Genomic DNA, 121,208 nt, shown 5'->3' on the forward strand with positions numbered 1-121,208 from the left:
AATTTTATGACTACTTGGAAGTACCACTTTTGGACATTTTGCAAAAAAACTGAAAGGAATGAAAAGCTGATTTTGGGATTGAACGATTAGGATTATATGGGGTAATGGGAATAATGTAAACAAATGTTAACCTTGAAGTAAAGAGTTTGATGTGTTTTTTAAAAAAATCTGTATTTGTACCAAAGAAAATTGGGAGTCATTCTTTTTCTATCTTCCTTAGTTTTTTTTCCTTCTTCTCCGCACTTTTACGTTTTTTCTTTTCTGAGTGTTTTTTTTTTTCCTTTTTCAACTCATCTTTTCCTGCTCATGATATTGGCTGCTTTTTTTCCCCCAGATTGATGGATCAATTATTTAAACAGCTGGTTACTTCCTGGGAGTAAATGGCTTTGCCATCTGCTGGAGTTAGAATCATATATTTTGCATACTTTTTGGGATGAAACATTCATTTTGAGTGAGAGAAAAGTTTAGCAGAGTGATCCTCTCCCTCTCCAGGGTTTCTAGAAGGGTTTTTCCTGAGCCTTCTGAAAAAATTCAGGATGCAGTACTTTCTGCCTGCAAAATGTTCCCTATAACTGATGCTCTTACCTGTTTCCTTTCCAAGAACAATACAGGAAAATTGAGGATTTTGGTAGGTTTTATAGCTTCTGTACAACATTGGAAACATTTCTTTTTTCACCTAGAAATGGCCTTATCCAGTGTTAAGTCCAACATATTATCTCTTTAGTCTATATTAAATCTGAAGTCTATATTAAATCATTGATTTAAAACCTAACATAGTTAAATGCATACATTTAATTTAAAGATATATTGCATTGTAGGAGTTATAATCCTAAAATCTTTAGTGCTGTTCATCTTCCATTCATTTTTGCTTCCACCACCATTTTTCTCTTGTTTGTTTTTCTTCTTTCCTTTAAAATATATTACTTGGCTACTGTATTTTTTGTGATTATGCAAACGTTATTTATTTAGAGTTGGCCTATATGAGTAAGGCCACTATGTATTTATATTATGTGTTTCTATATTGCCTGGCTCCTAAGAATCAAAAAACTATCCCAAAGAAAATTCCAGCATGATTCAAGAAAAATCAGGGTGTGCAGCTGCTTCAGTACAAGAAAAGAAACAGAAAGAGAATAAAAAATGGTAGCCTAACTTTGTCATCAAACCCAAAGGGACAAAATATAAAACCAAAATAATCCAATGAAGCCACTTTCCAAAAGCCTATTTGAACAAAATCATATTGAAAATATTTTAGAAAGCCAGAGAAGATGCCATGCATATATCCGGAGGCAGCCTATTCCACCACATTGAAGCTGTCACTGCTAAGAATTACTATTGTACAAGTACTCGAGATACCATATAAATTCAGTGAATAGTGAATCTCTGAATAGTGAACTTTAAAGGAAGACAGGAGAGGCATGGTGCTTGTTCCCCGGAGGGTAGAAAAAGCCACTTGAAAGATCCGAAGTCTCCCTATGGCAAAATAATGGTACGAAAGAAATATGTATGCATATATTCTATGCGCACCAAAGCATTCCCCCCCCCAAAAAAAAACCCTTTAAAAATGCTGATTGTCTTCAGCCTCTCTAAACTCCTAATTCAGGGATTTACAGATAGTCCTAGACTTACGACAACAACTGAGCCCAAATTTCTGTTGCTAAGTGAGACATTTGTTAAGTGTGTTTTGCCCCGTTTTACCTTTCTTGCCACAATTGTTAAGTGAATCACTGCAGTTGATAAGTTACTAACCTGGTTGTTAAGTGAATCTGGTTTCCCCACTGACTTTGCTTGTCAGAAGGTCGCAAAAGGTGATCCCATGACCCTGGGATACTGCAACTGTCATATGAGTCGGTTGCCAAGAATCTGAATTTCGATCACATGGGGATGCTGCAATGGTTGTTAAGTGTGAAAATCGGTCATAATTCACTTCTTTCAGTGCTGTTGGATCTTTGAACGGTCACTGAATGAACTGTTGTAAATTGAGGACTACCTGTATATCAGGAGTGGGTTCTAATTTTTTTTACTACCAGTTCTGTGGGCGTGGCTTATTTTGTGGGCGTGGCTTGATGGTCATATGACAATTCTTTAGGATTTAGCAGAGGTACTGGTCTACCAAGCTTTTAACTGTTTGCAGTGCTGTACCAGTCTACCCACTTATTTTTGCAGGCACTGGTCTACTCATGTATTTTTGCAGGCACAGGTCTACCCATTTATTTTTGCAGGCATCGATCTGCTCATTTGTTTTTGGAGGCACCGGTCTACCACCAAACTGCCTTTTACCACTGATCAGCTGTAGGGCGGCCCTTTGAAGCCCCGCAGCAAGAGTTTAAACAGTTTTTTTCCTTATAGCCCATCAGCTGGGACTTAGGAGGCAGCAATAGATTGGGGGTGGGGCCAAATAAAAGGTAAGAATAACAAGGGGGTGGGGGGGCGGGGGGGCAGAACCGGTTTTGTGACGTCATATCGTCACCGCTACCTCCTCGGCCGAACTGGGCCGAACCGGGAGGAACCCACCACTGCTGTATATGTGTTATTCAAAAATCAAGGAATACATGCATATTTCATGTTACAAGTTAATCATAACCATATTCCCCTTTTAAGTGAGAATACCTGTTTCTGATGAGATCATTTCAAAGGTGGATTTTTTTTTAGAAGCAGTGTCTGAACATGAGAGAGTCAGTGTGCTAAAGTAGTTAAAATGCTGGACTAAAACTCAGATCATGAGTTCTAATCCTCCCTTAAGGAACAAAGCCTGCTGAATGACTTTGGCCCAGTGGTGAAATCCATTTTTTTTACTATCGGTTCTGTGGGCGTGGCTTGGTGGGCGTGGCATGGCTTGGTGGGCATGGCTTGGTGGGCATGGCATGGGAAGGATACTGCAAAATCTCCATTCCCACCCCACTCCAGGGGAAGGATACTACAAAATCCCCATTCCCTCCCCACTCCTGGGGGAAGGATATTGCAAAATCTCTATTCCCACTCCACTCTGGGGTCAGCCAGAGGTGGTATTTGCCAATTCTCCGAACAACTCAAAATTTATGCTACCGGTTCTCTGAACTACTCAAAATTTCCACTACCGGTTCTCCAGAACCTGTCAGAACCTGCTGGATTTCACTCCTGCTTTGGCCCCAAATTGTGTCTGTGTGTCTGTCTCTCTCTGTCTCTGTCTCTGTCTGTTTCCCTAGCCCACCTCTCAGGATTGTCGTTGTGGGAGAACAGTTGTGGGTGGGGAAGCACCACTTTGAGTTGCAGAAAATAAAAGTAGGGTGTAAATATAACAATGTATGTATTGTTTATATAACAATACATAAAATAAATGTGCACATTGAATTCTCAAGAATTATTGATTGATTGATTTCATTTAGGCAACACCCAATTCCAAAATGACTCTGGGTGGCTCACAATGCAATAAACAAGCTTAGTTTTTCTAAATTCTTCCAGGACTGAGAACTGCTGAAAGTGGTTCAAGAAAACTTACATAATGAAGGATCTTGACACAAAAGCTTCTTGGGTTGTCTTTCAATGTACCATGGAACAGCCAAATGCTCAAGAGTCTGTGAAGAAAGAAGTGGCCATGTTTACGGAGATTAGTTACATTCTCAGGTACAAATACTTCAAGGAGAAGTCAAACTTGTCTTCCCTTTATGCTCTGTGTGAGTGATCTGAAATGCCACGATCGAAAACTCACTTCAGCTAAAAAAAAAAAGTGCCCCATAAAAATTATGGACTTATGAAATTATGAAGCAAGCTGCCTTGGTTTCTTTTTTCTGCCAAGTAAACACAACTGTGTGCCAGCTAGAAATTCAGCAGGTTTAGTGTTTCTCATAAATGCTTTGAGTTAAGTAGGTGACGTGTTAACCAGAATGTCCTTGTTGTTCTTCATTCGTAGCCTTTTCTCTCCAGTACTAATATTGTTATGAGATCTATAATAGTTTTCACCCTCATCTTAAATCAAAACGCAAGGTGAGTCTTTACTGATCACAGCAGTTCTGAAAGTCCCAATGGCTGAAGTCAGCTGATACCATGAGCAAATGAAGTCCCACTTCCATCTATGTTGGCTTTTCCTATAAAATTGGTGCCGTTCACTCCTGCAATGTCAAAACTAGGATTCATTTCCAAGTGGCAACATTTACCTGGCTGGCCTTGGTCTTTCAATCCAAAATGGGAAGGGATTCATAATCCCTCTCTCTGTGATGGCAGGACTAGAGGAATTCCTCTGGACTTGGGAGAATAAGGAGGGATGGTCAGAGCTTGGATGGGACCATCAGGGCTGAAAACCAGATGTACCAGTCACCAAGAATAGAGTTTGTGGCTTGTGAGAGACTGCACTTTGACCACAATTCTCAATAATCCTTTTGGGCACGGAAGAGGTGCCCTCAAGTCATTGTTGACTCCTGGTAGCTTCTTCAGAAGTAGTTTGCCATTGTCTCCTTCTTAGGGCTGAAAGGAAACAATTGGCCCAAGCTCACCCACCTGGCTTTTTGCCTCAGGCAGGACTAAAACTCCCAGTTTCCCAGTTTCTAGCCTGGTGTCTTAATCACTACTTATCCAAATGGCTCTCTTAATGATGCAGGATCCAATCTGGATCAACTACGGGGACCAGAGGTTTAGTCTTCTGAGCTTTTGGAATCATGCAGGACCCACCCTCAGGGTACTTCTCTTTCACCAGAATGTGTGGTAAGAGAGAAGTACCCTGATGGGCTCCAGCACGAGTCCAAAAGCTCAGAATACTAAACCTCTGTCCCCTTGATTGACCCAGATTGGATCCTGCAACATTATCCCGGCACACGTATATTTGCCTTTTCTTCATGATCTTTACCATATAGAAAACATAGTTTCATAGAAACTATGTTTCAGTTTCCCTTGTTTGAAAACTGAATTAAAAAAGTGGTATACTAGCCTACCTGGAAAGGTTACTTACTAAATAATGAAAAATAATTCTGCTAACCACATGGTTTCTGAAAGGAAGGGGTACCTTCTAGGTCTGGGGCATAACGTTGGTCTTATCAACTTGAATGGGTCTACTTGAGATGTAGAAGTCTATTTAACAGATCACAATTTAAATCAGGGGTCCCCAACCTTGGCAACTTTAAGACTTGTGGACTTCAACTCCCACAATTCCTCAGCCAGCTTTGCTTGTGGACTTTGCTGGCTGAGGAATTCTGGGAGTTGAAGTCCACAAGTCTTAAAATTGCCAAGGTTGGAGACCCCTGATTTAAAGGAATAATCAAGAAGGCCCGAAGAAGGAAAGCTATAATTCCACAGCTCAAAAAATACTTTCGTCCCAAACCTCTTTCCGGGTCTCTTTAAACGCCAACAAAAACTTCTGTCGCGCTGGGCGGGTCTGCCTTCCTTTCTTCTCCTCCTCCTCCTCCTCCTCTCGGTTCCTCCCCGGCAGGTTGTCCCTCGGATCCTGTTCCTGGGACTCCGCCAGGTACCGGCCTCGCTCAGCAGCCAGATGTTGCAACCGCCACCCCCACCTCCCCGCTTCGGACTCTGTCAGCTGCAGACTCAACCGTCTCCAGACCAGACTGGAGCTGGCCTCCGGCAGCCGGGCAGAAGGGAGGAGGACGGGGACGAAGGAGAGAAAGAGGAGGAGGAGGAGGAAGAAGAAGAAGGAGACGACAAGAACCGTCCCTTCGGGGATGCGCTGCTGAGACTGAGCCAACCCAGCGATGGGGATGCTGCTGCCCGGAGACCGCGGCTTTTTCCCTAGGCTCTGGGCTGCGCTCCTTAGCAGGATACGCGGAGAGAGATCCTGGGCCAGAAAACTTGACGAAACCAACCTGTTGCAACAGAAGAGGTGGGTCCTCCAACCCAGGACACTCCAGATCCTGAAGGCAGGTCGGGGAGGGAGACGTGCCGCGAGTTACTGAGTTTAATATGAAAAGAGAGTTCCCAGGAGCGCGTCCAGAGAGAAGGTTGGCGAAACGCGTCCAGGGCGCGCGCGCGCAATTTTTACTAGCTCCTTCCTTGGTTTCGGGAGAAAAGATTGGCCACACATCCGAGTTATACCTGGATGGGAGGGAAAAAACTTTTAAACCTTTTTTCTCCCCCATCGGGAGCAGGGTAAATACCTGGGCAGGGAAGAAGCTGTAACCAGATCTCAGCAAGTCCAGCTTGAGTGCACCTGCTGCCTGAAAGGCAGACAAGGCTGCATTCTGTGCCACAGGCAGCCAAGCACACACTTGGATCCCTTTTCTGAACTCTGTGGTGGGACAAGAGGGTAGAGGAGATAAAATGTCTTTCTTTCTATGCTTTGTGTGTTTGTTCAGTCTCAGCTTGTCATGAAAAAAAAATACATTGATGACCCTATTTAACCACAGCTTCTTAAGGGTTTTCTCTTTGAAGCTGCCACGTGTGAATTAATTGCTGTATGACAATGCCCCTAAGCCTGTGGTGGCGTACATTATTCAGGCTTCTAAGCAAAAGAACTAGCAGCATTTAGACAGCTGAGATTTGGGAGAGAAAGCTAGAGGACACGGCTTAACAAAGGTTGAAGACGGGCCCTTTGGAGAAATTGAGTGCTGCTGATTCTTCTAATCTTTTCCAGATTTGTTTGTGTGTTTGTTTTTGTGGCTCATGTTGGACGAGCAACTGGAAGCTGTGACTGGTGGGGCTTTTGCCAACTTAATCATGTATGCCAATTGTGCCCTTTCGTGGATTGAGAGGCACTGTTTGTAGTCACTCATGCCTTAGTCAACTACCAAATGAATTACTACAATGCACTTTACATGGGGCTGCCCTTGGAGAACATCCAGAAAGCCCAAAACATGATGGCAGGGGAATTTATGGATGCACCTTGGTACACTCCACTATTCCACATGCTGCACCTGCTCCTAGTGTGTTTCCAGATGAAATTCAAGGTGCTGGTTGTCATCTATAAAGCCCTTCATACCATGGAGTTATTCACGAGACAGTCAATTTCCCAAGAATTTCTACTTATGGAATGATCAGATAAGAGAGGCATAGCCCACAGCTGCATAACGGGAAGAGAAAGAAACTCAGAAAGGAACCTTCCCTAATTTATCAGGCTGTAAAAGAGGCAGTGGAGATTTGTACTATTAGGCTTGCAAGACTATATTATTGTAAGATAAAATAAAATTAGCTGATCTGGTCATTTTTCTTGTCTGGTCTACCTGGAAAGGCCAACATTGAATGTGTCAAGCAGGATTGAGCCTGATGAACGTTTGGATTGAGACCCACTAGGGAATTCCATGGCTGTGGGTAAGTTTGGGAAATAAGGATGTTCTGGAAGAGGGCAATGGTAACCTAAAAGTTGAAAAAAAGGTAAAGATTTCCCTGTCAGTTGTCTCTGACTCTAAGACATGGTGCTCATCTCCATTTCTTGGCCAAGAGAGCCAGTGATGTCCAAAGACCATTTCTGTGGTCATGTGGCCAGCATGACTATATGCGAAAGTCATATGGTACCTGCTCATCTAGTCACAGTTGCATGCTTTCAAACTGCTAGGTGGACAAACTACCTCCATAGAATTCCATGAAATCTGCATGGATGACTTTGTCTGTCTTTACCTTTCCTTTAAAAGTACCCTCATGAGGATACCTAACAAAGAAAGGATTGAGCATCTTTCTTGGTTGGCTTGATAGTCATTAATGAAGCTGTGACTTTGAGATGAGACATTACACTGCTGCGCTTTATTTGGGATATGGTAACACGTGAGGTGGAAGAATGGATTGAGGGGCACTTTTTATGCAAACCTATTGGTGTAAATCAAAATACATATTGTGGGATTTTAAAAGATATTGGTATTTAAATGTATCTAGCTTTGCAGGACACTACTAGAATCTGCCACTGTCTCAAATGGAACCAGATTGTTTATCCTATCTGTACTGCTACTTATTTGGTCCAGACTAGGTCTGTCAAAGTGATGTAGACTAATGAGACCATCTATTTGGGTGATATAAGCACACAGAGCTTTTAGTGTCTCAGAGTGAATTCAGAGTCAAGTGAGATGTTGGAAGAGGCAATGGTTGCTGAACATTTACTTTGATTGCCTGGTCAAAGAATGGGACAGACACATTTATAAATACCCCATAATCTATTTTGGGGCAGCACTTTGTTTTGTACAATGTTCAGAATATGTCCTGTTAAATATAATATAAGGAATCTTGAGGATTGATACTAGGCTCTTTTTGATCATTTAGCAATGAGATTTTCCATCCTTTTTTATTTTTAGTGCCAACACATTATGATGTAGGCTGCCATTCTTTAAACTCCTTCCATTTCTCTGCTGCTTACAGTGGATGCCAGGATCCAAAGTGATACTGCCATGGATTGTGTACTGTAGGGACAGATGGGGAAAGCAGATTGGCTACTTTAATGCAATTTATGATTTTCTATTTTGTACCATGTTTAATAAGGAACAGAGCAAGAGTTTTCTTGTTGCTTTTTTGCATAAACCATAAGATATCAGTGCTTTAACTGTGAAAACAAATTAGGCGTTTTTAATCATCTATTTCCATTTCTTGTATTATAGTCTGTCAAGGAGCCATGTCTTCTCATTCCAGCCAAAACACTGAATGAAATATTTCCTGCTCCACTAAGTTACAGGTTCTTGCCTCTGGAAACAAAACACGTTTCATTAAATAGTCATGGGAACATCCCTCAATTATTTATCATTGATCTATGATAATCTGTGGTGCATCCATTCATTCCGAGCGTGGTTTCAGGTAGGCCGAGAAGCAGTTGCACACTTCAGTGAGAGTAATTGAAGGGATAAGGGGGTGGAGAAATGGCACAGAAGAAAGACTAAAAGAGAATATCTGTAAGGAGAGTTGTGTTTCTAATATCTTGTGGGCAGTGGTGGGTTGCTCCTGGTTCTGTCCGGTTCTTGAGAACCAGTAGTAAAAGTGGGAGGCTCCATCCACCCGCCCTGACATCATATTTGGCGATCTGCGCATGTGCAGAAGCGCGCACGCTCTCCCGTTGCGAACCGGTAGTAAAGTTAAGTAGAACCCACCCCTGCTTATGGAGGATTGCAAGAGATGTGAAGAAATGAATAATAGAGTACCCAGGGAAGTGACACAGCATGATTGCACAACTATTTTGATCTGTCAGATGAGCCATCACATGAGGAGTGGGTATAGTGCTCACTCGTGGGGTACTTTTCCTCCACTTCAGAACATGGTGTACTCTAAGGCCTACTTAAATATTTTTATTCGGTCTTTGCTTTCTACTTACAACTTTTGTGTTTCTTCCTTCCTGAGATGAAGTTCCATTTGCTTGGGGATTCTTCCATTCATTGGCTTGTGGAACAGATTAAACTGAAAAGCCATAGATGTGCCAAAGTCACTTTGTGACTTTTACTTTGGGAATTTGAACCCAGATGATTCTCGTTCTATTCCCATTGCCATGTTTATAGACTCAGTATTTTATCCTTAGCAACATTTTAAAGTCGAGATTTGGGTGCAGTTGCTCTGCTTCATTCCTAAAGCCTTCTGACACAGGGGACTCCAGACTTGGCAACTTTAAGGCTTGTGGACTTCAACTCCCAGAATTCTTCAGCCAGCATAGCTGGCTTTCTGGAAATTGAAGTCCATAAATCTTAAAGCTGCCAAGTTTGGAGACCCCTGCTCTAGCACAACCTGATGCCCTCAAACTGTGTGGGATTTCAGTTCCAATCATTCCATAGCTGGATTATCATTTAACTAATCATGCTGACTATAAACTATGGAAGTTAGAGTCCAACTATCTCTAAAAGGAATCACACTGAAGAAGTTTACTCTCAGAGAAACTTGTTTTTCCATCATGATATATGGGTCTAAAAACTTGGACAAAGGTGCAAGTATACATTTAGAATGGAAGGTGTTACCTTTTATTTTTAATCATTAATGACCTCATAAATAAGATAATGGCTTGGAATGAGAATATCTTTGGAGTATTGTATTATGACATTACAGTAATAATACTCCTACTCAAAGTTATGGAAGAATTTAGTTTCACTAACACCCAGGAAGATTTTAAGCATCTGTTATTATGAACCCATGATGGATTAAAGAATCAGAAAGAAAATATGGCAAGGCAAGGCCAGGTCTTGCTAAATAATTTTTAATTGTTACCAGTATTCTTTACTGTAATTTTTGCTTCCACAGAAAATATAAATCAAGCATTGTTCAAATAAGTAATAGATGATGTGTGCCTTAGTCTGAATTCCTAATATATAAGGCTTCTAAGTCCCCATTTAACAACTGACTTATACAAAGACAGTTCAGAGTTACAACAGTGATGAAAAAGTAACTTTGTGACCAAGGTGTGCATTTTTCACCTTCACAGGTCTGTAAAGTAAAGGAAAGCTACAGTAAGATACTAAGCACAGATATGGTTTCAGTTAGTGACTGCTTTAATTAATGACTAAATCAAAATTTTGGTTGCTAACCGAGAACTACATGTAGTTTCAAGTCACGTGGCAATTATTTATTACTGCTACTATTATATTTATTATAACATTTATAGACTGGCCCCATCTTGGTGGCTCTCGGTAGGATACAGAAAAGTCAAATCAAATATAAATCAAATATAAATTTATTGTATATTATAAATATACAATAAAGCCATTAAATTAAAACCATCAGTAGGCTATTACATATATTTCCAGCATAAGCCAGTTTTCTTTCACCTGTTTTTGTAATGATTATGAATGGAGATATATGTTGACGATGTTAATGTGAAACATCAATAAACAATGTATAAATATCATCAGAGGCACCCATACAGTAAATAAAGTAAGAACCAAGTGCTTGCTGGCATGAAAATGCTTTTATCTGGTTTTAATATGCTGGCAGAAGCCATGCATATCTCGGGGGGAGGGAGGGGCGCAGATATTTTATTAAGGGGGAATCAGGCTAGAAAAGGACCACATCCTGTACATTTTAAAGGGATAAGGAAGCAGCAACAAGTCCCCTCTCATTGATCAGACTGGATGGACAGATTCAACTCTGCCAAGGAATTGACTGATATAACCCAATCTTAGATCATAGAAGGTCGATGATAGCCAAACCCTTGAATTGGATCTCTGCTATCAAAGCAATGACTTACAGTACATCATTTTATTCTTGCCTGTAGTCTATCCCATCATGTTGTCATGGCACCTTGTACCAGTTGCAGCTTTTGGGTTATTGCAAAAGGTAGCTCAATTTAGAGCACTTTATGGCAGTCGACGTAAGTGATGCTAGTCTCTGATGTGAGGTATTTAATTATAAAATAAAGGCTCATCAGTCCAAGAATGGGTGTATTTCACATGCAACAACTGCTTGGTTAATTACCTCTTTCCTTAATTTCACTGCCTATACTCTTACATTTCACTTCCCGTGGATCTCTCCTTTCACTATTCCCTCTACCCCGTTAACAGCAGCTACTTAGATAAAATTCAAGACATTTCATTTTGTTTGAGGTGCCACCAGATTACTTTATTATTTTTGCTGAAGGCTTCTCTGTTGGGAACTCAAGAACTCATTGTTCCTTGGAGGGCAGCCTTTAAGCTGGGTTAAAGGGGTGTCAAACTCAAGACGAGATGCTTAAATCTGGCCCGGAGGGCCACCCTGGAAACAGTGAAAGACCGGCCCGTGATGCCACTGCCAGCAAAAATGGATCTCAGGAGGCTGTGACGGCCTTCTGCAACTCTCTACCAGTGAAAACGAAGCTCGCATGCGGCCCTCCTGAGCTCCGTTTTCACTGGCAGAGGGTTGCAGGAGGCTGTTGCAGCCTCCAGAGATCCGTTTTTACTGACAGAGTGCTTGGGCCACCACAGGTACCCCCGACATGAGTGACATTGAGCTGACCATGCCCACCCTGGCCACGATCACCTGGCCCCCAAGGTCAAACACAATCCTGATGGGCCCTTAATGAAATCGAGTTTGACACCTGCTTTAGAGGTACCTCAGAAGTGGTTCCTTTTATGGTGGGTTTAGTGTGTAATGCAAGATTCTTGTTGGGTGTGAGTAGAATTTTCCTTTTTGTGCATAAGGTAGTGTGCATGTTCTTTCACATTTCCAGCACTCTTATACTCAAGAGCACTTGGGAATAAGATTTTTGAGTCATATGCTTTGAGAGATGTCCCATTTTCCTAACAAATGTTCCTTTCTTAGATATACACATAGTACAAATGGGGCAAATTTTAAGTGGCTCCACTTTTGAATCCCCATAAAATTCTGAGAAAAAAAAAAGGCAGATTGTTTTCGTAGTCAAAACTTCCCAGACTCAAAATAATTAAAAGGAAATCATATCATATTTGCCTACTATTTTTCTTGTACTTGGTATAAGGGGAACTCTGGTTATCCCATAAAGATTTGTATCTACGTGCAGAGATCTAGACAGCCAAACCTTGCAGTTAGTTATGAACTTTCATTCCAAAAGGAGACATTGGGTGAAACCTGCTGTCATGTGTTTTAATATAGGCTTTGCCAGATTGTGTAATGTCTCAGGAAGGGAATCAAGCCTGTTTTCTCCAGTATGGCAGGCTCTGGCTTCTTTCTGCTAAGATCATTTTATGCAAAATGGAACATTATTACGTGATGGATCCACATCTCTTGTTGAGATATCACAGCCAAACCAGTGTTTTATTCTCCTCTTGCTTTTCTTCAGATGATACTTTGTGGTGATAGGTAAATTAATTATTACGGGCTATTATTTACTTTTTTGGCTAAATTGGAACACCATTGGCCATCTGGTCCTTAATGGTGATTCCTTCTCCAAGGGGGCTTATAAATGAGACAAGAGGCAGGCACCAGGTGACTTAGAGAGAGGTAAAGTTTGCAAAAGTATTATTTAAAAGCATCACTGACTTCCTTCTCTTCCTGCAAGCAAACAAGGGAGAACCATCATCTGTAATCGGCAGAGAATGAGCTGGCAATTGAGAGGAGTGTAACTCTAAGGGCAGAGTGGAACTTAATGGCATACCCAGGAAAAGGAGATAGCTGAATCCTGATAGAAAACTCTATATCTGCTTGTGAGCTTTGTAAATCCACTGAGAGGTTTTCAAGCAACCATAACATAACTTTCCACCTAATAGTAACTAAGGATAACTTGGAATGCTCTCATGTATTATTTGATTTATAGATGAGGCCATATTCACTATCTCCTCAATTTGTGGAGAACAGTCAGATGTCTATCTGCACCTTCACTGCCAGTCTACGGTGTGGGGAGCAGAAGACAATTTTTTATAAAGAAATAAACAGGAATACTGGAAAGAGTGGCCGTACCGCTTTCCCACCATTAATTTTAATTGTAGCTCCCTCCAGCTTCAGGGATCCAACACATTACTTTTGAAGGAATACAATTCTTGAGAGAGAGAAAATTGTCCTTTCCTGACCTCCTATTTTGCATTTTACATCTGACTCTAAGCCAGAATCGCAAATAACTCTGATTGATTCATGGTCAACAGCTCCTGCCACATTCTTGCTTAACACCGCTTAGCAGCCGAAATGATTGAATTGTCTTCTCCATCTTGCACCTCCCAGGACATCTACAGAGTAGAGACAGCTAGGCTAAATGAACCAGAAATGAACCAGAAAGCTGTATGCTGAAAGTGGGACTCTAGATTTGTCATTATTGAATGTGCCAGGAGGAGGAAGGCAGTAACAAAACTTGACCTCAGACTTCAATATTTTAAAGAAATGGCAAGTTAGGAGAACCACTGGCAGGAGGAAATGTATGTATGCACAAGGCCTAAGAAAACATAGTTTGTTTTTTCTTTACCAAGTGGCCTAGTGATGAGATCCTTCCAAGTAATGTGGACTTTGTTTCAAATCTGCACAACATTTCTTATGTTCTTAATAAAATCTACACTACAGTCTACACTCAAGAGCATATCAAATACTATCCAGCCCACCATCAGAGGGTACAGCAGCCTCCTTATCAGGGATGGTATTCACTTACCTTCGCTACCAGTTTGCAAATGTGAGAGTGCGCACCTAGAGCCTTCTGTGCATGTGCAGAGGGTAAAAAACGGGATGTGATGACGTCCGGGCAGGTGGACGGAGCCTCCCGCCGCCAGCGCTACCGGATCACACAATCCGGATAGAGCCGGCTGAATTTCACCACTGCTCCTTATACTTAAAATGCATAGAAGTGAAGCACCTCAAGGATTACTCCAAAATGAAAGCCCAAGTTGACAAATTAAATATAAAACTCAAGGGCCAGCAAAACCTCCAAATAAACACTTCCGTACATCAATGTGGATGCTATGTCAGCCATGAGGCAAGGAGACGTGAGAATGAGTAGTCATCCAGTAGTGGCCTGGAGGGATTCTGGAGGAGCAATTTCCACCATGCACGCCTCACTTGTCAAGGGCAAATACTTGGTCCAGGCATCATTGCTGAAAATATTTGCTGAAGGCAAAACAGGACTTGCCTTTCTTTTCATTCAATAGGCTATAAAAACGAATGGGAATTTGTATACACTTAGTTATTCTGGGAAGATTTATAGAAAAGAGGACGTTAGAGGTGCAGGACATCTTGTAACAAATTTTGCTAGGGAGGAGGCACCAAACAGAAAAACAAATATTCCAGCATAAAGTTTGGGGAGAGGATTAAAGCAACCCTAATGTCTTGGGTTGTACAGTTCCTTAATGAGCACCACTTAGAACAAGTGTTTTCTGTTTTTCCCATAGTAGAGATAGGACAGACTGCACTATGTCTAAAACTCTCCAGCATGTTCATGACAGGAGGGCATTTTGAACTGTGGTGATGGCCATTATGCTGCCAGAGAAAGCAGCCTTGTTCTAAGGCAAACTCTTGGTCCACCTAGTTACCAATTGTCTATCTGAAATGGTGTTTTCTCATTTTGCAGGAAGATGCTGAAAATCAAACCTAGAGCTTTCCTAGGCAAAACAATGACTTCAGGTGCTTTGCCGTAAAGGGCTCGTTGCGGAAATGATGTAAATCAGGGGTGTCAAACTCAAGGACCAGGGGATGGATCCATGGGGCCCATGGGGCTGCCCTGGAAACCTCAAAGGATTGGCCTGCAGTGCTTCTGCCAGTGAAAACGGAGCTCAGGAGGGCTGTGTGTAGCCCTCTCGAGCTCCATTTTCACTGGCAGTGGGTTGCAGGAGGCCGTGGCAGCTGAAAATGGAGCTCGGGAGCCTATTTCCGCTGGCAGAGTGCTCGGGCCACCACAGGTGCCTCTGACATGAGTGACGTCGAGCTGGCCATGCCCACCCTGGCCACGCCCAGCCTGGCCCCTCAAGTTCAAACACAACCCTGATGCGGCCTTCAATGAAATTGAGTTTGACACCCCTGATGTAAAGCAATCAAAATCAGGATGTTCAAATGCACTAGGGTAGAAAGTGATGTGTTTTACCCTGCATTATTTATAGCTTTTAATGGCGTTGTAAACATGATAGTCCATTCAGGTTACCAAGGCTCAGTCTTTTAGTCAGGATTTTAAACCCAAATTGTACCACAGGGTATGCTTGCCAAATGTATAACCTTCTTTGCTTGTTATTGCTAGCTTTGGCTTGTGGACTTAAATTTAAGACCTACCTAAATGTGAATTCTACAAACTTGAAAAGCAGGGAGGCCAGTCATGTTTTTAAAACCAAATTTCATGAGCAACTAGCTGTTACACTTGCTTTTTTTTTTTTCTTTCCAAAGAAAACAAGACAGAAGGGCTGGCTAAGGAATGTGGTGCTCTGTATGTCATTTCTCAATAGCATTTACAGAATGTTGACACAACAGTCATTCAACTATGAATTGTTCAGAAGGAGTTGGGTTTTTATCTATTGCTGTCATCTTTTAGCTTTGATAAAAATCTAAGGTTTAATTATAGTGCTCAAACAGCCCAAAGCCAAAGTATTTTACAGCTCAAACATTGCCCCAGGGAAAGTACTCAAACTTAATGACCTGACACAGTTTGAATATTAAATGCAAAATTAGAATAAAAGTGTGGAGGGGAAAAGGCTATATTTATATATCCCACTATGTGTGACACTGCTGTTCATTGGTGGGGTTAAGATAGTAGTGCAATCCTGCCTCAGAATTAGTTGTTGGTCTCTTGCAAATAGTTTCTGTGTTCAAAAAACCTCCCATCCCATACATGTGGATATTGATGCTTGCATAGAACATATTGGATAATTAGATTAGATTAGATTAGATTATAGATTAGATTTTTTATCCTGTCTTTATTATACTTAAAGATAACTCAAGGCTGCAACCATACCTGATACTTCTTTCTTTCTCTATTTTCCCCACAAGAACAACTCTGTGAGGTGAGGTGAGTTGAGAGAGAGTGACTGGACCAAAGTCACTCAACTAGCTTTCATCATTGATTGTAAGAAAGACGAGCTGAGTTAGAGAGGAGCTATCTTATTTGGGTTATCTAGTTTTGGAAATTTAGTTATTGAACTTTGATATTATTAATTTTAATGTCATATACCATATATTTTTACACTGTTATTTCTGTAACTATTTGTTTTATCTTCCCCCCCCCTTTTTTTGGGGGGGGGGAAAAGGCCTTCGGGCTATTCAATAAAATACATAATAACTAGCTTTCATGCTTAAGGCAGGACTAGAATGTACAGTCTCCTGGTTTTTGGGGACTTAACAACTAGACCAAAATGATTGTCTTTGCAGGTCTGCTCCTGGAAATGTAGTCAGGGCTTATTGAGATGTAAAGAAATAAAACTCACTTCAAGACTAACAAATATATTATCACCTAAGCTTTTCAGAACCAATGTATAGGTTGTGAGGTAAACCATAATGAAGAATCACCTGGCATCTTAGCATCTGCAGCACCTATCAATGGTACTGTTTATCTTCCAAAATATAAGAAGGCAAAACAAAACAACAACAACAATAACAAAACACAAGCCCACGTCTTGCTTGAACATTTATGAAGTTTGCCCATTTTAGATATTTTCCATCTATGCAAGGGCATGATGGTGTAACATTTTTGAAAACTTTTAAACTATAGAAGCAAAATGTTGCTTTAATATTTTGCTGGGATAGAAGGTTCTGGGAAGGATAAGATAAGGTTGGACATCTCTATTATATGGATTGTTGCAGAAGTGGAAACCGGGTAAAGAAAATGGAAACCTATGGCTACTGTTTGGCCTGATGACTAGCTAGTAAATTCAAAGCTGAGGTGAGAGTTGTTGAATCCAGAAGTTTATTTTAGCTCATATACTTGCTCTGAGTGTATTGTGCTCGTTATACATGTTAATGAAATAATTTGGATATGTATGGGAATTGTAGCCATTCTGTAATCCCAGGATCTGAGGACACCAGGCTGAGACCTGATGCAGTACTAAATCATTGCCATATATATGAAGGCTTTTAAACACTCAGGTATTTTACTTGGGCTCCGGCTCACCTGGATGCTTAAAGGTATTATACTCTCATTTACTTTAAATCCTCCTGAGGAAAAGATATCCTGAACATCATGCTGCTTTGTTTCTTGATCAAAGTGATTTCAAGGAATCCTTGCAGGATCTAGATCACAACGCATAATCTAATAGGAATAGAAGTGTACATTCAAAACACACTGTGAGAATGTAGGAGAGCAGGAAAGCAAATGGGGAAATAAGAATTAGGTAATATCAGATACATTGATCTTGAATCATTGCTTGGTGTTGAACGATAAAATACAAACATGGATGCTGACATTTTTAAAGAGATTGTTCTCTTCCTCCTCAGTGATCTTTTGAATAACAGAACACAGGAGAACAGAATAACAATAGAATAACAGAATTGGAAGGGATATCATCTAATCCAACCCCCTCCTCAAGCAGGAAACCCTATATTATGGGTGGGCAACTATGACAACTTTAGGACCTGAGGACTTCAACTTCAAGAATTCTTGAACCAACATGAAATTCTGGGAATTGAAGTTCACGGGTCATAAAGTTGTCATAGTTGCCCCAGAACCTGGATTTCAAGAGGCTACTTCACAAAATGTAAACAGCAACCCAACCAACCAACCAACCAACAGCTTCAAAGATTATCATGGGAGGAAAGCAATGAAGTCTCCAGATTCCAGTATCATGCAATTAATCTCCAGTCTGTGCTTTAGAGTGAGCTGACTGACATTCCATTCATTTTTGTTAGAGAACAATAGAAAAGACTAATGATAAAGCTATCGTGACAATAAAGATTAAGTTCAATTTAGCCTTTAAATCTTTAAAGCATATGTCTTTGGGGCATTTTCTCAGATGGCCTCATATGAGTCTATTTATTGTTTATTGGAATACTTAATTACTTTAGATATTTATCAGAAAATGTCATTATTGGTTATACTTAGAGCTAAAGTACTGAAGTATCCTCTATTAACAATGTATACCAGTAGGTGGCAGCATATAACTGACCCTGATTGATCTCATAAAAGTTGATTAGAGTCAGGCCTGATTAATAATTGTATGGGAGAACTCTAGGGGATATCAGGACTGGAGGCTAGATTGGAAAGTAAAAAAAAATTAAAAAAATCTTGGAAGATCTCAGTGGGAGATTGTTTCTGTACTGCTACCAGTGAAGGCATCAGGAGTCAAGTTCAGAATGAAAGGGATGTTAGCTTTGATGTATTTGAGAACTTCACAAGGGAATGGTTTGATGTGCCTAAATAATTAATATATTCATATAAAAGGGCTATGAGGAGTGGGTTGCATAGTTTAATAAAGTGCTAGTTTTGCTGTTTAATTGCGGTGCTTTTGCAGATGATGATAGAGCCACAATCAGCGAGCTGCCATGTCTTCCCACACTTACTCTGTTTAAACCAGGGGTCTTCAACCTTAGCAGCTTTAAGATTTGTGGACTTCAACTCCCAGGAATTATGGGAGTTGAAGTCCACAAGTCTTAAAGTTGCTAAGGTTGAAGACCCCTGGTTTAAATAGTGCTGTCAATGGGAGGCAACTTCTTTCCTGTGTGCAAATCTTCCCTCCCTGGGGTTAAAAGAGAAGGTGGGGAAAATGTTGAAAAACAAGTCCTTCAGCTTTAAAACCAATACCACTGGGGAAGAGTTATGATGTTGCAGAAATTGGCAGAAACATAACTCAGTACTGCACAGAAACTAAAATCACAGATATATGTGCACATGTGCAAACACACACACGCACATACACAAACTCCCATCAGAAATGTGTTAAGGAGAGAAATGGAGGAAGGATTAGAATCAGGTAAATAAACTGATGTTGCAACGGAATGCTAGACTGTTGTTCAATAGACTGTTGAATAACTGAAACTGGCGTAATACTATGGCAGCAACATCTTACATTCTGTGTCACTCTTTTGTTTGTTAGTAATAATAACAGCCCCATAAGAAAAGAAACATGCTGCACACTTTGAAAGCTGCTGTGGTTTCAAACCACATTCTGCATACTTTAAGTTGGTTACCTGTTCAGTCCTAGTTTGACCTTTCCGTCTTTTAGTTTGCCTTTTACAGGTAGTCCTTGATTTATGACCATAATTGAGCCTGGAATTATGGTTGTAAATTGTTGCATTGGTTAAGTGGGTCATCATGAGACCAGACAGACCCAATTTTATGCCTTTTTTTGCAGCAGTTGTTAAGCCAATGCCACAGTCATTAATGAAATCCATTTCACCTGAAGGGCTTTTTTTTTGCTGGAACCTAGAACCAAATGCCAGAAACTTGTCAAAAAAACATTGAAAATCATGGTTACATGACTGCAGGACCTTGCAAATGGCCGTAAAGATGAGCTGGTTACCAAGTGCCCAGTAATGCACAAATGCGACCATGTAACTGCAGCGTGTTTGTGTGTGGGGAGGGGAGGGGCTGTCATAAGTTTGAAATCAAGTCGAAAGTAGCTTTTCGGGATCCATCGTAATTTTGAATGATTACTAAGCGAATGGTCGTATGTCGAGGACTACATGTACTGTTTCTAAAATCACATTTCATTAAATTTGCCAACAACAACAGGGTATCACAATAAGAGAAACCTATACCTTCTTTTCATGCATTGATAACTTCAAAAAGATTCATAGCCAGATGAGTAACAGGAATAGTACTTACATAAATAAGTTGCTAATTAAAGTGCAGAAGGTTCAGGAAACTGCGCCCTACATTTGGCCAAATTCCTTGGCAAAGAATGAGTAAGTTCTAGCATCAGCACAAATTAGTCACATAGTGATATGTGTATACAACTTGCTGTTGTTCATGCACAGACATCCTGTTGTATCTAAAGATTTTGACTTTGTGCTATTGAATAAAAGTTTAGGCAGGACCCTAATTAACATAAGACTGAGGTTGTAGGATTCTCCCTATAGGATCCTATGCCATTACAGCAATAGCAAAGATCGAAATCTGGCTTCTTTGATTAAAAACAGATACATACAGTGTTTCTCTTTCCTGCATTTTTATGTGTTTTTAAGTCAGCTGTTATAGTTTCATTTTTTTTTGATGCTTTAATGTGTTGCTACTTTTAAGATTGCACTATGGTTTTATATTTTGTGTAGAATATAATTACATACACTTAGGGCAATAAATAGATAAATAAACCCTTCTCTGAGGGCTGCATATAACATTGAAGTCACAGAGGTCAAAAATAGTATGCATTGCATCACTTTGTTTGCAAGAGACATACTTCTGATTTAAAAATCATTAAGACAAACAATGCCTTTAAACTTCTTGACAGGCAAGAACAACCAACACAATGGTACAAATACCTTAGATTTTTGGGTTTGCAGTCATCATTGATATCTACAACGCCAGTCATCTTTTGGTAATTCTGTAGAATGCTTTGCAGCAGTCCATGCTTCCACTTTCAAACATAACCTACGGCTTATATCCCTGTTTAGTCATGATTCCAGTAAATACGCTCCAAGAGGGGTTTGATAGTAACAATGGCAGAAATGTCTGATGGAGCATGGCTCTTAAGAGTGTCCACAAAGAGAGGGTGAGAAAAGTAAAGATGGACACAACCATAGGATCAAATCCTGACCTTTTACATAAAATGAACTGATGCAACCACTATCTTAACATTTTTGACTCGCTGCTATGAACACTCCTGATGGCTCTGTTGCTTGAGACATGATTGAAATGTTATTGAATTGCTTCTTGTACATCAGAGTTGCAGTCAGAAGGTCCCCAAGGGAGGAATTAAACACCTGTAATTTGATGTTTTCAAGAACTATCAGATAGCTGGTAGATACATTAATACTGTTGAGATTTACTTTTCTTTGTAAGAAGAGGATTGGCATAGGCAAAGATGCTCTTCCTTCTTCATTATACTTCAAGCTACTACTGTTTTTGGAAATTGGCTAATGAGAATTAGGTTTTCAAAAGTTTTGCTTTGCAAAAATTGATGCCAAATACTTAATGGGACATAGTTTAAGTCTATTTTAAATATAAATTATCCAACTTGATGTTCATTGATGATACTTGATGCATGCCTTTGTAACTTGATTACAGCATTTGATAGTCAGTATGCAATGATACTGAGTGTTTGAAAGAAGGCAGGGGATAATATTTAGTGTTTGACAACTGGAGAGTTTAAGGATTTTTACATTTAGTGCCTGCCAAAACAAAACATGGCAGCAGAGCTAAGATATTCAATATTTATAGTTTTCAGAGAAAACTTGGCAAATGTTGGATGTGTGAATATTCAGAAATGTAAGTTCAATTCAGCCCATCTGCTTTCTTCAATGTAAACTTCCTTGTTTGGGTATTCTGAAATAATTATACTCCCCTGGGCTGTTTTGAAGAGAAAAATGGTGAAATACAGTAAAGTGAAAAAAAATTAAAAAATGATTTAGTTGCCATATCACCAAAACTTTTTCCTTTGCAACTCCTTCTCCAAATAGGCTTTCTTATTTGTCTAAATATTTTAGAAGTTGATCATGGGATTCTTTCCATTATGGTAATTTTAACAGCACAGAGACAATATTAAACTGCTGGAGGCTCAGGCAGTTGATGCAAAACAGGAAGAGCTCAGTTCATGGATTTTTTCTCTCAAAAAAACAAAACAAAAACCAAAAAAAAAACAGACACCAGATTTCTTTGCAATGGCCATTTGTTTGGTGATCAATCAGAAGCTAAATCGATCAGAATAGAGCTGGAAGGGACCTTGGAGGTCTTCTGGACCAACCCCCTGCTCAAGCAGGAGACCTATAACCATTTCAGACAACGGACTGTCCAGTCTCTTAAAAACCTCCAGTGATGAAACACCTATAACTTCTGATGGCAAGCTGTTCCACTGGTTAACTGTCCTCACTGTTAGCAAGTTTCTCCTTAGTTCCAGGTTGCTTCTCTCCTTGATTAGTTTCCACCCGTTGTTTCTTGTCTTGCCTGCTGGTGCTTCGGAAAATAAGTTGACCCCCTCCTCTTTGTGCCCACCTCTCAAATACTGGAATACTGCTATCATGTCCCTCCTAGTCCTTCTTTTCTCTAAATTAGCCAAACCCAAATCCTGCAACCCTTCTTCATATGTTTTAATCTCCAGGCCTTTAATCATCTTAGTTGCTCTTCTTTGCACTTTTTCCAAAAGTCTCAACACCTTTTTTTGTAATGTGGAGACCATTACAAAATGCAATTAATTGACGAGTCAAGCTTCTACAGTTAAAAAAAAAAAGCAGTAAGCGAGATAGAGGGAACTTTTAATTGACTAAGTTTGCAGTCTTCATTTGTAAATTGAATTAGAGGATTTATTAGTAGGTTTGTTTTGGAGTCATGTTGTATAAGGGAATTTTTAACTAGAGTGTTATTAAGCATAAAAAGCAGGACAGGAGAAAACTAGAGGCGTAACTGAGGCTTAACACCATGAGCCTTGGTGGCGCAGCTGACTAAAATACTGTTAAGTAACACCAGCTGCCTGCAATTACTGCAAGTTCAAATCTCACCAGGCTCAAGGTTGACTCAGCCTTCCATCCTTTCGAGGTAAGTAAAATGAGGACCCGGTTTGTGGAGGCAATAAGCTGACTTTGTATAAAAAAGAACACCGTTTTTGGGGGGGGGGGGCGAAAGCCCTACTAAGCGGGTATATACAAAAGTATGAAGGCTATTGCTTAATGCATTGTAAGCCGCCCTGAGTCTCCGGAGAAGGGCGGCATATAAATTGAGCCAATAAATAAATAAATAAATAAATAAATAAATAAATAAATAAATAAATAAATAAATAAATAAATAAATAAATAAATAAATAAATAAATAAATAAATAAATAAATAAATAAATAAATAAATAAACTTGAAGGGTTAATAATGAATTATTGGGGGAGGGGGTTGTTGTTGTTGATTATAGGCCTGGAGCTGATCATTACATCATGAAAGCGGCCAATAGAGTTGGTTACTGGTTCAGTTTTGAGCCTCCTTAAAAAGTCATCAGAACCTTTACAAGAAGATGTCTCACTAAGGTATTTCTAACCTTGGTTGATTTTTGATGCCTATCTTTAATGTTTTTATTGAGAACAGAGTGCAATGGTGAGATCTAAAATGAACTTTTAGGCTATGGCTGTTGGAGCTGCATTTACTGCATATATTATAATCTATTTATTGCTTTTATAATTATTGCTATGTATCAACTTTATAGGGAAGGCTCCACTTATGTCAAAACAAAATAAATGAAGGGAGGAATGCCTAGTAACAGGGCACAGAGATGTTTATGCAGATAAACAGTAGAAGAAATTAGCATGGGGGGAGGGGGGGAAAGCTGCTGCAAGAACTGAGTCATGCTTCCAAGGCAATTATTCGATTATTCAGCCTTTAATGACACTTGGGCATAATGCACGAACACATAGGGGGAGGAGCAGCTGGGCTCCGAGCTGTCATGAAACAACTTGATTGTGTTTTGAGAACTGACCCAGAGACTTGTTTATTATTTAGAGCACTTACAACCCACTTTCAAATATTTATGCCTTGCTTCTCAGCCGGAAAGATCTTTGAATGCTCACAGGCTTGTGAATTTCAAGGTAACACAGTCTAAAATGGGAGAACAGAAAAGAAAAATGGAATGAAGACAGACGAAGAAAACAAGGAAATGTAGGCCTCTGAATACCCTATTTTCACCCAGCACCATAGTAAAAGAAAATGGCATTTCACTGTTCCAGCCTGTTAGTGACATTGCATTGGATGGAGTATTCATCTAAAGCAGTGTAATCTAATTTTTTTCTCAGTCCTGCCCCCAAACACTATTTAATTATCTTTGTACACACGTGCAGGTAGTCCTTGACATAGGTCACTTTGAATAGTCACTAAATGAACTGTTGTAAACAGTTCATTTAGTGACTATTCAAAGTGACCTATGACCATTTCCCACACTTATGACCAGTGGTGAGTTTCAAATTTTTTTACTACCGGTTCTGTGGGTTTGGCTTGGTGGGTGTGGCATGTCTTGGTGGGCATGTCTTGGTGGATATGGCAGGGGAGGGATACTGTAAAATCTCCATTTCCCCCCCCACTCCAGGGGAAGGATACTGCAAAATCCCCATTTCCTCCTGATCAGCTGGGACTTGGGAGGCAGAGAATAGATGGGGGCGGGGCCAGTCAGAATTTTTACTACCAGTTCTCTGAACTACTCAAAATTTCTGCTACCGGTTCTCCAGAACTGCTCAGAACCTGCTGAAATCCAGCTCTACTTATGACCATTGTAGCATCCCCATGGCCATATGATTTACATTCGGATACTTGACAACCGATTCATTTTTATGACAGTTGCAGTGTCCTGGGGTCACATGATCACCTTTTGCAATCTTCTGGTAAGCAAAGCCCATGGAAAAGCCAGATTCACTTAACAACCATGTTACTAATTTAACAACTGTAGCGATTCACTTAGCAACTGTGGCAAGAAAAGTCATAAAATGGGACAAAACTCACTTAACACATTTCTCACTTAGCAACATAAATTTTGGATTCAATTGTAGTCGTAAATTGAGGACTACCTGTACCATATATTTATTTTATTTATTTTATTTTATTTTGAATTTGTATACCGCCCTTCTCCCTGAGGACTCAGGGCGGTGAACAGCCAAGTAAAAACATCAAGTACAAATATTAAAATACAGTTAAAATATACATATATAAATTTGGCCCCATTAATTAAAAACAATAAACAAAACACTTAAAAACACTTAAAAAATTAGGCCAGCCCGGCTTGCTGGAGAAGGAAGGTTTTAAGGGCACGGCGGAAGGCACCGAGGTCTTGGATTCTCCTTATCTCTGGAGGCAATTGATTCCAGAGGGTAGGTGCCCCCACAGAGAAGGCCCTCCCCCTGGGGGTCACCAGCCTGCACTGTTTGGCTGATGGCACCCCGAGGAGGCCCTCTCTGTGGGAGCGCACAGGTCGATGGGAGATCGTCGGTGGCAGCAGGCGGTCTCGAAGATAGCTAGGCCCTATGCCATGGAGCGCTTTAAAGGTGATAACCAACACCTTGAAGCGCACCCGGAAGACCACTGGGAGCCAGTGCAGCTCGCGCAGGAGCGGTGTTACATGGGAGCGCCAGGCTGCTCCCGTCACTACCCGCGCTGCTGCATTCTGGACCAGTTGGAGCCTCCATATAATAAATCTCTGTCCCTTCTGCAAAGTTCTCTCACTCCCTCTCCCCCCCCCCCCATATCAACAATTAACAAAAGTCTATGTGGCTATGATACAAGCCCATAATTATTTTCAGTGCCAGGTTACACTGTTATTTTCTTTAGATTTAAATTTGGCTAGTTGCATTTGTTTTGAATAGTGGCCTCATTTTAGTTGCAAAAGTCCCTTTTTTCAGTGCTATGTGAATCCTGTCAATTGCCACAGGATGAAGAATAGTACATGATGTTTTAAATAACTAAGTAAACTTCATACATTTTATTTGGCACGTATACATAATTTTAAAGGTCTGGGTAATAAAATGCCAAGTGCTCCAAGTTGAATAATTAGTGAGAAAATTATTTATTTATTGGGTTTTTTTTTAGTTTATTGAAATTTATTATAATACAATACAATACAGTCAGTCAGACAGTGTTACTTTCCCAAACAGGTTAGATGAATTCTTCCTTTATGTTTCATAGTTCCAGGTACATATATATATCTTAAAATTTATATTAACTTTCATCTATTTTTTATTCGGTTATCAATCCACTTATACCAATCATCCCACAGTATATAGTATTCTGAATCCTCTTTTTCATTTAATTCTAACGTTAATTTGTTCATTTCGGCACACTCTAAAACTTTCTGAATAATACGTTCCTCTGGGGCATTTATTTATTTATTGGTTTTATGATGATATCATGGGTAATTCAAGCCAAAGCATGAGAAAGAAAGGAGCTTTGTGCTAATAAACAAAGATTAGAAAGAGCCGAGAAAATTTCTTTTTTTACGAATTAATGCTCATCTATTGTCAGTTGAATTGTATGTTAAAAAGTTAATTATCTCAATATTTTTTTCCTGGTCTGATTGAATTTAAATTTGCACATTTCTCAAAATATATAATAATATAATAATAATATATAATAGATAGGCAACATGTGATTCAGGTGTGAAGTCACATTATTCTTAGGATTATTTGTAAATGAAGCCACCTTGCTATTTATTATTCTAATGAAGAATAAGAAAATTCTGCATATTGACTTTTGAAAAGTATTACTCAATTCATTGGAATGTATTCATTGGATAGAGCTGGACTGTGGTTAAAATTAGTTCTATACTTTCCTAGATTTCAAGAAAGCATTTCAAGTGATGTTTGTGAGGTCACTGATTTCTCTCTCTCTTTCTTATTTACTTCTTACTGCATACCTTTCAAATTATGAGGGGCTTTCTAGGGATACCTGAAATGTCCTTGAGAATGATAAAAAGCTCCACATTCAGTGTAAGCTCTTTGTGTTAGAGTTTTATCAAAATGGACAGTGTGTTCACAGAAAGTGCTGCATACAGCTCAAAGCACTTGACAAGTTCTTATAAGTGGCCTTATTCATGCCTGCCTGTGAGAAATCAAGCATAAGAACTTTCTCCATTATTTCCTCTTCAAGCATAAATTATTACCTTGAAGTGCATGTTGAATGTGCGGGAGCCTTCTCACAAACCAAAGCAGTGATGCTACTTGCAGGTGATTCCTAGCAAAGTGAAACACCTTGGGATTTGTATTACTGTACACAGCAAAGGGATGCGTTGGGTGGATGCTGCACCAAGACCAGAGATGGTCTTTTTTTGTTATTTGTTATGATATAGGGCCGTGATGGCGAACCTACGGCACACGTGCCACAGATGGCACTCGGAGCCCTTTCTGTGGGCACACGAGCCGTTGCCCAGCTCAGCTCCACTGTGCATGCACATGCGCCTCCCACCAGATTTTTGGGTCTCTGCGGAAGACGCGCACGCATGCATGGGGCGGGGGGGTCACGCATGCATGCATGGGGGTGGGGGGAGCATGGGGGGAGCGACGCTCCTCCGTGGCCCATTTTTGGTCCCAGGAGGCTTCAGGGAGGCCTACTAGGCACAAAACGAGCCGCGGGGGGTTGTACATGCATGTACCGGGGGGGGCAGGAGCTCGCGGGAGCATTGCATTATGGGTGTGGGCACTCACAGACGTGACCCCCCCCCACACACACACACTCCCCATGCTTTTGGCATGCGACGGCAAAAAGATTAGCCATCACTGATATAGGGTCTCCTGCTTGAGCAGGGGGTTGGACTAGAAGACCTCCAAGGTCCCTTCCAACTCTGTTATTCTGTTGTTTTTGTCCAGGATAGTTGATACTAAGCTGATATGATGCAGTGAAGAGAAATAATAAAAACCAGGTGATATGTTGCTGCCATCTTGACAATGGTCGATTATGTTGGATTTCTGATCCCCAAGAGAAACCATAGCCATGGCAGATGATTTAAAATGCTAGGACACATTTTCAAAACATATATCTCTACTGGTGTTCTCCAACCCTCCTTCATCGGATTACTTCTGAGTGAAAGTCTGGGAGCAGCAGTCCAACTACATCTAGAGGAGCATAGATTGAGAGAAACTATTGAGACCAAATCAAAGAAATGCTTGGTTTTTTTAAAAAAAGATAAATCAGTCTTCCCTAACCTCTCCTTTGTCTGTGGCTTATTATAAGGTAGAAAAAAATTTGTACTTCACCTCCACATAGGAGTCCTCAACTCATGACCTTAAGGAAGCCTGCCCATCACAATTGTAAGTCATGACGGTCATAAAACAGGTGTCAGCTGCCACCTCACGCTTGTACTTCATAAGCATTCAATATCAGCTGCCATGAGTGGGGGAGGGGATGGATGGGAGGGGGGATGCTTCTAGGGAATTGAAACTTCACTATATGTCTCCGAGATGAGCTTCAAGGACAATTGGCTGAGAATGGAAAGCAGCTGCATACCAAATTTACGCCTGAAGTGACCGTTCTAAAAACATCCTATTTGAATTTGATTGGATATGGGGGGAGGGCAGTGATGGGAGGCAACTAAGTGAGAGGAGAAGTTAGACTTGGCGGTTTTGGTGTGCGATTTTCAGTTCTGACTATGCATTACTGTAACTCACTTGACTTCTAGTAAACTATACCTTTCTCGATAAATGGAGTTAAGGATAGTTCTTATATAGAGGTTCAAGCTGAGGCAGGTCTGACAATCAGTTGGTCACATGACTGACCTGATTTTACAGCTTTTTGTGTGCCAGTTGTTAAGCGTGCAAAGCAATCACCATGGTCATTAAATTAACTCCTCAGTCATTAAGTGAACCAATGGTTCACAAGGGGCACAGTTTTGCTGAAAACTAGAAGTATATGTTAGTTTTATGGCAAAAGCATCATAAAATGTATTGACACAACTGCAGGATGCCGTAAATGGCCATAAATGTGGCCCAATTGCCAAGTGCCCAAAATTTGGTCAAATGACAATGAGAGGGGTGACCATCAGAACTTTGAACCCAAAACGTAAGTAGCCCCCAGGTAGATCTGTTGTAACTTCTAACGGTTGTAAGTCAAAGACTATCTGTATTATGGCTAGCCCTGTGTGTATTGTAAATTACCTAAAATACAAATAGAAAAAAATAAATAAAAACAAAACAAATTAAAAACTAAAAATGTATAGAAAAGATTAAAAAGAACAAATTAAAAATAATGAAAAAAATAACAAGTAAACAATAGAACTAAAAATATTACATGCACATTTACATGCATAGGCATATATGAAAGATAAGGCGAATGATAGGCCATTCAAATACCAAAATTATATATTTGAATTTCATTATCATGATTCAATTTTTAGACAATGAATTAAACCTAAGCAAAAAGTTTTTCTTTTTGTCTAGTACATTGTGCAAATTTTGCCAATTGAGACTTAATCAAGAAACTATAGTAAACACTCATGCTTAGCATGTTGTGTAAATCCAGTCACAGTACAGTTGAGATGTTAAGGTTCTCATCCAGTTGGATCAGAGAACTTACTTATAGCAGTTGTGAATCTTGCTATATTTTATCAGTTTACCAAGTGCATTTGTAAACTTCAGATCGGTGTATTTCCCAATATGTTGACATTTTCTGAAAACTGAGCAGATGATACAATGTCTTGGCTTACTTGTCATTGAAGAGCAGTAGCATTTCACTGCCATCTGGTTGATTGTGAAGTTCCAGATTAAGTGAATTCCTGGGGACCAGTTTGCTGAATTAAATGTTTGAATATTTATTGAAGGACTGTTTATGAAATGCAAGGATTTCTTTAGGAAACCTCTGTAGAGATAACAGGTATATGGGAAACCTAGTCTACCTGGGCCTGCTTACCTGTATATAGGTAAGGCATGAGAAAATCCTGGTCTCCTAACCCACCTATCTATTTTTAAGCTAGCAATTGCTCTGGAACAAGCAGCTGGCATATGTTGATGGCAAAGTGTCACCTGAGTTTAAAACCAAGTCGACAACAATGCAGCAACACAGACTGATGGCATTCCATCAACAACTGAGAAAGGGAAAAAAGTCTTCTCTTAAAATGTCAAATCTTATATACATATGCATGATCAACAATGAAATGTGATGAAAGTACCCTGTTTTCCCCAAAATAAAACATCCCCCGAGAATAAGCCCAATTGGGCTTTTGAGCGCATGGCAATAAGGCCAAGCACTTATTTCAGGGTTCAAAAAAAATTAAGACAGGGTCTTATTTTCGGGAAAACACGGTAGTTATGGTCCCTGTAGATTTTTGTTTCCTTGCTATGTAATTCCTGGCATATGGATGACTTGGGAGGCTCAGCCCTACTTTTTTGGAAAGAAAATTCTCTGAACAGAAGCTTTCCTCCTTTGGGACTGACCCAAGTAGCAGAATAGCAGAACAAACTTGCCAAGTTCTCCCAAAGGGGGCTTAGAATATGGGGAAGTCACATTTTGCAAATCTTAATTTCATTTTGGTGAACTTGATGAGGCTTGTGCTTCCTTACACTGAGCCCTATGTTTCAGGAGCAATAAATCTTTATTTGCTAGCCTTGAGTTCATCCAATACATATTGACTAGGTAGAGCATCATCGCTACTAAACTATCCAAATTTTGTTTTAAGTTCTTGCCATGAGTGTTTGCAGATTGCATTTGGCATGGCAGCTGGATAAATGTTGTTCAGATCCAACTAGTGCTTTGAAGTATGTGCTTTTCTTTTTTCCAATAGGGTTGAGCTTTTGGAACGTCAACACTGAGCAAATGTCAGTATTGATGTCAGTATAACGAAGTAGGAGTATATTACAAAAGCAGACAATGATGCTTATTAATCTCTGTCAATATTTTAAAAGCAGATTTAAAATGGGCCACTGGAGACATAAGCTTGGAAACATCAGGCTTGTGCAATGGAAGCATTTGGAACAAAGTGGGTGATGCAACATCTGTTGCCTTCTCTTGATTTGTTGGAGAAAGAGAATGGGATGGTATGAATTCCAGTCAAATTTTCTTGGAAACTGGTACAGAAAAGTAAAGCAGATCTTCCCTACTAGCTAAACTGGTGAGAGGGATACCTGATTATTCAAGAGGAATTCAGCCAGGCTAGTCAGCTGTGGAAAGTGGAGAGTGTGTGGAAACCATCTGAATTATCAGATACCATTATTTTTGAAGGATACATACATTGACAAGAAAGCTCCAAGACTTCATTTAGAGCAAGGGGTCCCCAAATTCTTTAGCTTATTGATCCCAGAAATATTTATTCTATGAAAATAGTTTTAAAACAGCTAGTTTAATAGCATTGCAAATAATGATGATGCCCATAATATAATACCTATATAATAATGCCTATATTCTCAGATGCTACCTTAATAATTCTTAGGTCTTTGGTTAGGATATAAATTAATAAGCTTCCACATTCTTAGACTGTGTATCTAACTATACACTATAGATTACCCACTGATGATGATGATGATGATGATGATGACAATTCAAGACGGCTCTCATTTTTAGATTTACATTGAAAGTATGGCTGATTTAAAGGAATGCTGGGTGGGTTTTTCTACAGATTTTGAAAGCACCTCTTCCAAATAATTTCTAATATTCCGTTTTCAGATTGTGCTCTAAGAAGTAGAAACACAGAGCTAATTTCTCTGAGAGACAATATGCCTAGCGTATTGGAGAATTTTGTCTTGAAATATATTGTTAAGACATTCCCTTGCTGTGTACAGTGTACAGCAGAGAAGGATATTCTTGTACAGCAAATGGCTTTTGAAGCAAAGTTCTGATTCGATTCTTTGAGTGGCACATTGGAGACTAAGAAATATAGGAAAAGTTTGCTGTCTTCTATTGCAAGATATATGCTACAATTGAAAGTGGTATTCCAATTCTCAAAAGGCTTTTGCCAGCATAATGTGGTGTATCTCTGAAAGAAGAAAAACATGAAAATGAATATTTGAGTATCTCATGCAGCCAGTATGCCAGTCTTGCTCTATGTAGCAAAAACATTGACATTACTTAATCGGGATTTATAGAAGTTGGAGATGTTTCAAATGAAATGAGATTGTAGCTTCTTGCGTGACTCGTGATGTAACACGCAGGCAACAGCCAACTGTTAAGAAGAAGATCCATCAATCACTCCTTTGCTAGTCTGGGCATGTCTGAAGAATGGATGTGCCACACCTACTTATGCATTTGCTGGAAAGACAAAGTCTGCCTGGCTGGAAATAATAAAATTTCTCCTGTCTCCTTCAAGACCTAAATCAGCCAGATAGCAACTGATACTTAGTGATTATGCTGTAATATCACAAATTGCAGCATCTGCTGAGGACCCAAAATACTGGAAAACTAACTGCAGAGATAACTATTAACCATGGCCATCACAACCACAGCAGTGATATTTTATGATTTGGAGCCAGTCTGCTGGTGCTAGAATATATGAATGAATGAATGAATGAATGACTTTAGGAACTAGAAATGAAATTAACTATTTGAAATGTTCTGAACAAAGCAACAGAATTCTGAATAGTTTTCACAGGTCTGCAAAAACATAAAAATGTTAATTTGTTGGACAATAACGCTAATTACAGAGAAAAGGGAAGGGTGTGCATTCATCAGTCCTTCTAAGCAGCAGCTCTGCCAGTGTAGTAGCAGCTGGACAGCATTTTGAACGAATCCTGTGTGGTGAAATGCAAACTAATAATTATAAAAAATAAATGTGTCAGAATTTGTCTGAAATGTGCAAACTCTTATTCTGGTAAACTGAAATCTCTATGGAAATATGAGAAAAGTTTGCCAAATGTCTGCCTGAAAGACCTCACAAAAACATTTTAATGCTGAATGCAACTAAGGAAGCTCCGGATTTTGTTTTAAAGGACAGTTTGTGTGATTCTGAATCTTAGCACATGTGAGGCCAGAAGATAAATAAGGCATTTTTTTTCCTTACAAGAGCACTAATGGGAGTGTGCCCAGTAACTTGTAATTATTTGGGCTGGTCTCTTCAGCTTACGTCCATTGAACAAAGGCATCTTTTATTGTCATATGTTTGCATAATGGCAGGATTTAGAGTAAATTGACAAGCAACAGTGAGAAGTAGATTTTGGCTATTAAAAAGTAAATAACCATTGATTCACATGAAGCACTTTATACCCTGTGGCATAGTTCCAGTGGTTTACCACTAAATGTTTAAAAACCACCCTTGCTGGCTCCATTGCCACACCATGCTGCTAATTGCACAACAGCTGATTGGCACGCTAGGCATTGAGTGTCACCTTTGCTGTCATCAAGCCTGTACAATTCTAGAAAATCTAACAATCAGCTCTTATGAGTCAGTGCAAGCTGGCTCCAGCACACTACAGAGTGCTTCTCAAATTGGAAGTATGCTGGCAGGAAGAAATCTATCCCAAAGTAGAGGAGCATAAGAGGTGATGTGTTAAGTATGCTGGTGTTAGAAAGATCAGGACCACACCTTAAGTGTTCCAATTAAACTGATTTATTGGTCGTGCCTATGCATAGAAAACTACTCAACTAATGGCTAGCACTGTGTTGGTGCTAGATAAGGGTTAACAGTATTCAAGAAGGGTTAGACTTAATTCGATTGTGGCAGGCTGATTCCTCTTTTGATTCTGCCCCCAGGCTCTGTCACTCCTTCTGCTACAATTGGGCACCCTACATCCCTCTCTTTAATAGAAAAAGTTAACTCAGCCTTCACCCCTGCCAGACATCAGCCTGACAAATATTTATATCCTGTCTATGTGCCTGTCTTATTTAGCTCCTAGATATTCGAAGTATCGTGTTCAGACACTGTTTTTAAACTAATCATTCAGTCTTCAGAGGCTGGAGGCATGTTGTATATGTTTAAGATCCAGCCAGAAATAATTCTCAAAATGAATGGAGCAGGGGTGAAATCCAGCAGGTTCTGACAGGTTATGGAGAACTGGTAGCGGAAATTTTGAGCAATTCGGAGAACTGACAAATACCACCTCTGGCTGGCCCCAGAATGGGGAGGGAATGGAGATTTTGCAAATCCTTCCTCCAGGAGTGGGTAGGAAATGGGGATTTTGCAATATCCTTCCCCCAAGAGTGGGGAAGGAATGGTGATTTTGCAGTATCCTTCCCCTGGAGTGGGGTGGGAATGGAGATTTTGCAGTATATTTCCCCTGCCATGCCCACCAAGCCACGCCCACAGAACCGGTAGTAAAAAAATTTGGATTTCACCACTGGAATGGAGGGTTATTGTTGTAGTGAATGAAAAGTTCCATGGAATTGAAGGTCCAGTTTCAATAATGGGGTAGAAATATAGCTCACAACTGAATATTTTAGATTCTTAATTTTCTCTAACCTTGATTTTCATCTTGAAGATGTTTCATTATCTTCTTCAGTACCATCATCACTAATAGTGCATTGATCATATTATAGAGAAAGGTAATAAAGTATCTACAATAACCCCTAGTATCCAATTCCGGTTCCCGGCTTAGGTACTTTGGAATAGACAGATTTGTGTTCATCATTTTCATTTCATATGATTCTTGTGAGAAAAATAGATCACATCCACTGATGGTTGTTAAGTGCATAACCAGAAGACTTCAAAGAAATCCTTTCATTCTGGAAACTACTTTGGTGACTTGTGCAGATCTCTGCTGCCACCTTTTGGCCTTAAAATGTGACTGTATTAAAAAGGGAATTCATGTAGTTGCCATCAAAATTATTCTGAGCTTAAGTGCTCATTTCTGTTTCTGTTAAGTGGAATTCAAACAGAACAGCTTTTTAAAGAGTAAATTAGGTGCATTATCATAGCAGCTATGTATGGTGAGAATTGCAAATTAATGAAACAAAAATTTTAAATAAAGATTGCACTTAAGTCTCATGCAGAGTTCATTTCACTGTATAATTGTCACCATACTGATTTTAATAAGTCTTAATTCTAGATACTGAAATCTTAATTAATGCTAATAAATATTAGAACGTACACAGTGCATGTAACTGGGGGGGGGTGTCATTTGTAATTCACCAAGACAACCCCCCCTAATTTATATGCCTCTTTGCTCATTCTACAATTCTGAAAGAGCATTGCCTGTTTCACTTAGCAGAAAAAAAATATCTTTGTGATACATAGTAAATTGGAGCCTGGAGCTTAAAATCCTTAGAACAACTTCCTTTTCTGAGAGCTTTTCATGCATGTGCCCCAATCAAAAAAGGCATAAGATATGCTCCTAAAGTTTGCATATTCAAACAGAATTTTGTACATGCAAGGTCTTGAGTGTTTTGACTTCGTAAGTCTGAAACATTTTGAAATCAGATTTGCCACTACATCTATTTAGATTTTCAGGACATGTCAGAAGGATTATTTCTACTTTGCTCCTCTACAACAAAAATAGAAATAAAGGACAAGCTTTTCATGTTTCAAATATGGGGGTGTGGCGTTAAAAAGCATATCAGACAATTCAATTCTAAATTCCAGAATGTTCGGTTTGTTCTTGAAAAAATATATTTAGTAGAGTAATTCACAAAACAGAAAGATTAAAAGGCAAGATTTCTGTTTCCATTGTCAGCTGTTCTAAAAAGAGAAAAAGACAATAAATTATGCTTGTCATGTTGAGGAACAGCATCCTTTTTGGGTATCAGAGCTGCTGAAGAAGGCAATAGCCAAAACAGCAATACTTTCAAATAGTTTGTGTCATTTTTACTTCATATAAGCGAACAAATTTAAGCAAAAAGGATCCATCTTGCCTCTTAAAGAAGGGACACTATAAAAAGTGACCTATTCAACAAAGGACTGCATGGGAATAGTTCCTTGAGCAAAGATCTCACTACTGTTTCCCTTCAGGTGGTAAGAGATTCCACCTGCCAATGAAATATATTAATGATCTGAGTGGCTATTGGCAGAAGACACTCTGAGAAGCTTTAATGGGTCAGTAATGGCACAACCAGATCCTAGAACTTTATCTGCTCTCCAGGGAAAAAGCAACAAAACAGATTCTGATAAATGGTACGATAGGCACTCTAGGTACAAGATTATCCAAACTGACCATAAACCTGCCACAAATTGTGCAATCTTATCCATAAAGAATGACCCAAATTTCTGCCAGTGGAGCTCAGATGATATCAGGGCAGTGGCTGGAACTAGTGGAAAATTGTCTTATGTACACAGCAGATGTGAAACTCTCTGAAGAGTTACACCAGTAGAAACTCCCCCTTTGTGTCAAACTCCCTACAAGAATTGACAACATCAAGAGCCCATTCTGTTTCATTTCTGAATCTGGTGGAGGTAATTGTTTTACAGAATTGCTAGGAAACACCAAGCTGAGAGTGTGGGAAAGCTGGTGGGATTGCTTCAATCCATTTTCCAAGTGTGAATTGGTGGGTCGAAGAAGACAGCTGAGGTGTGAGAGAGCCACAGTTACAGACAGTGAATTTGTCTGAGAATGTGTACGTGACAGATAAATCTTTTGGAATAAATTGGAAAATTTGGTTTTAATCTCTTATTTGCGTTAAGAGAGCCTGAATAGAGGCCTTTCTCTCACTCTTCCTTTGTTGCTTGTTTTGTTATAGTTTGGCATATTTTCTTTATCATTTTGTGGCTTTTCAGTGTGATTGATTAAACATTATTATAGTGTAGGCATTTGCAATCTGAATATGTGTCTGACAACTTTCTTCAGTGTCACTGATGCCCCTGATTCAAGAAATGACAGGTGGCAGATTTACCTCCATCTCTTCTAACTATCAAAATCATCATAAAATTACCCCCGTTGTGTGTCCAGGTTGGTGACTCCCATACCGCTATAATGGGTCAAGCATTTACTTGGGTTGCTTTATGGAAAGATGTGGTGGCTATCTCATCTGAATCATCATCATCTAAAGTCCTATGCAGTGACATTTATAGAAAAGTCACTCTCTGGGCAATTTGTTGCTGATAGGGTCCCATCTCCTTGGCAGGCTCTTGACATTGTCACACAATTCTAGAAACTACCACAGGTAAAATTGGGGCTACCTTACAGGAGATTCAAAGATACAACACTCAGGGGAAAAAAGACAAATATAGCAATAGCACTTAGATTTATATACCGCTCCATAGTGTTTTGCAGCACTCTCTGAGTGATCTACAAATGTCAGCATATTGCCCCAAACAATCTGGGTCCTCATTCATATCATACAAATATTGTATGTTTTAACAAACCCATCTTTTAACCTTAAGCTAATTACCTTAAGCTAATTATTGCTGTCTTCAGTTAAGATTCTGATCTTGAGGTAACTCTGATGCCTGTTAGATTCCTTTTCTTCTCTTTTGTTTTTACATACAAATTAAACATGTGAAGATGGTATGTAGCAAAGCAAGGTTTTCCGTATAATCACCTATGTTTCAAATAGTTCTTCTATGCCTCAAATGGGTACCTCAAGTTTTCTGAGAAAGTAAATGATGGATGGTACTTAATGCCCAATGGCTTGTGTTTGGAGTGCGCCACATGACCTAGATAAATCAAGGTAGAAGGGAACATTTGGTAGATTTATTATTATTCTGTCCTGCATGGCAGTTATTTTGTAAATCATTTATCATTACTCCACCCCTTCAGCAATTTTGGCAAGCTTGTCTCAGATCTCCAAATGTCTCAAAGGTTGGGAAACAATGTTTTATTAATTTAGAGCATAAATTCAAGGATATGCAGATGATCCTCGACTAACGATAGTAATTGAGCCCAAAATTACAGTCATAAGTGATGCTAGTCATGTGACTGCACCTGTTTTTACATCTTTTTTTGCGATGCTGGTTAAGTGAATGTCATGTTCACTGTGCGAATGTCGCAGTCATTAAGTGAACCTATTTTAGCCAATGGCCCTTTTTTTTTAATGGTAAACAAAAATAAACACCTGTTTCTGGCAAAAAACACCATAGGTCATGGTCACATGACCATGGGATGCTGCAAACAACCATACATGCAGGCTGGTTGCCAAGCACCAAAATGTGATCATGGGGAAATGGCAGCTGTCCGAGCTTCAAAACCAGGTCATAAGTAGTTCAATGAGAAAATCCATTGTAACTTTGAATGGTCGCTAAGCGACTGATTTAAGTTGTAGAGGACAACTTGTATAGCATTTTCCATCAGGAAATGGTAGATTTGGAGAATGTGACCATCATAGATTCTCTAGACCCATTTAATGAAATACAGTAAACAAACAAACAAACAAACAAACAAGCATACCCATACACATGAACCCTGACTGCTTCCTTGTGGTAAAAGGAATTTCTAAATAAGAGCCAAAGCAATATTGCCTTGTCTGTTCTATGCTCTCAGAGATATACAGTAATGGTTTGGCCAAATGGTTTTGCTGCAAGATTAGGCAATGTGCTCTCTGGACATATTTCGTGCAATGACTGGGTGCTGTGATGCATTTCAGATTGTACTCGCCATCATCCATAAAGCTGGAAGAGGCGGTGGAATTGCTTCCCCCTTTCTCCCCCTCCTGCGAATACTTATCTCTCCTTGAGCAGCAAATTGTTCTCCCTATGAAGGGGAGTGAGAATAATCAGCCTCTGAAGGAGAGATACCTGGAGCGTTGAAAAGAAAGAAGAGAAAGGCAGCCAGCATAACTTGAGGAGGGGTCGTGTGGCCAATTACAAGAATTGGCTGAATGAAAATCGGAGCTGAGTCACCAATTTTCATTGGTATTTTGGGTTTATCTTTTTGGAAGGCTCAAATATTGGAAAACGGATTTGGCATGCGTGCTTTGGACAGGAATTGACATTTCAAAGTGGAACTTCATTTGACCTTAACCTCCATCCTTAAGATGTTGAAAAAAAATGTGAAGCACTGTATAATGAGCTTTCATCCTTGAGCAATGAGAAAGTAGAGATGAGAAATCTTACATTGTATGTTTATGATGAAATTGTCTGCTTGCCATAAGAATATAAGTTTGACTTCTGCATCCATTTATAAGCTGCCAAGAATATTGTGACATCTGAAGCGGCACGATTTCAAATTTGGTAAAATTCTCATTAATGAGAATCTGGTATGAAAATCAGTACTTTTTGCTTCATGGTTTAATGTTCGACTATATTTTACCTTAATAGAAGTTTGGCCATAAAAATTTTGCTACTCTAAGGAATGCTGTTAATAGTATGGCAGCATAAGAAGTCCTGAGACCCATAAACCCATTTTATGACAGCTGTTAGACCAACCTAGCCCTCCTCAATTGTTCAGCTCTGCTAACTAGGGGACAGATTGCAGAAGGAGTGTTTCCTTACCATTAAGCTTCTGTTTATTGGCTTTCTATTTGTCTAATATACTGAACACCTAATGGACATGATTGACTTAGCTACAAACAATGATTTGGCACATTTTCTTGAAGAATCTATCCCCATGATGGTGTTCTGCCCCAGCTACGGACCCCAAAGAACACAGCACACAAAAAGTCCGTACAAACCTTAATTTACTAATTAAAGACTATTAATGAGCTTTCTTAGTAGTTGTTCGAACACAAGTACAATAAATCAGTGTTTTCTGAACAAGGGCTGTTAATTTAACTTCATTAACAGCCGACAAGAATTCAAAGAATAATAACTGAGTTCTGAGGCACAGTATTTCAGATAACCATAATCTTACTGTGGTTGGCGGAATCCCCAGAAGCAATTTGCAGGAAAACTGATAAGAGAAAAACAAGAGCCGAAATCAAACGTTTCTGTAATCAAGACTCGAAGGAATGTGAACTAAGTTGTTTTCTGCAAATTGCATCAGTCGTCGTCCTTCCTTAAATAGGCTAGGGGAGTGGCCAATTAGCCCCAAGCCTTACTTTCGAGGAGACCTCCTTCTGAGGAGCCACTCCTCCCTTTTTGCAGCTCTGCGCGCTCGTGCATCGAGAAGAGGCTCCTCCTCTTCTTCCTCTTCACTTATGGGAGCTTCTGGAGGTTCTGAAGGCCCTGGCTGAATCCCTGCCTCTGGCACCACATCTTCTCCAGCCTCCTCAATGTCCGACTCAAGTGCCAATTGCACAGGCTGCTGGTGCAGCACCACACCAGCCTCCTCACTGTCGGAATCAGCTACTAACTGCACAGGCCCCTGACGGGCCACAACAGATGGTGAACCTATGGCACGCATGCCAGAGGTGGCACGCAGAGCCTTCTCTGTGGGCATGTGTGCCGGCCAGCTGATCTTTGAGTTTCCAGCGCTTCGGCATGCATGAAGACCAGCTGGCCAGCACACATGCATGTACCTGAAACCATAACACCTGGTGGCCTGCACGTGCATGCGCATCTGCTAGCAGTTTGGCCACTCGGTGCTGAAAAGGTTTGCCATCATTGATCTATCCTGTAATACCACTGAATACATACTTACCTTGAGTTGCTATCCATGCAGAAAGTATTTTGGGGAAGCAAAGTACTCCTCCTTCACTAAACTAGTTTTTCAAGCACTATTGCTAATTTTATTTTGAAAGACTGAAAGCCTTTTGAAAGACTGAAAGGAAAGAGTTTGCAAACAGTTTATCATTTTGAAATTAATTCAGACTATTGTTTATGCAACTGGCATACATCATCAAATATTTCCCAGAATCCATCTTGAAACAAATCTACGAAGATATTTTAGAGATACACCTAGGTATGGAATGTAGATTTTTTTAAAAAAATATTTAACTTATTGTTGTGGCTCGCCAGCGGCCTGCGCGGATCGTGGCTGATCCCGATGACAAGGAGGCTGATGTGGGGTCGCGCCAGCAGCCTGAGCAGCCAGCAAGGAGGCTGAAGAGGATGTGGTGCCAGAGGCAGAGACTCAGCCAGGGCTTTCAGAACCTCCAGAGGCTCCTTCAAGTGGAAAGAGCGAAGTGGAGGAGCCTCTCCTCAACGCTCGAGCATGCAGGGCTGTCAAAAGGCAGGAATGGCTACTCAGGAGGAGGAGGTCTCCTCGAGAGTAAGGTTTGAGGATAATTGGCCACTCCCTTAGCCTATTTAAGTCACATGCAATTGGTAATTTCTTGCTGGAAACAATGTATAATTATTACAGAGCATTTTGGAGAATGAGTGTCTTATCGTATCTTGTTTTCTGGGCTGGTTGCCAACCTTTGCCGGACTTTGTTTATTCTTGGTACATTATAATTTTGATAAGGACCGTTGGTGTGTGTCACAATCCTTGGGAATCCGGAGCTGGGGCAGAACACTTATATGCTATTTTTTGAAAACCATTTTGGTGTAGTAGTTAAAGCACCAGGCTAGAAACTGGGAGATCGTGTGTTCTAGTTCTATCCTAGGCACAAAACTGGCTGGGTGACCTTGGGACATTCACCTTCTCTCAGCCCTAGGAAAGAGGAAAGGGCAAACCACTTCTGAAAAACCTTGCCAAGAAAACTGCAGGGACTTATCAAGGCAGTCATCAGGAGTGAAAACTGACTCAAAAAGACACCCCCCATACACACACATACAAGCGCACGCTATTTTTTAAAAAAAATTATAGTGCACTTATGGAGTAAAAGCTAATTTCTGGTTTACTTGTGTAATGCATACATTTTTTTACAGAAGTATTTATCTTCTGAATAAATATTATATTCAGTTGTTGTAAAAAGCTACTTAGCTTTCACTTTTTTTTTTATTGCTTTGTGGCATGAAGCCATTCTAGTTTTTTTGAGGTTGGTAAGATAGAAAAGTAGAGTTCAACAAAAGGGAAATTCTATTCTCAGACAAAAGAACTTTGGTTGACTATTTCAAAATGGCTGCTGCAGTGTATTCATCATTGTCATCTTGCTGATTCCATCTTCTGTCCAGTGTACTCCAGTGTATTTGAATGTAGTGCAAGATAGAATTTACTTTCAAATCTACACTTATGGCAGCATTTTCGCTTCAAAATGAGGCTGAACATGTGTGAAAGCAGTTACCTCAAGAGATTTTAATGGCGGAAGAAAATCTTAATAGCTTAGGAAGCAAAGCCCCTAATGTCAGCAAACTAGTGGCTTTTGCCAAAAGAACTGACAGAAATATGTGTTCCAAAAATTAGAGTAAGAAAAGTAATTGTGTCAGTTCTCAGTATATTTATACTTGCAATACTGACACATTTTTATCAGTTTGGTTTGAAATTTGGAGGAAATGATAGAATTCATGAAGTAGATAATGGAAAACAAGTTTCAAATTATCAGCTCTGCTACTCCTTCTTATGCACTATGAAATTTTAAGGACTATTAATGTTGAAGTTGTCCTTTGGCAGAGGCAACTCTGTCACTAACAGCCCACTATAAATGATAAGTAGGTAAGGAAAGCAGTAAAGAAGCTGATCTCATTAATAAAGCAAGTAATAATAAAGGTCTGTGTTAGCAGGGGACCTGGGAAAAATTGCACGTTAGGTAATTCTGTGGCCTTGTAGAGGATTTCAGTTGTAAAACTCTTGTCTTTCTCCCCATGCAAATGGCAAGACCCAGTCAAATTTGGCTAACAGCCAAAGACTAAGCATTTGGGGGGCTTGGTTAGTATTTGGATGAGGCTGGGGAGTTGAAAAAGAAAGCAATGGCGACCCACTATTGATATGCTGCCAAGAAAATTACATAGAAGGATCCATGTAGTCATCCCAGGTTGAGCTTGTTCAAGCATGTCTTTACCTTTTTTAAATCTTGGCTTTGGTTGGGCAGAATCAATTCCCAGAACACTGTTGGAGACATGAACGTCTGCCAAAAGCTTTGACAATCTTCTTTGGTGCCTTTTGCTACTCAGGACAGCAATAAAGGTTGGCATTTTCACATTTATTTTAATCTTTTCTAATCTGATTCTGCAGGAAGACAATGGCAAGCCATTTTTGATATTGTTAACTGCAAAGCTACATAGGATATGTCCATGACATCATCCAATTTCTCAATGAGGAAATCTTTTTAAACTCTTTTTAAAAAAGAGATGTGTGGCATTTCTATATAACAGAATCCATTAATTAGACTACTTCTGGTTGTAGATAATTAGGAAGAAAAGAAAAATCAGACATTACCAGCAGCATTGAATTGAAAGTCAAAATATTAGTTCCAATCTAATAGGAAAGATGAATTATTGATAATATAGTAGGAGAGATTATATCATTTTGTGCTTCTGGTGAAGTGAGGTGGAGCTCATGAAAGCTAATGCCAGTTAATAAAATTTTGGTCCAAAAAAGATGCCACTGGATTCTTTACCCTTGGGAGTAAATCTACTGAAAATAATGATACTTTCAAGTAAATTTGCATGGCTGAATATCCAGCTGAAAAAAAATCTATTCAGACTTTTTTTTTTTTGGACTGTTTAAATAAGGATATGTTTGGAACTGCAGAGGAATATATTTGTTTTTTATTAGCATTCTACATGTATGTATGTATGTATGTTTATAAGTAAAACATAATAAAATGCATCAATGTATGTTTTTCAACTTGGCATTATGTCCAAAAATTGAAGGGGAAGAGAGGAGGAGGTAGAAGAATAATACAGTATATCCATAATTATTGTTATTACCCCTGTAGTTTGCATCATCATCATCATCATCATCATTACCTTTCTGCAAGTTATTCATTTTTATGATATGTGAAAATAAACATTGTCATTCCTATGGCAAGTTCTCCCATAAAACACCATAATTAAAAGCAGACGGGAAACATTTCCTCTTCTTTATATTAAATGTTAATTAAAACGGTATGATATATAGTTTTAATGAGCTTGCTTTGTTGTTGTTGCCTTTTTTTAATCCTCAGACATTCAGCAGATTCTGAAAGATCAGGTGGGTGATAATTTCTTTCAAAAACAAAACAGTTTGTGGGAGTTGCTCCCAATAGAGTTAGGGAGAATATTAAAGAGTTAGAAGTAAAGTCTGGTAGAATTTAGATGGAACTAGGAGAAGAAAAATACATCAGAGATGAAGTCTATAAGAAGTTTTGGACAAATCAGAACTGGGACCACTAAAGTGGATTGTGATGGAACATGAACTTGATAGAATGTAGCTTATTGTTATACTGCTTATCTGGTTAAAAAATAGTTCTGGATTTCCAAGATCTGTAGTCGCTCAAGTTTCTAGCTTGAGCTTGAAACTAATATACATCATTTGCTCCTGTTCCCTTAAATTGGAATGCATATCCACAAATTGAATCGAACCCCTGAGTTAGGAAGATAAATTCTACATACAACTCTCTTCCTTACCCATATTCTGCCTTGGTCAGTGTGAACTGGAGTTGGTTATAGTGCCATAGAGTTGCATTGCTCCCTCACTCAACCCAACCCCAAATGAACATATATTCTGGTATTTTTTTCCATTTGCATAAAGAAAAACAGTGGCTCTATAAATAAACACCCTAAAGAGGAAGGATCCTGGTATGTGTGCTAGCACCATGTGTCTCAACCTCAGCCATTTTAAGATTTATTTATTTATTTATTTATTTATTTATTTATTTATTTATTTATTTATTTATTTTTAAATTTATATACCGCCCTTCTCCCTGAGGACTCAGGGCGGTGTACAGCCAGAATTAAAAAACATGGAATACAAATATTAAAAAACAATTAAAATATATATAAATTTGGCCCAAGATTAAAAATACAAACCAATTAAAACATTTAAAATTTCTTCTTAAGCCAGCCCGGCTTGCTGGAAAAAGTGAGTTTTAAGGGCACGGCGGAAGGCACTAAGGTCTTGGATTCTCCTTATCTCTGGGGGCAACTGATTCCAGAGGGTAGGTGCCCCCACAGAGAAGGCCCTCCCCCTGGGGGTCACCAGCCTACATTGATTGGCTGATGGCACCCTGAGGAGGCCCTCTCTGTGGGAGTGCACGGGACGATGGGAGGTCGTCGGTAGCAGCAGGCAGTCTTGAAGATAACTAGGCCCGATGCCATGGAGCGCTTTAAAGGTGATAACCAACACCTTGAAGCACACCTGGAAGACCACTGGGAGCCAGTGCAGCTCGCGCAGGAGCGGTGTTACATGGGAGGGCCATGTTGCTCCCGTCACTACCTGCGCTGCTGCATTCTGGACCAGTTGGAGCCTCCGGGTGCTCTTCAAGGGGAGCCCCATGTAGAGAGCGTTGCAGTAGTCAAGGCGAGAGGTGACGAGGGCATGAGTGACTGTGCACAAGGAATCCCGATCAAGAAAGGGCCACAACTGGCGAATCAGGCGAACCTGACAAAAGGTCCCCTGGTTACAGCTGTCAGATGTTCCTCCAAGGACAGCTGCATATCCAGCTAACTCCCAGATTGCGAGCCCTTTCTGTGGGGGCCAAAGACTCGCCCCCAATAGTCAGTGATGGAATCAACTGACTATATCGGGATGCCGGGAGCCACAGCCACTCAGTCTTGGAAGGGTTGAGCTTGAGCTTGTTCCTCCCCATCCAGATCCACACAGCCTCCAGGCATTGGGACATCACTTCAAGGGCATCATTGGGGTGGCCTGGGGTGGAGATGTACAGCTGGATGTCATCAGCGTACTTGTGGTATCTCACCCCAAAGCCACGGATGATCTCGCCCAGCGGCTTCACATAAATGTTGAACAGAAGGGGCGAGAGGACCGATCCCTGCGGCACTCCACAGATGAGAGGCCTCGAGGTCGACCTCTGCCCCCCTGCCAACACAAACTGCGACTGGTCGGAGAGAAAGGAGGAGAACCACCGCAACACGGTGCCTCCCACCCCCAACTCTTCCAGCCGGTGCAGCATGATACCATGGTCGATGGTATCAAAAGCCTCTGAGAGATCTAACAGGACCAGAACAGAGGAGCAACCCCTGTCCCGAGCCCTCCAGAGATCATCAACCAACGCGACCAATGCCGTTTCCGTGCTGTGCCCAGACCTGAAACCCGACTGGAACGGATCTAGATAAGATGTTTCCTCCAGGAATTGTGGGAACTGTCGCGCCATGAAGCGAAGGTTGGAGACAGGACGGTAGTTGGCCAATATTGCTGGATCCAGGGACGGCTTCTTGAGGAGAGGCCTCACCACCGCCTCTTTCAAGGCAGATAGGTGGATTCCAACTCTCAGAATTCACCTTACAGTGACTGAAGTTGACAAATACTGTGGTAGAAGATGCTGTGCTTTGTGTTTATAAGAGAATTTAGCCCACTGCAGCTCAGGAAACTTGAGAAACTGTGGTTCTTGGGCAGTGAGTTCTTAACATTTTGTTCATATAGACTAGTTGTGCTTAGGCCTCTGTAGTTTACTTCCATTCTTTCTTCTACAATGTAGCAATAACTTGGAAGTAGTTATTACTACATTATTATTGTATCCGAGGAACTAACTAACCTGCCCATCTATTCTGATCAGTTAAAGTGTGTGTGCTCTGAGTCCTGTCATTCACATAATTACCTAATGGGACCCAGGAAACACATCTTCTTTGTCACTACTTGATCCTCTGAATTAGCATCCCAACCCCAGATCAATATGGCCCCCACCCTGAGTTTCTTTTAAAGGTCTCTGTAAACTTTCCTTGGTTAGACTGGTTGGCTCCCTTTATGAGTTTGTGTGTTGCTGAACGCTTTCTTCTCAGACACTGGCTGTTCTTTTACCTTTTCTGTTTTGTTTTTTATTGCTTTTCATGTTGTGTGCCAGCCAAAGTCACCAGGAGCTGGACGGTCTTCTAAACTTGATCATTATATATTTTTTACATTTCACTATAATACATTATGAGAATGCATACAAACCCATTATCTTTTTTATCTGCCCAATAATAGCATTCAGCTTTCAGTGGTGCCTGTGAAAAGGAGGTGTGTGCACAATACAAAGAACTACTCTGGAAAAAAAAAGATTCATTCAAGTTGGTTTTGTCCATTTATCAGGTTTCCATGAAAAGTGACAATGCCAGTAATGAGGTTGAATGATTTTAGGCATTAGTGACTATCGGAAACATTGACCACAACCTGACTCTCTCTTTTTGTAGTATATGACAAAGTACAGCTCCATGCTATTGCTAAATTCATTTAAAGGGGCATCTTCTCCCTTGCATTTGTCTCTAAATTGCAATGCAGTTAAGAGATAAATGGAAGGAAGAACATACTCCTTTAAATCCATCCTCTGCTTTTATAACATACATTGGAATTTCTATCTGATCCAGACCAGATAGAAAAAGATTACAGAGGAAATAGTTAGGGGAGAGTCAGGCACAGCCTCCCTTTTAGCCTACAGTATTTTGCAAAACAGTTACCATTGTTTATCATGGGGACACAGGGGTTTGAAATTTCATTATTGGTAGTTAGTTTTTGGATATACTTCCAGGTTATTTTCCCTGTTGCTGCTAGGAAATTCTTGGAGTGTTGGTTCCTTTGCCCAGAAACACACTCACACCCACACTTCCAGATATATTTTTTTTATCTCTCTCTCTGTTTGTTTGCTGCTTTCTAACAATCTGGGGAGGGCAGATGAAGGGAGATTTAAACTTTGGGGAAGGTGAGAAGGAAGAGGAATGCATGTGTACATCTAAAATGTTAAGTCTTATAATACAGTATAGAACATTTCTTCCTGAAACCATTTATAATGTGGTGCCTATTTATAAAGACCAACCTAAAAAAAAAGGGGGGGGGAGTGTTATATGTAAAGTGGTGCTGAGGGGGGATATTCAGGAAGGAATCTTATTTCCCTCTTGCGTTTTATCCCTCTCCATGCTCCATGATAGTTACTAAATCTTGCTGATAGCCAAGTTTATGTTAAAAAGGAATTTAAAAAAAAAAAAAGCAAAACCAGGTTTCTGATCATGCCTGCTTCCCATTCTTGCCTTCCTTTCAGGGAATTCATGAGGCTAGCCCTCATGAGGCACTATCAGAAAAGAAACCCTAACATCAGCCTTTCTCACAAATGGAAGGAGGGTTAAAGAAACCTCGTCAGCGTGCTCTGATAGTTCTAAAACAGGAGGGAATAGGAAGCCAGGAATCAGTGCCAGGCTGCCTTCAGTTCAGCTTGAGCTCTTGCTTGGAGCCGTGCCAACTGCATTTCCTCATTTCAGGGCATATGCTGGCACAGAGCTCAGGGAGCTTTATGAATCAGGGCTGAGGTGTGGCACTTTGCCCAGTAGATCTGCTGCCTTTCTGACAGGTTCTGTTTTCCTTAACTGAAGTCAACCTTGGCCTGGCATGCATGATCCCTCCTGGTGTTAGGACTTGACATTCTTCAGCTATTCCCACACACCCATTGATTGTAGGCTGGTATTCTGTCATTAGACAATTTGAGTGGGAAACAGCCAAGAACAGGGTTGTTTTGTGCATTAAAGACAAGAATGAAATTAAGTAAACTCAGCTCTCCCATGTAATTCTTTCTGAAATGATGTATTGTCATTTCAGTGATATATACCTGATGGCCCTTGGTGTGAGGACTGCTTGCTAATGTGCCTTTATTGCAAAGCCCTACAGATCTATAAACCATAGGGAGTCTTTCAGTTGTGAGGCAGGAAAATACGTAAAAACTAAATATGCTTCCTATGTATTCATTTAATTATCTATTTAGATCAATGGGTTTTTTTTTCATACTTGGCAACTTTATGATGTGTGGACTTCAACTCCCAGAATTTCTTAGCCAGCGCTGATTGAAACTGAGATGGAGGCCAGAGGATGGAGAAAATTATTCTGTATTCTTTCCTTTGAATAAAATGCAGCATTGACATTTTTCATAGAATTTGAATAAACTACAGTTGGCAACCAAGTTGTAGAACTCAACTTATTTAGCTTCTTCCTTTTATTTATGGCAGTTTATGGGGAATAATTATAGGGATAATGTTTTGGTCATTCAGTGCTCCAGAATCTAACTTCACAATCACAATGTCTTGTTATGCACTGTTTTAATATCTGCAGCTGAACATTGGAACAGAATATGTTGTCATCCTCACCACATCTGTCCTGATAAATAGATCCTCTTACAGTTTTGTAAGGAAACTGGACAACTCAGAGAGTTGAGCACATCCAAAATAAATCAGACTAAGTAATACTCCATATCTTATTACACTGAGAGACCTGGGTATATTGTATTTTTCTACTTGAATCTTGCAAACATTATATTTAACAATCCTGGAATGGATTGAGGCTGGTTCTTTCCTTCTCACAAATATCCAAAGTCTGAGAACTTGGAGCAAACTCTTCCCTATAACAGAGTTGGAAGGGATCTTGGAATTCTTCTAGTCCAACACCCTACTCAAGCAGAAAACCCTATACCATTTCAGACAAATGGGTGTCCAGTATCTTCTTAAACACCCTCAGTGTTTGAGCACCCACAACTTCTCGAGGCAAGTCATTCCACTCATTAATTGTTCTAATTGCCAGGAAAATTTCTCCATAGTTCTAGGTTGGTTCTATCCTTGATTAGTTTCCATCCATTGCTTCTTGATCTGCCTTCAGGTGCTTTGGAGAATAGGTTGACCCCCTTCTTTTAGATAATAGCCTTTTAGATATTGGAACACTGCTATTGTATAAATATAGTTATTTAACCTTAAGGGGATGGTTTTATTGGTTCAGGAATATTGTGACTGATCTTCCTGGGCTGTCACAAAGATGCAAGGGAGTAGCTTACAAATAAACAGGTCTAAACATTTTGATACAATTGTTTTTTTGGAGCTTGCCTTTTTTTTTTTTATTGCAAAAGTTTTACAATTACATTTTCACCCCTTTCCCCCCCCCTCTACCCACCCCGAACTTCCCATCCTCCCTAACCCTCCCTAGCCCTCCCCTCCCCCCGGACTTCCACACAATATACTTATATCAGGTAAAAAAAAACCCTTAATATAAAACTTATATAAAACTTGAACCCCTCCCTCCTCCTTGTAAGTTTTTCATCTTCATTACACTGAAATATTTCTATCTTAAAATATCATTTTCAAATAAAAGCTGTTTGGTACTTCCTAGTTTGATATTTGTTCTGAACATAATCTATCCACTTTTTCCATTCCCATTCATAAGTCTCTTGTGAACAGTCTTTTAAAAATGCTGAAATCTTTGCCATCTCTGCAAAACTGGCCATCTTCAAAGTCCATTCCTCAATCGTGGGCAAAACTTCATTCTTCCAATATTTACCTATCAATAATCTCGCAGCTGTTATCATGTACAATATCAACTTTGTTTCACCCGTAGTAAAACCCTTAACTATACCAATAAAAACAATTGTGGAGAAAATTGAATTTTTTTCTTCAAAACATTCTGCTTGACCCACCAAATTTTTATCCAAAAAGCCTTAACTTTCCTACAAGTCCACCAAACATGATAATATGTAGCATCTAAACAATCACATCTGCAACATTTTGGCTGAACATTAGGGTACATGCACGACAATTTTTTGGGGTCTAAATGCCATCTATAAAACATTTTATAGAAATTTTCCCTCAGATTCTGCGACTGTGTAAATTTAACATTCTGAACCCAAATTTTTTCCCATGTTTCCAACATCACTGGCTCCTCAAAATTTTGTGCCCACTTAATCATACAATCTTTAACCAGTTCAGTTTCTGAATCCCTTTCCAACAAAACATTATAAAGCCTTCTAATATGCATTGGACCTTTCTATTTTATATGTCTAACCAGTTCTTCCTCATGCAACATAATACCAGTTTTTTGGTCCTCTCTCCATCTCAATTGTAATTGATTGTATTGTAACCAAGTTAAATTAATCCCTTCGTCCAACAGTGTCTGTAGTGTCTTCAACTGCCATCTGCCCGCATCTGTAAAAAGAACCTCTTTGTATAAAACCCCCCCGAGTGACATTATATTTGTATTCCACATAATATGACCAAGATCCAGCCATAGCGGTATTTTATAATCCCATTTGAATCGGTGCTTCTTCCAAACTCTCATCAAAGAGTCTCTAAGTATGTGGCTTTTAAATACTTTATCCACTTTGTTATCATAAAATAAGTAAGCATGCCATCCAAATTCAAGATCAAAACTTTCTATATTCTATATTTTTTAAAAAAATCTTAATTGTAAGAGGAATTTACAGCAGAACCAATTACCAGAGAGATATGTTCAAGTTTAGTCCAGACAAACATCTCTGAAATGAGAGTACTTTGGATTCTACATTGAACAGGGGATGGAAACAATGGCCTAATTGTTATAGTCCATGGTTTATAATTTTCTTTTCATTTAAAATTGATTTTTCCCCCTTTCAGGGCTAAGTCCAGTAGGGCTGAAATATAGTTTTAAAGGTAGATGGGAGAGAAACCTGTTATGAGTTTTCTTCAAAATCAATGGGCTCTTCAGAATAATGTTATCAACCCAATTAAAGAACACATTTGGATCTTATTCTGAATGCCACCCCAAAATATTTCCCCTTACTGGGTGTTAATAGTAGTTTCCGACCAGCTGCTTAGGTGTTCTGTATCATATGCTAAAATAGTGAAGAGTTTTAGCTCTGACCAGATTTAATGTTATGCTATCAGCAATTTTAGTTGGTAGATACTAGAAAATTGCATATAAGCAGCACCTTTGCTCTTATAAAAAGAGGAACACTGACTCAGTAGAACATGCATTGCTTCTTTTACACAGAAATATGATCTATTTATGCTGTGTCTGTTATTAGGAAATTGCTAAATTGATCTCCTGGTGGTGAGCTAACTGAAACTTTTATAGATTCTATAAATCAACCCTTGGAGGTGCATTTATCGGCTAAGAAATATGTTTAACTTTTAGCAAGGTAAGATCTGTTATGGTTAGTAGGGATAGAATTAAGACAAGCTTAATAGAACTGATAGTTTTCAGGTTTTAAATATTTACTGAAGGCTTAGAATAGAAGGGAGGACTCAAGCACAATTCTGCTTGCAATATTTTATATATTTATGAAATGCTATTTCTTTAGTTTGTAATGGAACGGCTATAGTGAAATAGATAATGCTAACCTCAAATTTCCTAAAGTAAAAAGTGAATAACAACCATAATATAGATAACATTTCTGTACAATAAGAAAAGCAAAAATTCTCATGGATTTCAACACTTTAGATTTTACCACAAATTAAGTTTTAAAAATTGAGTGTATTTTTTCCCTGACAGACATAAATCAGCAATTGAGAATGCCTCAGCCACCTACACTTATTTTTTAAATTAATGATGGCTTAAATAGGTTCCATGTCATTTTTTAAAGTTTAAATTAAAAGTGTGCACAACATATATTCAGGGTTTGTACTAAATCTGGACTTTAGTACTCAATGCAATATTCATTTTCTTTAGCTCAATATCTATTGTAGATTTGAACCAAAATGTAAATGCTGGTGTCTCCTTTTCCTGGATGTGCATCTTATCAAAGTAACTATTGCATACTTAAAGTTTGCTCTATGACTGAGCTACACAAAATCTACTGATGGGCAACTCTTTATCATTATTCTGACTGAGGCTAACAAAACACAAGGCTTTTAGTGTACCTTCTGAGAAAATAAAAGAAAGTAGAGTACAATTGAAGTTGTGGTATAAAGTGAAACACCAGAGAAGCTTCAGATAATGTATCTATTGGCATAGTTTTGATATGTATCTGTGATATGTATCTGCATTGCTCCAACATTCATTAATTCTGCATTGACTTACATTGACATTTTGCATTTGCTAGTTTGCGGCTGATTTGTTGCTTTTGAAAATAATCCCTATGGAGCTGTATTAAGAAAAATAAAAAACAGTAAATTACCATGTTTTTAAAAAAACCTATTCCTGAAGGCATTCTATGGTGTTATTACCTAATTAGTAACTAAGTCTTTGTATTCAATATCCTGTAACAAGAGAAAGAACAATACAAATTTCAGAAATAACTATTCTAAAATAACACTGTCCCCTTTAAATTTAGAAAATTGAAATTAAAAGCAGGCAACATGTCTGAGACGGCCTACGGCCTATCACACAATGGAATGGACCTTCTCGGCTAACTGATGATCTCTTCTTTAACTTTCCAGATTGGTGGCTTATATTGACATACCTTTACCATCTATGGGTCTTATGGGCAAAATAACACTGCCCCCTTTAAAACATAATAAAAATGGCTGGGCTTGGATTGAAGATAACTTGTTATAGATGATATCTACTTATTTCTTGGGATTTTTTTCATTGCCTTATGATTAAAAATAATAATTTTCCTAGTTTAGAAAGACAAGAGCTGATGATGATGATGACGACAAGAGAGATGAAAAGACATTTCTATGTGAATTGTATTCTGTAGTATTCTGAACTGATTACCTTTTGTTCCTGCTTGCTACAGGATCTGGGAATCTCCCCTCCTCCTGGGTGCAAAAGAAAATGATATCTCAGCCATCCAGAAGCTGATAGCGAGCCATACCTGTGACCTTCATGAACGAGGTAGTGATCCAACCTATTTATCATGGCCCTATTACCTATTAAGAGAAAGCACAATTTGAGGAGCAAAGCAGAGATGGTGGTAGAAATGTGGTTGATTGGCATATGCAAGGACAGCTTCAGATCCATGAATCCATAAGGCATATGGCAGGGTCACTCACATTTATCGTCTGTCAGGAGAGAGGCCACATACAAGAGATCCCAGGAATAGACTTGTCCAGCATTGTCTGTTGTGACCTATAAACATAATTGTCATAGTTGTGGCTATCTCTAGAGGGACTATCCCCAGATAATTGCAATGTCATGATATTTATTTATTTATTTATTTATTTATTTATTTATTTATTTATTTATTTATTTATTATATTTCTATACCGCCTTTCTCCCGTAGGAGTCAAGGCGGTGTACAGTCAAGAAAAATATAGACACACAAACATCATAAAATTGCTAATTAAAATTATTACTTAGTTTGGTCAATTAAATAAAACCCAGAATTAGATAACATTTAAAAAATCATTCACATGTTTGTATGTTTAGTCCTGCCTGTTGGAACATCAGGGTCTTGAGGGCACGGTGGAAAGCACGGAGATCAGGGATATTCCGTATCTCCGGGGGCAGTTCATTCCAAAGGGTTGGAGCCCCCACAGAGAAGGCCCTCCCCCTGGGAGTCGCCAGTCGACATAATTTGACTGACGGTACCCTGAGTAGTCCCTCCCTGTGAGAACGAACTGGTCGGTGGGAGGCTATTGGTGGCAAAAGACGGTCTCGTAGGTACCCAGGTCCTAAGCCATGGAGCACTTTAAAGGTGATAACTAACACCTTGAATCGCACCCGGAAGACCACCGGGAGCCAGTGCAGCTCGCGTAGGAGAGGTGTTACATGGGCGTAACGAGCTGCGCCCATAATCACCCACGCAGCTACGTTCTGGACCAGTTGGAGCCTCCGGGTGCTTTTCAAGGGGAGCCCCATGTAGAGAGCATTACAGTAGTCCATATGGGAGGTAACTAGGGCATGAGTGACCGTGCGCAAGGCGTCCCGATCCAGAAAGGGACGCAACTGGCGGATCAGGCAAACCTGATAAAAGGCACCCCTGGCCACGGCCGTCAAATGATCTTCTAAAGATAACCGTGAATCCAGGAGGACATCCAAGTTGCGGGCCCTCTCTGTGGGGAGCAAGATCTCATCCCCTATTGTCAGTGATGGTACCAGCTGACTATACCGGGACGCCGGAAGCCACAGCCACTCGGTCTTGGAGGGGTTGAGTCTGAGCTTGTTTCTCCCCATCCAGATCCGCACGGCCTCCAGGCAACGGGACATCACAGCAAGGGCATCATTGGGGTGGTCTGGGGTGGAGATGTATAGCTGTGTGTCATCAGCATACTGATGAACACTCACCCCAAAACCATGGATGATCTCACCTAGCGGTTTTACATAAATGTTGAACAGAAGGGGTGAGAGGACTGACCCTTGCGGCACCCCACAAATAAAGTGCCTCGAGGTCGACCTCTGCCCCCCTGCCAACACAAACTGCGAACGGTCAGAGAGGAAGGAGGAGAACCACCGAAGCACGGTGCCCCCTATTGCTAACCCCTCCAGCCGGTGCAGTAAGATACCATGGTCGATGGTATCAAAAGCCGCTGAGAGATCTAAAAGGACCAGGATAGAGGAGCAACCTCTGTCCCGAGCCCTCCAGAGATCATCCACCAATGCGACCAATGCCATTTCTGTGCTGTATCGTGACCTGAAGCCCGACTGGAATGGATCCAGATAGACAACTTCATCCAGGTATCGGGGTAGTTGTCGCGCCACCACACTCTCAACAACCTTTGCAACAAAGCGAAGATTGGAGACTGGACGATAATTTGATAATATAGCCAGGTCCAGGGAAGGCTTCTTGAGGAGGGGCTTCACAACCGCCTCTTTCAAGGCAGCGGGAAAGACACCCTCACTCAGAGAAGCATTTATAATCCCCTGGAGCCAGCCTCGTGTACTCCCAAGAGGCCAGTACCAACCAGGAGGGACACGGGTCCAATAAACATGTGGCAGCGTTAAGCTTGCCCAGAATCCTGTCCATGTCCTCAGGAGCCATAGAGTCAAACTCTTCCCAGATAACGCTCTCAAGACCTGCCCCCGTCTCCTCCCCTGGATCTACCCAATCGGAGTCCAGGCCTTCCCGAATCTGAGTGACTTTATCATGCAGGAATTGCACAAAATCCTCAGCTCGACCCTTTAAGGGATCTTCCCGTACCCCCACCTGAAGTAGGGAGCAGGTCACCCTAAACAGCACAGCTGGGCAGTTCTCTGCAGATGCAATAAGAGCGGAGAAGTAGCTAGACTTCGCCGCTCTTATCGCCACTAGGTAGGTCTTAATATAAGATCTCACCTGTGTTCGGTCAGATTCAGATCGGCTTGTCCTCCAATCGCTCTCCAGGCGTCTTTTCCGACGCTTCATCTCTCTCAGCTCCTCGGAAAACCAAGGAGCTAGACGAGATCGGCATCGGGTCAGAGGCCGCAAAGGCACGACGCGGTCCAAGGCCCCAGTAGCCACCCTGTCCCAGGCGACCACCAGGTCCTCAGTCGAGTCGTGAACCAGAGTCTCAGGAAATGGCCCAAGCTCCATCAGGAACCTTTCAGGGTCCATCAGGCGCCTGGGACGGAACCATTTGGTTGGTTCCATCTCCCTGCGGTGGGTGGAAGTGACTTGAAAGTCCATGTGAAGGAGAGAATGATCAGACCATGACAAGGGCTTGATGTCTATGTCCCCTATTCTTAGATCATTCAGCCACTGATCAGAGACAAAAATCAAGTCCAGAGTGTGATTCCCCAAGTGGGTGGGGCCTTGAACTACCTGGGTCAGGTCCATGGCCGTCATGGAAGCCATGAACTCCCGAGCCGTCTCCGACATCTCACCAGCAGATGGCAGGTTAAAATCCCCCATAACAATAAGTCTGGGGGTTTCCACCGCCACCCCGGCTATAATGTCGAGCAGCTCAGGCAGGACCGCTGTTACGTGGCAGGGAGCCAGGTACGCAATCAGTAGGCCCATCTGAATCCCCCGACCCCACTTCACAAGGAGGGACTCACATCCGGCTATCTGAGGAACAGTGGCCTCCCTCGGGCAAAGACTTTCTCTAATGATTGCTGCCACTCCCCCACCCCTTCCCTGAGTTCTTGGCTGATGGAATGCACGGAAACCTGGCAGGCACATTTCCACAAGGGGAACTCCTCCCTCCTGGCCTAACCAGGTCTCCGTAATCCCTGCCAGGTCAGCACCCCCCTCTGAAATAAGATCATGAATGAGGGGGGCTTTATTTACCACTGACATGGCATTACATAACATCAGCCGTAGACCCAGGGTCTGAGACTCTAAACAACCCGGGAAACGAGCAGTGCTTTGGGGGTCGGAGTGGGCAATCGCTCGTAAACATCGAGTGCGCACTCCCGAAACATAATATGGCCCCCTGCAGCCGTCATATCTGCCCCTCCCACTTACTATACTAATGCCCATCGCTTCATCCCCCTGCATCCTTGTCAGATTTCTGTCTCCATCCTCCCCACCATGATTATCAGACCCATTACCCCTTTCAGTGGATTTATGGATCCCCCCAGATCCATTCCCACAATCCCTCCCAGAACCCCTTAAAATAGAACTTAAAGATTTATCTAAAACCCCCCAAAGCCGTCGGTTTTTTGCAAACCACCTCTCAGGATTCCAAAACCCGTCCTCAAGGGCGGCCCTTGATAACTGAGAGGGCCAGACATGCGAGAGGGGGGAATCTCACAGTGCAAGGAGCTCCGCAGTTGAATACCTCAAAGATAGGAGCGAGTTGAAGGAGATGAAGGATCATTTTCTTCTAAGAGTGTTAGAGATGGTTAAGACAGGTAATTTAAAATAAGGGAGGAAATAGATGTAAAAGGGAGACCAGTATGTTACAAATGTCAATACATCAGAACATCATCGCCCTCTCACGACGATGGGAAGTCTTGTGGTTGTAGTAAGTCCATCCAAAGGAGGTGGGGGTAGAGGTCTCAAAGGGTCGTCCTCGCACAGCGACCAAACCATTTGAAACAAACAAAGAGAAGGTGGTCTATCTCCCCATAATCCAAGACTTTTGATGTCTGTATCTCCTCCAGTCCTGATACCAGCGATGGCCGAGGATTAGATCAAAAAAGTAAGGCAGAACCACTGGACAAAGTATTTAGGGTTAAATAATCAGGGTAATCTTGGGGGAATAGGTGGTAAATAAAGCTGCAGATCGATCTAAGATTGCAAGTTAATGCTGAGTGGTCGTAATAGATCTAGATCTGATAAAGGAGAGAGGGACAGTTGAGGGGGAGAGTAAGTCATCATCTCCAGTTTGTAATCCTCAGTCCCTATCCATCACCTTGCTCAGGCTACTTAGTTCAATTAGTTTAATAAGTCCTCAGAGTTTCAAGAAAGAGGAGTGCAACAGATCCCTAGAGGTTGAAGGGATCCTAACATTTATAGCCTTTGCAGCATTGCCCTCTCCTCTATTAACAACGAGGGCTTCCTTGCAGCCTCCTGGTGTTGCCGTCGCCGTCGCTGCCATTAGCGCCATTCCCCTCGCCATTGTGGTAACCCCCCTTGCCATAGACATCATCGCCGCCGTGTTGCTACATGCAGCGCCTATTAGCCCAGGCATCATTATCAACACCCTATCCGGAGTCGCTGTTGCCACCGTCTCACCAACCATTTCATCAGCTGTATTAGACTCAGTGGTTGACCCGGTCATGACAGCCAGGTTTTGATGTTGACATCCTCCCCACCGCCCTCAGTCTTTTTACTGACAAACAGCTGATCTTCGGGCTCGGCTCGGGTTTTATCCTTGGGCTCCATCCACAGCTCTATTGAGCCAAAAATACCTCAGCTTGCTGGGAGGGGGGGTCTGTGGATGGTTAATTGACTCCCACACTCTTGAAAATGTCGAAACATCTCCCTCCTAGCCTCGGAGTTTCAGCTCTGAGCTGCCATTTTGTTTTGCAACTGTCAACGGAATCAATGATAGCTTCTCTTTCTTTTGATACTCTTTGTAGGTGCTGTTGGGGAGACCGCTCTTCATGTAGCTGCCTTATACAATAATTTAGAAGCTGCTCAGCTCTTGATCAATGCAGCTCCAGAACTTGTGAATGAACCTGTGACCTCTGAGCTGTATGCTGGTAATTATTATGATTATTGGATTTATGTCTCATGCTTTGACTAAAATATCAATGAAGAAAGCATCAGTTATCGTAAACATAATTAGTCACCTTCTGGCTCACAATCAGAGGGAAAAAATAACCCCAGAATATATTTATGGAAACTCTATTGAAATAGGTCTTTTCATGATACCCAGCTATAGAAAATAAGATAATGGGATTACTCATGGCAAGATGTTCCTTCATTTTTCTCCAATTACCATTCAGGCCCACTTCCAAGTCTTCAGATGATAATGGGGCATGATGGACCTTTTCAGAAGGGTTACTGTATGGAAGCTGATTTTCCGATGAGAAGAATGCACTTCAATGCATATTTTATTTAGGATAAGAATGGCGTATAAGTTAAAAAGAGTCACTATAGATTAGTTCTCAACCTGTGGGTCGCGACCCCTTTGGGGGTTGAACAACCCTTTCACAGGGGTCATCTAAGACAGTGGTCACCAACTGGTGGTCCTTTGGTGGTCCGTGGAGAAATGTTCGTATTTTTGCATTTTTGCAGGTGGTGTAATATGGAAAAAGGAGCACAGCCCTCACTATCTGGAATGAATGGTGCTGTTGTGGCAGTGCGGGAGAGGGCGGCAGAAGCGGGAAGAAGCAGCGTTTGCGATGGCTGGAAGCTGCGGGAGCGAAGCACTACTTTCATTTGCACGGCAACAGCATTCCGCCTCAGTATATTTGTACCAGCTAGTGGTGCAAGGCAGCCCTCCTCTCCTGTCGCTTGGGACTCAGAGTGGTAAATGGTGTCTGATCCGGGGAGCAGCCGGATTTTGCTCTCTAATCTGGATGCCAGATCAGCCCCCTGCAAGCTCTCGTCTCCCTGAAGTGGGGCTGGAAACTTTGGTCGGGCTCCTCGAGAGATGAGAGCTTGCAGGGGGGCGACCTGGTGTCTGCAATGGAGAGCAAAATCTAGCTTCTTCTCTCCGCTGTAAGTGCGGCATCAGGATTCCGCCTTGGTATATTTGTGGCACAAGGCAGCCCTCATCTCCTGATGCTTGGGACTTGGAGAGGTAAATTGTGACTGGTCCGGGGAGCAGCCGGATTTTGCTCTCCATTGCAGATGCCAGATCGGCCCCCTGCAAGCTCTCGTCTTCGAGGAGCTCTCCCTGAAGTGGTGCGGGAAACTTTGGTTGGGCTCCTCGAGAGACGAGAGTTTGCAGGGGGCTGATCTGGCATCAGCAATGGAGAGCAAAATCTGGCTGCTCCCCAAACCAGACACTGTTTACGGCTCCAGGTCCCAAGCGGCAGGAAACAAAGGCTGCCTTGCGCCGCAAATATACCAAGGCGGAATCCTGATGCCGCACTTACAGCAGAGAGAAGAAGCTGGATTTTGCTTTCCATTGCAGACACCAGATGGGCCTCCTGCAAGCTCTCATCTCTCAAGGAGCCCGACCAAAGTTTCCAGCCCCGCTTCAGGGAGTGCTCCTCAAGAAATGAGAGCTTGCAGGGGGCCGATCTGGCGTCCGCAATGGAGAGCAAAATCCATCTGCTCCCCGGACCAGTCACCGTTTACCGCTCTGAGTCCCAAGTGGCAGGAGATGAGGGCTGCCTTGCGCCGCAAATATACCAAGGCAGAATCCTGATGCCACACTTTCAGCAGAGAGATGAGGGCTGCCTTGGCTACTGGCTGGCGCAGATATACCAAGGCGAATGCTCATGCCACGCAAGTTCAAGTAGTGCTTCGCTCCCACACTTCTTCCGGCCCTCGGTCTCTCAGGGAGATGCTTGACTTCCTCTCAGCCCCAAGACACTGGCTGGCCCATGAGATGAGAGAGAGAAAGAAAGAGAGAGAGAAAGAAAGAGAGAGAGAGAGAAAGAGAGAGAGAGAGAAAGAGAGAGAATCAGAATGAGACAGAGAGAGAAAGAGACAAAGAATGAAAGAGAAAGACAGAATGAAAGAGAATGAGAGAGAGAGAGAATCAGAGAGAGAGTGAGAGAGAGAGAATGAGAGATAGAGAATGAAAGAGAGAGAATCAGAGAATCAGAGAGAGAATGAGAGAGAAAATGAAAGAGAATCAGAGTGAGAGAGTCAGAATGAGAGAGAGAGAGTGAGGGAGAGAGAGAGAGAAAGAGGGGGAGAGAGAAAGAGAGAATGAGAGAGAAAGAGTGGGAGAGAGAGAAAAAGGGGGGAGAGAAAAAGAGAGAGAAAGAGTGGGGGAGAGAAAAAGAGAGAGAAAGAGTGGGGGAGAGAGAGAAAGGGGGAGAGAGAAAGAGAATTAGGGAGAGAGAGAGAGAAAGGGGGGAGAAAGAGAATGAGAGAGAAAGAGTGGGAGAGAGAAAGAGTGAGAAAGAGAGGGGGAGAGAGAAAGAGAGAATGAGAGAGAGAGTGGGGGAGAGAGAGAGAAAGAGGGGGAGAGAGAAAGAGAGAATGAGAGAAAAAGAGTGGGAGAGAGAGAAAGAGAGGGGGGAGAGAGAAAGAGAAAATGAGAGAGAGAAAGAGAGAATGAGAGAGAAAGAGTGGGAGAGAGAGAGAGAGAGAGATAGGAGGGAGAGTACCTGAAGGACCCCATCCCGTCATTGGGAGTCCAGGTGCTTCAGCAAGCAGCGCACTGGATTCATATTAGTGGTCTGCGAAATTTAAAATTATGAACTTGGTGGTCCCTGAGGTCCAAAAGGTTGGGGACCCCTGGCCTAAGACCATCGGAAAACACATATTTTCAATGGTTTTAGGAATAACTTTATAGTTGGGGGTCACCACAACATGAGGAACTGTATTAAAGGGTCACGGGATTAGGAAGGTTGAGAACCACTGCTATAGATGAATCCCAGACAACCATTTATTCTACAACAGACTGTGATAATATAACCATTTAAGTCCAATTTCTCTTTACAGTGCCCAGAAACAGTGAAATATTGAATATGTTTTAGGATACATGTTTTAGACATATAATTTGGCTAATAACTTGCCATATAAACTGTGTGTGCAACTGAGAATATAATTTGCCTTGTTTAAAGTAAGAGTATATTTGAGAACCTGATGTGCATTGTAAGCTAATGTTTTACTTGATCCATAAACAATTTGAAATATGACATGAACAACGAAGTACTCATATATTCAAATGACACCAAATACTAGGAGCAAAAAGGAATGGAATGAACTAAGTTATGTGAATGGACAATAAAATGGCTCATTGTAAGTGATTGCAATCTAAGCTTCATACTGACAGAATTTGTAGTTCTGGCGGAAATGTTGTGATTTTGGTGGAAAGACATTTTTGCAATTCTGATGAAAATGCTAAGAATCCCCAGTGTAAAAATAAACAAAAGACTAATTCCATGTGAGAGACTATTATTGAAAGGAATAAAAAGTATAACTGCTGATATCAAAATATAAATGGACATAGTAGTGCAACTTAAAGCACTACATATTCAAAATGGATTAGTATTCCCATGTAGGGAGGTTCTGGTGAAATCTGAATCAAGGACCTCACAGTTCAGCCATTTTGCTGCTGCCTCATACTAGGCCCCTGAGAAATATCTTCTAAGAAATTCAAGATGGAATATTAAGCAGCGCATTAAACATTAAAACTCTTGAATGAGAACCTGGGTATTCATTTTTAACGGCAATTAACTTTGCAATTGCATTAATAATTAAATCCAGCCTCCAAACTAACACTGAATCAAATTCAATTCCCTTCTGCATTTAACCCTGATGAACTTCTTTGAAAATGCATGAGGCTGATATAAACTATAAGTGATTTAAAATATGTATTTATGTTGTTCATGAGATACTAATCTATAAACTACATTGATCGTATAATGAGCTCTCAAGGAAGCTGATCATGGTTTCCAGAGGAATAACCAATTTCTGTTGTAGAGGAAATAACAGGGAAATTTACACCGTTTTAAGATTTAACAGCATTATAATAACTTTGTGCTTCATGGAGTACAGGTGTCCTCTTTATGTTGTGATCCTGTCAGGAAGCTACTAAGAAGTAGATAGAGCAATCTGAATTAAAGGAGAGTACAGTCTCTGTAGACATGATGAGCCAAACTAAATTCTCTGTGGTCCAGAACCCAATCTTTTGGTTCGAGTGCAGGCAATTATTTCAGCCCTACTCATTACTTTGAACATTCAGCCAATATTTGCCTTGGTATAAGCCTACTACTATTTCTTGCAGAACTTTTTCTGTAGGTACCAACTTCTTTTAGGGGTGTGGGGAGGGGGGGGTATAGATTTAATAAAACAGATAGGAAAAGTCTCCTCAGGAACTCCATTTTCATTAGAAAAACTGAGCTCTATTAGTTAAGATCAGTTGCTAATAGCTCTTCTTGATCCAACAAGGGATTCAGTTCAAAGAATCTGAGTTGAAAAAGACTGATGATAACCTTTCATGACTTTCTGGAGTCAATGTCACCAGAGGCCATGATAATCTGATGAAATAGGTTCATGTAGTTCATGTAAATGCATGACTATGGATGCTTATATACATATACACATATATACATATAGCCACGCACACAGAAATGCACACATGTGGAATTTCAAGATGCTACAAGTTTTTTTTAAAATTAATGTTGTGTATTACAGGGGAAACAGCACTTCACATAGCTGTGGTAAACAAAAACCTGGGCCTGGTGAAAGCTTTGCTTGAGAAGGGAGCGGATATAAATGGACCTCGTGCTACTGGATATGTTTTCAGGAGAAGAAGTGACAGTCTTTTCTATTTTGGTATGTTGGCGGTCAAACACCTTCTGTTTGAATAATCTGCAATTTGCATTGTACCTGCATATGTAGAGGAAACACTGTGGTAAGGAGAAGCGTTTTGTTCCTTGCACCCAGCTCTTTCTGAGACAGAAGGTGCTCTCCTCTGAACCACAGTAGTCCTCTCAATTATCATTCTTTAGTAATTCCTTGCTTAACTTGCAACTGGTGGGGTCAGAAGGATTGCTTTGAGGGGCAAGACTATTTGGAAAATCTTTCAGTGCTATAACAACAACAGGAATTTAGTCTATGGCACCTGATCTGGGATGAGCAGCTTTTTTTATCTGCCCATTTTCACAACTCAGTCCTCAGTTGAGGAGCATGAAGTCATCAACCAACCAACCAAAAAAGATCAGATATAAACTTCTAGATGTACTTCCGGTGCCTTCAGAAGCAGGACCATGAGCTCCACAGCCCATTCCGAGCTATCTCCATTAGAGGGCTCCAAATTGGGGCCATAGCCACCCTGGAGGGGAGGCGAAGTAAAGGGGGACCACCGTGCAGGTCGAGGAGAGCTGCATCTCTCCTCCCTGATTTGGAAACCCCCTCCGAAGACGAAGAGCAGCAGCAGTCAAAATGGCTGCCATGAAGTCAGGGACAATCAGAAAAACTAAGATAGTGCAGGAGCGGAGAAAGTGAATGGTGTGTGAACTGGGTGAGAAAATTTTTTTGTTGAAATTGGACCCCAAGAAATCTAAGGGGGAAGTATATTCAGAACTATTTGTTGAAGCAGCATACCATACTTGAAAAAATACCAAGGATTTGAGAGGAAAAAATTACTTTTTAAAATGAATAGAAACTTGGATTCTCAAAGTTAAAGATGTGGCATTGTTGAGGCATTTTCAAAACACTGGAATTACAATCCCAAATTTTATTTTTCTACTATTGCTCAATTGCCAGACTTATAATTTAAAATAATTAAATGGTACTTACTAATAACATCACAGAGAGGCTGAGCAGACTGAAGCAAGAGTGCCATCTGCTGATGAAAAGGGAACTGTCTAACTATTTAAAGAGACTAAAAATATCTGCTGGATAAGTACCTGCCCTAAGACCACTAGAGATTTGAATATTAAATAAGAATTGCAGTTAAGAGACCCCTGAATACTATTGATCATATAAAAGTGATCAATTGCAATTTGCATTGCAAATTGAAGAGATGTGGACAACCCTCTGGTGAATTTAAATTGATTGGATTGACTGGATTGATTATTGATGAGATATTTAAAACTGAGATTTGGAAATTTTGTATTGAATTAATGACTCCTGGACAATTGGCCAAAAAGGAAACATATTAAATACAGATGCAACACAAGATAGAAGTGAGAGAAGAAAAGCAGAATGGAGTTGTTTCAAAGCATTGAGGAGATATTTGAGCTTATAGACCAAAAATTAGAAAATATATTACAAGAGATAATAGAGAAAGACCAGGACAATGAAGAAAGAATGGAAACATCAGAAGAAACAGAGGGAAAAGCAGAACTGAGAAATCAACAGAAAGAAATCAACAAGGACGAGATATTATTAAAGCCAACAGCGTTAAGGAATTAAAAAAGGAGGAACATACTGTAAAAGATGTAAAAAGGGAACAGGAGAAACAGGAAGAGAGCTGGAGAAAAGAGAAGGGGCCAGGAGTAGATAGTTCTGGAACCAGACAGTGGGAAAGGGTAGAGAAGGGAGAAAAAGTTAGATCATATAAACAGAAGATAGATTTAGATGTAGAGGGAGTAAAAGACTTAAGAGATGAATATGGGAGGCAAACCAAAAAGAAAATAAGATTAAAAGTTATCATCCTTATAGCTGTTTTGATTGGTTTTAACTTCAGCATGGATATTTCAATTTTTATTTATATAGCCTATAGATTGCCAAGGATTTGATTGTGGCAGAGTAGAAGTAAAATTTAAAAATAAATTAATAAAAAGACAATGATAATATTGCCCTATAAAACAAAATTAATTAATTTGTGTTAAATATCTTTAGCAAACAGAGCCTTCTCATTTAAGAGAAAAGTAACTTATACATAAGAAGGGAACATCAGCATCAAATAGAACAGAAGTGTCTTTTCTTCTCATAGTACTCTATAATTTTACTATTTTTGAAAATAAACTATTCTGAAACAGCTGGCAAACTGCATTATTTCAACAGCTTTTGCAATGCTTGTATCAAGTAGGCTGATATTGTTCTGTTCCCACTGAAGAAATTAAAAGAAAGATCTCATAATGAATTCATGATTGAGGTAAGAGTTAGTCAGGACTAGGGAAGCATCTGCACTCCTTTCTGAAATGTCTATTGTTGGCTTTCTCCAAGGAACTATAGTTAAGAAGAGGGATCTCTTAATGGAGAATTCACAGACCTGCTACCAACTCCTAGCCTATTTAGAGGAAGCCACAATGGTTTAAACCTGGTACAAACAAGGGAGGAATTCTCATCAAGAACTAATTTGATCTGCTATTCAAAGCATAGCTGGCTGGAGAATTCTGGGAGTTGAAGTCCACAAGTCTTAAAACTGCCAAGTTTGAAGACCTCTGTGCTATGTGAACAAGAACAGCAGTTTTCATGCCAGCTAAATCTTCTTTTTTCAAAAGATGTTTTTAAAGTTGCTTGTAGTGAGAGAAAATAGGATTTTAAAAGTCTATTGGAGTAATGATTTTGTGCATTAAAAAAAATAGGTAAGTCCATAGAACAAGAACTACAAGTGTAGCAGATGTAAGTTGACCTAGCAGTAAGTTGTGTGTCCATGTGCCATTACCTCTTACTTTCCCTAAGGACGTCATGTTCTTCAGTTGAATTCCACTACAATTCAGATAAATGGATCTCTTTTAGCTATTAGCAAGCTGTTCCACCTCTGGTTTCCTCTGGTATTTCGTTTCAGAGACTCTTTTTTTTTTTTTCCCAACAGCAGCTAAATACCCAGCCAACAGAAATCCAGATTTCCCAGTTGGCTGCAGTGGAGCTGAAGATTGGCCATGCTATGCTTAGGGAGGCCCCTCATTACCTGTTTCAGACCATAATTAAGCTATGCTTAATAGATCAATTTTCAAGCATTTTGGTAATGACTCCTCATTAATCTTCACTGTGAGTAAATTGTAACACTTCAGAGTGAGAGTGTGAATAGAAGGCAGATATCTCCAGATTCTGCCATCCTATTCCTCCTCTGGATGCTTATATTCTAACTAATTTCCAATTCCGTTGGGAAATGTGCATTCTCAGAGGTTATTTGGATTAGTTTAATGACAGTGAAGACTAGAGTAAAGGGAATCTTTCTTAACTGAGTGATATAATAATAAAAAGATACTGGTAGAGTGGCAAGGAAATATAAATAAGTTATCACAATATATGTATATGTAAGGCGTATATACCGTATGTATACACAGGGTGTATGTGTGCATGTACATACTATTTTTATCTTGGATATGTTGCCAATAATATTTTTAAGCTTAAATACTGAACAAAAATAATCTTCCTTTTCTTTTTCTTTCTTTCTTCCTTTCTCAGGGGAACACATTTTGTCGTTTGCAGCATGTGCTGGGAGTGAAGCCATTGTCCAGCTGCTGATTGAAAATGGTGCTAAGATTCGAGTGCAGGATTCCCTGGGTATGCCTTCCTCAAAGGCTCTACACATATGTTAAGGGCATGCATGTGGGAAGAGAGAAGGTCCCTTATGCAAGTCTTCCCTTGAATAAGGCAAACTCCTTCTCTTATTGCCTGCCGTTAATAGCAATAGCACTTAGTCTTATATACTGCTTCATAGTGCTTTGCAGCCCTCTCTAAGCAGTTTACAGAGTCAGCCTATTGCCCCCAACAATCTGGGTCCCTCATTTTACCAACCCTGGAAGGACGGAAGGCTGAGTCAAACTTGAGCCTGGTGAGATTCGATCTGCCAAACTGCTGGCAGCTGGTAATCAGTAGAAGTAGCCTGCAGTACTACACTCTAACCACTGCATCACCATGGCTCTGTGTAATATTACGCTGCAGATGTAGGCAGATACTTCCAAAGCAATTGCATACCTCTGTTATGAGGGTCCTTCTTGTAGAGATCACCAAGGCTCCTTTCTGACCTTTAGAAGGATCAGGTTTGTGGGAGATTGGGGTAGCTGGTTGGCTTCAGGCTGCATTTCTTCGTCCTGCCTCCAAAAATATTCAGATAACTTTTGCTGGTCATGGAAAATCATTATGTCAGTTGCAGTGGGTAAAGGCATGAGATTATTATATGTATATGCTGGAAAAAATGCAGATGATCTGAACTAGCTGTAAGAGCCAAGCTACGTGTTCAGAAGAAACACCTTGTTCAGCAATTATCACTTCAGAATGCATGCAAGGATTTAAATACATAATGTCTTAGAAGATCCTTTTCTGTATCGTATTTGCTTTTTATGAAGAGAGATGCTGCATAATGAATATTTCATACTATAATGATGCATTCTCCACCGGTTATCCAGAATGATACAAACTGGCTGTTGCTAGTTTGAGTGACTCTGTTGTTTAAGGAAGTTGGCCTGGAATCTCTTAATTTAAAAAATGTAAAAGTCTGTTCCAAATCATACAGCAGCCAAAATTTTCTTGGCACAAATATTCAATGCAGGAAACTCCATTCTTTACTTTTTAAACGTTGGACTCCTTTTCCTGCTAAGCCAAAAAAGAAGTTTGAAGGGTCTGAACAGGGATCAATGATTTATCAATTTCTCCTTAAAATACAAAGATGAACTTAATTTCTGTTTTTGCTTAATTTCTGATAGGTAATTCAGTCTTCCACATCTTAACCCTCCAGCCTAACAAGGCATCCGCATGTCAAATATACGATCTTCTCCTTTGCTATGACAAGAAAGAGAAGGGTCTGGGGGACCTGGATGCCGTCCTCAATTATGAGGGACTCACCCCATTTAAGATGGCTGGGGTAGAGGGCAACACTGTGGTGAGTAAAATGGTTTCTTTACAATTTGTTTTTATTATTTCTTGTTGGAAGTATATGCCTCCTTTTCAGGAAGGATTGAAAGGTGTTCAAACAAGGCCTACAATAAAGGTGTTCAAACAAGGCCTACTCTAAAACAAAATAAAGCTACAAGTGTTGTATATTCCGTGAACATCGTGATGGATCAGATTGTTGTCTCTAAGTCCAGTGAGGCTGTGGGAGTTTTGTGATCTTGTCCCATTTCTGGACCCACTTTCCAGAATGGTTTGCAGATTTCAAAGCCTCCCTGGACGAAAGTGGGGAAGATCCCTGAGCTGACTAAGTGGTCTCTTCGAGAGAAATCCTGCTATATTTCGTTTGAAAGCCCTCAGCCCAGCTTGCATAATGGGGATGCCAAGTCCTATTACTTATCATGACCAGTACTTCTCTTCTTGAAAGTGTAGCTATAAAATCTTCTAAGGAAGACTATCAATCAACTCCTTGCTTGTAAAAATGGAGGCGGATATGTTGTGAGCTTGGAAAGGGCTCCACAAAGGAGAAAAACAACGTATTGCTGTATCTCAGCCTTGATTAGCTTTTTCATGGCTCCCTTCTAGCAGGCAGTAAAAAGATACTTCCCTCTCCCCACCCCCCATACTTCAGGAGTTAGGTTTTTAAAGGCTGATTGTTGAAAGCACCTCTGTTTTGTAGCTCTTCAATCAAAAATTAGATCTTAATTTTTAGAACATCACTGAAAGTGTTGACTCTTTTGTTTCAACAGGCCGGGCTGGCTTAGAAAATGAATTTTAATTGGGTGTTTTTTTAATATAAGGGCCAAATTTTTAATATATTTTAAACAGTTTTTAATTTTGTGGATATAGGTTGTTTTAATATGGCTGTACACCACCCTGAGTCCTTCGGGAGAAGGGCGGTATAAAAATTTAAATAATAATAATAATAATAATAATAATAATAATAATAATAATAATAATAATGATAATAATAATAATATGGATTTTAATGAACATTTTTTCCTGAGCATTTTATTTTATTTATTCATTTATTTGATTCATATCATTCTTTTTCAAGAGCTCAGGATTGCATCTGTAGAGCTTTCTCCTCTATATTTTCCTCATTATAAAAGTCCAGTGAAAAGTCAAATTGAGAGACAGTAGTTAATCAAATCTAGTGATTTGAGATTAGACTCAGGATCTCCTTGGTCCTAATTCAACACAATTATGTCAGCCTCTCTGACCTGCTGTACTATAAAAGATTAAATGATTTGCTTAACAGAAGAAACACCAAACACCTGGCCAAAAAGAAGCATCAGGGCAAACATTTATTTCTGAAACAGAACTAAAGGCTAGAAACCCTAACCTACTAGCTTGTGATGTTATATTAAAGCCACATTAAATATACAGTTATAGGTATCAGCATAGCTTATTTGACATACATTCTCTGGACAGGAATCTACATTTCAAGGTGAAAGTTTATCAAATTTCCAGACCACCCAACTCTGAGCTGTTTCACAAAATTAAAAAAAAGCAAACAATATTTTATATAAAAAGACAACACTCATTTGAGAGAAAAACGTAATTTTCTTCCATATCACCCTCAGTTTAAAGAAGAGAGAATGCACAGAGCAGACTAACTACAGGAGACAGACAATCCTTCAAATAGTTAGGCTAGTTAAATGTAGGGAAACTTCTGTGAATCCCGCTGTGTAAGCCATATTATTGATCGTTTTATTATATACTCTAACTTTTCTATTAGCTTGCATTTTGGTAAATTAAAAGGGAGAAGCGTTATGACAGATATTGGTTGTGGGAGCAAATACCCTTCAACAGCAAGCATCCAGACTGAAACTTTTCTTTTTCCCAAATTAGATGTTCAACCACCTAATGCAAAGAAGAAAACACATCCTATGGACTTTTGGGTCTTTGACATCTACCTTGTATGACCTTACAGAAATTGATTCATGGGGTGATGATCAATCTCTTCTGGAACTTATTGTCACCACAAAAAAGAGAGAGGTATTATGTTGAAAGGAGGGGCTGCTGAATGTTTCTTCTCAAAGAGGCTTTCTAGTTGAGAACCAGGTTTATTCAGTCAGAGCAGATCATCTTTTCTGAATACAGATTCTTTTCTACAACTGATTTTTCAAAGTGTATCCATAAGACAGTGTGGGATGCCTTCAACATCTGCAATAGGTTAGAGATTCTGTGGCAGGTATCTGGAGAGTTTCTGACTAATGAGCTCTCATACAATAAGATCTCCAAAGAATGGAACAGCTTTCTTAAAATCACCCTGTGATCAAAAACTCACAAGGGGTTTCAGTAAACATTAGGCAATTATCTGGTGAAGCAGTGGTTAGAATGCAATATTGCAGTCTGACTCTGTTCATTGCCAGGAATTTGATTCTGACCGGCTCAAGATTGACTCAGCCTTCTACCTCTTAGAGCAAGGGGCCTCAAACTTTTTAAATGGTCCCTCAGACTGTTGGGACCATTGGACCATTGGACTGTTGGACCGGCTGGGAGGATGTGGCTAGGCAGTCATGTGACTGGGTGGCCATGGCCAATTTAGCAGTCCATTACACAATACACACAAATTAAACTTTAATTTATTATGCTCGTGGGGGTGGAAAGCAGGTTAGTGAAGGGATGTGGCTGCCTTGGGGTGTGTGTGAAGGACTTTTGTTTCCCCCCCTCTCTCTCTCCCTCCCTCCCTCCCTCTCTCTCTCTCTCCCTCTCTCTCTGGAGGCCGGGGAATTCCATCTGCCGCCCAAAACGGGCCCATTTTTGGCATCCTGAGGCCTCCAGAAGGCGGGTGGGGGCTGGCGGGTATGGGAGCGATGGTGGGGGGCAGGCTCATGGTCCCACATGGGCCGGATTAATGGCTTTGGTGGGCCGTATCCAGCCTGTGGGCCATAGTTTGAGGACCTTTGTCTTAGAGAGTGTTATCAAGCACTATGAAGCGATATATAAATTTAAATGTTACTGCTATTGCTATTGTTGCCTTACATTGACTGAGTACTAAGGACCCATTTGCATTATCCGATGCCACTCTTATGGTCATACTGGTTGAATATGCAATGTTTCAAAGAATCAAAGGAAATAATGCTACCAACCAGCATATGAACTGGGTTTTGTTAGTGGAATTTTTAGTGTATTTCAGCCCTGAATGGTCATCTGCCTTACTCGAAGATCTCACACATCTTCAAGCTATGTTCTGCCTTTGCATCTTCAACCTTACTGACTTCATAATTAGCATTACCCATTTTCGTTTTTACATGCTGAAGACTTCTAGCAAGGACTCCAGTGCTCTTTCCCCAAGTAATGACGGACTGGATCTTTCAATACATTCTCCAGGAGTAATGCTGTCTTTTTAAAATAATCCAACTAACCGCTTCATTTTCAGGGCTGCTTTTGCTGTCTTTGAGAATTATTTGTTTCTGTGGAAAAAGGCTGAACACAGGTATTTTACATCCCCCAGGCCCGAAGAATCCTTGACCTTACTCCTGTGAATGAGCTGGTAAGCCTGAAGTGGAATAAATACGGACGGCCATATTTTTGTATTCTGGGCTTATTCTATGTCCTGTACATGATTTGCTTCACAATGTGTTGTGTCTACCGACCACTGAAAGAACGAAGCTTCAACAAAACAAATGAAAGAGATAACACAATCTATGTTCAGAAACTTTTGCAGGTAGGTCATTTAATATGAGTCTATTAAAAATGTAAAAATCATTTATAATTTTTGATTTCAGGAGGCCAACTTCTCCAAAGATAGAGCACAACCAGATATAACCAAGGGCTGAAGAACAATTGGCTTGGGAGGCAAAAAGTAGTGGCATTGTTCTTTTAATGTAATTGTGTTTGTGTGGGTGAGTGGGGAAACCCCTACGATAACAAGATGGTGCTCTGTACAGCAATTCTGCACACATTCATTCAGAATTTCTCAGTACCCTGTGAAATTTATTCCCACTGCAGTGTAAGCAGAAGTCTTGAGTTTGGCATCAGCTCAAATAATAGCAGGCAAATTGGTAGTTAGAGGGAAAAGTATGGACACTATTAGTTCAGTTCATGGATTTTCCAGACAAATGATAACAATTCAAAAGACTCCCTGAAAATTGCTCATTAGCGAGTGTGGCAGTTAATGATCCAACTATGAGAGAACACAATTTAGGCAAAATGTAAATATGTACAGAAATATGATGGGAGGTTTTCCATTACCAAGGTGCTGCTGTTATGCTCCTGTGAGGAAGAGTCCTCGGAGAATGGGCGGCATAGAAATATGACTAATAAATAAATAAGAAATAAATAAGAAGAACGGCACAGCTGTTGCACTGGAGAGCTTCTTTGACCGTAAACTGTGGTTGTACTAATATGTGTGCAGCCTTTATTTTCTGTGGTTATCAAATAATAGGGGATTCTCTACAGTCTACATGAACCACATTGTGGATGTGTAATGACCATATGCAATTCATTTAGTGCAAAATTGTGGCAATAAATGTGGTGGGAAATATAGGTATTAATTTATGCTGATTTCTCCCACAGCAGTCTTCCTAGTCTTAAATAGGCTTAGAGTTAGGGTTAGGTAAATACAGTCAAATGTGTGAACACTTTCCTTGCAAATCTTCACATTAAATTCATGAGGCTCTTTTTCAATAGTCAGATAAACAGAGCATCCCTAAAGTTGAATAGTTTAATATTCTTAATAAGCAACTGACTTCCCATAGCATACTTTTTCATCAGTACATCGAGAGTTTCTTTCCCTTAAATTTGGCCTCTCTCTTTCTTTAAAATATCACTGTCACCTAATACAGTAATTTCTGTTGTCATCTGTCACAATTTTACTTCTGGAAGGCTTAGTTTCCATTGTCATAACAGGAAACATTAGCATTTAATCTCCGGAGTATGAGGAAGTTGAAGCCTTTTTCTTTTTCAAAGAAAGAAGCAGATAGATGGACACAGCAGAGATGAAGTTAAACTTTCTTAAGTTTTCAGAATGTCAGGCAGCAGTTGGCTCACTTTGCTTGGAACTGTATTAATTCTGAAGGTTGATTATGAGTGGGATTCCCAGCTGAAAAGCACATTAGCTCAAGTTATTAAGTAATCCTGCATGATTTAGGTTTCTAAGTTTCCTGCTCTTTTCTTCCTTTTCTTCAAAATTTTAGAGTGATATGGGTGATAATCAAAATAACTGTGCAGTTTTCATTAACTGTATCTAGAACCATGGGGTGGATTCCACTGTGCCAGTCTTGTGCTTGTCCACTATCCTTTTGGGTAGTGATATACAGAGTGTGACAGGTCTCCAAGAAAAAGGCAAATTGATGATTAGTCACTAATATTGTTTCTCTGACTTGAAGACGCAGTGCAGTCCTGGATATTTTCTGACTCGCCACTTTTATTGATCATCATTGTCATCTTGATCTAAGTCCATAAAACAAAGAAGCTGGATCCTTGAAATATTAATTCTTGAGACTGTGATGCTCCTAACCAATATGGGTTTGCTTTCCTTTTCAGGAGTCTTATATTACTTCTGAAGATAATCACAGACTTGTTGGTGAGTTGATCACTGTTGTTGGAGCCATTGTGATATTGATCTTGGAGGTAAGAGCAATGTTTTTCCTTCTCCAATTTTTATGTGGGAAAAAAATACTGAGTAACTAACTGAGCACCAGAAGAAGCATTCCATAATAGGATTAGCAATATTATTTAACATAAGTCCTTTCTAAATCCTCTGACCTCTGTATGAAGGCTGATACAATGTGCATACTAGATCCTAATCTAGTGCAGTGCTAATCTATAGTGTAATCCTGTAGTGCTCAACTAAGAAATCCTAAATCTTTGCCTGTGCAGAGGTCACAGGCATTTTGAACCAGTCATTTTTTGCATCAGGGAGTGACTTCTCCAAAATGAAAGAGAAGGTCTCAGCATGTGGTTGCAGTCCAGATAATTCATTCAGCATTGAATGAATTTCATTCAGTTCTAGCATTGAAAAAAAAAGTTGTATCACTGAGTTCTTTTGACTTTTAGGGTTTCTTTTCTTTTTTGTGGGTGAGAAAATGAGCCAATTGTTTTTAAGCAGAGCACACCATTGATCAATGGATTTATTGCAGATTCCAGATATCTTCAGATTTGGAATTACCAAATACTTTGGGCAAACTATCCTCGGAGGACCTTTCCATGCCATCATGTAAGATTATTTTCTAGTAGTTGGTTTGCTGTTGAATGATGCTGAAAAAAAAAAAAAAAACCTGCACAAATTCTGTTCTTCATTGCTGTTTCTATCTCTGCAGCATTGTGTATGCCTGTATGATTCTGCTGACCATGGTGATGCGTCTCACTAGCACCAATGGAGAAGTGGTACCAATGTCTCTGGCTCTGGTGCTTGGCTGGTGCAATATTATGTACTTTGCAAGAGGATTTCAGATGCTTGGGCCCTTTACCATCATGATACAAAAAGTAAGTTATTGGCCACAAAAGATGATGTTCATAGCAGTAAGGAAATCCAACTTTTTTTTACTACCGGCTCTGTGGGCGTGGCTTGGTGGGCTTGGTGTTGCTTGGTGGGCATGGCTTGGTGGGCATGGCAGGGGAAGGATACTGCAAAATCCCCATTCCCACCCCACTCTGGGGCCAGCCAGAGGTGGTATTTGCCAGTTCTCCGAACTACTCAAAATTTCCGCTACTGGTTCTCCAGAACCTGTCAGAACCTGCTGGATTTCACCCCTTGTTCATAGATAGATTTTGGCAACATTTTTTCATCATAGTGTTAAGTGTTAAGTATTGAATGACAATTCAAACGGACCAATTAGAAGCGAGCTAATAGAGCAGGAGATTTAAAAGCACGTCAGTGGCTGAAGCCGCGGACAGCTCCCTTTAAAAGAGGCTGCCGCAGCTAGGTAATCCATTGCTGTACCGGAGTTGAATAAACTCATGTAACTGGTATGTGTGTCCTGTGTCCTTACTGCGCCCACTATTCAACACTGGCAATGAAGGTGGGATCTCAGAAGGACAACCGGACACCAGGTTACTGAACCTCCATGTGGCAATCAGCGGCCATCGAAATCAATGGCCAAGCAAGATGTCTTCGATCATTCTACCCACACCGTTCAACACGGCTGGAGAAGACTGGGAATTGTACATGGAAAGATTCCACATGTTCCTGGAAGCAAACAATTTGCTAAGCCTATTGGAACAAAGAAAGAGGGCACTCTTCCTCACACACTGCGGAGCCGCCATTTTCAAAATGGCAAAAGCTCACCGGCAGAATTGAGAACAATGACCTGGCCAACACTACAAGGCATCCTGAAAGCTCACTACGCACCCCAAGCCTCATCCCTGGTAAGACAGCACGAGTTCTACCGGAGGGACCAGAGGGAAGGAGAATCGATAAGCGAATTTGTAGAAACACTGCATGAAATAGCCACCACTTGCGAGTTCTCAAATCTGGACGAGGCCAAGAGGGATCGTTTAGTGTTGGGTCTGAGGGACCTCACTTTACAAAGCTGATTATTCGCAAAGCCCAGAATAACATTTCAAGAGGCTATGGAAGAGGCAATGGCGACTGAGGCATCCCAGAAATTCGCAGCCACAATGAAGAAAATGAATAAGGGGCCGCAAGGAAAGGAAGAATCTTCAATCCACACGAGAATGTGGAAACTGAATCTGAAGAAGAGGAGGACAAAGTACATCACCTCCATCTGGAACGGAAGGGGAGACCCCAGGACAAAGGAAGGAAAGAAGTCTAGTGTGCAGGATGCAAGGGAAACCACCCAAGGACAGAGTGCAGGTTCCGAGATGCGATCTGCCAGCGGTGCAACCAGAAGGGACACATCGCAAGAGCCTGCAGGGCATCCCAACCAGTGTTCCACAGAAACAGACAAATGAGCCCACCACCACCTAGAACCAGACAATTCCAAATGAACAGGAAACAACAGTTTGGAAGAAGCCGTAGAAACGAGGACCATGGGTCAGAAAGGGGTGAAACCCATCAAACAATAATCATGGGCCATGTGAGCGTGGAAAGATCAAAGAAGATGGCGGCGACCGTGTACATCGAGGGGAGACCATGCAAAATGGAGGTCGACTCAGGATCATGCCTGTCCATGGTTTCCTGGATGACCATCAAGCTGATAATCCCCAGCCTCACAACCAGTGCACTCAAGCAGCAAAGACTCACCCTGAAAGACTATCAGGGGAACCGGATTCCAGAGTTAGGCATCGGAAAATTCAATGTAAAGTGTTTTTTTTTTAATTTGATTTATATGCCGCTCTTCTCCGGAGACTCAGGGCGGCTTACAATGTGTTAAGCAATAGCCTTCATACTTTTGTATATTTATACAAAGTCAGCTTATTGCCCCCACAAACTGGGTCCTCAATTTACCTACCTTAGAAAGGATGGAAGTTCAAGGACTTCCAGGGGAAACTGCCTCTCACCATACTGGACTGGGACAGACCTAGCCTATTGGGTCTGGAGTGGTTCGAACCTTTGGGACTGGCAGTGACTGGAATCAATCAAGTCAAAGACAATGGCTGGGAAGAGGAACTGATGAGAGACTTCGCAGACGTTTTCGACGGCAAATTGGGCAAGTACACAGGGTCCCCAATATCATTCAACCTAGATCCCCAAGTTGCCCCTGTCAGAATTAAACCTAGGAGGGTTCCTTTTGCTCTACGGCCCAAAATAGATGAACAATTGGATAAACTCGTTGCCCAAGGGGTATTGGAGCCAACGGACCATGCTAAGTGGGAGACACCGATAGTAATCCTCACGAAGCTGGATGGGTCAGTGTGCCTGTGTGGGGACTACAAAAGTACCCTGAACAAAGCATTACAACAGCGCACGTACCCAGTACAACACCTATTACATTCACTGGGTCAAGGGAGGATATTTGCGAAGCTCGGCCTGGCCCAAGCATACCAACAGTTGCCAGTGGATGACATCACAGCAGATGCACAAACAATAGTCACGCACAGGGGAGTGTTCAAGTGCAAACATTTGCAGTTTGGGGTAAGCGTAGCCCCGGGATTGTTCCAAAGCCTCATGGAACGCCTCCTACAGGGAGTTGAGGGAGTCGTTCCCTATTTTGATGATGTACTGATATCAGCCATCGATCAGAAACAACTGTAACAGAGGTTAAGGGCAGTACTAACCAGATTCCAAGAGGTGGGGCTAAAGGTAAAAAGGGACAAATGCCAACTAGCAGAAAGGCAAATAGAATTTTTGGGATATCTGAACGATGGCTCAGGAATATGACCCACCCTGGGCAAATTGAAAGCAATCAGAGAGGCAACAACCCCCACCAATAAAACAGAACTGCAGGCATTTCTGGGACTATTAAATTTTTATAATATTTTCCTACCACAGAAAGCCACGATTGCTGAATCATTACACCGGCTATTGGATAGGAGAACGGATTGGACATGGGGAAAAAAGGAGACAAACGCTTTTGAACGCATAAAAAGACTATTAACTTCGGACAGTATATTGGTGCAATATAGCGGAACGTTGCCATTAAGACTGACTTGCGATGCATCCCCGTTTGGTGTGGGAGCCATGTTAAGCCATTGCATGCCAAATGGCAGAGAAGCCCCCATCGCCTTTTACTCGTGAACATTGTCAAAACCGGAAAGAAACTACAGCCAGCTCAATAAAGAGGCATTGGCCGCAGTGGCTGGCATCAAAAGGTTCCATGACTACCTATATGGAAGAAGATTTGAACTAATCACAAATCACAAGCCACTCCTAGGAATCATCACAGGAGACAGACCGACCCCCGCCCCCATCTTATCTCCAAGAATGCTGAGGTGGATGGAATTCCTCATGCTTACAACTACCAGCTGATATACAGACCGGGGAAGACCATTGACCATGTGGATGCACTCAGCAGATACCCATTGTCAGAAACAGTGGAAGACCCAGCACCAGCCACAACCACGTTGCTAATAGAGACTATGGAGAACACCCAAATCTCGGCCCAATTCAAAACTCTGGAGTGGGTTTTGAATTGGGTTTGGAAAGGGTGGCCGGAGACAAACATAGATACTAACTTCCAACCATTCAAGACGAGGCAAACCGAGCTATCAGGACTGAGAGGGTGTTTGTTGTGGGGGGACAGAGTAATAATCCCAAAATTGTTAAGGAATGATATATTAGAATTATTACATGAGGGACACCCGGGAATAGTGAAGATGAAGGCATTCACCAAAAGCTACGTCTGGTGGCCGGGAATGGACAATGAAATAGAGACATGGGTAGCAACTTGCACACCATGCCAGGAATCTTGCCCAGCACCACACTCAGCACCCACACATAACTGGGAAGACCCCTTGGTTCCAGATAAACATAGATTTTGCCGGGCCCTGCCAAGGGAACACATTTCTAATTATTGTAGATGCCTATTCTAAATGGTTAGAGGTGAATGTAATGCCATCTACAACAACAGAAGCAGTCATCCGGGTCCTCCGGAGACTGTTCGGAACACATGGATTGCCTGATTTGGTAGTGTCAGATAACGGGCCCCACTTCACAGCTAAGCAATTTGAAATGTTCTTAGCCAGTCAAGGGATCCGACATGCACTATCTGCACTGGGAAAACTGTCCACTAATGGATTGGTGGAAAGGATGGTGAGAACGACAAAGGAGACCTTAACATGGCTGGGGTCAGGGGCTATACAGGCAAAAATAGATAAACTGCTAAGTATGCAGCACATAACACCAAGCACCACCACACACAGAAGTCCCACGGAACTATTAATGGGAAGGAAACTAAGGTCTAGTCTAGACAGACTACACTCCCATTACAGCGCAGAGAAGCCAGTAGATTCCATCAGCAAGATTAGACAGTTCCAAGTAGGGGATAAAGTGTACGCAAAAAATTTTAGCGGAAACCCCTTATGGGTCCCAGCAGAAATAACTCAAGTCACCAGCCCTCTATCCTACAGGATAAAAACGGAGGATGGCCGGAGCTAGAAAAGACACATAGATCAGCTCAAAGGCCGATTAGTCAGAAGAGAACACGAATCACAAGAGGAAAACTAGGGGCAAGAAAAGAGACTTCACATAGGAACCACAGAAACAGACCAGGCCCTACATAAAACACCACCAAACAAACAACAGGAACAACACTCAAATTGACTAGAGTCAGCGGACACTTATCTGGGGTCCAGGAGAGAATCCTCGATAGCTGCGACAGTCCACCGTTCCAGCTGGGGAAGGAAGAAATAAACATCCAACAAAATAGGCCCACACCATAGGCGGAGTTCGAGAGAGTTCCGGAGGTGCCTCCAGGACAGACACAGAACTCGACCTCTCGCTCCAAGATCGCTGGAACAACTGAACTGTACAGGTCAAGTCGCGCCCCGAAAAAACCCACCTACTTGCGTGACTGTGTGGCTTGAGAGACTCCAGGATTGGTCAGTGCTGATCTAGAGGGGAGGGGTGTTAAGTATTGAATGACAATTCAAACGGACCAATTAGAAGCGAGCTAATAGAGTGGGAGATTTAGAAGCACGTCAGTGGCTGAAGCCATGGACAGCTCCCTTTAAAAGAGGCTGCCGCGGCTAGGCAATCCATTGCTGTACCAGAGCTGAATAAACTCATGTAACTGGTGTGTGTGTCCTGTGTCCTTACTGCGCCCACTATTCAACATATAGAATTATACAGCTGGAAGAGACTTTGGAAGTCTTCTAGTCCAACTTCCTACCTAGGACAGGAGACCTTATATCATCCTCTATGAGTATAGTAAATATTATCTCTCTCTCTCCCTCTCTCTCTCCCTCTCTCTCTCTCTCTCTCATTCTCTGATTCTCTCTCTTTCTTTCTCTGTCTCTCATTCTCTCTCTCTCACTCTCTCTCTGATTCTCTCTGTCTCTTTCTCTCATTCTCTTTCATTCTGTCTTCCTCTTTCATTCTTTGTCTCTTTCTCTCTGTGTCTCATTCTGATTCTCTCTCTCTCTCTCTCTCTCATTCTCTGATTCTCTCTCTTTCTTTCTCTGTCTCTCATTCTCTCTCTCTCACTCTCTCTCTGATTCTCTCTGTCTCTTTCTCTCATTCTCTTTCATTCTCTCTCTCTCTCTCTCCTCTCTCTCCCTCCCTCCCTCCCTCCCTCCCTCCCTCCCTCTCTCTCTCTCTCTCTCTCTCCTAAGCAGGTATATACAAAAGTATGAAGGCTATTGCTTAACACATTGTAAGCCACCCTGAGTCTCCGGAAAAGAGTGACATATAAATCGAACCAATAAATAAATAAATAAATATCCATCCATCCAATCCATCATCTATCATCACTTTCTGATCTAAGTTTTAGTCTTTATTTAGCAAGTGAGAAAGATATAAGTATCTATCTTGGAATTCATCTGTAGATTGCTTTTAGGTTTATCCCAGCTCTCCCCAGCTTAATCATCTATTCAACAATAAGGAAAAATAGGACTCTTCTCTCCATATCTTTGCAGCTATCCTTCAGATCTAGCATGTAGAGTGAGATGTACTGATTTTTTCATATATTCAAATATTTTTGAATTCCTAACTGGAACAGTTATATGAAATACCAATCACATCTAATTATTATCTAATATCATTAATTGTACAGACACCCTTTAAAAAGACTTCCAAGCCATAACTAACTTTCTCCTTTAAGTAAGCTTTCCCTCACTCAGTATTCAGTGTATCATTTGCTGTCAATCATTAATTTATTTCTCTTCTGTTGCAAAGGAGGATGCCCCTGTGGGCATTTTCATCTTCAAGGAAGCTCTCCATTTCTTGGAACCTTGACTGTTCTGCAATCCCTCCCCCTTTTTTTGGGATGGGAGTAGAAAGGAGATAGCAGAGGTAAAGGGACTTCATAATTTTGAATATTCTAGGGCCCTTTTGGAAGCTTGTGTTTGTCTGTGTTGAATACTTAAAGGGCATACTGTAGTTCTTTTACATTGTGAATTTAGATTGCTTGGCTGTTTTCTTTCTACCCTGATTGGTAATAAATACAAGACAGAGAGAAGCAAATATTGAGCAGGTGGAGTTCAGTAGTTCAGTAGAAAAGTTCAGTAAAGTAACTGTTACAGTAATGGCCACCAGCCTAAACGGCACTGAAAAAGAATTTGATAAATACATTGACAAGGTAAAGGAGAGAAAAGCTGTTCAAATCTGCTAACCATAATGGCTTTATAAAATCCTAATACAAATAAAAGAGGCAAATGTGCAAACTGTTTCCATCTTCATACGCTTTCCTGTAGCAACTTGAAACAGGAACAATCAATAAAATGAGAATATACTGTACCAGTGCAGTCCTGCAAACAGATGGAATTGAGGCAATCAAAACTCAGCAGAGATGCAGATTGATTAGCCCATCTGAAAACTTCTATTGAAGGATAGTTGGGATTTGATTTTTTTTTTTTTAAATTTGATTTATATGCCGCCCTTCTCCGGAGACTCAGGGCAGCTTACAATGCGTTAAGCAATAGCCTTCATACTTTTGTATATTTATACAAAGTCAGCTTATTGCCCCCACAAACTGGGTCCTCAATTTACCTACCTTAGAAAGGATGGAAGGCTGAGTCAACCTTGAGCCTTGGGAGAATTGAACTCGCTGTAATTGCAGGCAGCTGGATGTTAAATGCTGCCTTAGTAGGAGGCATTAGCCTCCTACGCCACTCAGGCTCCACTCAGTTTTGACAGAAACATCAACATTGTCTAGAACAAATAATTTAAATGCCAAAGTCAAGTTAATTCTGTTTTCTCACTCCACTACTGAACATCCATATATTGGGGCTATTCTGTAGGGCTTCAGTTTCACTACTAAACATGTTCATGCTGAAGTCGTTGTTTCCAAAATTCTGATTTCTAAACTAAGAAATAGTTCTAAGGCTTGGGGTCAGGATCAGGGGTGGGTTCCACTTACCTTTACTACCAGTTCGCAGCGGGAGTGTGCGCACTTCTGCGCATGCACAGATCACCCATGATGATGACGTGGCAGGTGCCTCCTGCCGGTTTTACTACCAGTTCTATAGAACTGGACCGAACTGGGAGCAACCCACCACTGGTCAGGATGACCCCAAGTTGGAATGGACTGGAATGATACAGTCTAATCTAGAGCATCTTGGTCTTGATCTAGAATGCTGTTCCTTGGATGTAGTTTTATGGTGAGAGAAGAGCTGCTTGCTCACTGTATGTTTTTCTTTCTAGATGATATTTGGAGACCTCCTCCGTTTTTGCTGGCTCATGGCAGTGGTCATCCTTGGATTTGCATCTGGTAGGTGACATATTCTAGACCACATTCTTGTGAGCTCAATTTACAAAGAAAAGTGTAGCTATTATTTAAAGCACAGAGAGTGGGAATACTAACAAATTCCTTCCTCTTGGCTATAGGATATTTTCTGTTATAGCCATATCTTTGACTTTTCCTTTTGTTTTTATGTTACCAACTAATAATAATGGGAAGTGTATATATAAATAGTCTTTGGGACGCGGTGGCTCAGTGCTAAGATGCTGAGCTTGTTGATCGAAAGGTCGGCAGTTCAAAGGTTTGAATCCCTAGTGCCACGTAACAGGGTGAGCTCCCGTTACTTGTCCCAGCTTCTGCCAACCTAGCAGTTCGAAAGCACGTAAAAAAAAAAATGCAAGTAGAAAAATAGGGACCACCTTTGGTGGGAAGGTAACAGCATTCCGTACACCTTTGGCATTTAGTCATGCCAACCACATGACTACGGAGACGTCTTCAGACAGCGCTTCAAAGTCTTCGGCTTTGAAACGGAGATGAGCACCGCCCCCTAGAGTCGGGAACAACTAGCACATATGTGTGAGGGGAACCTTTACCTTTATATAAATAGTATAATGTAACCTTGAAATAAAGAGTTATTATAATAATGGAAAAAGGAGGGAGCCTCCCACCATTTTTACTGGATTGCAGTGAGTTTATTTGATTGGAATCTATATTCTGTAAAAAAATTTTCCTGAGGCTGGAGCTGGTTCCTGGATATGCTGTGTAAATATTTCCTTCTTGCAGTCTCTATCTTCCTCTTCTCTATGTTGTCAGATAATATACTATTTAATTTATTGCTTAAGGTGATAACTTCATGAGTCTGATAAAACAAGTTATGATTAATGGAAGTGAATGGCAGAGTAATTGATTAGATATCAATCTGCCGCAAGACTCATTGTTTTTACTACAACAGATTACCATTGCCTATCTTAAACTGGCTGGATATTTAACCTTTCTTGTGCCGCTTATCCTAATGTATCAAATCACAAAATGGAATTTGAAGTGTTTTTGAAGTTTTGCCAAGATCCTCTACCACTATCCCTAATTCAGTGCCATAAAGATACGATATAATACTACAAATCCCTCAATGTCATTTTTAATTTTAATTTTATTTTTTTTTAAATTGTATTTTTTAAGAATATAAAAATTTACAAATTTCAATAAGTTTATACTTTTAATAATGACATGTTCATCATTTATACACAATTCTGTCTCAATCTTAGAATGTTCAAAACCTTAAAGTGTTTTAAAGTGTTTTATTTTTCAATATTTCTAGTAACTGCAAATATGAGGACCATTGACAATTATAAACCTTTCCTACCAGTTATTCTCATGATTTTATTTTAAATGTTCTTTGACAAATTCTATCTTTGTATCTGTTCTATGTTCTTCAATATAGCATGTCTAGCATAATGACTTTTTAAAATCCAAATTGACCAGTGGTAGGATTCAAATAATTTAACAACCGGTTCTCTGCCCTAATGATTTCTTCCAACAACTAGTTCACCAAACTGCTCAGAAAGTTAACAACCGGTTCTCCCGAAGTGGTGCAAACTGGCTGAATCCCACCACTGAAATTGACCTTGATTTTGTCATACAACAAATATCCATGCCACCCAAATCTTAAATTATGTTCTCCTAACTCTAAAAGCCTTCAATTTCTCCATAGAACAATCTATTCTTTCATCCAAACCAAATAGCAAGCTCTAAAACACAATTTAAAATCTGATAAACATGGCCCTCCTCTTTCCTTTGTGTCTTGTAGCACCTTATATTTAACTCATGTTTTTCCCTGCCACATAAATTTAGATATTCCTTTTGCCACTTTTTAAATGGTGCATCTGTCAAAAGAGTTATTGTAGGAAACAAAAATAGCATTCTAGGTAGAACATTCATTTTTGTCACATATGACAATTGTAATGTCTCCCATTTTAGCATATCTTTTAAGTTAATTTCAAAACCTAGCATAATTATGTTGAAATAACATACAGTTCATACTTGACATGTTACCCAAGTATTTACCTACTTCTCAGAGTTAAAACCTGTTTTATTCATCAGTTTTGTTTCAGCTTCTATTTTGTTATTTTTCAATAATATCAATTTTTCATTAACATCTTCAATTTCTTTTTGTTAATCTTAAAATCTGTTAATGCACCATTTTTAAAAAAGATACCCAATAACAGTTCAATTTCCTTTAAAGGACCTTCCAGAATCCACACCAACTCATCTGAAAAATCCTTAACCTACAAGTTTCTTTTTTTAAAATATTTATTCTCAAAATCTTCTCATCTTGTCTTATCTCTGTTCCTTATTTCCTTATTCAATATTTCCAGAACTAAAATAAACAAGAGAGGGGACAGTGGGCATCCCTGTCTTGTTCGTTTTTGTATCTTATATTATTATTTTTATTAAATCTTCATCAACAACAATTATTTGTACTTTCTGTGAAGTATAGAGCTATCTTATCCATTTTATAAAGGTCTTTCCAAAATTTGTATTTTCCAGAAACTTAAATAAGCAAGCCCAGTTCAAATTGTCAAAAGCTTTTTCTGCAACAAAGATCAATGCAGCTTGTTTTACATTATGTTGCTCGGGTATTCCAAAATTCCAATGCATTGACCTTTAATTGCCTTTTAGGTAAAACCCCACATTGATCCTTATGAATAAATTTTTGCAAAATTATTTTCAGTCTTTCAGTTGTTATGAACAACTTATAGTAATTGCCCTGTAGTTACTTGTTAAAGTCAAATCTTCTCCCTCTTTAGATATGTATATTGACCTCTTTCTAATTATTTGGCATTTTTCATCCTCCTTCTTCAGATTTTTCTTTGGCATTTTTTTCCCCTTTTCCCTTAAAATTGAGAACACTTTTTTTTCTCCTCAATTTTTCTCCAATCAAATTATTATTATACTAATTTTTAAAAACCATTCTAACATCCTAGATTTGGATATATGTAGATTTGATTATTATCCTCAATCACACATTATGCACAATAGAATACATACTTGTGTATGAGTGAACAAATTTGGAAACTACATGTTTGGTTTTATGAATTGAATCCATTGTGTTTTGTAAAAGGCTATAAAAGTTCACCCTCAAAACTTTTATAATAAGAGCCTGATAATCCATCTGGTTTAGGTCCTTTTTCTAGTTTAATCTTTTTTGTAGCCTTAGAAACTTCCCTTATTACTATAGGTCAATTCATAATCTTGTGTCTATTCCTCTGTAATCCTCAGTAAATTTTGTTTCTTTAAGATTTTCATCTATTTTCTCTAGAGAGATGTCACTTCTTTTATACAAATTAGAATAATATTGATGAAATGCTTTGTATGGCCACATTGACCATTCATAGAATATCTCCCTCTTGTAATTTAAATATCATTTTCTTTTTGTAATTTATATGCTAACCACTTCCCTGGTTTATTTGCAAACTCATTTTTTTGCTTTGCATAATTCATTTTTATTTCCATTTCTCTTACTGTTAACATAGATAAATGTTGTTGTAGAAGCTTAATTTGCTGAGAAACATTTATCTTCTCTGGATAATTTTTTAATTCTTTTCTCTTTATCTCATATAAAATAACTTGTATTTTCTCTTGACTTTTCTTTTTAAGCTATTACTTTGCTATTATATTGTATAAAATGACCTCTAATAAAAGCTTCGTGAGAACCTGTTTAGTCTAATGGTAAAGGCAACAGACTAGAAACTGGGAGTAGTCCTGCTTTAGGGTTGGGTGACCCTGGGCCTGTCACTTTCTCTCAGTCCTAGGAAGGAGGTAATGGCAAACCATTTCTGAAAATACTGTGCCAAGAAAACTGCACGCACTTGTCCAGGAAGTCCCCAAGATCGAACACAATTGAACAGAAGAAACAATAAAAATAAATGCTTTACTCACATACCAAACCGTTGTTAAATCCATCATTTCTAGGTACCCCTGACGCTTACCACTTGTTACAACCTTACGATATAAGCACACTCTGTGTTAAAATTTCTAAAAGCTTCCTCTTCATCAGATTGAGAAAACTAGTGCATATAAAAATGATTTGAGGAGTGAACAAATGGTGTCTCTCTCTCTCCTTAGCAGCATTTCCAAGTGTTACTCCTTCTTCCTGTTATTCTCAAAAAATTAATTTTTGTAAAAAGAAACCAGTGAGAATTATAATTGGTTCAGTCTGGGAAAGATTATCTGTCTGTTTGTTTACTATTTATATCTATCACAGTTATATCATGCACTCTTGACAAGTCCAGTCCAGTCCAGTCCAGTCCAATCCAATCCAATCCAATCCAATCCAATCCAATCCAATCCATGCAACAGGAGAATAACTATCAAGGCCAACTCAACAATGCAGCTACACAATGATATTGAGAGCAGACAAAAGTTCACACATGGCAAATGTTCAACAAGGGAACATCTTCTAATTAGAAACTGAACTCATGTCCTTTTGTTTTCTTTGGCAGCATTTTACATCATCTTCCAAACAGAGGACCCTGATGAACTGGGCCATTTTTATAGCTATCCCATGGCCCTCTACAGCACATTTCAGCTTTTTCTCACTATCATTGATGGACCTGCCAACTATGAGGTGGACTTGCCTTTTATGTATGGCATCACTTATTCTGCTTTTGCTATTATTGCGGCCCTTCTTATGCTCAACCTCCTTATTGCCATGATGGGCGATACTCACTGGCGTGTGGCCCATGAGCGAGATGAACTTTGGAGAGCACAGGTGAGGGATGATGTTTTTGCCTATTAATTGATTGTACATGATGGAGCAAGCTGAAGAGGGGACCGGAACAGATTATTCTCTTTAGATTAATTTCTATCTAATGAAAGCAAATAGAAAAGAAGTTCAGAAAACAGTGCTTTTGCCCATTTAACAAAAATCTGCACCAAGGGGGAATCTTCTCATTATAATATTGAAATGAAAATGTGTTCAGTATCCTTTCTGAATTAGATTTGGAATTACGTTGTGATTTCAGGATCCCAAACAGATCAGTGATTCTTTTCAACTGTATATTTATTATTGGGAAAACAGGATTTCAATAATCATACCTGTTTTAGGTATATATTATTGAATGGGAGGGAGTAAAACTTGGTTTTTTAAAAGATAGAATAGAATAGAATAACAGAGTTGGAAGGGATCTTGGAGGTCTTCTAGTCCAACCCCCTGCCCAGGCAGGAAACCCTACACCACTTCAGACAAATGGTTATCTAATCTCTTCTTAAAAATTTCCAGTGTTGGAGCATTCACAACTTCTGCAGGCAAGTTGTTCCACTTATTAATTGTTCTAACTGTCAGGAAATTTCTCCTTAGTTCTAAGTTGCTTCTCTCCTTGATTAGTTTCCACCCATTGCTTCTTGTTCTGCCCTCAGGTGCTTTGGAGAATAGTTTGACTCCCTCTTCTTTGTGGCAACCCTTGAGATATTGGAACACTGTTATCATGTCTCCCCTAGTCCTTCTTTTCCTTAAACTAGACATACCCAGTTTCTGCAACCGTTCTTCATATGTTTTAGCCTCCAGTCCCCTAATCATCTTTGTTGCTCTTCTCTACACTCTGCACTCTTTCTAGAGTCTCAACATCTTTTTTACATCGTGGTGACCCAAACTGAATGCAATATTCCAAGTGTGGCCTTACCAAGGCATTATAAAGTGGTATTAACACTTCACGTGATCTTGATTCTATCCCTCTGTTTAATCCCTCTGTTTAACCGGATAAATATGTGGTTTCCAGATTTGTTCACTCATGCACATGAATGTATTTTATGCATGATGCATGTCTGCGGATAGGAATCGTATCTACATAAATCCAGATCAATGGATGCTGGAATGGTTTAAAAAATTAATATAGCAACAATTGGATTAGAGAAAAATTGAGAAGAAAAAAAAAAGTCCTGTCAACTTTTAAGGAAAAGTGGGAAAAAAATTGCCAAACAAAGGAAGAAAAAAGAATAAAGAAAATCTATTCTGAGCCTTCTTGTCCCATCAGAGTGGACGATATTTGGATCATTTCCTAAATTTGTAGCTATGGGATATGTCGCAATTCATGAAGGTACATTGCATATTGGCAGTAAGAGAGACTCCAAAACCAGCTTTAGGAATATTACCCAAGGTTACATGGACATGTCAGTGTTTATGTAGAAGTTAAGGGCAACAAAGAACCCTGTAAACTTCTGCAGGAGAAGTAAACAATGAAAAGCTACATGGAATCCTTTCCATGTGGAGTTCTGGAAGCATCAGGACTGGATGAACAATAGCTCCAAATATTGTTTAATATGAATATTTGATGGCCATATTAAACAATATTTGGAGCTATTGTTCATCCAGTCCTGATGCTTCCAGAATTTCTCTAGAGGATTTACAAAATGAAAAATCATGTTATTCTTTAGTCTGTGTTGCCTTCTTCAACTATCGCAAAAGAGGAAGGTTCCAGCCACGACACTAGTGGAGTCATTTGATTTAATTAAAACATTTTGATTACCCAATTTTTAAAATTGTGTGTTTTAGGTTGTTTCCACTACCATTATGCTAGAGCGCAAACTCCCACAGTGCCTCTGGCCTTGCTTGGGCATCTGTGGAAAGGAATATGGGCTAGGTAACCAGAGATATCTGAGGTAAGTTTCATAATCATTCATTTGTGTACATCTTCTATGATAAAGAGAATATTATGTGTGTGGACAAGTTACTATTTAAACCAAATATCTATTTATTTAACGAACCCATAGCATCAATAAATTGATATTTAGGATATTCTTATGGATATGGGAAAGCATAAACAGAGCCCAAATAGATTGACAAGTGTCAGAATTAAGGAGCAAGACAGATGATAGTACTAGAGAAATAGTCATCTAAAGCTGGTCTAGGAAGGAACAGTCGCAATACCAACCTTCTGTCCCAGCAAAACAAGAGATAAATGCTAACACTTTTCTTAATATATGGATTTACCCCTGTATATGTATGTAGACAATGATGATGACGATGATGATAGATGATAATGATAGATGAGAGAGAGAGAGAGAGAGAGAGAGAGAGAGAGAGAGAGAGAGAGAGAGAGAGAGAGAGAGAGAGAGAGAGAGAGAGAGAGAGAGAGAGAGAGAGAGAGAGAGAGAGAGAGAGAGAGATACTGGTAGATAGATACCAGTAGATAGATACTAGTAGATAGATACTGGTAGATATGATGAGAGAGGGATAGGTCGGTCGGTCGGTCAGTAGATACATAGACACACACACACACACACACACACACACAGAGAGAGAGAGAGAGAGAGAGAGAGAGAAAATAAATGAGAGAGGTGGGTAGGTAGATAGATAGATACATAGATAGATAGACTGGCAAACCGACCGACAGACCGACAGATAGATAGAGATAAATGATAAATGAGAGAGGGGAGTAGATGGATAGATGATTGACAGACAGACAGACAGACAGGATTATGATCATGACATTAAGCTACTTATTCCCCATTCCTCTCCTCCTCACTGTAATCATTGCAAAGATATATTCATGGAAAAAGGTTTCTGTTTGCAGGACAGGATCTAAACTGGAGCTCATTTTCTTTCCATATATATATATATATATATATATATATATATATATATATATATATATATATATATATATATATATATATATATATATATATATATATTTTCAAATGCAAAAGTTGCTCAATGGGCATATAGCCATAAACATGGCATAAAGGTTGCCAGGTTTATAAAGCAATCAGCACACAGCATCTGAGTACATGTCATAGTGAGACACTTGATAGGATGTGCGATGACTGCATCTCTGCTATTCCATATTATTTTAGCTCAAATCGATCAAAAATAGTTAGGCTGCAAATCCAGAGCCAAACAGCAGATGGAGCATAAATAGAACATAGGATATTAAAAACTGTTTAAAATACATTGCAACATTTATATTTATCACAACAAATCTCTTGGCATACTAAAATTACCACTTTTCAGCATTTTTACATTAGAGGCCTCCTTTTCTTCCATTTTTTTTCTTGGACACTAGCATTTATAGTATTCATTTCAATTCCATTCTTTAGCATATCACTAGTATTCCCATGAAATCCCTAAACTATTGCTTCCAACATTCTCTCATTTTAGATTGATCCCAAATGATTTCACCACATTTATTCTTAATTCTATTCCTTCTTCTAAAGGTGTCTTGTTCAGTCCTTTTTTCTCTTTTCCAAAAGAATTTTCTATTCCCATTATCTTTCTCATTTTTTAAATGCCTTGGAATTTTAACCGCCTCCTGCTCTCTTTGACTGGATTCTTTTCAACTCTTTTCTCTATCAGTACATTATACAGTATATGCAATACAGATAGTCCTCAACTTACAACAGTTCATTTAGTGACTGTTCAAAGTTACAACGGCACTGAAAAATGTGACTTATGACCATTTTTCATAGTTACAGCCTTTGCAAGCAGCCCCATGGTCACGTGATCAAAATTCAGATGCTTGGCAACTGGTTCATATTTATGACCTTTCCTGTGTCCTGGGGTCATGTGATCACCTTTTGTGACCTTCTGACAAGGAAAGTTGATGGAGAAACCAGATTCACTTAACAACCAGGTTACTAACCTATCAATTGCAGTGATTCACTTAACAACTGTGGCAAGAAAAGTCGTAAAATGGGGCACAACTCACTTTACAAAGGTCTCAGAACAACATAAATTTTGGGGTCAATTGTGGTCGTAAGTCAAGGACTACCTGTATCATCCCATTCTTTGGCAACAATCCCTCTTCTACATGCATTTTTTATCCATAATCTCCTTCATTTCATCATTATGCCAAGCATCCTTTTTTGTACTTCCTGTACTTCCTAGCCTAATTCCACATGTTTCAGTAGTATTTTATAGCATAATTGTTTTCATTCTGTGCCAATCAAATTCCACATCATCTTTATTGGGGAAGGATGCCTTTGGGTCATATTGACTCCTGGTAATTGCCTGGATTAGTCCCTGCAGTTTTTTTGGCAACATTTTGGGGAGTGGTTTGCTCTTGCTGCTTCCTAGGGCTGACAGAGAGTGACCGGCCCAAGGTCACCTGGGACAGTTGGCTTTGTGTTTAGGATGGGACTAGAACTCACAGTTCCTGGTTTCTAGCCCAGTATATCAACTACTACACCAAGCTGGTTCTCCATATGGAAGTTACATATGTGTATATTGGATTTAGCAGCAAAATTTTGCCCTGTTGTCATATGGCACTAGGAAATGCTTAGCTAGCTGTTTATTTTTTTATTAATGATATGGTGCCTTCAGTTAAATCTTAACATTGACTAAATTCCCAAATTCAGAACAATCCAAACCTGGCAAAATTTAATGCCCTTCCAACAGATGTCTTTGAAGGGAAATTATGGAGCCTCCCACTTAAAAAATCTTTGCTCTTATGTTCCTGAAACATTAACCCATGTTTTGCTATAATGCAATTATAAAGGTGCCCAGTTGTAGTTAATAACTCTCCATCTAGATAGATTTCCAGGAGACCCAAATGCATTTCATTTATAGTTATTACCATGTGATCAGTGTGATTTTTGTTTCTCTGAATGTGTGTTTTGTTTTCCTATTTATAAAATACAGCACATCAAAATGATATAAATTTAAAACTTATATATTTATTCATTTTTAACATCGCTTTTACTTGCTGTTTTGCAATTACCGTACTTTTCTTTTTTTTTTCTGAATTGGTCAATGACTATAATCAATTAAATTGAATATCTTCCATTAAATTGAATATCTAGTTTATTGGTGAAATTGTGTCTCTACTAAAAAGGAATCATAGTTTTTATGTTTAAACTGAAAGATAAAATATGTGTTAAAAACTACATACAGAACATTTCTCTCTTCAAATTTCTAATAAAAATAATAAGTATCATGCTCAAGAGATTTTCTAACACCAAGTGCTTAGCAATTTTTATAATGTTGAATACGGATTTTTTTTTTTTTTGGTCAAAAAAGGGGTGACTAAACTTTTCAGTCCACATTTGCTCATGTCTGTTCTCTTCCACTGTTTTCCATTGTTACAGCTTATTCTCTGGCCATTTCTCTCTCTATTTCATTCCTCCTGTTCTCCCTGCATGGGAAAATTATGTATTAAATGTGACTACACTGTAATGTTTTGGCAATGATTTCTGTATTGTATTTATAATAGGTTCATATACTGTTCAACCTTCCAAGCTGGGCCCCCTTCTGAACTCACAAAATTTCCCAGAAAGAATTGCTATTTTTGAGAATTCTGGAAATTGGTCTCCCCACCTAGATTTTTGTGCATCTGATACGTTCTTAAACACACATGTATATATGATTAAAAGGAATAATTTTCCAACCATATATTCAGAGACTGCCTATGTTTCTGTTCAATTTTAGGTCACAGTGATCCCTGCAGCTTTTTCCAAAGAAACATCATGATAATGTTTTTCTATTGTGAGAGATGAAACATGCAGAGCTTTTTATCCTTTACTTTCATCTTACACAATAATTTCACTTAATTTGTTTAAAATTTTCAAAACATTAAAATTCTCCTTTACAAGTTTAGAAAATTCCTTGAGCATTGGAGGTTAATAATTTAGGAGAATTAAGATTTCATGCAATTATGATGGTTGGGTTTACCATACTGGGTTATAGTATTAGTTACTAACATCCATTATGTTTCAAGCAATGTTAAAATATTTTTCTTAAAACATAACTCAGGAGAAATGGAGATTTCCATAAGCTAGTTATTTTCATTTTTAATTGATAATTACCTGCTACTTTTTTGCCATAATCTATCTCATATATTGTATAGCAAGAAATCTGATATTTTAGAAGGGCATATACTCAATAACGAACCCCAACTTCCTGCCATGTGTATTCATGTGAAAATCTGAAAATATGTTTGTTGCCTTCATAGTTTACATTTTTAAAGATGCCCAAAACACAAAGTGCTTTTCATACTAGCAATCTTCTTCCATCATAATAGATGAATAATACTCATGTGGGAATCCCAAAGGTGCTTTTTCAAGAGGCAACTGGACTTTTTTCGTTTTTCCTTGAAGACGTCTCACTTCTCATCCAAGAAGCATCTTCAGTTCTGAACCAGCATTCAGAACTGAAGAAGCTTCTTGGATGAGAAGCGAAACGTCTTCAAAGAAAAAATCAGAAAGTCCAGTTGCCTCTTTAAAAAGCACCTTTGGGACATTCATGACCCAGATGACTGAGAATCTCCATAAACACTCTGGGATGTTCCTAAGTAAGTAGAAGGTCATGTTACATTTAGGTCAGATTCTTGGCTGCAGATCTGTCATGGTATTTGGGAATAACCTTGGGAAACGAGAGGAAGAGATGCTGCCTAAGAATGATCAGATAAAAGACTGGACCCCCAGCTGCATAAGGCCGAGGCACACACATGTGTGCGCACGCACGCACGCAGGCACAGACATACAAAAAGAAAGGATCCTCCCTAATTTATCAGATGTAAAAAAAGATGCAGGAGATTTGTACTTTCAAACCTGGAAGATTCTGGTCAGCCTTGCCAGGCAGACCAACAAGAAGCACAAGATGAACTTATTCTCTTTTATTGTAGCACTACATTAAAATAATCTTTTCACAGCTTGATAAGTTAGTGAGGATCCTTTTCATTTTCTTTCTGTGCCCATTACTGTATGTAGCTGTGAGTTCCACTCTCCACTTTTACTTGCTCACTTCCTTGGTAGCATCTCTTCTTCCAGTCTCCCAAGGTCATTCCAACATACCAATACAAAATCTCAAGCCCATCACATTTTGTTATCCTGAATGCCTGGAAACAATATGTAAGGTCTTGCCTCTCCAATCTTCCCAAGAAAGCAGGACTCTTGAAACTGCAGTTATTCCAAAAGGGGCTTTTATTAGAAGGTTTGTGATAACAAGAGATCTAGGCAAGAACTGAAGCTTCTCACTTTAAACCAACTATTTAAAGCAATGCTACCCAAACCCCTCCCACACTACATCATAGCAGGGAAACAGAAAGAGACTTCATATAGAGATTAACACAGTAATGCAGGAAGCAGAAACAAAAACTGGAAACAGAAACAGAAACTTCATATTCAGACCACTCCATTCCTGCCCCCCCCAGCTTCCTCCCACCAAAATGCCAGCGTCCCTATAGAAATATCAGGGACCTGACACAATGTTTAGAATCTTCAGAAGAAAAGATGTTAAGTTATAAGAATTTTCCAAATGAAGAGTAGCCAGCTGCTTTTAGCTAGTTAGATTTGCTAGATTTCTGAGAAAATATCTTAATGGAAATGCTGTGGAGCTAGTCTGGTCTCTGGATCCCTACCCTTATTACTTCCTAAGATACCTCAAGATCCACTTTGGAGTTAGATGCATTCTAGGGATAAGATGGTGGGCAACTACAGGTTAGCTTTTTACACAAGCAACTCACCAAATCTTCAAATTAAGAAAACAAATTCAATAATATTAAGAACCTCCCAGATCTGGACCAACAATATTGTTGATTCCCAGATTAGAGTAATCAGTGTGTTCTGTCTAGATGTTAGGCATCAAAGTTTACTGCTCTTGTTGTTCTAATAACCTGTCAACCAGTGGTGAAATCCAAATTTTTTAACTATCGGTTCTGTGGGCGTGGCTTGGTGGGTGTGGTGTGGCTTGGTGGGCGTGGCAGGGGAAGGATACTGCAAAATCTCCATTCCCACCCCATTCCATGGGAAGGATACTGCAAAATCCCCATTCCCACCCCACTCTGGGGCCAGCCAGAGATGGTATTTGCCAGTTCTCTGAACTGCTCAAAATTTTTGCTACCAGTTCTCCAGAACCTGTCAGAACCTGCTGGATTTCACCCCTGCTGTCAACACATTCCATACTAAACTGGCTTGGATCTTATATGGATTCACATCTTCTTTGGAGCATGGGTGGGAATTTCTGCCACAAAAAAATAGAATAGAAGTAGTAAAGAGTACATTTCCACACTTTGAGCAAGCTTTAGAAAGCTTGAGTGTTGGCAGTTTCTACCCTCCAGTGGCTGCTCGTCTATTCTTGCCCCCCTGCCTTTCCTCCAAAACTCATTTTAGGAAACAGGTATTTAATAGAAGGTCTTTGTGTGATTGTTTCCATCCAGGAAAAGACATATGGATTGATATTTCTCTGAAACTATCAATTTGGCTTCTTCTGTTACGTTGGAATCCATCAGTCCTTGTATCCCTTCTGCCACCCATTGGGGATGGAAAATAGGGCAAGGTAGAATGTCAGGAGAATTCAGTTGGGGGTTCTTGTCTTTGTTCTGCTTGCTGCTAATTCAGGCGAGCCGGAGAGGAGGTGGGTGGGGGGAAACTGTCTTGGTCGACTGCTTTTGCAACATGAGCCTTTTTTCTGTCTGCAGTGATTTGGGATCTTGCTATGAATATTGATTGCATGTGAAATATTGGCAGAGGGTGGACCCAGTTTTTTCATAGAGGAAAGAAAGGATGAGGAAAGAGAAGAAGAGAGTTCTGCTCCAAAGTTTCATCCTGCTTACCATTTTTTGAAGTTGCTTTTATTTAGAAATATGCTGTAAAGTGGGAAGAATAGCTGCAGTGACTGGTTTATGTTGTCAGTTGTCTTCATTTTCATCTCCCTTGCATATATAGACACAGTATATTTCAGCAGAACATCCACATCTGCTGTAAACATGAGTTAGAGAAGGATTCTCCCATGCTAACCTCCTGCAGTTGTTCAAGGCATCAACTTGCCAACAGCTGTTGAAAGCAAGAAGCCATTGCTGTAGTACAGTATTTCTCAATCTTGCAACTTGAAAATGTGTGGACTTCAACTCCCAAAATTGCTGGCTGGGGAATTCTGGGAGTTGAAGTCCATGCATCTTCAAATTCCAAGGTAGAGAAACACTGCTCTAATAAAAACAACTAATTCAGTTTGCCTCTCTGCATCACTGTTGACCATCACCATAAATGTGATATAGCCAGGATGAATTTTTCTTGAGTCCCTTGTCCTGGAAATGCTTCAATTACCTTTTTCCTCCTGCACTTTTCCACATCTACTGTGGTGTTATGGTGAAGATGCTGCATTAGCATTGCAGAACCAAATTTAACACCAGCCTTGGTCTTACACCCTCAGAGTGGCAACATATCTCCCCTCAACACAACCTGCTTTATAGAGTTGTGGATTTAAAAACAAAGAGACATCCCCATATACCATGCTCAGCTCCTGGAAAGAAACACGAGACATAAACCTAATTAACTAATGGCAGGGTATAAAGGAGAGGCATATGAAGGTGCGGTATGAAAGAGACATTTTGACAGTTAAATCTGCATTGAAACAAACACCTTTGCTATGAAAGGATTTTATGTGTCTCTTCTGCATGTTGAATTATGCTGTAAAATGGGGAGAGGGAAGGTTAGGAAACAATGAAAAAGACTGTATTCATCTCTCCAGGCACCACGAGTGCCATGCCTGTCTCTGATGCACTATGTTTTGCAGAATTCCCTGTAAAATAAGGAATTTCTTTTCTTCTACAGCCAGCTAAGAGTCTTCTAAATATCTGCAAAAGTGAGGTAAAAATTAAAACAGGGACCAAGAAAACATGCCCCATAACCAGAAAGTGGACTTTGGGAACAACAAAAGCAAGAACTAGGAAACACATGCTATATGAATTTTGCAGAAACATTTTTAATTGACTGTATGCTACTATCCTTATGCTGGTCTTTGACCCTAACAAAGATTTTCTTGATTGTAGAAATATGGCTGTAGCATCCTGATTGCTAAAGACATTTTGTTCCTACTGCTACCCCTCGCCTGTTGATTCAAGTGTGTGAATTTACACAGACCTCCAGTCCCGGTCTATATCAAGTAATTTTTGCTTTGAGGAGCTTCTTCCCTACTTCAGATTCCTGGACAACTCAGATATATCTATAAAATTGCTTTATCACTCCTATCAACATATTTCAACTACTGTATTTCGGGATATAGAATAAACCCTTATTTTATGGGACAAATCTAGAAATAATATGTGTTCAGTCTTACTTTGGACTAGGTAGGCACCAAGTCTTCTAGTCCCTTGAAAGTAGCTGAAAAATAGCCTATGAGACCCAGACAGTTTTATAAACAAAATACTGGGATAGCTACCAAAACTATCAAAGAAAGAGTCAGTTTGGTATAGTAGTTAAGGCATCAGGTTGAAACTGGAAGACTATGTGTTCTGTTCCTGCCTTAGGCACAAAGCCAGCTGGATAACCATGGGCCAGTCTCTCTCTCCCTCCCTCCCTCCCTCTCCCTCTCTCTCTCACCTAAGAAATAGGCAATGGCAAATCACTTCTGAAATCTTGCCAAGAAAACAGTAGGGACTCATCCAGATAGTTTTCAAGAATCACTGACTGAAAGGCACAAAAACAAACTATTAAAAAATAGACTATGTTTCAGAATCATGCAATCTTGTATTATGTAGTGGCTATGGTTTTCAAACACCAAAGTACATTTCAAATATCTTGGAAGGAAAAGAAATTGGAAATAAACACATGTTGTTTATTTCAGTACAATATTTTCTCAGAAAACAAAAGAAACAATACCAAATATTCACTTGCAAATTCACTTTGCCAAAATATTTACTGTGCATCTTCGGAGTTCGGTGCCCTGTGTTTTCACTTCCCTTGTTCCAATTAGATCTCCAGGTATTTGGGCTCATACGTACAACTGCCTGTTTTAATCCCCTGGGATTTGATCGTCAAGTGTCCAAAATCCCCCCACATGAAAGTAATTTTGAGAATACAGTAATGGAGGAGTGAATATTATATTATGTGATTTATTTTGCTAGTTGTTAGTTTATTATTGTATTTATCTGCTTTACTCTGTTTTTGTTCTTTTAAATTTTCCTGATCATTGAATATTGATTGATTGATTGAGAAGTCATCTACCACATCTGTGAGTGAGCTAAGAGGATGAAGCAGCTCAATGGGCAAAGGACCATAAAGAATGCAAACTCACAGATCGGTAATGGAGCACTAAAATATCATAAGTGTAAAAAAAGGTCCAAAAATGTCAGGCACTTCTTGACATTTATAAAAAGAAACCCTGTTTTTAAATTGAAGGTAGTTTTAGGGCATCTGAGAATGTCAAGTATATCACAATGTGTTTCATTGTGTGGCAGGATTCAGGGAATGTGTCTTCAGGATTTTGTTGGTATGATGCATATCACATTTGTTCTTATTGACAGCCAATTCCTTGCAGTCTCCACCTTGTCACAGCCTTCCACAGATGTCTGCCTGCCAAGGGGGTTAGTAGGAACTACTAACTACTAACTACTGTGGGAAAATGAGTTTTACTGAATGGTACAATTGTACCTATATTGTGTTCTTGCTAATTTGCAATGAAGTTTAGTGGTCATGATCATATGCATATTTAATACCTGCCTGGTTAGCTTGCAGGAATATGGTATGAATGAATTCTACAGGTTCATTTTATCGGTTTAGACAATTTTCCAAGTCATAAGAAGACAAATCAGGCATTGCAGATTGCCTGTTTTGTAGTAAGGGATTTAGGATAGGGAGAGCTGCTATTGGCTCATGGCTTAAATTCAGCCCATTATCAGGAATAGAAACAGCTATTACACTGATGCCTTAATTGGGATGGATGCCCTTCATAAACTCATGTGTTCTGTTCTCTGATTCAGTCCAATTTGGGCCCAAATCACATTCTTTATATAATTTTATTAAAAATTAATGAGTGGGGATAATGGAAAAGATAGAGCACTGCAGTTCTTTTCTTCCCCTGGAAACTGAATGCTTAGTTTGGATTTTGATGCATGTTCAGCTCTCACTCAAAAAAATAAGTTTGACCTTTCCTTTTTTTTTTTTTAATTTTTTTATTGAGTTTTAAACATAGATATAAAGACAATACAAAAAATACAAAGACATTACAAAGACATAACGAATTCCCACCACCAACCTACCCACACCATACTTTACATATATGCTTTGGTCATCATCAAAATATATATTGCTTTATAATTTAATATATACGTGATACATTGTCAATTCAGATGTTTTAGATTAGAAATAATCTTGCATCTCCTCTTTATTTATTTATTCCCGGTTTTATTTTTTCTACCCTATATTCTTTCATCTATATTTGTACTGATTTTCTTTTCCAGCCATTGATACCACTGGTGCCACACAAGATAGAATTCACTTTCTTCTTTATCTTGGAGTTCTAGTGTCAGTCTATCCATTTTGGCACATTCTGTTATCTTTGAGATTAGTTTGTCTTTGGTTGGGAGTTGATCTGATTTCCAGTTTTGCGCAAACAGTAGTCGTGCTGCTGTCAAAATATGTATGATGAGGTATTTTGTCTCTTTGTTGTGTTGTATTGTTATCATTCCAAATAGAAAAAATTCTGGAGTGTTTTCTACTTGTTGGTTTATTATTTCTTCAATGATTTCCTTTGTGTCCTTCCAGTATTGTTGGGCCTTTGTACATTTCCACCAGGCATGGTAGTATGTCCCCTTTTTTATTTTGCACTTCCAACAGCGTGGGGAGGTGTTTGGATATATTTAGGCTAGTCTGGCTGGTGTTAGGTGCCATCTGTAAAACATTTTTATGAGGTTTTCTTTGTAGGGTATGGCTCTTGTCATTTTGATGTTCTGTTTCCACAATTTCTCCCAGTTTGCCAGTTGGATGTTGTGCCCTATGTCCCTGGCCCATCTTATCATATTTTCTTTTACTGTTTCTTCCAGTAATTTATATCTAAGTAAGAAGTTATATAATTTGGTTATCATTTTTTGTTCTGGGCCTTGTAAAATCTTATCCAATTCGTTCAAATTATTCGAGATTCCATATTGCTTTTTATCTGCTATGTGTCTTGAGTGTATTTGAGTATAGGGCCACCAATCAATATTTATGCCGGAGTTTTGGAGTTGCTGTCTTGAGATGAGTTCGCCTTCATGATTCAGTAAGTCTTGGTATCTCATCATTTTTCCTATTTCGAGAGTGTTCGGGTATATCAATGCTTCCATCGGGGACCACCATTTTGGTATTTTAGTATAGTGAGTTCTCTTAATATCCTGCCAGATCTTGAATAATGAAGCTCGAATTATATGACCTTGGAAGTACATGTGTCTTTTATCCGATCCGTCCCATAAGAAAGCGTGCCATCCTCTTATTAAGTCAAAGCCTTCTAAATATAAAGTTCTTTTGTTGTCCAGTTTCATCCATTCTTTAATCCAGGTCAATCCTGATGCCTTATAGTAGAGTTCCCAATCTGGTGTTGCTAGGCCTCCTTTGTCCCGTGAATCCTGTAGAGCTTTGATTTTAATTCTGGCCTTCTTTCCCTGCCATATGTAGTTCATTGTTGTTTTGTTGAGGTTCTTAAAGAAATCTCTTCCGGGGTGTATTGGTATCACTTGATATAAATATAGTACTCTTGGTAATATGTTCATTTTTATTGAGGCAATTCTGCCCATCAATGAGAGTTGTAATCTACTCCAAATTTCTAAGTCTTTTTTAATTTGTTTTAACAATTTGGTATAATTATCTTCTTTAATTGTAGTTGCTTTTGCTGTCAACCAAATACCTAGGTATTTTATTTTCTTTACTATTTGAAGTCCTAATTCTTGTTCTAATTTCGACTGTTGTATTTGGGTCATATTCTTCGTCAATACTTTCGTCTTCTGCTTATTTATTTTGAGGCCCGCAACTTCCCCGTATTCCTCTATCATTGTCATCAACCTGGTTCCAGATCGTATTGGGTTTTCCAATATGAAGATCACATCGTCTGCAAAGGCAAGTAATTTATACTCCTCTCCCCGAATCTTAAGGCCTTCCACGTCTTCTTCCTTCCTGATTTCCGTTAGTAAAACTTCCAGTGCGATTATAAATAATAGAGGTGACATGGGACAACCTTGTCGTACGCCTTTCTGGATGTCAAAAGTTTGCGTCATGTCACCATTTATTGCAATTTTGGCTGTTTGACAGGAATAAATCTTTCTTATCAATTTAAGGAATTTCTCTCCGCAATTCATTAATTCAAGTTGTGATGTAAGAAAGGACCAATTTAAATTATCAAAGGCCTTCTGGGCGTCGAGAGATATTAAAGCTATTTCCTTATCTATTTTCTTATCGTAGTATTCCAGTATATCTATGATCGTTCTCAAGTTATTTTTAATCTGCCTCCTGGGTATGAAGCCGTTTTGGTCTGTATGTATGTATTTATGAATTATTGTTTTAAGTCTCTGCGCTAATATTGACATGAATAGTTTGTAGTCTACATTGAGTAATGAGATGGGTCTGTAATTCCTAACTAGGGTCCAGTCTAAATCTTCTTTGTGTATTAACGTAATAATAGTTTCTGTCCATGATTTTGGGATTTCAGCTGTCAATAATGCTGCGTTGAAGACTTGTAGCAATATTTCGTCTATTTCTTGTTGGGAGTGTTTATAAAATTCAGTAGGAATTCCATCTGGTCCTGGAGTTTTATTGTTCTTTTGTTTTTTACGAGCTTCAATCAATTCAGTCATTGTTATGGGGCGATTCAGGGTCTCTCTATGGTCTTCTTCAAATTGTGTAATATTCACTTTACTAAGATATTTTCGAATTTGGTCTTCGGGGACATCTTCCTGCCGATAGAGATTCTGAAAAAATGTTTTGACTATGTTTTTCTTATCTACGTGTGTATGGAATAAAGTTCCTGATTCGTCCTGGAGTTGGTGTATAATTCTTTTGTCTGTTTGCTTTTTTAACTTATGGGCTAACCAGCGTCCAGTTTTGTTTGCGTGTTCGAAGTTGCTCTGTTTTGCCATTTTTATTTTTTGTGCCAAATCAACTTTTGTAGTCAAATTCAATTTGTGTTTAGCCAAATTAAGTTTTTGCTGTGCTATCTTATTATTAGGGTGCTGTTGTAATTTAGTTTCTTCTATCTTGATTTCTTCCAATAAGTCTTTGTTTCTCTTTTTTTCTCTTTGCCACGTATGCAATGGTTAGGCCCCTAATATATGCTTTCGTCGTGTCCCATAGATTTTGTAACGACGTATGGTCCTTTGTGTTAATTTGGAAAAATATCTTAATCTCTTTTTCCATCATTTGTAGATACTCTTTTTCCTTTATAATACTTGTATCCATTTTCCATCTTTTTTGTTTTCGGGAGCCTTTCCAAATTATTTTGATGGGGTTGTGGTCAGCCCATATGTTAGGCATAATTTCTACGTCGTGTGTTTCTTTACTTAGTTGGGGTGTCATCCAGGCCATATCCAATCTTGACCACGATTGATGCGGGCCAGAAAAGTATGTGTACTGTTTGGTTGTAGTATTTAATTCTCGCCAGGTGTCATGTAAACTCATTTCTTGTACCAAGTTCTTAAATGTTTGTGGCAGTGTCTTCCTTTTGATTTTATTCTTCCTGTTACTATAGTAGTCTTCTCGTGTGTTGACAATTGCATTAAAATCTCCGACAATGCAGATATTTTCATAATCCAGCTCTTTTAATTTATCGTGTAATTTTTTATAAAAGTCTATTTGGTTTCCATTTGGGGCGTAGATGGCTACTAACAGTATTATTTTTGTTTCCAGTTTTACTTCTATTATTAAGACTCGACCCTCTTTGTCCACATATATCGGCTTTGTTCTTATATGGTCTCTAACATATATTACCACTCCCCTTTTTTTACAGTCACCTAAGGATGTGTACATTACTCCTAATTTTTTATTTTCGAGTAATTTTTTCTGTTGTTTTTTTATGTGTACCTCTTGTAAGGTGATTATATCTGCTCCTAATTTTTGCAGTTTAGTGAATATCTGATGTCTTTTGCTTGGTGAATTTAGACCATTTATATTTATAGAGATGAGTTTTAGTTCTTCTTCCATTCCTGGTGTTGTTTATTTGTCTGTTATTTTGAGTTTTGATGTGTTTCTTGTGACTCTTTGTGTGATCCCCGTCATTTCCTCCTTCCCCAGCTTTCCCTTCTTCCGTTCCTTGTCCTCCTTATTTATTGGTTGCTCTTCTTGGTCACTGGGGTTTGAGTCTTCTCTGCCTCCTCTGCTCTCCTGTTCTCCTTCATATCCTAAATGTTGGTCTGCGAAGTCCTGGGCTTTTTCTATGGTGTCCATTCGAAATTTTCTTCCTTCCCAAGAAATGAGTACTCCTTCTGGTATAAGCCATCTAAATTTAATCTTAAATTTATTCAACTGTCGGGTTAAGAAGTTATATTCTCTTCTCCTATCCCTGGCCCTTCTCGGTACTTGTTTTAGCGTCAGAACTTCCCTCCCTTTATACATGACTGTCTCCTCTCTCATCTTTCGGTATATTTCTTCTTTCATTGTTTTTTTTTTGTAAATCTGATGTGTACTTCTTTAGGGAGTTTGTTTCTTCTGGCATAGTTTGTGAAGGCCCTGTAAATTTCGTCAATACCACCTCTTATTTCATCTTTATCCTTATGTGTCGCCTCTGCCAAGATTCCAACCATAATTTCACCCAAGTCTTCCTCTCTCTGTTCTTCTATATTTTGAAATCTTAAGTAGAAAGATGCCTTTTCCATTTCGAGAAATGTCAGTGCATCTTCTGTGTCTCGACTTCTTGTTGCTTGTTGGTTCTCCATCTGTTCCAACCTGGTAGCTGTGGCTTCCGCCTTCTCCTCAACTTTATGGATTCTCTGTTCGTTTTCGGTTATATTTTGTTGAATTTTCTCTATTTTTTCATCTATATTTCTAATCTCATCTTTAATTTCCCCTACATCCAATCGCATTTGTTCATGGTTCTTTTTCGTTTCATCATGATTCAGGGTCATCTTATCTTCCATCCTTTTCATTCCCTCCTGAATCATTGCAAGGGCAGCTTGGATGTTTTGAATACCTATGTTGGTCTTTTCTTTATCTGTTGTTTCCCCTGTCTTCTGTTGGACCGGGGAAGCCACCAATAGTGTTTGGGTTGGGGGTATTTTCTTGGTTGATTTAATAGTAGTTGGTATGTTTGAGGTTGCCATATCTATTATGCTTATTATTTTTGCCCACAATTTCATAAAATTCTCATGTCTAATGTTTATAACCTGGATGCAGGATTATTTTTACAAGGTTTTTTCAGAGTATTTCTGATTAGTAATACAATATTGGGAAAACAGCAAAAAGGAAGGCGGGGGGGGGAAGCAGGAGAAGGGGGAAACAACGGGGAAAAAGTAAGCTTCTAACAATTCATTAATTACCTTATTCTTCAATTACTTACAAAATAAAATATATTTTATTATAATAGTTCTAAAATAGTATCAATATCAATTTAATTATTATAATTCTATCTAATTATTTAAAGTCATTTACTGTATGTGAATAAATTAATTAAAGATAATTAAAGATAATATGCTATAATTGTTTGATTAATTTCAAATAGACAAATTAGACAAACTACTTCAGAGAAAACTAATAAGTTATTAAAGGTTATTTTCCGAGTCTAGTATCTTATGATATATAGTAGAATAGACTTAAATCGAGCTAAGCATATATATATTGTCCATTGATTATAGTCTCTTATCTTTCTTGGTGTTATGTAAACTTATCTTTCTTCCAACCAAATACGGTTCCAAAGGTCTGAGTCACCCTATTCACTTTAATTATTCCACGATCCAATTTAATCTATAGTCCTCTGTATTCCTGTTGTTAGAGTCCACATCCGATCCCAAGAGTGTAATGTTGTATCCTCTATTTAAGTCCTTATCATCTGGTTCATCAGATATTAGTCAATATTTAAATTGTTCAATCCAAACAGTTCAGTCTCTAGTAGTCAAATAATCAAAGTCCCTCACACTTTGTATCAGTTTTGTATCCTAATCTTCGCAAGAAGTATTACTAAAAGATAGTTTGTATAAATCCACTCCAACAAGTTTTACCGGGGTTTGTCCCAACTCTCCACACTCTCCCACAAACTTTTTCTTCTTCGAATTATCTAATTCAATCCACTCTGGCCACTCCACATCAGTAAAATCCAATACGATCAATTTGTAGAGATCCGTCCAGGTTCCTCTCCTCTCCTTCGATCTCCGGCGCTCCACACTGCACACGCTCTCTCCGCTCGCTCCAATGCTGCACGTTCTGTTCTTATTTGTCCAACTCTCTCCGCTCAATCCAGTCCACACTCATAAAGTCCAATAATAATATCAAAATCTTTTAAAATTATTCACTATTCTCGTCGCAGTGTTCATAGGGATTTCCGTTCTTCCGCTCTCACTGTACACTCAGCTGTTCAGATTTTTGCGCTGTCACTTTGCTTTCAAAATGGCTCCGTTCCGATCTATCTTCCGTCGCCGCTTATCCTCTTTCTTTTTTCGGGTTTCTCCTCCACCAGCGCTGCTTCTTATTATCAGGTAATTTTTTGGGTTTTTCTAGATAATAGTCTTCTGTTGATGACCTCTTATAGTTTTCAATCTTCGCTTCCCTCTTATACAGTTATCAGCGCCTCTGGCCAGTCCCGTAAGGCTGGTTTTTCTTCACACTGGATTAAGGGCTTAATCTTGTACCTTCAGAGAAGTTGCGATCTCCTCTGAGGTCCTAAGATGTTCCCCTTTAAACTATTGATCACTACGAGATCAATAGCGCCTATTTCGGCTCCAGATGCGGGATTGTTAGGAACTCAGGAGCGGAGCGTCGCCCCTTTCGTCCCTAACGCGCTGAGATCGCCGCCGGAAGTCAAGTTTGACCTTTCCAATGTTCTTTTTCCTTACAAAAATGTAAGGAAAATTCTGAAGGCAGGGTTTTTAAAAATCCATTTGCTTAACAAGAAATAAGATTTCTTTCCTTGTTCTTATTGTTATACTGGCCTATTAAAGCACATAGATATAGAGATGACTGACATATACTTCTCATTAAACTTAAAGATGCTAGAATAAACATTTTTGCATATTGAAGCTTTGAAAAGAAGATTAAAAACTAACAGAGACTAACATAAAGTAAAGGAGAGAAGGAAAGGAAAGGAAAAAAGAAATAAATAAAAAGAAATATGTTCCAATGGGTGCAAAAAGAAAAAAAATTATTATCTATTTTTTCTAATCAACAAAGCCATAAATCATAAATTCATTTTTTCTGTTTCTTGCAAAAAGTCTCTAAGGGGTTTCCAGTCAGCAGTAAACATAGATACTGTCTTTTGTCTAATCAAGGAAGTCAATTTAGCCATCTCTGCAAGTTCCATCATCTTCCCCAGCCTTTTCTCCATTAAGGGTAATATTGAATCTTTCCACTTTTGAACATATAATAATTTCACTGCAGATCAGATGTAAAAAAACAAAGTTCCATGTCTTTTTTCCCAGCTGTCAGTCCATTTTTACCATTTTTAAATGATACAAATGAAATTACCTTTAGATAAAAATAAGTAAAATAAAGACTTGAAGAAGCAAGTTGAGATAAGATATTTTGACTATAAATATAGTGGACAGCCAGTTAGTTACAAGCTATACATCTCAAGAAAAGCTAATCAGGCATTCTTACTTCACTTTCTCTCTATAAACATATTACTTTGAGAGTTCAAATGAGGTTCCAAAAATCAACAACTTGAAGGTATATCATCTTCACTACCGGAAGACCCCTTGTTTTTTTTCTGGTGAATGCCTAGTCCATAATAAATTCTACCTAAGGAAATGTAATTGAACATTAGGATAATATCATTATCCTTCAAAAATATTGAGGCTTCCAGAGCTAAATTAATGAGTATCAAGGTGGAACTACAAATGTTTTCCCTAGAAACTAGACAGTTTCTTCTTGTGAGAAAAAAAATGACAAATATAGGCAATCTTCTAAGGTTGGCAGAAGTTCCTGGATAATCAGAATGTTCAGAAAAGAACGTGGGGAGCAATTTAAGCTAAATAAATTTCTAATTCATTATGCCTGATAAATTGGATTCTTCTTTCAATTTACCCTAATATACAAAGTTGATACCAAAGTTGTAACACAACTATGATTCTCAAGGGTATTGGATAAGGGAAAAGAGGCGATGGAATAGTTCACATAGATTTTCCTTTGGCAGGTGTCTTTATTAACAGGTTAATTAAATATGTGAGAAATGTATTACATTTTCCTTAAGGCAAAGACCATGGAATTTTAGTAGGCAGCCAAAACCTCCTAAAAGTAGCTCACTTTTAAAGCATATAAAGACATTTCCTAGTATTAATAAAAGGAATAATTATAAGCATATTAAAGGATTTGTATTTAGGATCTTTTCATTTTGTATTAATAAATCATTGTCTTCTTTCCCACTGTATTTTTAGCAGCCTCTGATCTTTAACCATTTCTGGCTCCTGGCCTGGTATGAATTATGCTAATATAAATGCAATATTGTTCCAAGCTCTCTTCCAAAGACCTTGATTGAACATGCTTTGGAGAAGTTTGAATGATACAGATGGTTATGCATGAATCAGTTGTAACATATTCTTCACTCCTCTTGTTAACATTTTGCATGCAGGGTTGAAGATCGTTGTGAAATAAGGCAAATGTCTGTTAAAACAAATGGGCCTTACCGAAGAGATGCCTTTGAGAAGTACCTGCAGAGGAAACAGACACAGGAAGTAGCAGCTGATGGAAAAGATGGTCCACCAATTTTGTCAAAGGAGCAGAAGTACATTGGTGCTCCTTCAAATACAGCAAACACTAATAGTCGCTGGAACATCTTACGGCAGAATACGCTTGTCCACAAGCAGGGATATACCAATCATGCCATGGAAGACGAGAAGGAGGAGGAGGTTTATCATGTGTGAATACATAGGCCCAAGTGCATCTGTGGAAAGTAAGATAAACTGGGATAAAGAAACAAACATTTAACAAAGCAATGTCTCCACTCAAAAGTGTACATAACAGACATTAAAGACAGTTCGACATTCTCGTAACACTGCGTGCAGTGCTTCTGAGACAGATGTATAGAATCTATCTTCATGCTTCTCAGAACAACTGGTCAAAAGAATGATGGTATACAATCATTCCCACCAGCTGAAACTCACTCATACTTAGAAGCAGGACAGTGTAATATAGCAGTTAAAGAGCTAGATTAAGACCAGGGAGACCAATGATCAATCTCAGCTACAGGATGATGTTAGGCTAGTCTCTCTGCTCTCTGTCAGTCTACCTCATAGGGTTGCCTCACACAGGAAATCCTCACATAGGCTAACTTGAGTTCTTGGAAGAAAGCTGAGCTAAATTTAGCATATATTATATATGAAAGTCAAACACTAATAAAGATGAATGCCAGTGTGGATGTTCAGTGTTAAATACTTACATTCCAAGGAACACGTAAACTCCACTTAAAGGCTCCAAATGCATGGCTGTGAATTTAAATCTGGGAAATTGATCTGAGAGGTATAAGGTACATTTTAACATATACTAGACAACCCATTGGGTAATTGTTTCAGAGATTTTTCCTTACCTAAAAAGAATGATCAAGGATGAAAAAAAGTTAGGAATAGGAGTGCCTTCCAATTTCTTCCTAGCTTTTTTGTGGCTGACTGCCTTCTGGCAATTGATGATAGGACTGTTCTATAGCCTCTGGAGGGCTACCTGATTTCCAGGGTAGACCGGCCTACCCAGCCTCCAGAGGGCTAGGGCAGAACCATCTACTAAACCTCTGGGCAGTGGTGTGGCAATACTGAAATGATCATTAATTTGCCAAATTTCAGGCCCACAGGAGTCACAGGTCCTGGACTTTGAACACATTCTGCAAGTTAGCCCTTTTGAGATAACTTGGTTCAATAATCGTTGTTCTATGAGGCACTGTTTTGCCTGATTAAAGGACACAGACATAAGAGTGTTATAATATATAGATTCATATGGAAAATTATGAATAGAATTTTAGTAGACAATTCAATAAGATTGCTGGATCAAGACACATTTGGTGTGTGGTTTGTATTATGTATTATGTATAGCAAAACTTGTATCAATTGAACAAATGGGGCAGGTGGTGTCTGTTATTCATAATACTACACTAAATATGCCAGTGCAGGGAGTCTTCAATTTATGAGCCTGGAATTATGGTTGTAAGTCATGTCACATGACCTTATCTGATTTTACAACCTTTTTTGAAATGGTCATTAACATAAACATGATTATTAAGTAAATGCAGTGGTTTTTAAGCAAATCCCTTGTCCCCAGTGGATGTATTTTTTTGGCCAGAAATGGGAAGTAAACATTGGTTTCCAGCAAAAAAACAAACAAACACATGGTCACATGAAAATAGTTATAAATACAGTCTGGTTGTTGAGTGCCCAAAATATAATCACATGACCACAGGGGTTGCAGGCCATCAGAATTTTGAAACCAGGTTGTAAGTAGGTCTGTTGTAATTTTGAATAGTCGCTAAGCAACTGATCATAAGTCAAAAACCTCCTCTATATTATCATAACAATTTACTTAGTTTGCATTATGAAATCATGAAACAAATGATATACATTGTTGCAACTGATGTCATTTGTGTGATTTGTGTGACAAATATGTGACAAATTTGTATGACAACAGATGATGTAAATCACCACAGATATTTGGTTTGTTACAGGCAAATTTAATATATTGAGATCTGTTACATCAAAGTTCTGTTCTATTGGATTTTAGTGCTCGTTACATTACTTTGCATTTTCTTTATCCCAGTTTTCTTTCCTTTTGTATTATCATTACTATGAAACCATGTTTCTACAATTGGTTTTGTGCCCATGAGCCTCTCTGACTTAAATTCTCTAGCACTAATGATTGTGGAAGACTTGGAGCTTTCCACTTTTGAGTGGAAACTCCAAAAATGTTCAAGCATGTTCATGAATCTGGATCAGTCTTGAAATGTTGTCATTGCTGTATAGGACACAAGATATAAAAAGGACTCTTGATTCCTCCAAGAACAAAGACCCTTTTTCAGAGCCTTCCAGAAGTCCTTGCAAATCTTAGGGACTGGATGGTCACTTAAAGAAGATTGGTCAATGCTTGTGGATATGGCAATGAGGAATATAAATTCTCCTTTAACATTTAAATCTTACATATTTCATGGAACTCCTGACTGGACTGGCCAAGCACAAGGTTTCGTATAAGAGAACAAGAAAGGATTTGGAGAAATAGTTGAGTTGCATTATACAACTAAAATACATTTCATCCTACTGATGCCAGTAATGACAGACATTAATCAAAGGGGGAAAGGCAAAATCAAGATGGGAGATATTACTGCCCTGTGTTTCTCCCTTCTTTGTGAGTGTATACAGAAGAACACAGGCTGTAACCTCTAGTCATCCTGTGCTTTTTTACATTTCCATTGCACTGTCTAGCTCCATTTATGAAGGGCAGCTTCCTCAAAAACAGCAGCCATCTAGTGGAGCAAAGGCAGGGAAATTGTGACTCAGAGATATCATATCACATGTGGGTTATCTACATCTACAGCCGCCCTGAGTCTTCGGAGAGGGGCGGCATATAAATTGAATTAATTAAATTAAATATAAATTGAATTAATTAAATCTTACTGGAGACAAGAAGTTCTGTGGTACCTCCTTATGAAAATCATTTTTAACTTGTCGGGAGAAGAAAATGGACCATTGCTGTTTTGCACTAGCTAATTTGGCATTCTAAAAGCAACTTTTGCCTGCCTGTGAGGCTGATGTTTATGAGAAGGGCGAAGAATTATGTGAAGCAATCAAGCACTATCTACCAAGCTGCAACACTACCAAACCTCATTTTTCTATTTTGTTGAATACAAGGCTGTGGATTTTGGTTTTATCTTCCGAAGTCTTGGTTGAATATAACTTCACTTTTCACACTTTCAATCTCTTCATTGTTCGTACTGCAATGAGTTTTAATTGGGCCAAATTTATATATCTTTTAATTGTTTTTAATATTTGTTCTGCATGTTTTTTAATCTGGCTGTACACCGCCCTGAGTCCTCAGGGAGAAGGGCGGTATAGAAATCCAATATAAAATAAAATAAATAAATAAAATAAATAAAATAAACGTTAGAAGACATTGCAGTCCAATTCTACTACATATGCAAAATATTCCAATATGCTGATCAAAGACTTTAATAAAAGTTTACTGACCTACTTTTCAAATAATTTAATAAATTATGTTTATTTGTCCTGGAAATAATGGTTGTTTTTATTGTTGTTTAATTCTTTATTCTTTTACTCTTGAATAAAGTACAAATAGGTCTCAGATTTGCAGGCTGTAGGCTGCATGTACCCCTGTGTGGATGCATTCTGTAGGTGGGTCACTTAAGGAACAAGAGTACCTTGCTGATAGCAACTCAACAGCTCACCTTGGGCAAATTGATGGGTCTCCTGGGAGCAATGGAACCTGGATAAATGGACCTCACAGTCATAGCCCAAAATCTTTTATTCCAAGAACTTTCATAATGCCTTGGTAAGACCACACTTGGAATATTGCATCCAGTTTTGGTTGTTAAAAAGATGTTGAGGCTCTAGAAAGACTACAGAGAAGAGCAACAAAGATTATTAGAGGCTAAAACATACAAAGAATGTTTGGATATGTCTAGTTAATGAAAAGAAGGATTAGGAGTAACATGGAAGCAGTGTTCCATGTGTTCCATGTGTAAGGGACTGCCACAAAGAAGAGGTGATCAGTGTATTCTCCAAAGCACCTGAAGGCAGAACAAGAAGCAGTGGATGGAAACGAATCAATTAGAGAAACGGCGTTCCTATCAAACAGGCAACAAATAGTCAAAATAGGGAATGCCCTATCAAACCCTGCACCTGTTAACAGTAGTGTCCCCCAAGGCAGCGTTTTAGGACCCACACTCTTTATATTTTACATAAATGACCTTTGCCATCATATTATAAGCAACTGTATTCTCTTTCCTGATGATGTAAAACTATTCAACACCATCGACAATGCTGCTATCCTACAAAGAGACCTTGACTATGTGTTAGAAGGGTCAAACAATTGGCAATTCCAAATTTCAACCAACAAATGCTCTTTTGCTCAATCTTACACATTGGCAAAAAAAAATCAGAACTCAAAATTCAAGCTGGGCGGATACCACCTTGTAGATGACCCTCACTCTGTCAAGGACCTTGGAGTGCTCATCTCTAATGATCTAAGTGCCAGAGCTCATTGTAACAACATTGCCAAAAAGGCATTAAGAGTTGTTAACCGAATCTTGCGTAGCTTCTTCGGTAATATTGTACTGCAAACTAGGGCATACAAAACTTTTGCTAGACCAATTCTTGAATACAGCTCATCTGTCTGGAACCCACACAGCATATCGGACATTAATACAATTGAACAAGTCCAGAGATATTTCACAAGAAGAGTCCCCCACTCCTCTGCTTGCAACAGAATACCTTATGCCACTAGACTTGAAATTTTGAGCTTAGAACTTAGAGCTTCACCGCCTTCGGTCCGACTTAGCGTAGTACATAAAAGTATCCGCTACAATGTCCTACCTGTCAATAACTACTTCAGCTTCAACCACAACAATACAAGAGCACACAATAGATACAAACTCAAGGTAAACCACTCCAAACTTGATTGCAGAAAATACGACTTCAGCAACAGAGTGGTCAATGCCTGCTATGCACTATCTGACTCTGTGGTTTCTTCCCCAAACCCCCACAACTTTAACCTTAGACTGTCTACTGTCGACTCACCCCATTCCTAAGAGGTTTTTAAGGTGTGTGCATAAGCGCACCAGCATGCCTACCATCCCTGTCCTAATATTCCCTTTTTATTCATAACTAAGGAGAAATTTCCTGACAGTTACAACAATTAATCAGTGGAATGACTTGCCTCCAGACATTGTAGATGTTCCAACACTGGATGTTTTTAAGAAAAGATTTGGACAGCCATTTTTCTGAAATGGTATAAGGTCTCCTGCTTGAACAGGGGGGTAGGACTAGAAGACTTCAAAGATCCCTTCCAATTCTGTTATTATGTTATTCCATTTATTCTCTTTGTGTGCTATTTCTGAAGCAGTGTTGGGTTATATGGAAATGGGCATAGGAAGGTGAGGTTGGCAATATTTTCTGTGGTGGCCTGCACACAGCCTCCTTACCAAGCTTTCAGTATCCTTCGCTGGCATCCTGTCCTCACTTGCATCGCATGCAACTAGGTAGGGTTCTTGAAAAGTTCCTAAAACTGACAATGTGAATCAAAGGGAACAGTAAGATTTCCTGAAACATAGCAGCAGAGGGAGGGAGGGAGGTTTTATGATTTCACAGGTGACCGCTCAAAGAACTTCAGTTACTGGTAAACTAATCAATTCTTCTGTAATACATGCACATGGGAACTCTATTCTTGGCTTGATACAGAGGCAAAAATATGATATGAAACTCTTTTATTATTAAGCTAGAAAAAAGTATTTTCCAATGAAGGAATAAAGGAGAAGGTGACCTCAAGCTATGTTTACCTCAGAAAAAGCCTAGATTTGTACTTTCACATGCAAGAGAAAAATTAATATTGCATGACTTTAAACTGATGTTTCGAGAAAAAAAGCCCTCAAAGATTTCTATTAGTTACTGGGGAAACCCTTATAAAAATCTTATAAGAATTCAGCATAAGACCTTGTGGGACCATGGAAACAATTTCTCCAAGGCAGAGGGAATCAAATTCTGAATGGAGGACTTGTCTCTGGGTAAGACAGTGGTTCATTCCAAGAAGAAGAAAAAAAAGATTGGGAATATCCCAGCCTTATTACAGAAGGTTGTGATGGGCCATCGCCCATGGAAATAGTTCCCATTTGTAGGTCACTTTTCTGTATGGCTGAGCTGCTCAACACGGAAGTTAACTGGTTGTTGTATTGAACTGCCGGAATGAAGATGGAGTGATGGATGGAAAGGTAAAGTATGAAAGAATGATGGACTTTTTGTCACTTTCTTTGTTTATAGCCTAGACTACTCTGATATAACCTGGACAGTCTAATCATGATGACAAATATCAGAAGGTTCATGTGGCTTGCAAGTTGAAAGATATTCCCATATCACTGGAATATGTGAAATGAAGCCTAAGGGACTATACAGCTAAGGACCTGATGTCTGGAGGATGACAAAATGCCCTGATAAACAATTTTAAAAAAATTTAAAAAAAGAAAAAAGTTTGGAGATTATTTAAAACAGAAAAAAAAAGAGAAGAAAAAGTGAAGTATTTGGATAAAGCAAAAGGACAAAGAGTTTAGGAATGAGCAAGTGTGATTGAAAAGTAATTCAAGGAGTTTAGTCTAAACCATGTCCAGCCACAGTGTACACATGGTTTCCACTGCTCTAGAGGCTTCCAAGTGGAGCTTGGGCAGGAACCTAATTCCATGTCTGTGAATCACAGAGACTACAATGAAAAAAACATTTAGGTATATATGCATTTATGAACTGTATACAGCTAAGCTTGTAGCCCACCTTGCTCATACTTAGGTCTTCAAGAAAGTTTTTAATCATGCTGTAAAACTTTATTCTCTGTTGATGCTGGGAAATACAGATGGTCCTCTGTCCGGAGGTGCATACCATTGTGAATACAGTCATTTGATAAGATGATTGTTTGTATTGTTCTGCCACTTGTTCCACAAACAAGCCCAATCAGAGAAATAGAAAGGGAATAGCAGATTGTGTGGTATTCTATGGTGACTCACTGCTTGATTGGGCTTTCACGCAATGGGATATTATTACTAGGTCAAAGACTGGCCACATGAAAGACACTGTTGTGTGTGACTACTCTGAAATAGGAATTATGGAGAAGAAAAGAAAATGAATGTCTCCCAGATACTTTTTGGTAAACAGTAAAAGAGTCACTACTCATATTTGAAAAAAGTTGCTGCTTCAGTACAATAAGCCGCAGATGTCAAATTCCCACATGCAGATCTCAGCTCCATATTTAGAACCAGAAAGTCATGCTCCGGAGTTGAATAATCGTGTATCAAAACAATGTTCCCAGGAGTGTCCTGATTCCCACTGCTACGGCTGTGATGTGGGAAATGAGCAGCATGAATTGAATGGATGCCATCTCACAAGTATTATATATACATTCCCACTGCAATCTGGATTCTCTAGCTAGCACAAAGTATTCTGCAGTTGGGAATAAATGTAACCTGCCAAATATAAGGAGAATATTTGTAGCTCAGGGCTGAAATGACAGGTCCTTATTGCTCTCTGAGCTTGCTTATTTTTTGGCAGATGTTTCATTACCCAACTAGGTAACATCATCAGTACTCGTACTGACTAGCACTGATGATGTTACCTAGTTTGGGTAATGAAACGTATAATGTTTTACCATCGGATGGATTTGTAAATGGCTGACAAACTGTACTCAACGAGTAATCCTTAATGGTACTACATCTACATGGAGGGAAGTAAGCAGTGGGGTACCACAAGGTTCTGTCTTAGGCCAGTACTCTTCAATACTGGGAGCCTTGATAGTACAGTGGTTTAGTGCACCCTGTTATTAACACAGCTGCCTGCAATTTCTGCTGGTTCGAATCTCTCCAAGCCTCAAGGTTGACTCAGCCTTCCATCCTTTCTAAGGTAGGTGAAATGAGGACCCAGTTTGTGGGGGCAATAAGCTGACTTTGTATAAAATATACAAAAGAATGAAGGCTATTGCTTAACGCATTGTAAGCCGCCCTGAGTCTCCAGAGAAGGGCAGCATATCTTCATAAATAACTTAGATGAGGGAATAGAAGGGGAACTCATCAAATTTGCAGATGACACTAAATTGGCAGGAATAGCTAACACCCCAGAAGCAAAGCTCAGGATCCAAAAAGCCATTGACAGACTCGAACAAATTAATTCACCCCCTCCTATCCAACAAAATGAAATTTAATGTGGAGACAAGCAAGGTTTTACACCTGGGCAGGAAAAACCAAAGGTACAAGTACAGATTAGGCGAAACCTGGCTCAAAAACAGTAATTGTGAGAGGGACCTTGGAGTCTTAGTGGACAATTGCTTAAACATGAGTCAGCAGTGTATAGCAGCAGCCAAAAAAACTAATACAATCCTGGGTTGTATAAACAGGGAGATAGAATCAAAATCACATGAAGTATTAGTACGAAATATGGTATCCAGTTTTGGTCACCACATTACAAAACAGATGTTGAGATTTTGGAAGAAGTGCAAAGAAGAGCAACTAAAATGATTAAAGGCCTGAAGACTAAAACATATGAAGAACTCTTGCAGAATTTTGGTTTGGGTAGTCTGGAGAAAAGAAGGATTGGGGTGGGGGGGATGATAGCAGTATTCCAATATTTGAGAGGCTGCCACAAAGAGGAGGGGGTAAATTTATTTTCCAAAGCACCAGAGGGCAGGACAAGAAACAATGGATGGAAACTAATTAAGGAGAGAAGAAAGTTGGAATTGAAGAGCAACTTCCTAACAGTGAGGACAGTTAACCAGTGGAACAACTTGCCTTCAGTCAGTGTGGGTGCTTCATCACTGGAGGTTTTTAAGAAGAGACTGGACAATCGCTTGTCTGAAATGGTATAGAATCTCCTGCTTGAGCAGGGGACTGGACTAGAAGACCTCCAAGGTCCCTTCCAGCTTTATTCTGATTGGATTGATTGATTGACCCCTCGAATATAACCTGGCTTAGAATAGCCAAGAATACAGTTTTGCTGAGGATTGCAGCGGTCCATTCCATGGAAGCTGCTTATAGGCTGGCCTTGTTTCCATGAGAAGAGTGGAAGTATAATGGAATTCTTGGCAACAACATGTCGTGTTCTCTTTCTTATTGCCCCACATGGTCTTTCTGCTGGGCCTCTCTTTTCTGTTGGAAGATTTAAGGTTCCTGTTTTGTGCTCAGCTAATATGTAGAAGCAAGCATTTACTCTTTTTTTCCTTGCTCCTATGAGAGCGATAAAATTAATATATTGTTACCATACTGTTGGAGGAAATAGAAGATTCTGAGCCAATTCGTTTATTATTATTTTTTAAAGAATATCTCTTTGCCTTTCCTCATTCTTTTTCTTTTTTTTTCAGGGTTTATCCTAAGCTTTAGCATTTACCGTATTTTCCATGCTAAAACTCCCTCCCCTTCTACAAAAAAGCAAAGGTTGAGCATTGGGATGATACTGTGACAAAGCTTTCTGCTCGCTATTCAACCCAATAGAGAGCAGACTGCTTTGTTATGGTATTGTCCCAATTGCTTTTTTGTAGGAGAGAATCTTAGCATTGAGAATAAAGTAAATGGTAAAGCTTAGGATAAACCTTGAAAAAAAGAATAAGGAAAGGCAAAGAGATATTTTTTTAAAAAAATCACCAAATCACCTCAGAATCTTCCATTTTCTCCAACAATATGCTAACAACATATTAAGTTTTAGGAGGTTATTGGGAGAGGTAGACAAAGATAGTGGCTCCAAAATTGCTACTCAGTGGTATCTGTAGGGTAGAGGGCAACAAAAAGCAGTAAAATGGTTGCCATGCAAGCCCAGCTTTTTTTCTTTTTCTTTTTGAATGACAGACTGACAGGCTGACAGACTAGTCAAGCAGTTTCAGAAGCAGTTCCCTCAGAAGCCAAAGGGACCTGGGGGGGGAGGGGGAGAGGTGGTTAGTTCAAAAACTGATTAACCCCATTTGGTTTCTCTTCTCTTCTAGGAGCTCCTCGACAATCAAGGGGGTCCGATTGTCAACCCTGAAGTGAACCTGGCTGAGACCATCTTGGAGGCTTCAGGGTTGCCAGTTCCTTGCTAACTATTGTAAATTGAAGTCTTGTTTAGAAAAATGTCCATCACAGTGATTGTGTCCAGTTTTCTCCACTGCAGGCAGACTATGTTCCCTATTGCCACTCCTCCCAAGCCAATGGATTTTTTTTTTTTTGCCATTTTTTAATATATATATATATATCTGCAGGTATGGAATTTTCTTGCAAGTAAAAAACTACCTGGGCTATTTAATCACAGAGAATGGAAATCAACTTGAAGAGAAAAAAAAGTATGGCGGACATAGTCAGATATTATAGCACAAGTGTCTCAGGATGAAAGATTAGTAGAATAAAAATATAATCCTGGGGAAGAAATAATCATTTGCTTTGTACTGCTGTGTAATGTATATAATCACAAATAAATCCCTTGCAAATCAATCAATGTTCTCTTAACTTCTTCGTGGTGGGCTGCTACATTAACAATGTCATGTTATGACAGCCTACAAACATCACATATCTAAAATAGCAAGAGTCTTCACTGAATATTTCTGTGCTTTGGGTGACTAAGGGATGATCCTGGCAATATTCACCCATTTTTCTCCCCAGGCTAATATAGCCTGTGTAGCACTGGGGGTGGGCAGTTGTTATCTAGTAACAGGTTCTGTGCAGAGGTCAGTGGATCTTGGCTTGGGAGAGGTGATTTTTATTAACAGATTAACAGAGTTGGAAGGGACCTTGTAGGTCAGGGGTATCAAACTTGATTTCATTGAGGGCTGCATCAGCGTTGTATTTGACTGCGGGGGCCTGGGGTGGGCTTGGCCAGCTCTATGTCACTCGTGTCAGGGGTGCCTGTGGTGGTGCCTCCCGAGCTCCATTTTTGCTGGTGGATGTACCAGTCCTTTGCTGTTTCCAGGGCAGTCCTGTGGGCCAGATCTAAGCACCCCACAGGCCAGATCCGGCCCCTGGGCCTTGAGTTTGACACATCTAGTCCAATCCTCTGCCCAAGCAGGAGACCCTATACCATTTCAATCAAGTCTTCTAAATAAATGCTAATTTCTTAATTCACAGCATCTTTTTTTAGGTGATTAGTAATACAAAATAAGGTAATAATTATGTGCTCTGTCTGTACCATTGCTTATAATATACATGTACCTACACACATATGTATGTATGTCATGTGTGCGTGTAGTGCACAAATAACAGAATAAATGTATTGTAGCACCAGACAAGTTTCATTTGTATTTGTGTATCTGTCTGTGAAATTTCAGCACACCTAGCACTGGCTGAATTGTGGCTTCCATGTTTACAAATTGGCAGACCTCACAAAAAATTACTCTGGTGTCCCCATTAATAATGGCAAATATTGTCTGAACTAACATTTGTAAACCCTATTGTTTCTTGCATTATCCCCTACCTTCATTAAAGTTCCATAATATAAATACATATTCTAAACATAAGTGAGCGAAGTTGGTGATGTCCATTTGCATAGCCAAGGGCTTTTCCACCTCTTCCCCCACCCTCTTCTTGTCTTCCCACCTCACTCCTTTCATTTTTGTGGAGAGGAGAGGTTAACTAGGAATCTGATGCAGTTCGAAAATAACCTCAAGGCCATTCCAGTAACAATTCAGCTAATCCACTCACATCACATGCAGCAATGCACTAACAAGCTGCTAAGTTGTCAGATGTGTCAGTGAATGTGTACAATTGTTCAAGAGAAACAGATGAATGTTTACAGAGGACAGTTGGCATTCACTAGCGTATAGCTAAAAGTGGGAAATTGGAACATTCACTTGAGACAATTATATGTGCATGTTGATTTCATCACGTTTGGAGCCATCTATCCTCCTGCATGTGTGCGCGCACACACACATGTGTATGTGTGAGTGAGACTGAAAGAGAGATTTCTTTTCTCAGATATAGTCCGCATCTACCCTCCAGGGACTTTTCTGCCAGAATGAGATTCAGTTCTAGAGAAATGCATCATGATGGATAGAGATTTAATGTCCTGATGAATTAAAGACTGCTGCTGCTCCCATCCCAAATATATCTGGATTATCTTTATGGTCGGAGGAGATATTGCTTCACATATATCTCACTGTGTCCTCAATGGATCCTGTCTCAACGTGGACAAGATCCTCAATCGTTTTCTTGTGCAAGCCATCTGCTCTCTTTCAACTTCCAGAAAATCATTGTAATCCCACATTCAAAGAAATTCTTGTCAACATACTTTTGGTAAAATGTTTTATTTCAGTTTCTGTGGTCTCCACATCCAATTGGACATTGCAAAGAAGGACTTTTCATCTTCCTAGAGACAGACATACTGTACTGCTACCTACTCTTATTTCAACTAGGCTGTTGACATCCTATCAGAGGATTAACACAATCCACGGGTGGCCCAAAATGCTTCGGGTCCTAAGACTAAAACTCCAAATGCTCCCACCAAGCTCTTACCAATTACTATGGGGCCCAAAAAACAACAAAGTTATCCAGTGCAAATCCCATTCAAGTGAACTGCGGTACATCTAGACCAGGGGCTCAAGCTCAGTTCAGATGAGTGCTGCATGGGATTGGTTCATTAGCTTGAGGGCCTCACCCTTTCAAGCCTTTTCATGATGTGATTCAAAAGTATCTAGGAAGTAAAAAATGAAGAGTATTGCGCCATTAAACATAAATTTATTAAATATAAAAAGTACCGTGAAACAGAGCTACTTGCAAAACAGTGCTGCAAAACAGCTATTTCACTTTGGCTACTTAGCTGGCAGCATTTTTCATTAACTAGAACACCAATATTTGGTTTTTATTACTGCGCTGATATGCAATATTTCTTCATGATCATACCTAGGATGATATAAAGTAGGAGAGCCATCCCATTAAGAGGTGCCCAAACCCTTCTTTCTTTTCTCTCCTTGCTGAAGGGGGTCATCTTTCCTTTGGTCTCTCCACCTCCACTTCTCCTCTCCTTTCCTCTCCTGTCGTCTTGTTTGCTTGCCCTCTGTCCTTCCCATCAGACAGAGCTTGCAACAGGGCAGATAGCTACAACCCTTCTCTCAACTGCCTCCTCCTTTCTTCCCCAGCCCCAGCCTCCTGACCTCTTTTTCTGGACATGCTTTGCTTCCTTGCCGCTCCCACCAGCAGAATTTAGCACCACCTCAGAAACATCATCCGTGCATCATCCGTGATGCAACGTGAGAGCAACTAGGAGTCTCAGAAGGGCTGTGCTGCTTGCAAGAGAGACTTTTGAGCATGTTCTATGCAACTTGGCCCACAAGGAGACCTTGGGAGGTCATCGGCTGAAGTAGTTGCTGGGCTGTTTTTCTTCTCCTTAGAGCTCAGTGCTCTGGCCTTGCTGGGCTAAGTCTTCAGCACCTACAAAGCATGGATTTTTGCAGGACACAGAAAATGATTTGGAGAGTGGTAGTTGTCCCCTAGGCCACAAGCTTGAGACCCTTGGTCTAGACTCTGCCCCATGGTTTGGAGTTGTCCATCTCTGCCAACTTGAACAGCATCCAAAATGCACTACCTGATGAGACAGTATTCAGACTGTCTTGCTTTCTTTATCCAAAACTGCCTAAAAGAAAAAGTTGGTGCCACTGTTCTTCTCAGCACCGAATTCCACTAGCTGGA

The 121,208-nt window shown here is 39.7% G+C and overlaps 1 protein-coding gene across 1 annotated transcript; it reads left to right on the forward strand.

Annotated features, from left to right (window-relative positions):
• The first annotated feature begins 5,672 nt into the window (after positions 1-5,672).
• LOC139311058 (transient receptor potential cation channel subfamily V member 6-like) lies at positions 5,673-107,751 on the forward strand. Its single transcript, XM_070935388.1, has 15 exons — positions 5,673-5,800; positions 52,893-52,990; positions 58,043-58,165; positions 62,733-62,873; positions 66,402-66,500; positions 67,643-67,818; positions 69,681-69,827; positions 71,290-71,502; positions 73,323-73,409; positions 73,919-73,995; positions 74,099-74,264; positions 81,982-82,048; positions 86,518-86,786; positions 88,566-88,672; positions 107,460-107,751. The coding sequence occupies exons 1-15, from the start codon at positions 5,673-5,675 to the stop codon at positions 107,749-107,751; spliced, it is 2,190 nt and encodes a 729-aa protein (XP_070791489.1).
• The last annotated feature ends 13,457 nt before the right edge of the window (positions 107,752-121,208 follow it).

This window comes from Pituophis catenifer, unplaced genomic scaffold (genome assembly GCF_029215685.1).
Source record: "Pituophis catenifer annectens isolate HBS135680 unplaced genomic scaffold, rPitCat1.0.hap2 SCAF_2, whole genome shotgun sequence".
Classification (NCBI taxonomy): Eukaryota; Metazoa; Chordata; class Lepidosauria; order Squamata; family Colubridae; genus Pituophis; species Pituophis catenifer.

What these genes read in the sequence shown, in the direction of transcription:
- LOC139311058 (XM_070935388.1), top strand. Translation starts at nt 5,673, where the DNA reads ATGGGGATGCTGCTGCCCGGAGACCGCGGCTTTTTCCCTAGGCTCTGG. An exon ending in TTACCATCATGATACAAAAA is followed by an intron (nt 74,265 to 81,981) that starts GTAAGTTATTGG and finishes TTTTCTTTCTAG; the next exon opens with ATGATATTTGGAGACCTCCT. An exon ending in ATGAACTTTGGAGAGCACAG is followed by an intron (nt 86,787 to 88,565) that starts GTGAGGGATGAT and finishes TGTGTGTTTTAG; the next exon opens with GTTGTTTCCACTACCATTAT.